The sequence below is a fragment of the Populus alba genome, chromosome 19 (assembly GCF_005239225.2).
Source record: "Populus alba chromosome 19, ASM523922v2, whole genome shotgun sequence".
NCBI lineage: Eukaryota > Viridiplantae > Streptophyta > Magnoliopsida > Malpighiales > Salicaceae > Populus > Populus alba.
Window position 1 is genome coordinate 20,090,606 of NC_133302.1, and position 119,568 is coordinate 20,210,173.

General features: G+C 33.2%; 14 protein-coding genes across 20 annotated transcripts; 8 read left to right on the forward strand and 6 right to left on the reverse strand.

Annotated features, from left to right (window-relative positions):
- Nucleotides 1-1,731: 1,731 nt before the first annotated feature.
- Nucleotides 1,732-2,202, forward strand: LOC118038470 (uncharacterized). Its single transcript, XM_035044840.2, has one exon. The coding sequence runs from the start codon at nt 1,874-1,876 to the stop codon at nt 2,078-2,080; it is 207 nt and encodes a 68-aa protein (XP_034900731.1). The 5' UTR covers nt 1,732-1,873; the 3' UTR covers nt 2,081-2,202.
- Nucleotides 2,203-5,654: 3,452 nt separating this feature from the next.
- Nucleotides 5,655-8,875, forward strand: LOC118038480 (uncharacterized). Of its 4 annotated transcripts, none has more exons than XM_035044852.2 (3): nt 5,655-6,703; nt 7,391-7,490; nt 7,662-8,875. In XM_035044852.2, the coding sequence occupies exons 1-3, from the start codon at nt 6,527-6,529 to the stop codon at nt 7,715-7,717; spliced, it is 333 nt and encodes a 110-aa protein (XP_034900743.1). In that variant the 5' UTR covers nt 5,655-6,526; the 3' UTR covers nt 7,718-8,875. The 4 variants fall into 2 exon arrangements, 2 of the variants coding, with proteins under 2 accessions (XP_034900743.1, XP_034900742.1); XR_012168843.1 differs by having other exon boundaries at nt 7,413-7,490.
- A 3,241-nt stretch (nt 8,876-12,116) lies between these two features.
- LOC118038463 (protein ULTRAPETALA 1) lies at nt 12,117-17,067 on the reverse strand. 2 transcript variants are annotated; one of them, XM_035044830.2, is made up of 3 exons: nt 16,276-17,067; nt 14,417-14,741; nt 12,117-12,521 (listed from the first exon to the last, which is right to left on the reverse strand). In XM_035044830.2, exons 1-3 carry the CDS (start codon nt 16,481-16,483, stop codon nt 12,347-12,349), a joined length of 708 nt encoding a protein of 235 aa, XP_034900721.1. In that variant the 5' UTR covers nt 16,484-17,067; the 3' UTR covers nt 12,117-12,346. The 2 variants fall into 2 exon arrangements, with proteins under 2 accessions (XP_034900721.1, XP_034900722.1); XM_035044831.2 differs by lacking the exon at nt 16,276-17,067 and adding an exon at nt 15,055-15,506.
- A 14,061-nt stretch (nt 17,068-31,128) lies between these two features.
- On the forward strand, nt 31,129-36,298 carry LOC118038467 (beta-glucuronosyltransferase GlcAT14A). 2 transcript variants are annotated; one of them, XM_035044835.2, is made up of 5 exons: nt 31,129-31,388; nt 31,865-32,619; nt 34,263-34,338; nt 34,452-34,567; nt 35,668-36,298. In XM_035044835.2, the coding sequence occupies exons 2-5, from the start codon at nt 31,992-31,994 to the stop codon at nt 36,174-36,176; spliced, it is 1,329 nt and encodes a 442-aa protein (XP_034900726.1). In that variant the 5' UTR covers nt 31,129-31,388; nt 31,865-31,991; the 3' UTR covers nt 36,177-36,298. The 2 variants fall into 2 exon arrangements, with proteins under 2 accessions (XP_034900726.1, XP_034900727.1); XM_035044836.2 differs by lacking the exon at nt 31,129-31,388 and having other exon boundaries at nt 31,399-32,619.
- A 1,440-nt stretch (nt 36,299-37,738) lies between these two features.
- LOC118038486 (formiminotransferase cyclodeaminase-like protein) lies at nt 37,739-40,153 on the reverse strand. The gene is made up of 3 exons (XM_035044859.2): nt 39,746-40,153; nt 38,521-38,929; nt 37,739-38,335 (listed from the first exon to the last, which is right to left on the reverse strand). Exons 1-3 carry the CDS (start codon nt 39,767-39,769, stop codon nt 37,818-37,820), a joined length of 951 nt encoding a protein of 316 aa, XP_034900750.1. The 5' UTR covers nt 39,770-40,153; the 3' UTR covers nt 37,739-37,817.
- A 4,190-nt stretch (nt 40,154-44,343) lies between these two features.
- LOC118038510 (uncharacterized) lies at nt 44,344-47,759 on the forward strand. Its single transcript, XM_035044888.1, has 2 exons — nt 44,344-44,538; nt 46,212-47,759. Exons 1-2 carry the CDS (start codon nt 44,344-44,346, stop codon nt 47,757-47,759), a joined length of 1,743 nt encoding a protein of 580 aa, XP_034900779.1.
- An 888-nt stretch (nt 47,760-48,647) lies between these two features.
- Nucleotides 48,648-51,837, reverse strand: LOC118038484 (uncharacterized). Its single transcript, XM_035044857.1, has 4 exons — nt 51,584-51,837; nt 51,194-51,264; nt 50,655-50,741; nt 48,648-48,934 (listed from the first exon to the last, which is right to left on the reverse strand). Exons 1-4 carry the CDS (start codon nt 51,702-51,704, stop codon nt 48,911-48,913), a joined length of 303 nt encoding a protein of 100 aa, XP_034900748.1. The 5' UTR covers nt 51,705-51,837; the 3' UTR covers nt 48,648-48,910.
- A 3,310-nt stretch (nt 51,838-55,147) lies between these two features.
- Nucleotides 55,148-59,298, reverse strand: LOC118038466 (probable galacturonosyltransferase 10). Its single transcript, XM_035044834.2, has 2 exons — nt 58,897-59,298; nt 55,148-56,793 (listed from the first exon to the last, which is right to left on the reverse strand). The coding sequence occupies exons 1-2, from the start codon at nt 59,047-59,049 to the stop codon at nt 55,342-55,344; spliced, it is 1,605 nt and encodes a 534-aa protein (XP_034900725.1). The 5' UTR covers nt 59,050-59,298; the 3' UTR covers nt 55,148-55,341.
- A 1,912-nt stretch (nt 59,299-61,210) lies between these two features.
- Nucleotides 61,211-64,191, reverse strand: LOC118038481 (protein TIC 20-IV, chloroplastic). Of its 2 annotated transcripts, none has more exons than XM_073406821.1 (3): nt 64,039-64,191; nt 63,136-63,197; nt 61,211-62,188 (listed from the first exon to the last, which is right to left on the reverse strand). In XM_073406821.1, exons 1-3 carry the CDS (start codon nt 64,125-64,127, stop codon nt 61,530-61,532), a joined length of 810 nt encoding a protein of 269 aa, XP_073262922.1. In that variant the 5' UTR covers nt 64,128-64,191; the 3' UTR covers nt 61,211-61,529. The 2 variants fall into 2 exon arrangements, with proteins under 2 accessions (XP_073262922.1, XP_034900745.1); XM_035044854.2 differs by having other exon boundaries at nt 63,025-63,197.
- A 4,808-nt stretch (nt 64,192-68,999) lies between these two features.
- LOC118038469 (uncharacterized) lies at nt 69,000-70,017 on the forward strand. Its single transcript, XM_035044839.2, has 2 exons — nt 69,000-69,304; nt 69,549-70,017. The coding sequence occupies exons 1-2, from the start codon at nt 69,079-69,081 to the stop codon at nt 69,863-69,865; spliced, it is 543 nt and encodes a 180-aa protein (XP_034900730.1). The 5' UTR covers nt 69,000-69,078; the 3' UTR covers nt 69,866-70,017.
- Nucleotides 70,018-86,539: 16,522 nt separating this feature from the next.
- On the reverse strand, nt 86,540-88,266 carry LOC118038509 (UPF0481 protein At3g47200-like). Its single transcript, XM_035044887.2, has 2 exons — nt 88,136-88,266; nt 86,540-87,851 (listed from the first exon to the last, which is right to left on the reverse strand). Exon 2 carries the CDS (start codon nt 87,827-87,829, stop codon nt 86,540-86,542), a length of 1,290 nt encoding a protein of 429 aa, XP_034900778.1. The 5' UTR covers nt 87,830-87,851; nt 88,136-88,266.
- Nucleotides 88,267-92,314: 4,048 nt separating this feature from the next.
- Nucleotides 92,315-94,856, forward strand: LOC118038471 (uncharacterized). Its single transcript, XM_073406481.1, has 3 exons — nt 92,315-93,087; nt 94,373-94,476; nt 94,560-94,856. Exons 1-3 carry the CDS (start codon nt 92,346-92,348, stop codon nt 94,602-94,604), a joined length of 891 nt encoding a protein of 296 aa, XP_073262582.1. The 5' UTR covers nt 92,315-92,345; the 3' UTR covers nt 94,605-94,856.
- Nucleotides 94,857-96,635: 1,779 nt separating this feature from the next.
- Nucleotides 96,636-97,259, forward strand: LOC140955075 (uncharacterized). Its single transcript, XM_073406615.1, has one exon. The coding sequence runs from the start codon at nt 96,636-96,638 to the stop codon at nt 97,257-97,259; it is 624 nt and encodes a 207-aa protein (XP_073262716.1).
- A 4,924-nt stretch (nt 97,260-102,183) lies between these two features.
- On the forward strand, nt 102,184-104,207 carry LOC118038508 (uncharacterized). The gene is made up of 2 exons (XM_035044886.2): nt 102,184-102,963; nt 103,600-104,207. Exons 1-2 carry the CDS (start codon nt 102,342-102,344, stop codon nt 103,947-103,949), a joined length of 972 nt encoding a protein of 323 aa, XP_034900777.2. The 5' UTR covers nt 102,184-102,341; the 3' UTR covers nt 103,950-104,207.
- The last annotated feature ends 15,361 nt before the right edge of the window (nt 104,208-119,568 follow it).

Sequence of the window (119,568 nt, forward strand, 5' to 3'; positions counted from 1 at the left end):
TAGTTTATGTTTGTCAGCCACTCGGAACAACGGAACAATATATTGTTCCGTCAGTGCCAATAAAGACTGAATCACGCAAGTTCATTCATGAACCATCATTCTATTTTTAGGTCATGTTCATTCATGACTGAGTGCATTACTTTACAACGTGACTCTTTAATATAATAATAAATTGATTGTTACCGATATTGTTCGTTTAATAATATTATAATACATTGGGGGTTGGATTTCAAGTTAATTTAAAATGCAAGAGTTTACAATTAGTCATTATAAAATTTACCGGAGTTAAATAATTATATATTTTCTCATCTCAATTATATAACAGAACAATTAAAATATCATTGAAATTAAAAAAAAATTAAAAAAGTATCAAAGGGTGTTTTTGCATTCTTACAATGGTTTTTTCGTTATGATGTCAGCTTAGGAAAAAATTAGTTAAATATAAAAAATAATAAAAGGTTAAGGAGCACAGAAAAACGAACAAAATACTCTTCAAAGTAAAAATTTTAAAACCGGAGTCAAAGAGTTTTTTTATCCTTTCATAATTTTATTTTTATTAAATCAATTAGGGGCAATTTAGTAGTTTCCTAAATATAAAAAATAATTAAAAATTATTTTACATGTGGAACTAACCCAAAAAAGAACTCCTTCAACGAGAAAGGCAGTAGACCACCACCTCCATTAATGGATGGCTAAACAACGTACGAACGACTCTTCCCCCTCATAAATTTGTAATCAACCACTTTTTTAATGTTTAGCCCTGCGTGGATTTATTGTTTGTATTATATTTATTATCCTTTAGATTCAAAATAAATGCTGCTAAAAAGAAATTTTTTATAAATATAATAGCAAGATTAAACCCGGCCTTGACTCACATGGTCGACGAGTATATAGGCAACTTAAGCAATGATTCAAGACCTTAACTTGACAAAAAGATCTTAAAAATAAGTAAAATATATTTATTAATTATATTTTATAAAATAAAAATTACTCACTTAATAAAAAAGTTCTAAATACAAAATGAAAATTATTCAAGGCCCACTTGTTAAGTATGTATAAGGAATAATAAAAAAATATTTTTAAAATATTTTAGAATATCTTATTTATAATTTTGCCTAAAATTTATATTCACTTTAAGCCGGCTTTATTGCATAATTGACCCAATTAAAGGCCAGGGTGACAAGTTGGATGGCTTAATGCAAATTAAATTATAAATTGTCATTATTTCTAGATTTTTTTTAAGAAAATGAAAAGCATGTTTAAAAAAACAAGTCAAAATAAATTTTAAATTAATCTTGAATCAATTTGTTAACTTATACCAAATTAACTCTCATCTAATTTAATTTAAAATGTAATCTAAACTAAAAATCAGGTTAATAAGTCATTGAGCTGGCAAATCAACTAAGAGTGTATTTATGTTACATGTGCATATTTTTAGTGATGGGGGCATCACTAAAAAAAAAAAAAAGCAATAGCAGAAGCATGAAAATAATAAATGCAAGGTTATACCTGGGTTTTGTGTTTTCCAAGGTTATACCCTATAATAAATGCAAACTCAACCGATGGCATAAACCAAGTTTAATTACAATGTATATTAAAAGGGAGTAGACAGCTAATAATAATAAAAAAATAATTGTTAATGGCTTCAATTTTATTATTCAAAAGCAGATTCGAAAATTCTTACAAAACAAATATCAAATGTCTGTGTATCTAACGGTCAAAGACCACTGAAGTTGCTCGATCTTTAACACCGCTCATGCATATATAAATGCGCTTGTCTATCTGATATTTCTGTGCTTGCCAAAACACATCGCCCTCTCAAGTCCCAAAATCAAAAAACACAGAAGCGCAAGAATAACAAGACTAGAACACCATGGTTTGCTTTTGTTTTCTTGTTGATCAGACCCGGAAGGTGAGAAGAAGCAAGCCGGCGGCCGGAATTTGTTCAAGGTGTGGTGGTGGAGCAAGTGTAGCTGATATGAAAACTTGTACAAGATTTTGCTATGTGCCATTTTACTGGAAATCTTGGAGAGCTATCATGTGTACTTTCTGTGGAGCTGTACTCAAATCTTACCACTGAATTATTTTGTTTTAGAGGACTTCTAGCATGGTATTTCTTTCCCACTTAGTTTATAGAATTTTAATCAAGTTATGTATGCTTTTGAGCTAATTATAAAAAAACATGCTTAATTTTATCCCTAATTTTTCGTGGCTTGTTATAGAATTTTTTCCATCTTCTGTTTGTACCATTTTGTAATGTGAAATTTGCTTGAGGGAACTGCAGAAAGCAGCATTGTTCTTAAAAAAAAAAAAAGAAAAGGAAAAAAAAAAGAGTTACAGAGAGCTCCTTCCCAAGAGGGAGATGTGCAATTTTTTTCTTGTTTGCACCAAAAAAATATAAGACAATGGTTTGGTCTGCAGTCCTGCAGTTTGTGCAGGATTTGTAATAAATTTACAGGTGGAAAGCTTTTGTGAGGAGGATGGAGATGGCTGAACAGTGATGCCTCATCAAGTGGAAAGGACATGGAAGGTGAAGTGTTGGTGATGCCGATATCTATATGTATGTATGGAGTCTGTTTCCAGAAATAAATGAAGTGGTTGAACCTTCCTTTGACCTAAAACACGCGCGGCAGCAATCATACTACAATTAATTTTCTGTTTTCAAAGTTTAGGCTGCTCCAATCTCTTCTCCCAATTTCTTCATAATATTGAACTTTGTTTTCTTTGATGATCTAATTAAGGAAAAGTAGAAGTGTTAACCTCTCAGAACATATATATATATATGATGATGATGATGAAATAGCAGGAGGATGAGGATTAAGAGAATTTCCCTTCTTTTTCTTTTTTTTTTTTGTTACTGAGTGATTAAAAAAAATTCCCAGACTATAATAATGCCATAGAATTGTCTCCTCACACTAGCTTATATCTTAAATTCTCAAGGAGCACGACATTTTTCACAATCACGCTGAAAGGGCATTTTTTTTCTATAATTGTGAAATTATTTATTGGTCTTGATGCAATTGCAGTAATTGATGAAAAAAAACAATAATAATATATTATGAATCAATTTGGACCATTATAAAGTAGGGTGTACATCCAACATAATTGTTTTTTTTTTTTTTTTTCAAAATTTTGAATCAAACTAATCTAAATAAAAGAATAAACTGATCTGTTACATCCGGTTTTATATTTTTTAAAACCAAATAAGTTTTGATTTGAAGAAATTGCCTTTAGTTGAGCTAAATTTTGATTTAATAGATCTTTATTTTATAATAAGAACTTTAATTTGATTTAGTTTCGGTTATTAAGTTGGTTATTAAGTTGATGTAATCAAACTCAATTCAAAGCATAACAAGATTAACTCTTTAAAAATAATTAAAAAATCAAAATAATATCTTATTAATAAAAATAATTAACCTGATAACTTATATATTCATCCAATAACTCAATTATTCAACTCTTTTCTAAGTCAGTTTCCAACCCAAATATAGCACATGTGGTTTTAAGTTTTCAAAGTTTTTGAAAAAACATTGAAATGTTGGGCCGAGTGTTTGAGATATTAGATAACTTATTTTGTTGTTAAGTAAAATAATTTAATGACTTGAAATGTGTTGTAGATGTTTTTATATCAGGAAATTTTACGGGTCTAGATTTACGGGTGGTTTATTGGCTATAACTAGACAAGGTTGGAAGACTCTTAAATTAAGCCTTGAAGTTGCTGTTTTTATCTTTCTAATTATTTTCTAAGTTAATTTTGAGTTATTATTATTTTTTCTAATTATTAAATCATTTTTTTTATCTATATATGCCTAGTTATGTCTTAGGTCAGGGACATGCCTTTCATTCAATTCCCCTCGAAGAGAAATGATGCGTATACAGCTGTGCCTGTGAAGGTGTTTAATGAATTTGTCACTGTTCATGTGAAATCAATGCCAGAAAGAAACTAAAGGGTATCGCTGCTAGTGGTTTTTTTTTTTTTTTTTCCTGTTTTAGCTCAGTAAAATCACGAGAAAAGGACGTAATAAATGTTCCACTTGATGAGAATACCAGTATAATTCGAATTTATTTATTTGAAGTGATGTATTTATTTGATAAGTCCTTATTATATAATAAATCAATTTCGTTGAGGGTTGAAAGCTGTCTCACTTTCTCTCTTTCCATGATTAAATCAAGAATCATTCATATTAAATACGATCTGGTATTGACCTAGCAAATTATTAGCTTGTGAGCTGGCTGACACTTCTAAACTTGTTCAAGTTAAAATCAATATTTAATTTTCTTAAAAAAAATAACAAATTTAATTATGACGTAACAACGTAGTGTTTGAGAACCTATTGAAACTATTTTTAAAAAAATTTAATTTTTTTTATTTAAAATTAATTTTTTATATATTTTTAAATTGTTTTAATAAGTTGATGTCAAAAATATTTTTTAAAAAAAATAAAAATATATTAAAAAATAATTATTACCACACTTCAAACACCCTGAAAATCAAAGAGAAATACTTTTTGCTGGCCTTTATTTCCATTTTACTTGAGATATTCTTTAAGTACCTAGATTTTTTTTTTTTAACTATCTTCCATTAAACAATTCATTCAATTGAAACTCAACTCCATGTACAGTAGGTTTACAAAACGGTGATCTATCATAAATTCTGCAGCTTTTAGTCACGTTGTTGCGTGTAAAATAAATAAAAACAAATATGTTAAGAAATACCAATAAAATAAATATACATCGCCAATGCAATCTGCGTTGACTTTTGTTCTTAAATGCTTACCAACAAAATAAATATACATCGGCACACATAACCATTCAATGAGAGTTGACTTCAAAAACATTCATCATGTGAATGCACAAATATGAATACAATTTTCCATCTAACTTATTGAATTCAAAATCCACGATGAATTTTTTAAAATAAATATTAAATAATAATGATAAAGAAATGTAAAGGCTTTTTATTGGATTTTCTTTAATAAATCATTTAAATAGTTTATAAGTTAATAATAAATAACCCAAAAGGATTGAATCAGGGTTAAAAACATTTTTCTCCTTTCTTGATTTTTAGATTTTGAACACCGAGGATAATATTTTCTTAAATTTTTTAATGAATTTTAGATTTTATATGATTTTTTAATACATCATTTAAGTAAAAAGCTTTTTAAACTTAAAAAATATTCATTGTTATTTTATAATTAATTTAATTTGTTAATTTCATTATAGAGAATAGGATAATAAAATTTAAACTTTGGATTTCTTGTTATATTTTAATTATTGGATGAAACATTGAATTGTATTAATTTTATACTAGTATAATACAATTGTTATTTCTTGTTATTTTATTTTTTCATAGGAAATCTTAGAACGAGATCATTTTGGATTAATTTAAGTTAATCTAAGCTAATATACTGAATTCATTTGGCTAACTCATCACCCAGACTATAAATCTTGCTAGGTTTAATAATTTTTATTTAACCTACCAAGAAAATTCTAAGAAAGAAGGGATGAAAGGAAGGAGCCAAAATATCTTTAACATGATTCAAAATGCTGGACCAAGAGGAGCCCATCCCACAGAAATAAGAAACCTTAGCTCAAGAATAAAAAGCCCGCGAAAAAACAAAACCCCAGTACCTTCCCATCTAGGGTTTAAGAGGCAAACCCTTGTTCCAAACAGAACAGAAACCTTAACTCACATACAGAAGAGGAAAGAAAAAAACAAACTTTATATAGTAGCGATAAAATTGTCTCTGTTTTTCAGTTATGAAATTTCATTGCAACATAGACTCTCCTCTCCAAAAAGCCAAACTTAATAATGGTGGGGTTTGTATTTGAGCCCTCAACTACTGAAGAAGAGAACAACCAAGTTTCAAAAGCTAGAAACTTTAAAGACCCAATTCAACCTTTTGATCAAAAGCTCACAAATTTCGCCGATTATTTTCTTGATTTTGATTCCATAGAGGAGTTTTTTGGGGACCCGGAAAGGGTTAGTTTGGATTTTGAGAAGAGAATGGAGGTGGAGGATAAACGGTTTGTTGTTAAGGATTTAACTGTTGATGGGTCTGATTTAGTTTTTGAGGAGAAGGGAATTGTTGAGGGTTCTGATTTAGTTTTTGAAGAGAAGAAGGGAATTGTTGATGGGTCTGATTTGGAGGGTTTAATGAAGGTGAAGGGAGAAAGAGTGGAGCTTGAAAGAGGAGGGAGTTTGGACTGTTCTATTGAGAAAGAGATGGGAAGGTTTAGTTTGGTTGCCGTGTCGAGTTTAGTTGTTGCTGATGGGGGTGGAAAAGTGGTGGGTGAAGAGGCATAGATAGATAATGGTGGTTTGATAAATGGGTCGGGTTCGGATATTGGTAATGGTAGTGGTGTGAATGCAAAAGTGGTGAATGATGAGGACGAGAGAGAAAGTGAAAGTAGCGAGTCTTCTAGTAGTAGTGATGATGGTGGTGAAGAGGACAGTGAGGAAGAGAAGCAGGAGGAGAGGGAAGTTAGGGAGGTAGTAGATAAAGAGTTAGATGATTTGGGTGACATGGAAGAAGGTGAGATAAGGGATGTTAATGGAGAGGAAATGGTTGGTAGGGATGATACTGATGTTGAAGTGTTTGAGGAGGAGGTTGGAGACAAGATGGTTGAGTGGAGTGATTTTGATGAAGATGAGGATGCTGTTAATGAAGGAGACCCTATTAGGTCGAAGAACGAACTCAAGGTAAATTGTTTCTGCTTTGATGCTATTCTATGTGAGTTGTTTTTTGCTTATTGTCCGAGGCTTTGGAATTGTTAAATCTTGCATCTCAAATGTTATCGATAGTGTTAGTGTGATTTATGAAGTTAAATATAGAAATGCAAGGTATTCATATACACGATTTTTTTTTCTGGTAAATAAATGTGAGGGCGTTTTATCATGTTCTATGATTCGGTCTGGCAATGTGCTATTTCTTCACATTCCAGAAGATGAAGGTCAAACAACTTAATATGAATACTGTTAGAAAACAAAATTGCGGTTATAGTTACTGGAGCATGGCCCAATTTGCTTAAGGTTTATGTAAGAACACAATTCGATAGCTATGAGAAAATAAATAAATTGTTCCTTCTCTATTTAATTGTCACTGATTTGTATGATTTTACATTAACAGGTTTATTGCTTTGATGATGATAATTCAATTTAGTGTTATTGTTACTTTAAACATAGGATTTTTTTTGTCTTGGCTCCCCTGTTTGTGATTTTCTATGGACCCGGAATATGGCTATACTGTAATGTTCATTGATGACAAGTACGCATAGCATGACTTCTCCTTTACATTTCTGACTAAAGTGGCAGATTGAAATTTGATCCAATGGCTTACTATTCAAGCATTTTCATGTTTTCTTTTTATGTCATATTGCTGCTAATCAGATAAACTGTATCAAATCTGCAGTTTCTCCCTCCAGTTCCTCCAGTGGTTGCTTCCTTGGAACCGCATCATCAGATGCTGGCTGTTGGAGCTGTTTTGTCGGTAAGTCCACAGAAGCGAAGTGCATGGTTTTTTGTTTTTTTTTTTAAGAACAAAAAATATAGGCCTTAAATTTAACGCAAGTCTATCTAAATCCCAACTATTTTTGCTTTTCCTACTGACTTTAGATTGGTGATAGCTGTATCGGTAAATCTGGTATTCTTGATTTTTCAGGCTATAGGTTCCCGGGTTATAGTAGAAGGGGCGGAAAAGCACAACCCTTTGAATGAGGGTTCTATCCTTTGGATAACTGAAAAGAGATCTCCATTGGGGTTGGTAGATGAGATTTTTGGACCTGTCAAAAACCCATACTAAGTGGTGAGATACAATTCAGAGAGTGAAGTCCCTGGAGGGATCCACAATGGTACTGTGATATCTTTTGTTCCTGAGTTTGCCAATCATGTGCTCAATGACAAGAATCTTTACAAGAAAGGGTATGATGCATCTGGTGAATATGATGAAGAGCTAACTAAGGAGGCAGAATTTTCAGATGACGAGGAAGAGGCAGAGTACAAGAGGATGTTAAAAATGTCCAAGAGGGGAATAGATTGTGAGACAGCTGGAAAAAAGAAAAGCAACAGAAGGAAGGTGAAAAATAGGGGGGGTGGTTGAAAGAACAATAAACCTTCAGGGGAGCAAATACCTACTGGTGTAGATCAGCTATCACCCGATCAAAATTTGTTCAATGAATCTTCTGTTGGAACATCATTTGCTCCAGTGCCACAGACAACTGGAGTTTTTACTCCAAATGGTGTATGGGTGAATGAGGCACCTTCTCATCAGCCAGAGCCTTTAGCAATTCCAGGTGGATTTCCAGCTAATAATATGCCTTGGGCTGCACGGAGTCAACTCCAGCATCCCTATCAGATACCTAAGGCAATTGGTATGCCAATGCAGCCACAGTTCAATCCTTGTCAGGGACCACTTCCTAATGCTTTCTTCCCAGGCGGACATCCAAATTTCTTTGCTGGACCTACACATCCTCTTTCATGGCCTGCAGTTGGAGGACCAAGCTGCATTTGGAACAGGATTTCAGGTTCAACCTAATCCCCAAGCTATGAATACAATAGAACAAGGAATGATGTCCAGAGGACTGCCTTTAGAACAGAACTGCAGTTTTCAATCACCAGCCATCCCTCCTGGCAACATAAAAGCTCCTCAGCAATTCAGCACGGGAGCCTCTTCCAGCCATGGAACGAAACCTTATCGTAGAGGGGGTGGTCGTTTTTCAGGTGGAAGAGGCAGGCAGCCATCAAACTGATTTTTGTCTTTAATGAGCTGTAACTTAAAATAGGCTATGACTTAGTGGACCAGCAGTGTTCTGCAGACCTGCCTACTTTTTGTAAATTATCTCACGTTGATGTCTGTGTTAAAGAAAATGTTTGCTACATTATGTCTGGCAAGGTGTGGTGGTTGATAATGGTTCCTCATATTTGCAATTTGTACGTTCATGGTGGTTGCGAGAGCCTAAGAGATCCTTCGCGGCAAATTCTGGCTGTAAAGACTGTCTTATTATGTTTGGTGCGATAGCTATTGTGATTAGAAAAAAATTATTTTTAATTGAGATTAATTTAAAAAAATATTTATTTGGTTAAAACTGTAGTTATAATTAAAGTTGAATAAAAAGTAGTTTAATGTGTTTGGTTAAAAATTATTTTCTAAATTGAAGTTTAATTTATGGATTTTAATTTAAATATTATAGATTTAATTATTATTATTACATCTTGAAATAAATAATATTGATATCAAATATTTTTTTTATTATTTCATTAAACTATATGTAATTTCATCATGTATGAAATCTATCCAACAAGGACTATATTTTCCATGATTTCTTAAACGCGTAACAATATCAGGTAAAAATATCGTTAAGAACGAAATTAGGATTGCAATCAAATTCTGCAAATATTACGTCATTAAATGATTTCCTTCTAATTTTTTGAATAAAACACAATTAAAAATAAAAATAAAAACTGATTTTTTTTTAACTGAGTTGGACCTGGCAAGAACAAAATTGGGATTGCGATCAAATTCTATAAATGCTACGTCATCAAGCGATCTCCTTCTAATTTTTTGAATAAAACACAATTAAAAAAAACTAAATTTTTTTTTAATTGAGTTGGACCCGGTTCAATGCATTAAGCATTGAATTGGACCCAGTCCGGCTAAAATAGTAGAGAGTGACTCCACTGTTCACGTGAATAATGGAGTTCATTTTCCACTGCATGGAATAACAGCAAAATATAACTTTTGATAAATCTACGACACAACCTTAATAAATAGTGGGTCCTACAAAAAAAATTTATATTTCTTACTTAATCAAATAAAAAAAACTGTGACGGCAGATAAATCTCATCTGGAATCACAATACCATTACACGCCTTAATACCTTTACAATTTAGGCGCCGTTTGGTAATGTGGCTGCGGGTGAGGTTCACCCGCAGCCACACATGAATTCTGTTTGGTAAGTAAACAATCCTGCTTTTCATTGGCGGGGCCCACGAAAATTTGAAACAAAACTGAGGTTCACGAGAAGCAGCAAAATGCTGCTTCTCCTGATGGAAGAAAGCTGGAACAGTGGAGCATGGCTCCACTGTACAGTGTAAGTGAATCAGTGTTTTTTTTTTTTTTTTTTTTTTTTTTTTTTTTTTTAAATTTCGAAAAACAAAAAAGTTGAGTTTAGGTTTTTTGTTTTTTGAAAAACCAAAAAAAATTAAGTGATTTCACTCGTATTATTCATGTGAACGTGAATAATATTTTTTTTGTTTTTTTTTTAAATCATGAAAACTGTATTTTTTGTCGAATGAATTTTGTACATAATAAAATTGTAATTTTTTTTTTTAAAAAATGAGTTTTAGTTGAAAAGCTAGTATTTAATATTATTTAATATCACTACATAAATTAGAAGGATATAGCATGATGACGTAGCATTCGTGAAATTTGATCACAATTCCAATTATGTTCTTGCCATGTCCGACCCAATTAAAAAAAATCAATTTTTATTTGTATTTTAATTGTGTTTTATTCAAAAAAATTAGAAGGAGATCACTTGATGACGTAACAAAAAAATTTAGTTTTTGTTGTTGCGTGTTTAAGAAACCATGAAAAATATAGTTATTGTTGGATAGATTTCATATGTGATGACATTGCATATAGTTTAATAGAATAATAAAAAATATTTGATATTAATATTATTTATTTCATGATGTAATAATAGTAGTTAAATCTACAATATTTAAATTAAAAGTATTTTTTAATTATTTTATAACCTCAATTTGAAAAACATTTTTTTAACCAAACACATTAAACTACTTTTTGTTCAACCTCAATTTCAACCACAGTTTTAACCAAACATATATTTTTTCAAATCAACCTCAACTAAAAGTACTTTTTATAAAAGTACTTTCTTAAAACCACAACCACAACAGCAACCACAATACCAAACACACCCTTAGTGTACAAGCTAGGTTAGGTGCTGCTTCAAAATTTGTTGTCTTCTTTGCAGGTATTGATTGTGAGAGTCAATCCAAATTCCATGCCCCACTTATTCAGCTCCCACCCCCTCCTCCTTTACTTCTACATTTGTGCAAGCTTATGGCAATTCATAGGTGCTGAAGTCTGACCAGCCTGATGGCTGACAAATCACCTATTTTCGGTCTTTGTATTTTGCTAGATGAGGGTGCTCATAAATCATAACCAGTGATTTGATTTTCACATTAAACGATGTACAGAAACGAGCAAGCAGAGGCAATTTTGTTTCCATTAAGATCATGCTGTTAAATATAGTTTCGGAACATTCCATAAAGCCCTTCGCTTTGGGCTTTACGTTTGTTCTTTCAGTGGCCTAAAAGCATCACCTTCTTGTCTTTCAGTTTCCTTCCAAATCTAATCAAATTTGGAGAAATTATCACCATTAAAGCAATCGAATGGTACCAAGAACTTTTGGCACTTCTATGACTAGTTGACTTCACAACTACACTCGCTCACCTTCCTCAGTCAAATCCTAGAATAGTGTACTATTCTTTAGTCCTTGAGTTTTTAACACAATTATAATGGAGTCTTTGCTGTTTCCTATAACTTCGTACCTTTGGTTTTCTTGCCAGGTTTTCGGCAAAAACATTTCTTTTTCATAATTTTATCGTTGAGTGTTTTGAGAATATCAATAAAATAGTGTTTAGTTATTGTTTTAAAACAGTAAAAACATGCCTTTATGTAACTTAAGTTCTTAAAATTCACTTTAAAATTGTTTGACTTTTATATTGAAACACTAACTCAACAAGGAACTAACTTGTAAGTTATCAAACATGAAATACCAAAATTAGGTATCAAATGAGTACTTATCTTAGTGTCACAACCTCTTTTTAAATTACTTTTCTTTTTTATAATTTTGATATGATACTAAAAATAAAAATAAATCTAAAAAACACCTTTCTTGGTAATACTAATTCCGGAAGTATACATCAATACGCTATACGCCCACCATTAATTCAATTTCACCATTTTAATTTTTATACCACCCCAGCTCAGCCATCTCAACTTTCAGCTCTGTTGTCAACCAATTTTTCCAGCGGCCGCATGATGATGGAAAAGGAACAGAGGAAAAAGACAGTACCAGGAGATATAAGGATGTAAAAGAAAAAATAAATGAGATAAATTACTAAATGTAGAAGTTCTATACCAGCCAATGAGAACAACGAATGCCTAACTCACGGACTGGAATTTCAAGTTTAACATGAGAAAATGTTACTCAAAGCTTCTCTTAGCTGTGGGAGCAGGGGATTAAATGAAGCAACAATGCCATGGAAAAGCACCAAATAAAAGGGCGATATCAGGACTGCTAAAGCATCATTGTTTTGAACTCAAACTTTTGCATTCCTGGTGAAGTCAGTGCAGGTTTGGCAGCTGCAATCCGAGAAGCGACAGATCTCACACCCAAAGCACACACAGGAAGTGCAGCCCTTGCATGTTGGAGAACGGGTGCAACCTCTGTATACCCTTCGGCTTCCTCGTTCTTCATCATCATCACATGTTATTCTGAAATTCAAAGAAGAAAACGTCTGCATTATTCATTTCAAACTTGACATGTGGTTGTAAATCCTTGAAAACTCATGAAACCACAACATAGTTAAATTTATACTCGCAAAATTTGCATGCAATGGCAAACCACTTTGCTGGGGACCAACTTAAACTTTTAAAGACAACCTAGTTAGATTTATACATTCAGGTTGTGCATCAAGCATACTTAATCATACGTTAAGTTCATCTGATAGCTGCAAGAAATTTCACGACTCATGGAGCCATTCAAAACATTGTCAAAGTGTATGAAAGAAACACAACAAAGGGAAAATAGATGGAAAACATGACAGCCCATGAAGAAACACAGGTGCATTTGCTTCTTCAAAGGAGATACATTTATGAAGCAATCAAATTTGGGACGCAATACAAGAAATAATCACAATGAAATATAGAGTGAAAAAGGTGGCAGAGTATAAAAAATGTAAACGTTTCAAGCTCTGCAAATGGGAGATCTCAATAAGATCTGTTTAGAATGTAAACATGCTCCAGCAATTATCAAGTACAAACATTTTCAGTGGTATTTCCTCGCATTTCACTCAGCACAGATTCGCTATAAAAGTAGAGTGAAATTTTGAAAATAGAATTACTTAAAAATATTATTACATTCTGAGTTCACTCTATATCTCCTCATCAACAGCACTTCAGAATTAGAAAGTGCAAAGGTTGTGGCGCAAGGTTGGATGACATCTATAGCTATGTTTCAAGAACTACATGATTCCATTATTATCATGGAGGATAAGCAATTTTTAAGAAGCTTCAGAAATTTAAACACGCATCAAGCACAATTATATCTCTGTTTTTTAATATTTTTCAACATGCTAATAAATGGTGCTTAATTCATGGAAAGCCTGAAGAAAACTTGAGTTCTGCTCTTGCAACATTTTTATAATTCAAATTTACAGAAACTTGGCAAATGCAATCATCAGAGGATAAAAATTGACAAGCATAAACATACATCATAACAGAGATCAAATAAAAATGCTTCATAAAGAGAACACTAGTTGAAAAAATGTCCAGAAAAAAGATAAAATGCATGAAGTCACTATTCATTCTAATAAATCTAAATCCTTCTATGACATACCAGAGATCATATCCTTTATTTATGATGTATTCAGCAAGAATATCTTATTTCTTTAATCCTCTAAATGTCCTTTAGCTCTCTCCGATACATCTTAATAAGAATAATCTATCTATCAATGAGTATAATTTATTTGGCCAGATATCAGCCTAATCATGTAAAGTTGAAACCCAATCGATTGTACTTCTATCAATCCTGACCCATTGCTCACTTGTATAGAGGCTTCTACTTGGCATCAAGCATTAGTCATATAAGCATGAAGGTGCATTATATAACATGAGCTTTTGTTTCTAAAGCATCTGCATACTTCCACCACCGAAATAGTGCAATATTCCATTATCAATGTCCATCCAAGCTAATTATTCATGTTATGAGCGATGATGCGCTAAATTCTATGTAAGAAATCACAAGTCAACAAAGTAGAGATGCAAATAAGGCAGCACAACAAACGAAATTAGAATGAAAAAAAAATTGAATCCATAGCCTCCTTTTGCTCTCTAAAGCGTACCACATGAGAAACTTTATCGGTTGAGCAACAGAGAGAACAAGAAATAATCAATACATATTATATTAAAAACTGCAAAAAAGACTGAATCTCGACACACGCATGAAATGCATAGCCAGGATCTAGCTTTCAATGTAAAAAAGAAATAGATTTTAGAATCATGGTTCAAAATGGCTGATGAACTAAAAACTTCAAGAAGATGAAAATAAAGCAAACCATCAACAGTCAGTGATTTTATTTTCATTTGATGCAATGTAATGGGAAACTTACTTGTCAAAAGGCATATCGGCACATTTCCAGTTCGCATCAGCCAAAGCATCATGGTGAATCTGACACTCCTCTTTGGTCCGTAATCGGAACCTGCGTTCCTTATTACATTTACTACAGCGAACAAACTCATCACGGTGACAAACTCGTCCATTATTTGACCTGTGGGATCCATTGCCATTTTTTGAGGCCTGATTGTAGTATTTGAGCAACACAGTCTTTGACAATGGAACCTTCTCCCCATTAACTATGACCCAGACATTGTTCTTCCATTTTCTAGCTGTCTCTCTTCCAGAGTGCTTTTCAAATGCAGCAGGAGTCATCGTATCTGGTATCAACCATTCAAATATTTTCAGAAAATAAAACAATCAAAAAAATATAAACAAATATTAAAATAAAGGGAGGCAAAAGGAATATACTTCAATACAAATAGCTATGATCACATGCAGAGAACAAATGAAAGCTCCACAAAGTCAAGTCACATAGAAAAAGTTATTACAAGGGAAGCATCCTTAGAAGCAATAAATTTTAACATTCAGGAGCACCAAGCGCCATTTTTTTCAGAATTGTTGGGAGGTTATCAAGTGATTGAGACATTAGATATAAGCCTAACTGGACTATTGTGCCAGACAAGATGCCACCTTCTTCTGCAGGACACAGAATGGCCAATTGAGCACAAGGGAGCAGTTGCATAATCTTGGCTCTAAAAGTCCAGCGGAAGGTAGTTTCACTTGCGAGTATTGAAGATAAACAGTATGACAGTTTTCTCCTTTCAGTGAAAGGACCACAAGAGCTATTCTTACGAACAGAATGCATTCCCTTTCCTGTGAACCTAACTATTTTAAAGGGTGAAAACTGCCCTTCCTGCAGTCAAAACAACTTTTACTATCAAGACCTTGCAAGTCTCCGGTCCTCAACAGATGTTGAAACCTCCACTTATACATCCCAAGGCCTTGATTTTCCAAGATGATATCAATTCTTGAATCAACTCTGAAGAGTTACAGGCACAGGTTAGACAGGCCTTCCAGTTGCACTGTGGCAAAATAAAATTCACAGCAATGTCAAAGCAGATAGATCTTGAGTTGTCAGAGGCTGTATACTAACTTAACATCACGTAGCCAGAAGCTCATGCACACAAAGACGTTGTCCCAGCTTAAGCATCGGTGTGCATGATAGCCCTTTAGAGGTTAACTTCCAAGATTGATCCCAGCCAGTAACCATCATTGCACAAAACGACGGATTTTTTTCATAGAGTCAACCTTGAATTTGAACATAATCTAAAGCAACAACAGCAAGGGTAGAGAGCTACAAGGATAGAGTTGCCAGAGGGAGTACTATAAAGTATATGTAAGAGTGCCAGGTGATGCTACACAAAGGCTTACTCTGTCCAACAGGAAGAACAGAACTCTGGCATCAAAAACCAAATCTTAGAGCACCAAAGTCAACCATTGTAATCAAAACAACAAAAGCAATGCAGCTCCATCATAAAGAAGACCACTCAAAGACCACTTTTTGAATCAAAACACAAGCTTTAGTCCAATCTGAACCAGAAAATATCAGGTTGAAAAAGTCCACAGAAAAAACTGCATTATCTAGTTGAGCAATGGCATGCACAACCACTCTCTCAGACAAAACAACATACACTTAGAGATTGTAATAATACCAGAAAACAAAATTTAAACCATACAACCGGCTAAGATCTCTTGTCACTTTTGATTAGAGAAGAGACTGATATCCATCAACGTCAAAATATAACTACATAAGACCTATTCAACACGCATAAAAATCAAACCCCATTTCATTAACACCCTCAAAAAAGAGAGTACAGAAACCAAGACAAAAACTTGTTAAAAAAAAGAGACCTTCATCGCAACCAGGAGTGCATTCACATGTGATTTCAAGTTCACCATTGATAAAAACCCTAAGCCTACCAACAGCATCGCCATATCTATGGCTGGTACACCCACACGTCACTTCTATGTACTCTTCACCTCTCTTGACCCCACTCATCTCTCTCAACTCTTCTTCACTAAACAACACCACCAGCTCTCTCTCAACCCCATTAGCCATTTTTGTCCCCCTTTCAAAAACTCTCCCTCTTCTCCTCTCGAAAAAACAACCAAAACCCAGATGCCAAAATGAGATCTTTAAGCCAAAAACACCAAAGAAATAATAATAATAATAAAAATAAAAAGATAGGATTTTGAGTGATGGGTATTGATAATAATAACAAAACCCCACAAAACCACAAGGTTCAAAAAGGCTAAAACAAAAGAGAGAAAGACTCCGGCTTTCTTAAGAAACACGAGTCTCCAAGAGATCTGGTGGAGAAAACGTTGAAAGTGTCATCAGACAAATAGAGATGAGCGGAGGTCGTTGTTTTGTGGTGATTTTGGACAGAGAGAGGATGAGCTAGCTAAAGGTTCGTGGGGGTGTGTGTGAGAGAGAAAGGCAAGGTTAAAAACCCCTTTTTATGTGCTAGAATGAGTGCTATTTCCTATTGCTAACCTTCCTTGCTGCATGACATGACACGAGAGAAGAAAATAAATATATATAGAGAGAGAGAGAGTTCTAGAGAGAGAGAGAAGAGAGAGATTTGGGGTCACCCAGGGGATGGTGGGGTTTATTGGGGTATGGGAAGTACTAACGAGGTTAATTTACTAGGCATATGAAGAGGATTCAGTTTATGTTGGAAAGTTTCACTCTTTGTCTTTGCTATGGTGGTTTTGTGGTTGCCCAGTATTTTTAATTAAAATAATATATATAAAAAATTATTTTTCTATTAAATGATGCAAAAAATTAAAAAATCATAATTTAAAAAAAAATTTTATTTTCCAAAAACACAGTTAAATCGTCAAACAAAAACACATTGAAGATCAACAACTTGAGCCATGTGGTTGAGCAAAATTTTGCTACTTTTCAAGCCTGGGTTAGGTTGGAGTTATTCGAAGAGTCAAAGAAGTTGTGTGAGGTCTCTAATTTTTAGAATTACCTATGATTTTATCATAATCAATGAAAAGAAAGAGGAGATTTTTATTTTTATTTTTATATTTTTGTTATGAAAAGGATAGCTTAATTTAATGTTTGAGTTATACTCTCATCCAAAATTTACAATTTTAAAATTAACTTATTTATACATTAACTTATTCAATTTAATACACACACACACACTCAATAACTCATAATTTTTCATAAAATTAGTTGACATTGTGATTTGCAATCACATAGGTATCCACCAACCCTCTCCTATCTTTCTCCTTTATGGCAAAATGAAGAAAGGAGGGCTGCTATCATTATTATTATTATTATTATTATACGAAGACAAATGTGGTGGTGATGTAGCCATGTTAGCGATGAATTTGTGCATGTAATAAGCAACAAAAAAACAATATATATAGAAGTTCTTAGTTTCAAGGTTTGACAATGGTGGCCATGACGGCTAGGCATTCTTTCATGTACGATCTAGAGGTTGTTGCAATATGGTTTAAAGACGGTGGTGAATTCATAAAATGTCTCATGTGGTGGAGGTTTTTAGTGGAAACTGTTGATCGCAGGACCAAACTAGAACCTCCTTAATGGCCGCCGGATTTTGACGATGAATTTATTTTGCCGTGATCAAAAGGAAACCTCCATTGCTACAATGACTTCAAATTAATTGTGGATAATTGATGAAGAGGATTCATTATTTTGATTTGTGGAAAATAACTTTAATTAATTGAATAACAAGACCAAGTAGAAGGTTTATATATATCCAACTTAAGATATACGTGTTTTTTATCAAACAAGGTCTCTAAGAAATTTATTTTCTTTTATATATATCAGTTTAGATATGGATTATCTATTTAAAATTTTATCTTCAATAAATTTATCTTTAAATGTAAAAATTGATGCAATTATCCCTTTATTATTACTTTTAAGGGGGAAAAAAACAATAATAATAATAAAGACGAATTCACTTACTATACAAGTCAATAAATCAAGGATAAGTTAAATATATAGTTAGTGGATGAGTTTAAAACTTGGTGACTATTAAACTATTAAGTTAAAATAAAATAATTGAATACACCTACTAATTAAATTTAAATCTAATGGTCCAGAAGCATCGTTATCAGCCGATATTAAAATCGTTGCAATATTATTGGATATATTTTGAAAAGAGAGAATGAATTTCACGTAACTAATAGGAAGTGATTAATTAGAACTCGAATACCTTATATCTAAGTGGGCTAAATCTAATAGTAGTGTATTTAAATTTTAAAAGATCTACAATTTATTTATTTTTAATAATATAACTATATAGGACCGAGAACATAATTATAACACTTAAACTGGTTCAGCGAATTGACAAAAAATCTAGTTGTTTTTAAATCTAAACCGTTCTAAATTAAAAAAACAACTGACTATATGGTCAACTTTGGTAAAAAAAAAATAATCAAACTTACTAATATTTTTTCATAAAAAAAATACTCAAAATAATATTATTTTAATTTTTAAATAAAAATTAAATTAACTCATTAATTTTTTTAATTTATAATTTAGATTTTATCCCGATTTAACCAATACCGGTTTTAAAACTTTACCAAAGGTAATTGCTTAATTAGGGAGAGCGGTGTCACTATTTTAATTAGTTACGGAATATAATAAATAGTTTTAAAAGCACTTGCTTTATATCAAAGTTAGCCATCTCATCGTAGAAACAATAATTTTTTGTATTCCTGATAAAATATCATATTAAAAGTAAAAAAACTCGAGTTAGTGAATTAATAATAGAATAATTTGAGGAATATCATGTTAATTAAAATACATTTTTTAAAAAATAATAACATTTAATCATTATTTTTAATTTATAGTTATGATTTGATTGAAATTGAATTAAGTTTGATCTTATTAAATATATTACAAGTTAATCCATTAGATTAACTGAATTTAATCATGTTGACATTAAAAAGGTATGATATATTTATTTTTTTATACTTTTTAAAAATATATTTATTTTTAAAAAAATTAAATTGATGAATTTTAGTGTTTTTATGAATTTTGATATCATAATATCAGAAATAAAAATAAATTAATAAAAATATTATTTAATCCGGGATCATAGGTCATAATTGCTGAGTTGTCATCTTTGAAACCAACAAAAACAACCTTGTCACGAGTCATGTTCAACTTGGAGCTACCCAAGGATTTCATCTGTTCATTAGGTCATGTTTTGAGCTTTTTTTTCCACTTTCCTTTATTTCTTTTCCTTTTCTTTTTTTGGGCATTTTCGTGTAAAGAAAAAGTAACCTCTAACCATAAAGTTGACATCCTCGACTATTATGCATCTCCTACACTTGTGCCAATTAATTCTCCTACGTTTCTCATATGGAGCCCTAAACATTAAATAATAACAAGAATAATAATATTATATGGACCAAAAGGAGAAGATTAAAGATTAAATACAAAATACAATATGACTAAAAGCCGGTATAGTTGTTTTTTTTTATTAAAAATTCACATTAAAATAATTATTTTTATATTTTTAATATTAATATATTAAAATGATTAAAAAATATTAAAAAAATAAATTTTTTAACAAAAACACTTTCAAACAGCGAAAACAAAACTTACCTTGAAAAACTCCTTTCCCAATTGTCCATATAATAAAATAGAGATGGCCACAACTTTTATTGTAAATGGCTGGATCATTCAAAGAGACTTCACACTTTTAATTATTAAAAAACACACCAATGATTAGTGGTCAAAGGGAAAGATGAAGAATTCGTGGCCTCCGATGCACAAATTGGGAAAAATGAGGAAGTCCTTTGATCACAAACGAGGCCTCTTTTTCATGTGCTTTTGTATTCCTACTGAACAACTTTATCTTATTAATTAGTATTCTGTTCTTCAGAAGCACTCATTCAAACTATGCATGGTTTTGTTTATTTCATTATAAAGTGAATGATTGCAATCTCAATCACCATGGAAGCTGTGCCCCCATGCTATGCATCTCACCTCCTTGTGTTAGTTGCAGGATTTTTTTATTTATTTTTATCAAGACTCATTGGTTGTGCCAGAACGATTTCAATCGAGTGCTGCGTGAACAGTGTTCTAAGATATATAAAATAATAAATATATGTTTGGTTAAAAAATTAAAATAAATATATTTCTGCAAAAAGTTTTATGATAGGAGATGTTCTTTCTATCCCATTATCTTCATCTTTTAAATCAATATGCTTCAGAAATATGATGGGTTTTAGAAGGGAAAAAAAACTATTTTTAAATATTTTTTAAAGAGTAGACCAAGTTGATGTAAAGATTTGTTTAGTTTGTATGATTTTACTAAGATTATGGTTTAATTGTAATAGGAAAGGGAATTGATTACATTATTTCTTAACTTGTGCTCACTTCCTAAACAAAGTCAATAACTCCTAGTCTTTGAGCACATGAGACTAATTTCTCAGCAATGCAAGAACAAGATCGCTACCTGCAGAAATGAGTTTGCTTTTCTGAGTCCACTGTCCAGGGTTGTCTGCTCGCACATATGATCTTAGTTTAACCTACAAAAGCTTGAAAAATGTGCCCATTCCTCCCCCGTGAAAAGCCGATTTCACGGTGGTTTTGCCAGGAGACACCAGGACAAGTGAGGAGGCTACTGCTTTTATGGCCGTTGGTCAGAAAACAAGCGTCGTGTTGCCCTGCCATTGTATGCTAAGTAGCTGCTCTCGAACAAAATGAAGGCACGAGGCAAGATAATCCGGTGCCTGATACTCATGTCTGAAGAATGGCATGTTAAGAGATCATGACATGACACTGTCTCGTCTACTGATTAAACCACTGTGATTTATGACAGTGTCTGCATTCACTCTAATACTCCATTCTAGACATTTAGAATAATCACTTTTGCTATGCTCAGAATGCATCAGTCCCATTACAAGAACATTTGCATGCCAGCATGTCCTATCAAATTGGCATGTCAAGAAAAAAGTTGGCTTTCAATGGCAAGAATCCCTCTGTGATTCAGCCTGCATTTCTTCATTGCTGCTTTTCTTGTGTTTGTTCAATGAATTTCGAGAAGTCATGACAGCTGTGTTGGAAATTTGTTTTAATTATACATATGAATAAAGAACTTTTGTTTTTCTACTTAAAAAATTCTTGACTTTTCTATATTTAATTATTGATTTATAGTGATTAATTAAAAGTTGATGATAAAATAAATTAATTTTTCAACCTTTTAACTTTTGAAATTCACTATAAAAAAATGAAAGAAGACTTTCTTGAGTTTTTCAGATTTTACACATTTTTCTTCACCTCACTTTTAGTGTTTCTCTTTTTCTTTTTATGCTTTAATTTTAATTTTCTTTCAAATCTAGAGCTCAGGTTCATCTTATTAAGATATGTTTGAGTTATATAAATATCTTTGAATAAAAAATCTTATTTAAAAATACATCTAAACTAGGATGGTGGTGTTAAAATCTTGAAGACATATTGTAAACATCTTAATTGTACAAGTAAGGAACAATAAAACCTTAAAAAAAAATAATGCATTCTTAACAATAATAAAATATTCATTATTTAAAGTATTTCAACAAATAAATAACCTTTTTTTTAATTTAAACATGATTAATTTTATTATTAATATGCATGCTAGATTTCTTGATTTTATATTAATTGCAAATATATGTTTGGTATGCATGCTGATATATATATATATATATATATATATATATATATATATATATATATATATATATATATTTTGTAAGTGAAAACATGTTTGCCATTAGTTATGATTTTGCATGCTTGTATATTTAATATGAATTCTAGGCTTTCATTGAAAACTTATTTGTTATGATAAACTAAACATCATTGCTCATTAGTCTAATATATACACAAACTTTAATTTTACAAATCAATGGATTATCAATTGTAAATTATCAAAATGCACTTCAATCAAAATACTAAAATAAAATTTGTAGTGATCTATTGTAATACATGCATAACTTATATGTTAATATACATATGTACTAGGTGTATATTAACATTGTGGTCCATGTTATATCGTAAGCCAAGTCAAGTTTTTCCTAATGCAAAAAAAAAATTGTCAAGAAATGATAATAATTTTAAAGGAGAAAGAAAAATTTAGGACCCACGTCATTGATTTGAATTGATTCAATAAGCTATATAAAGCTATTGAAAAAAAAAAAAGCAACGTCTAATAAAAACAATGAATATTTATCAATATTATGAAAAATATACCTTTTAAAAATTCTTAAAAGGTCTCAACAATCTTATTTGATAATATAAAAAAATAAATGAGACATGATAATCTCATAAAAAAAAAAAAAAGATTATAAAGCTCAAATACCAACAAATCAAACAATAAAGAACAAACTAAAAAAGTTATTTTTCAAAAAGAATAAAAAAACCTAACTTGAGTCAACATGTGAAATTTGTTGTCTAATTATGAGACATGGATAACCTCGTACAAAAAAAATTAAATAAAACAATAGAGGTCAACTCTTAAGCAAATTAAACTATGAAAAAAGAAACTGAAAAAAAAAATGAACCATAAAAATAACGACTATATAAATTTTTAGTAGCCTCTAAGATTTATCGAACTTAAATTAGTAACTTTTAAAACATAAATTTAAAAATATGATAAATTAAGCAATGTCCCTTGAGATTCTAGCTTTTCCATCCTTAATAGATATTTCTCTGATAATTTGATTTTTTTTTTATTTTAAAATAAAATATATTTTTAGATAATTGTTTATATACTGAAACCAAGTTATCTCTGACAAACTATTCACAAAAGTCAACGAGATTTATAATAATTTTAACCCTCACCTGCTTCGAATTTTGAACCCCGATAGCATTGTGAAGACCATAGGGAAAGCTTGCTTGTAAGTGAATATTTGCATGACCTGGATGTAAAGATGACAATTCCATCCAATTGTACGGCTGTTTGGTGTAATTTGATATCGATCGAATCCAATTTTTATTCTAATTGATTGAAATCAAATTAAATATATATATATAAAATCTGATTTGATTTGACTAGAATATATAGAGTTAGGTACCCCAATCTGCCACACGATTTTTTAACCTATATATATATATATATTAAATAGATTTGTATTTTATTTTAATATAGTGCGTCGATTTTTATACCATAACTCACGGAGGATTTTTTTAGCATTATATATGACATTTAAATTTTATTTTATGATTTATAGAAAAAGATATACTTTGTTTTTTAAAATTTATTTTAATTAAAAAAATTCAAGCATACAATTAAAGACGAGTGGAGTAAAATGGAACTCTAACGTAGCTTATTGTTATCCTGACTTTGAATGGAGAGAATACGTTGAGCTTAGGATGTTAAAAAAATATTTTAACTTAAAAATTTAAGTTATAAAATAATATTTTAATATATAAATTATAGTATAATTCAGTATACTTTTTCAAACTTAAGATTAAAATTTACATAATCCATATTATCTTCAGATTTTATTAATAAATCTCTAATGCTATATTAAAAATTTATTTTAATCCAAATACTTGATTAATTAAAAAAGATTTAAAATATAATTTATAATAAATAATTTTTTAATATATAATATACCCTTCCAAGTGAACTTTAAATTTGCCCAACTCATATTATTTTGAGATTTTATTAATTAAAATAGAGCAATGATGTGGTAACTACTCGGTTAATAATAGTTAATAATAATAGAAGATGGAAAATAAAATGATTTATATCAAATTACAAGGCATGATGGGAGGGAAGGACCACCACGTCAATTCAAACTTGATAATTGGCCTAACATTTTGAAGCTGCGTATGATGACCACGCACGTACGTCGACTGCTATTGCTCTGACATTTCATTGGTACTTACCTGTATATAATTCGCATGGTGCTCGCCGACTATTAGCCTCCGAGTCTCCCTTTTACTAGAATCCAAGGAGGATTTGCAATTTCAAAAAGATTTCAAATCCACCAACTATGTTGAAATTTAGTAGCCTCGAACTACTTAGTTTCGCTCTGTCCTTTTCCCTCTTTTGCCTACGACACGCCCCCTATAGCCCTAGAAAGAGAGCCTGAACAGTCCAAAACACTTGAATGTTCAGCCTCTGGAGATCACCACATGCGTATCATTGTTTTAGGTTTGATTTATTTGCATGTTCATATGCCATGAATGGACCGTGCTTCTGTTGCCACCAGACTAGCTATGGCTAGCCCAGAACCCCCTATGCGGCTCGCATCATGGCACAAATCATGGTCGCCACCTAGCAGGTAGGCGAGACGAGGGTTCAAAGAAAAATGGGAAGGAGATAGAATATTGTGCTGCAAGATAGTGGCCAGTGACAGACTTTGTAGAGGACAGCTTGGTGACTGCAGATTACGACAACCAATGTGTGCGGATCACTGACTCTGTCCGTAACTGGTACATTGGGACAGCATGTGTGTAGGCTTTTGCTAACACTTGAAAGCTTACACTTATGTCTTCATCTTCGTCGAGGACTCGAAAGCTTACTTGGACTGTAATTGTACTTCATTTACCACCCTTGCAGTGCACACTGCGTACAAGCGAAAATGTCATATTTTTTTAGTTTTATTTTTATAAATATATATATATATATATATTATTTTAATAAATCTTTCAAGTAAAAAACACTTCCAATAATAACACAGATCTCATTTCTAAGAAAATAAGATTAAGTGTGTATCTAAGATTATGATAACTTTTATCATTACGGTTTGAAAATGTATATTTGTAAAAAATTATAATTTTTTTTTCAAAATTAAAGTATTTACCAAGATATAAAATGAAAAGCAAGTTTAAACAATGAAAATCAAACAATTTTTAGAGTTATAGTCCATCTAAAATTATCTTTAATATAACATTATGGGACTCCATTGTTAAACATTATCCATGGCTAGTAGAATGAGGAGGGGTGATTACTAAAAGATGCCACCATCAAAAACTACCAAGGAAGTCGAGAAGTTCAACCAAACACAACCATGGCCGCCGTAAATGCAGAAAAGCAATGGACTGTAATAAGATACGAGGCCAAGCTAGGCGTGGCCATAGCTTTGCTAAAAAGAGCACAAACGACTTTGCCTGTTTTAATTTTACCTTTTTTGCAATGATCATCGCCGCTAATTGTCATTATCATTGTCAACTTTTTCACTCTTTTTCCTCCTCCTTTTTTTGGGTTTTCTCAAAGTTTCAACTCTGATAATGTACTCTTGTTGTTACCAACAAAATCTTATCATCGAGGGAAGAAAGGGTACTGCAAGTAGATGACATTCTTGTGAGGGATAATGACTCCAAGTGCAATGCTTCCTTCTAGGCTTGTTTGATATTGACATGGAATTGTAGGTTAAGAGTATATATACAATTTATTTTTCATAATTATTTGTTATATTTTTATTTGAATATATAGCAGTTATAGGCCTTGTAGTAGACGTTTTGGAGAGAAGCATGAACTTTAAATGCATCATAACACCAAATAGTCACTTGACCTTCAAATTAAATTCAAATTTATCTGACTTAAAATATTTATGGCACAATGTATAAACAATTATTGCAGGATAAAACCCAGAATGTCAGGAGCCCATTTGAGGTGTTGATTTATGCAAAAGACTCGCATGACCTATGAACAATACATTTGTTTTTATATATATCCATAGGTATCCCTCCAGTTTCAGATCTAATGCAATAAACATTAGTATTTTCTTATATCTTGAGTTGGAACATTTAATTTATAATAAAAGTTCATGAATCTCCTAACTGACAAAATATTTGATATGCAAAAAGTTTGAAAATACATGAAATTAACAGCCCTTTTGATATTATGTTTTATTCATATTTGAATATGTTTCAAAATTGTATTTGTTCTGAAAATACATTAAATTAATATATTTTCAGTTCTTATTTAGTAATTTTAATATGTTAATGTTAAAAATAAAAAAAAATAAATAAGTTTATTTTAATAAAAATTATCTTTAAAAATATATCTTAATACCAAATATACCAAACTACTTGATGATTCATTGGTAAAGGGTGGGATAATAATTTACGAGCTCGTAATTGAAGTCATTCACTCTCTATCATTGTGTAGTTAGTTTGTGTAGTTAGTTCAATCTACATGTCTTTTTCAACTTGTAAATTACATCAAATTAGCTAATAACGATATACCCATGAAGGTTTGTAAAAAAAAAAATTATTAAATTTTTTTATATAGTTTTGATATATTAATATTAAAAATAAAATAAAATAAATAAAAAAAATAAAAAATATTATTATTTTAATATATTTTTTAATAATAAAATACTTTAAAATTTAAAAAATAACGTAATTATTTTATGAAACACCCCCACTTAAATATTATACGAGCGGGTATTTCTTCTAATAAAAAGAAAGGAAAAAAACGACAACAAACAAAATATGTTATCTACAAAATGGTATTGCAAAAAGCGTCTGTTTCTTGGAGTCTTTTTGCTTGTCAATCTTGCATCTCATTGTGGCCCTACCGTCGTCGTAATCAAGCCCCCACTGATTTGTCCTTCGTCAGGTAAGGTTGGCACCTCCATATCAGGTTGCGATCAGCGTGACGGGACACTTGTTGGTGAGGATGGGAGAGGTGGGTCATTGCACAATGATAGATGTAACTGGCCTCCGATATGGCTCTTCAGAGTTGCTACCTTATTTGGCAATTATGAAAAGATATTGTTTTACTATATCTATATATATATAATTTAAAGTTTTTTTTTTCTATAAAAACACAATTTATAAAACACTTCCATACACAGTTCAAATGCATGATAATATATTTTGTTAAAACCATTAAAAAATACTTGAAAATACATTTTCAGTCTAAATATATATACGTTACAAAGACATTTATACTACGTCATTAAATACAAATAAATGATTAAATAATGTGAAAGTATATTTTGAATATAAAACATCTTTTGATTTTTTTTTTTATAAATTTAGTTTTAGTAAAAAAACAACATGTATAATTGTTTAAATACATTGCTAAATATTAAGAAAAATCTTAAGAAGAAAACACAGATCCACCATTGTAGCTCATGTTAAATTAATGATAATAACTTACAATCTTCTTAATTTTTTTCCCTTCGATTTACCATTTTTGTGGTGATAATGAGTCGTTATGTCATATTATTACAGAATTCTCTGGCCAGGATGAGAGAGGTATATACTGGCTTTCTTGGAATCGTACATGAACAAAAACATCCATGTGCAACTACAAGTGGCCTAAGAGGAGGAGGAGGAGGAGGAGGAGGAGACGGAGGAGGAGGAGGAGGAGGAGGGCCTTCTCTTCAAGGATTCCCAATTTCATTTTTGCTCATTCCTGCTTTTTTTTAGCGTGCCCATACAGTGTAATAATTCTTTCTCTTCCCTGATTTGAGGGCATTCTCAACTCACTCTTCTCGTTACGTCAATTTGAAGGCATTTTGAAATCTTTCCTTACGTTACATCAATGAAGCCCATCCAGAGGGTCCATTTCACATGGGCCTTCTTTGGGTAAGTTTAAAACGTTAAGCTTAGGAGATCATGTAGTGCTCAGTGGTGCTGGTGGGATTACTTTTTTTAATATAAAAAAGATGTTCAAGAATTGCTATTATAGATTTTAATATTTTTTTTAATTATTAACTCAAAATATAATATATATTAGATGATATTTTTTTTAAATAATTTAATATGATAATGATATATTTTTTTCTAATGTTGAGATAATGATATATTTGATTAACTCAGGTTATAATATCATAATAACCTTATAGAAAATTAATGAAAATAAACCGTAGATACCAAATTTTAATTAATCTAATGTTGAAGTATGAAATTAAAAAAAAAACTATTCAAGTCAACTTGCCAAATTCACGATTCAAGTCATGAGATCAAGATAATCTCATAAAAAACAAATAAAAAAATAACGAATCTTAATTTTCAACCAACTTAATGTTGAATGATGAAATTAAAAAAATAATTCAAGTCAATCCAGATTAACATATTAAATTTACAACATGGTTCGTGAAACAAAGATAACTTTATAAAAAATAAAAAAATTCAAGTTTTTTTCTTCAATGTTTGTTTTTTTTAATTTTTTTTTTTATATTTTGACATTAAATTACTGGGTTTTGAACTTTGTGATCTTTTTTTTTTTTTTTGTAGGGTGTCTTAATCTCATATTTAGAGTAATATAATTATCAAATTTACTCAGATTAATTAGAATAATTATAAGATGAATATTTTTTATATATTAGAAAAAATCTCACCTGATTCACGACGTACCATGAAAAAAATGTAGTTAAAACCTAAACCAGGTCCAATAGGAAATATCAATGCAAATCCAAACATAATTGGTCCCATGGATATATCTAATTTTTAAAGAATAACTACATACATATATTTGATTTATCTAATCTTTAAAGAAGAACAAGAACCCATTCCCTTGCAACAAATCTTAATTCACTAAGGTATTAGTTCTTGTTGGCATCCACAATAAATGATCAATTCAAATTTCAAAGGACCCCATGGATGCAAATAGCTTTGTTTTCCTCGGCACAAAATACTCAAGAAGGGGAAGACAACTTGGATATTCACTAAAGATAGTTTCTTGAGATGTCCTTATCTGACATCTTTAGCCTTGCTGTTATGGCCATTGAACGCTCTATGTCCCCCCAAAAGTGCCTAACACTTTCTTGACTGTGAGCCTTGACCTAACCTAACTACTGTGAATAGTGAAGAGAAGATCACTCAAATGGTCCACCGAACCAAAAACTTCTTGTAGGTGTTTGAAACGTGTGATAGCTGTTATTTTTAAAAAAAATTATTTTTAATATTAATATATTAAAATGATATTAAAATATTATTAATTTAAAATAAAAAATATTGTTTTTTTAAATTTTTTTTAAAATATGAAAACAAACATATCAAAAGCATTATTCTACCCCGGACGTGTGCAGCAGAATCAACGTTTTGTGGCTACCGGCTAATGGGTCCTGCAACAATTTTTATTAGGGAAAACTTAGATTTAGTCCCTAACTTATTATTTTATTATCAATTGAGTCTACAATCTTTTGATTTTATCAATTTTACTTTAAATGGAATCTACATTAATTCATCCTTTTGAAGCGTTAAAACAGTTCTCGATTTATTACAAAAGACAAGTGTAACATTAAATCAACACAAGAGGAAAGTCTTAAGCATCTAAATATTTTCATTTCCTTTTAATCAATATTAGATAATATCATCTCATCTATTTAAAGTGTTGAAATTAGTTTAAGTCACCACCCCAAATTACAATCTTAATATTAAAATTAACACAAAATGAAAGATTTAGCGTCAAACAATCCTAACTTTTCCTGCTCCTATTGGGAAATGAAAGTAAAAGGCATAAAATGAAAAACAAATAAAAATTAAAACTTTCAGTTTTTATTATATAGAACTAACATCCATGCTGTCCAGGGCAAAAACACAACGGTTACCACCGACAGAAAAGGGTTCCTAAGCTATTTTAAACTGAAGAGAAACAAAACAGAAGATGGTTCAGAGTTTGAGGTTTTTAGAAGATGATAAAGCCAATGTTAAGACTTGAGATGCCCAAACATCACGGTGTGTTGTAAGATTTTAAGATTAATGTCTCATTAATTCATGCCATAAGTTATCTTTTATGTTTTTGCTAACACATCCCCTGCTTGGCGCGCGGGTTCGCCTTGATTTTTAGAATTTATTTAATATTGTGATTTAATTATATTTTTGAATTTTAAATTATTATTTTAATATTTTTGAAATAATATTAAAAATAAATTTTAAAAAATAAACAAATATTATTTTTATATATTTTAAAACGAAACATATTTTTTTAAAAAAATCTCTATCACACTTTTAAACAAGCTTTTAAAACCGATTGTTTTTGTGTTTGAATGAAATTGATAATATTATTTTTATTGTTTTAAGTGTATTTGATTTGAAAAAAAATATCAAATTGATAATATTTTAGTGTTTTTTTATAGTTTTATTGTGTTGATTTAGATAAATAAATTATTTTAATATATTTTTTAGTAAAAAAAATATTTTCAGTACCAAACATACTTAGATTTTCAACAATTAACTATGTTAATTAAAAGGTAATAAACATAAGAATGGTTAAACTATGAAGACAATTTATTGACCATGCAGCTCATTGTATGCTGAAAAATTTAGTAACAAGGTTGTATACATTAGCTATGATTTTATGGAGTAATAAAAAAAATTAGTATAGTAACATGAGTAGTTTGACAATGTTACGAGATCAAAAAAACAAAAAAAAACGAGAACAATATTATTTTTCAAAAGCAAGTTTCATGTGCATGTTAATTTAAAAATACAAGAGAATATTACCCGGTTTAGCTTTTTTCTTTTCTTTTCTTTTTGAAGGAGATTCTTGGTCTTGATAGACGAAAAGAGTTTAGCTAGAAAATACATATTTTTTGTATATTTTTTATTAAAATTATTTCAAAACTAAATTTATTTTTATATATTATTTTCATGAATTCAACTATATATATATCACATCTGTAGTGGGACAGTGACGTGAACAACTCAAGAAGATAAAAAATAAAATCAAAGAATTAGTAGTGTAATATGGAGGAAAAACCACGCGCCATGAATTGACCTGGGAGCTCCTTTCAATTCCTCAAGCGTCATAGTCTATCCTTCAAATAATTACAAAAAAAAATCAAGCAAATTATTCCATGTTTTCACCAAATAATTTAATACAAATCCAAAATCTTGATCAATTATTCTCTATCAGTGTTCCCATCACCTGACGGTCCTCTCTTCCTCTCTCTTTGAAAGAATAAAAAATCAGCTGATTCTGCTCAAAGCTTCAACCTTTGAATCTCTCATTTTTAAAAAGATCGCAGCTTTCCCTCTCCTTATCTCTCTCTAAACTACAAACTCTTCAATCATAGTAAGTGTTTCTTCTTTTTTGTAGTTCTCTTGTGTTTGAAGTTTCAAAAACTTGTACTCCAAGCATCTCTTCTTGTCTCCCTATGCCTATCTCTTTCTATTAACTTTTTGTGGGTGATAATTAGATCTGGAACAGTTTTAAGCAAAACCCCACTATTTATTTATTGCATTTCTAAAATCTAACAGCTTCTTGGTCATTAAAGTTTGAATTTTTAAGTTGAAAGTTAACATTTTTATTGATTGCTTTTATCAACTGTAAATGCCTTTCTTTTATTGGAATTATTAGGTGTGCTCAGCTTTTTCCCTGTAACTGTTAGTGCCATGGAGATTTCTTTTTGATTTTGCTAATTTGAGCTCTTAATCTGGGAATCTTGTTGAGGTTTTGTTATTAAACATGTTAGTGCAACTTTGCTTCAAAGTCTTGATAGGTTAGATGCTGTTCATTTATCTGAAAAGGATGCTTTGGCTCTGTTACAGAACCTCCTTGCTTCTGTTTGGCTCTTTGCTGTTCAGTAGATTGGTTGGAGTTTTGCTTTAGTTGTTAGCATTTCTGGGCTTCCTCCGGCAAGTTGGAGTTCGGGAGCTTTTGAGTTAGAGGAGATCGATGTCTATCAAAAAGGCATTAGTGAGCATGAGGAAGAATGGAAATTCCCACTCAGGAAGGTTGTTTGGTGATAGAAGATGGCTTATTCCATTTTTTACAAGCGTGCTTGTGTTTTTAATCCTGTTCTCTTCAGCTACTTTTGGGGTGTTTACATCTTCTTATGGGGGAGAGGAGGTTCCATTTGACATTGTTTCATATAAAAGGCCGGAGAACTCAAATGGGTATTTTGTAGAATCAGATTTAAAGAAATGGTTTAATAGAAGTAGGTATTCAGAATTGGAACCGCCTAGATTAGCTTATCTCATTTCAGGGACGAAGGGTGATAGTCAAAGAATGATGAGGACTTTGCAGGCTGTGTATCATCCTAGAAACCAGTATATCCTACATTTGGATCTTGAGGCACCCCCTCGAGAAAGGTTGATGTTGGGAGTGTATGTGAAGAGTGATTTGACGTTTCAAGAAGTTGGGAATGTGCGTGTAATGGCACAGTCCAACTTGGTGACTTACAAGGGGCCTACTATGATTGCCTGTACCCTTCAAGCAATTGCAATCATGTTGAGGGAGAGCTTGGAGTGGGACTGGTTTATCAATCTCAGTGCTTCAGATTATCCTCTTGTGACACAAGATGGTTAGTACATGATGCTGCATTTTTACTTGTTTCATAATTATTATTGTTGCCTTTTTCTTGTTCTGTTGTTTACCTTATTTTGTTCCATTTCCATAAGAGGATTGGTGATGTTTAAGAATTGGTAATTTACCTATTGAATTAATTCGAACTTATCTCCAAATATGCAGTGAAACTGTGCTCTGGTTCTTGTATCCAGTATAGGTAAATATCAGACAAATTGTAGTAAAAGAAGTTGATTTCTTAGATCGTATATTTAAATGTGGATGGAGTGAAGATTGATGCAGTAAGTTGCTAATCCAAAACAATAATGGGTCTTTCAATCTTATCCTTGCTTCAGTTCACAAATAAGTTAAATCCATTAACTTTTCCTGTGTGAACGTGTGTGTTTGGATCCAACCAGGTTTCCTTCATGCGGTTCACATACCATTTCTCAGTGCTGATGCCATTCCACATCTTTAGTTCTAATTAAATGAAGCTTCAATTTTTTGCCTTTAGGGCTAAGCTTTGAGTTATAGTTCTCAAGTAGGGTTTGCGCATTTTGCTTCTAAAGAAAAGAATGTCTTTGTTCTAAATTGGGGAAGGCATGAAATTAGCATACTCAATAGATCACATTGTCGTGCCCTCTTTTTGCACACCAGCAGTCATGTATGTTATGGAAGATACATTTCTGTATTGCATTTGTAAGATGTTTTGGAGATTACAATCATGCCTTAAATGTTCTTATGGGGTTCTATTTATATTCAAATACACAAAGAACAGAATTTTGACACTGAGAGTTGCACATGGAGTCTAAAGCCATTCAACAGCCTTTCAAGGGAATATAGCCACTTTATTGTTGTGATCTGCTGGAGGCTGGCTCACTATGTGCAGCTGCTAAGTGCTAACCAGTCTTTTGGGTTCAAGGAACTTCAAAATCTCCGCAAAAAGGAGACTTGGTATCAGGGCTCATAAAATTTATTTCTATAGGGAGACTCTTCTTGAAAGTTGTGGACTGGATTCTGGGGTGAGTTACTGTCTCCTGGAGCTCTGCTGTATGTCATTCTGGAGTGAGAAATTTTGCCATGTGCCTATTTTAAACATTTCTCTTGCCCCCCTGATAAGTAGATTTATGCTTCCACATGTTTTTCTCAACTCTAGTTATTTTTAATGGAAAAGATCATCTCCTGTGCTCTCTTATTCCACCGTGCAAGGTAATTCTCTTTGAAAAAAATCTATTTTCTTGCAGGGGCAATACTAGGTGTTGGTTCTGCCCAAGTGATTTCCTGCAAGGTTTAATTTGAAAACTCTTAAACTGTATAAACCATAACAAGATGTCAGCATAGATCAAGGATGCATTGTCTTATGCTATGGTTTTTGGTATACAATCATGTTAAATGGTTGTCTCTCAACTCTTTGATTGACTTTCTATTCATAAATTGCATTGAATGGATGAACTGACAGAAACAGCATTCTGCCTTCAAATCTTTTCATGCTGTTCAGCAATGTAAATAAGTTATGTAAATTGACTTGCAAAATTTCTCTGGAGAATTATGAAGGGTATAGGAGGATTGAATTTTTTTTCTTCCTGAAGTTCTAGCAATTCTGTTTCTTGTAGATATGCGGATGCTTTGCAGTTGTAAAATCTGATTGTATTTTGACTGCAGATCTGCTCCATGTGTTCTCAAATTTGTCTAGAAATCTTAATTTCATTGAACACACACGGCTAACTGGATGGAAAATGTAAGTGAAAAGAACACAGAACTTTGCATTACTGCATTAGCAAATCTTCATCCGCGTCTATTTTCTGAAAAAGAGTTCACTTGGGGCATTTTTGATCTGCCAACTTGTTGCAGGAAATCCAGGGCAAAACCAATTGCTATTGATCCAGGCCTTTACTTATCAAAGAAATCCGACCTTTCTTTGACCACTCAACGTCGATCACTTCCCACTTCTTTCAAGTTGTTTACTGGTATGTCTATTTAAGCTTCAAGGGTTATTTTTAGTTTTTTATATACAATTATTTATCAATGAGATGCTGGTTGTAACTTTGTGGGATTGCATTGCATTTCTGATTCATGTAAGCTTGAAACCATTCATAGCTGAATATTAAATTCACTGCTTATCCCATACTCTTATCACCCTCTTGCTCTGTGTATGTGCTGTGTGCGTCCAACATGTTTACCGATGTGCTTGCATACGAGGACAGGAAACATGGTGTAATGCATGGAAAACACCAATACACAGGGCATATTGGGGAATGCATATAGCAACGCATTACCCTGACCAAAGTTTGTCATAATGGGGAATGTGTATAGCCATACTGACATCTTACATGTGATAAGGATGAATGCTGACATGTCATCATTATCATCTTAAATTCTTGTAGGTTTTAAGAGATATCTCATGTTGCATTATTTAGTTGCGCAGTCTGTTACTGCAAGTTACAGAGAATGCTGTAGGTGAAAACAAAATATTATCTTGATCTTTTTCCTGAAAAGTGTCTTTAGGATCTCTCCTCTCAAGTTGGCTATCCTGGATAAGTATAGTAAGGGTCTTCTTTCTGTATTTTGTTTTCTACCCTCCCTTTTTGCATCTTTTTTCTTCAAATTTGAGTTGTTTTAGTTCATCCAGTTATAATCCCCAGTTAAGTGACATACTGGGAGTAAGAATTTAGAGAGTCACCCGTCATTAGTATTGCTTGAAGCGGCTTCTCTTAAGAATTGAAGCTGCACAAGCATTTGAGTTTTGTTACACATCCATTAAGAAGCAACTCCTTTTGAACCTCATGGAGCCAGTTGATGGTCGCTAGATTATCTTTAGTGGTGGTTCTTTAGCTAGTATAAGACTCGACCAGAATCCTTGCATGATAGAGAACTACGAGGCTGAACGCCTTCTGGTCATTTGATTCTCTTAACTCTGCATCTAGATAATTTCCTGCAATTGTTTAACTCATGGCCTCTGGAAAATTGATTAGTTTCTATACAGAGACCTCGTCCTTTATTTCTTTTGTTTTAATATGAGAAAGAAAGAGAGAAGAGAATGTGAATTTATCTTGCTTCCCGTATTCAGGTTCAGCATGGATAATGCTAACTCGATCGTTTCTTGAGCACTGTATAATGGGATGGGAGAACCTTCCACGAACTATCCTGATGTACTATACAAATTTCGTCTCCTCTCCTGAAGGATATTTCCACACTGTTATTTGCAACACTGAAGAATTCCAAGACACAGCCATAGGCCATGATCTCCACTACATAGCCTGGGACAACCCTCCTAGGCAGCACCCCCTCTCTTTGACAATGAAAGACTTCGATAAAATGGTTAAAAGTAATGCCCCATTTGCCAGGAAATTTGCAAGGGATGATCCCGTTTTAGACAAGATTGATAAAGAGATTCTTAACCGCACAAGCAGGTTTGCTCCTGGAGCATGGTGCATTGGCAGCTCAGGCAATGGATCTGATCCATGCTCCGTGCGTGGTAATTATTCCCAATTTCGACCAGGTCCTGGTGCTGAAAGGTTGCAAGAACTGCTTCAGTCATTGCTGTCCGAAGATTTTCGAAAAAAACAGTGTTCATGATGAAATAAAATTTTGACATAACTTTGAATTGTACATTGGTATATTCATAGATCACACAGCTTGTGTACACAACAAAACTGTTTTTTAAGATGAAATTGTAACAGTTACGTTGTATTTTGTTAGTGTCTTATTATGATAAAAAGAACACACACACAAGTATATATTAAATATGTAATCGTCTAATGGTTATAATCAAATCTAAATAGAGAATCATGCAAGCTTATACTTGTATAAACGAGTTTCCAACTGGTTTATTGCTTACTTACAAGCACTTGTAAAATGTTTTAATGTTGCCTAGCCCACAAGTATCGTCCGCATCTTATATCACTAGTGATAGTAAATCTAGCAAGTTAATTTGGAGATCCATTAATTCGATACCTGATGTAAATGAAGTTCTATGTGGAATTAAATGGGAATTGATATGGTTAAATTCAGTCATTCTAGTCAATTTTGTTTCGATCTAGGGGTTAATTTGTTATCTAGTCAAAATCTTTGATTTTTTTTTCCTCTAAAATTTCTAAAACTGAACTGTTTCAATTTTTTTTTTTTTTTTACCTTGAAACAACACTATTTTTAATTTACCTATCAAACCTGTGACCGACTCTTAGGTTATGCTATGAACAAATCATGCTTTGTAACTACGGAAACGACAAGGTAAATTATGTTGAAGAGCGGATAAACTCCATCAGTCTAGCAAAGCAATACTTGAAGCAAACTTCAAGAGGATAAAATCTTGCAATCAAATGGAATGGATCCTGGCAGCTGATGAAAGCAACTTGTGTAGCTTGGAGAGGTTGGAGCTTCGTTATTTGGACAAATTAAGAAGAATCTGTCGGGTAATTGCACCACCTAGTGCTCTTGCTAGCCTTGAGGATTTGCAGGTCAATGACTGCTACAGTCTGAAGAGTCTATTTCCATTAGAATTGATGAAGAACCTCAGAAACCTTGAAGAGAGTAATTTTGAATGATGCCAGAAAATTCAGAATCTGGCAACTGGTGAAGAAAACAGTAGTTCATTTACACGTCCAAGTTTACAGAAACCGGGAGTGAAGTCCTTGCCAAGAATGAATCCCTGCACGCTATTTAAGTTGTTGATTGCCCACTCCCAAAATCACTACCATCTGCTCTCAAGCAAATCAAAAGATGCAAAAAATGGTGGAATTCACTGACGTGGAACAAACTCTAGCACTCTTCTCAGTCCATTAATTCTTCTTAGAGGATGCAACAAGAAGATAAGAATCAGGAATAGACAACGAGTTGGAGCTGGAAGTTGAGCGAAGAAACGAATAGCAAGTGATTGAAGAAGTAGGCAACTGTATAACTTCTATTTCTCATCCAGTTTTGCTTACTATAGTAACTTGTGTTAGATTGCCGTTGTGTTCAGCTATATACGTGCATCGTGAGTCTAGCTCACTTGATATATGCTGCTGCTGCTATTGACCGTAAGGTGGTTTTTGTGTTGATTTTTCCTGATTGATTTTGCTCGTACGCTAGGCAATGTCTTGACAGCTTTAGCATCATTTGAGAGTTTAAAACGTTTCAGTTATTGCTATTAGGTTATGTTCTTTGAGAATCTGACCATTAGATCAATCGAAACTCGACAATCAATAGATACAATTAAATGTCCGAACAGGTGTTTGATCAGTCTCTCCTAGAAGAGATTAAATTCATGTACTTCTCAACAATCATTTCTGGTGGAAAATCTGTGAAGTAGCCCTTCTCTACCTCCAATCCTTCTTGGGCTGCCAGCATCTCAACCTCTGCCTGGACCCTGTCAGCTCCAACCTGATTGGGCTCTAAGAGGATACAGGCGATCTCAAATGAATCATCACCGTGAACGAGCGCCAATGCTTGCACGGTAGGAAGCCCGCCGTCACGAGCCCTCACCATCCGTGCAATCTGTCGAGCAGTTGAAACATCGGTGCACACTACAGGAATGTTGTACAATGCGACCCATGGTCGAGCCCCAATCATCACTATTCCTCTTGTTCGCGACACATGGTTCGGACCTTCATCAGGGGCTCCGGGGAGAATCTCAGGTATGGTCCACCCAGCCCATTGGTTGCCCATGAAATTAGGCGTATAGTACCCCAGCTCGCGTCTGATGGTGTCCGGAGCCCTGCCTGTCGGATGAGCTGCAGCATAAAGAAATACAGGCACTGCAATGCATCGAGGAAAACAAGAAAGGAGATATAATTCAAGAGCTACAAGATCCTGTTTGTCATGATCTATTGAAACGTATATCATGTAATTTCATTATAATGCCAAGAAATCTCAAGTCATGGATAAATCCCATTCCATACAAAGTGATAACTAAGATGCTACATAAGAGTTCTGGACCAACCTTGAAATCTGCTGCCAATATCTGCTGCCACCGTCTTGGCCAGCCAGGCTGCTTCATCCAGCGAGGCCCGAGCCAAAGGGTGGAAAACAATGTCATCTACAACACCAAGCCGGGGGTGTGCACCGGAGTGCAGCTCAAGGTTAATGGCTCCATAAGCAGCCTCAACCATGGATAGCACAGTTTGGTGCAAAGGACTATAAATGGGACTCCCGGTGCTATCAACAACAACATATGATACAATAGTGAACCTGATCCTATTATAAACTCGGTCCTCGAATTTGTTTACAGTAACACTTTCTGGGTCGAGCCTAGCAGCTCGTTCAATTAAGTCCAGAACTGCGCGGTCACGTGCCTCGGAGATGAAGAACATGCAGCATACCAGCATGGATTCTTTTGAAGTTCTTTTGTTCTATGCATCAAAGAAGAATAAGAGCTACTTAGATATCTAATGACACTGGAAAAAATGACTGAGATTAGTTACAGAGGTGGTAAGAGCAGTATAAAAAGTATTCAAATGGGGTCAGAAGCCAGAGATTGTTGAATGTTAAGAATGCAAATGGGGTCAGAAGCCAGAGATAATTTTCTAGAGATGCCAAAACCCGAATAATTTTCTAGGAAGAGCCAAAACTTAATTTTTATTTATTTATTTCTTGTGGGACCATACATATAAAATATATTTAATAATTTTCTAGGAAGAGCAAAAACTTAATTTTCTAGGAAGCAGATTTTTCATGGAATGATTTGGAGTACTTTCTTCATTATTTTTAGCATAATAATGATTAATTGTTGTATTATTTTTTTAATTGTGAAAATTTTCTAGGTTTTGAAGAGTTTTAAAGAGTCCAAAATATAATTTAGTAAAACAAGTATATCTTTTAATTTTTTACTGTTGGATTGATGAGATTTTGATATAAAACTTTAAAGGGCATATTTACTATTGAGTTAAAATCTCAATGATGATGGAGATTGGAAAGCACTTAAGAGTAAATTTGTATGAAATACGAACCTTTTTAAGTGAAAAAAAACTTCTGACCTAATTGTCTAATTCATAAATGGGTTTGATAAAAACTCTACAAAAAGATCAAAATGACTAATCTTGCAGTACATGTAAGAACATAAACATGAACAGGAAAAGAAAGATAACAATGCAACCGAGCTCAAAACTGGAGCAGAAAAAAGGTAGCTCAAAAGAGAGAAAGGAGAGAAAAAATTCTATAGAAGTTACCTCGCAACTTGAGTCAGAATCCATTTCTTGCTGCTTTTCCTTGGCTTCAGTCTTCAAGGGAAGTACTGACGGTGAGAGGTTAAGTCATTTCTCTCTCTCTCTCTCTCTCTCTCTGTGTATATATACACACAAGCCATGGAAGTACTGCTAACAATTAAGCTTGTGTGACTCAGCATTACACAAATTCATTTGAAAACTGTCCCCACGGTTTGAACCCTCAAAATCAACTGCCATGGATAAGGAGAAATCTGGCTTGTTTGCCAAAAGCATGATCCACATGGTGCTGAATAGCATCATACGTTACTCACATAAGCAAACATTGTGTGATGTATAATAAGAGTGAATAAAGAAAACAACACAGGAAATGTCCAAGAAACTGACTTGACATGCCACAATGCCAGACAAAAGCCCACGGACAAGTTAGAAAATTCACTATGCCAATAGTAGGTAAGTGCTCTCGTGAACCTAATATCTCCGAGAGGAGTTATTACAAGAACACTCTCCTGTCCACAAATTAAGATATTTGTTGAGAATTATTGATTTCATATGGCTGATTACAAGGACACGAATGCATGTCTCTTTGTTATATAACATGGTAAAACAACATGTGATCATTTGTTAAAGATTTTCATTGACTCAGCCAAGTGGGTGACACACCTAGGAAAATGAACTTTAACATGATCTCTAGCCACTAAAAGATGAAATCCATCAAGGGCCTCGTATACCAAATTGAGATTCATGACAGGAAGTAAAACCCACCTCTTTTTTAGGCTGCTAGATATGAACTTATGTGTTGAAAAAACCCTGAAACAACGTTGTTGTTGGTTTCAGTGAACATAAACAGGTACATTACAGCAGGTCAACCTGATAATAGGGCTTGGAGTAGAGTTTTACATTAAAATAGGTAGAGTTCTAAGTTTAACTTTTACTTTTAAAAAGATTTTGAAATTATATTGTTGATAATTAACTTAAAATAACTCGTTAATTCATCAAAATCATGGATAAAGTCTTCATGGGCTGGATTGATCCTGTTTAATAACCTTGATACATTGTATGATCTTCATAATTATTTCTGGACCCCTGGACCTCGCTCGATTCATAATTTAAAACTTGGGAATTACTTTCAACAAACCATTCTTTAAGTTATTTCACATGCTCTGTAAAACTTGATGTGTGCGTGCGCGTGTGTCCCCGCTACATTTATCAGATACCAAAGACAGATGAGTACTGTTCTGTGAAGATAGATGTCGATGATACAAAATAGAGAAACTTATACTGAAAAAGACAAGGAACCTCCTCACACCAACCTTATCTTTCTAGCATTTTTATGACCAATCACATCTTCATCTCTACAGAACAAGTAAACGATGATCTAAGCATTTATTTTTCTTGTCTTTGTTCTTTTTTCAGTATGGATAGATCAATTTGGTCATGCATTAGATATAAAAATTAATGAATTATTATCTGTGTGCTATGTATCCTCATAACATAATTATCTGTGTATAAAAAATGGAAAAATCCGTTATGATTGAGTTGATGAATCTAGAAATTTTTTAAGGCAACGTTTCATTATTAAATCAGGATAGAAGAGATAAATACATTGGAAATAAAGGAAACATATTTCGAGTACAAATATTCATTTTAAAACTATATTAAAAATATATTTATTTTGTCTCCTTTTCCGGCCCTTCAAGCATTCAATCCCTTTTATTTGGTATGCTGACAAAATGCAACCTAACAAAAGAAATTCCTAATGAAAATAAAAACTGCTTCTAGCATTTTCTCCGAGCTAAATTATTACATCCGAGTGTCATTAATTTCTTGCTACAGACAACAGTATTTCCAACTCATCTTGGCAGCACGGTTTCTATTCTGATAATGAGAACCAAGTTTCATACTAAAAACATCAGAGCTTATGTGAAGAATTAGATCAAAGAAAAAATCAAACAACTTTCTTATCCAGTCTATTATAACAAATGAGAGGGTTAGGTTAATTACCTTGTAGCAAATCAAGTGATTTCTACTTCTGATGCAAGCAGAATCTGCATTGACTCTCTTGTTATGCTAGCTGATAATGCTTTCTGCCCTAGCTGAAAGACTTCTCTTAATTGTCTTACAAGCAATCTGCAAAATTGAGGCTGTTTAGGTCCCATTGATCTACTAAGCAGATAAATCATCAAATTTATAAGAGAGAGTTGTTAGGAAATTGTTATTTTGTGGCAAATACTCCACTTCAACTTTGTACAAGTATGTAACAACTCATTACCCACTTGGTATAAAGTGGAAGCTTATTTTATGGTATAATTGGTGCCATAATCTATGACCTCTTGTCTGCCATTAAGACTTATAAAAGAGGCACTATTTAAGAGCAAAAATTGAGAAAGATTGAGTGAGTTTGAGAAGAGAAGAAAAGAGAAAGAAAGAAGGGCTGCAAGTAAGCTATTGAAGTCTTTATAAATATGTTGTAAGTTTCCATACTTTACAATCTGGAATTTCAGGTTCAATCTCCAACATTTTTCTGAAAGCAACTCTACTATCAAACAATTCCAGATTGTATACAACACTATGTTGCTTGCCTGATCAGTAAGCTTTGCTTCAACTCAAACAAAATCCCTGGAAACTATCTTCAAAGTAGAGAACTAATCCCACCTTTATGCCATCCACATGCGTGAAAATTCAAGGAAAAAAGGTGTTAAAAGCACACAGGAAAAGAGAAGATGAAACTAGTGAAACCTAAGTGTTGATAGTATCATATTTTAATTAGCATAACATATCATAGTTTCAAATCTTACAGGAAAATGTACTCTCCAAACATCTGAACTGACATGGTGATCTGCTAGATAACTTTTATGGCAATTTACATATGGTAGTGTTTGATTATTTCACTTGGATAAAATAGATGAAATATAATAATAGAAATGATCAGGACTAAATGCTTAATTTATTGAAATATATTTAAATGTTGTTGATTTAAAACAATTAGAGTTTTAGGAACTAAATTAATATTGAAACATACATGTGAGATTGAAATTAACAGGCAAAATAAAAATAGCTATACACGCCAAAAAATGAAAGAGGACATATTGCTCAAGCAACTTATATAACCTCCTTTAGTGGCCAAAATCAGTTTTTTTTATCATAAAAGAGTTGCCTACCCCTTTGCCATGGCTCCCAAAAGTTTTTTAATTTCTCTTATTTGTTTCTTGAATTTACAAGTTATTTCATAGCATAAAGTTATACATTTAGTTCTCCTCAAAATAACTTATTTTCTAATTATCCTTCTTTTCTTAAACTATTTTCTAACATGATTATTAAATCTAATTAATTCTGCCCTTGTAGGTTTACTTGGTAATTCAACGAGTTAATCCATAGCTTGAATCAAACTGGGTTTTATTTTGAATCATTTTGGACATTGACCCGACCAAACTTGAATGATTTAATAGGTTGATCCATAACTTAACTATACTTGGGTTAGACTCGATCGAGTCAACTTTAAGGAGTTAAAAAAATAAAACAAAATAATATTATTTTGAATAAAATAATTAAATTAACATAAACTTGATTATCAAATTTAGATAATCTGATGTGTTGACCCATGATCAAACTTAGATAGGATCTAGTCAAATTTACTTCAAGAAATCTTATTTAAAAAAAATAAATTAATAATATTATTTTGAATAAAATAATTGACTTGATGACTTAAGAACTACTCGTTATTAATAAACCAATGACTTTAGCTTTAAACCAAATTAGATTTGGATAGGTCTAACATATATATATATATATATTATTTACGTGGGTGTCCGGGCCAGCTTGGTGCGCACCATGACTAATGCCACGGCCCACTAAACACCTTGCAAACCCAGTGGGCATGTAAAACATTGCGGGGGTGACAGGCGTGCACATGAGGACTCGAACTCAGGAGCAGCGGAAGGAGACAAGCTCCTCCCACCGCCAAGCCAAGGCCCTCAGTGCGTTTTTTTTTTTTTTTTTTTTTTAAATATATTCTTATTTTCTCTTATATTAGCTCCACTACTGTTTCTTCCCAAATTCTAGTTATATAAATTCGGGTTTAAGTACAAAAGCACCCACTTCTTATATCAACCAATTTCTTTCAGTTATCATGATAGGTATAAACAGCTTCTGGTGTGGACAATTTTATACCTATCGATTAATTTGCAACCATGATCTCTTATTATAAAATTTGTCGCCAATTCAGGTTCATACTTCATAATACTTGTAAAGTTGAAGTAGGCCTTATGGTAAAATCATTGGGTTGCATGGAAACTTGAAGTATATATATGCATGGAAACTTGAAATATATATATATATATATCCAGAATCAGCGCCTGGAAACAGTTCCCATGTTTCCACAACCTTGTTAACTCCGCCTTATGTATGAGAGAGATAAAGAGGAGTAGATGCATGGCTCTTTTTACATGACAAGCAAGGTCCTGTGAATATAAAATTCTACAATTATACCTTGCTAAAGAAAAGGAAGGGGAAAGAACTCATTATTTTCTTTTTCTTCTTCTTCTTCTTCTTCTTGTAGTTTGACTACACTACTGAGAGAGAGATCGAGGGAAAAAGAGAGGATCATGGCGGCGGGAGGAGCCCACAAAGGAAATAGTAATGGAAATAGAGGAAGGCCGTATGGGTTGATGCTGCTTTTAGCATTTGGGGCTGCTTTGCTTGGTGTTATGGTGCTACATAAGTTCAGAGAGAGACGCATCTTCAACCTCCTTGTCAAAGAGAAGGATCGCGAGCTCATGTCCCTCCAGCTTATCTTGCAGGTCCCTCGCTCTTCCCCCCCCCTCTCTCTCTCTCTCTCTCTCTCATGCATGCATGTTAGTACTTTTGAGGTGTCTTTCTGTCCGCATTACAACTAAGAAGGTTTATGCACGCTTTTATGGCTTTCTTCACCATTTGAAAAGTGTGGAGGAGGGCTGTATAGCATTTTGAGTTGTGAATTAAGCATGCAGGGTTCAGTTATGGAAAACCCACCATTTTTTGGGACCAATCTTGCTCTCTAGCTAGTTTTTGACGTGGTCTCTTTCTTCAATGTGCTTATGATATCATGTGAATTAGGTTGACCACGGCTTTCATTCTGCCATTTCTAGGAGCTAGAAGTAGCATGATCCCAAGATATTGACTGATTTATAGCAGATCTCAAAACAACACCACCAATACAGCCAAAAGTCCTTTATAGAAGGTTGAAAAACTCACCGTTAAAGAATGATTATCTGCCTATACAACTTACTAGATGGAGATGTTTGTTAAAATATTTCTGGTACATTAAATTCTCTGGTAGAGTTGAGCTGGACCAAACTAATCTTGTGTGTTATTAAGCACAAATCCCATTTAATATTATATTGAATTCCCTTACTATATTGTGTAAAGCACATGGTTCAAGAGTGGCTTCCCTTAATTCCTCTGTCCATCCCTTGGCAAATTTCAGCTCTCAATCAACCATTCAACGCAGGCTATGTAGTTAAGATCACATGCATACACATGACAAATTATTAGGTACGTACATTGCTGCAAGAGAAGAAAACGAAAAAACTCCCCCATTCAGCACACAAACAACTAACGAGGAAGAGTAATAAAAAAAAACTAATGCATCATCTGCAATTGTTTGTGCAATATCAGCTTCTAATTTTCCTGATTCAGTTGTGGAACCTAGTTGCTCCTCTATATTTTAACCTCCGGCATCGCGTCACTTTTCTCTTCACTTTTTATCCCTTGTATCCTCAAGATCATTAGTTATTAAATTCGATTGGTCAAGAGACCGGGTTACAGATCAATCCAGAAAAATTAAAAAAAAATTAAAATTTTAATGTTTCACGTGAAAATATTAATAAACAATTCATATAAATTTGAGTTATATATAATTATTTTAAATGTGAAAATAGATGATATATATAGCTCTCTCAAATAAAAAAGTTAAAAAATATTTCATGAGGAAGTAAGCATTTATATAGTTATTCTAAATCGAAAAGTTAAGAAATACTTTTAAAAGAATGAGGCTAAATATTTTTAGATTAATTTTATATTTTTTGGGTTTATTAAAAAATATAAAAAGATTAGATCTTATCTAAGTTATGTCGAGTCATTCGAGTTTTGAATTGACTCGGTGGGTCACTTAGGTTTGATCGGGTTAATTACAAGCCTAAATTTTGTCTATTTGAAACTCAGTCAAGACCATGTGTTAACTGACTGACCATGTCGGGTTTCAATCCTAAAGATGCAATTTACTTGATCATATAGTTTTCAAACCCAATCTTCTCCACCAATCGGAAAGCTATGGCGCCATGATTATGGTTAAAAACAAGCATGCACACATGACAACACTCAGAAAATTAGAAGTTGAACTTTGCTTTGCGGTGTATAATCTAGATCATGATGTTTAATTCTTACTAGATTTTTAGCACTAAAAGTTGTCACATATTTTCTTTTCCATACTCAGAAGGAAAGAGAACGCAGCAAAGAAATGAAAAGAAAGGCAGAAGAGATGAAAGGGAAGATATACTCTCTAAGAACCCAAAAGATGGAGCTTGACAGGAGGCAGCTGGAGATGCAGTCCACAATTGATTCCATAAAGGATGAACAAAAGATTATGGAGTCTGCCCTCGAGGAGAAGCAAAATGAGATCAAAATGCTCAGAGAGATGAACATTGATGCAGATAAAGGAAACCTTCAAATGGCGGATCTTATAGAAAGTCTGAAACAGAAGGAAGCTGAAATTGATGAATTGAAGCACCACCTTGAATACCCAGCTAAGAAATGGTCAGTGAGCACAGACGACCCATCGAGCCCACCCATAAACACGACTATATCCTCAAACATGGTAAACGAGGGTAACATAGAAGTCGATAAGAGTAAAGAAGAGGAGGTTCAATTGCATGAAACTGCAAATGATGGCAATGGTTTGGATTCAAGGGGCAATGGAGGCAACTCTACTTCCACTAATCTAGAAAAGCAGGGTGATACTGCCATAGTTGAAAACGCAAGTGAAAGCAGGGTAGGCATTGCAGACAGGAGAGAAGTGTCAGAGGAAAAGGAATCACAGAAACTTGATGGATCTAGAAATGGAAGTTCCATTGGCATTGATAAGAATCAAGACTATGAAAATGAAAGTTCTCAAGAGAAGCGTGCTTCTGGTGCAGGAGAGGAAAATAACACTTCAAATGCAACCGAGACAATTGTCAGCAGAATCGGAAGAGCATCAAAAACTGCTGATGCACATAATGATGAGAAATCAAGGGATAGAGAAGAGCAAAAATTTAACCTAGATGGGCAACCTGAACTTGAAAATGTTCAGGAGGCAGAAGATCGTCAAGAACCTTTAAGGGGTGGCGCGAAGCTGGAAATGGTGGATAACTCCAGAAGTAGGGGGAAGGAGAGGTACCGCCATGCTAGCAGAGTACGAGGAAAGAGAAGTACAGTGGTTGCCAGGAATAGGCTGCTGGAGAGCAGAAATGATGTAAACAATGTTGCTGAGAAGACAAGAAATAGAAAATTTCCTATGGATGATCAAGGTAGACTGATATACAGAGAAGAAATAACAAAGGCAGTAGGTTCTTCCGAAACCAAATCAATAGAGCATCAAAACCATGAAGACTCCAAGGACCTGGAAAACAAACTTGGGGAAGATCGAACAAATCAGCAGATGAGTGAAGTTCATGAGACAATGAAAAGGCTCCCAGTAGCTCATGACGCCAAAGTGCTGACAAATGGAAGCCTTGATGGCCAGCTCAGCAACATCAGAAGCAATGACAGAAAACAGAGCCTGGATGAAGATCAACAACAAGCCAGGGGCACAGAAGAAAGCCGAAACAGTAGCAATATGAACACTAAAGAAAACAGTGATGAACAAGTGAAAAATATCAGCAAGCATGAAAGGCAAGAACAAATGGAGGATTCAGATGTAGAACACGAGACCGATGATTTTACAGGTGTTTCTGATTTGGATAAAGAAGAGTACAGAGAGGAAACTGATGAGTCCGACTTCTAGCTTATTACCAGCATTTAATATTCTTGCTTACTGTAAAGGTTTTAAATATCAATCTTCATGACTGCGAGGACAGTTATCAAGTTTGCTTAGTGTTTAAAACTAGAGATGTATTGGAATTATCATCCCAAATCCAAAAATACAACACAAAATTTGCAGGAGACTGCTGGTTAAATAGAACCGAAATGCCCATGAGAATAAGCTTCAAATAAAAACCAGGTGGTAGGGATTTTCACCCCTTTCGCATCCATTTGTTCCAGATAGCAACATTGCTCCATTGTTGTCAGCTCGTTCTTTTAAATAACCTAATCATTAATTTCTCCAGACCAAAGATTAATTTTTCATATTTGTCCTCGCTTCAACTTTCTCTAGTCAGGTCAAACAAAGTGTTAAGTTGACACACTCAACCAAGGACTGTAATATTATCAAACTTCAGTTCCTTGTTGGTTGAGCCATACAAATGAAATAATGCACTTCCAGAAAGCAATCCGGCGTCTATCCAGTCTCGGACATGATGGGCATAATCTAGCATATAGAATCGTCTAGGGCGACAATACTCAACAAAATACGTTCCCATGAGATAACGAGTACAGATGACTAGTTGATACAAAAACAAATGCCATTGTTTCTATGATTAGTTCCAAAAGCTGCCACATTGTCTATTCGGGAAAACTGTTGATTAAAAAAAAAAAAAAAAATTGTATTTCCTGCTAGCATGATGCCTATCGTGTTACTCTTCAAAGAGTGAGGTTTGCTTAGCATTTTGTTTATCCTTGTAAGTAAACAACATTTCGGTTTACTGCAAAAAGAAAAAGGAAAAATAAAGACTCAACATAAACCCGTAATTTGTTGTAAATCTACTAATTGAATTTGAACTTGGAGAAGATAGGATATGATAATCAGAATATAGCAGGTTAAAAATCAAACCATTAGAGTGACAACAAAATGGCTATGCCAAAGTAAAGGGCTTATTTTCTTACCAAAATAAGCAATTTAACTTCCAAGTTTAATCATCCATCATCCATCACTAAAACAAATCACAATACTTTTTGTAGTATCATCTGCAAACAAGGAAAATTGATCCCATGACATGTGGAGCACAGCCAAACACATTATTACCAGAAATGTCATGGCTCGATTACACGCTTCAAGCCTCAGTGTGCTGCTTCCAATGGTTTCTGTAAACAACAATCAAATGTACGGAAAAAAAACTGTAATCTCAGAATAATTCTAGCTAAAATTGGTTTAATTTTTTTTTTTTTAATTACAAGTTACATTCCATCATGAGTTTGATTTATGAGTTCAAATTGTTAGTTTTCCTAAAATGAAAACCACATTCAGCTAATAATCTCTTTGCTTGATAGCCATGAAATATCAAGTTTGCAAATGGCTTGAGTAATAGAGAGGTAACCTCATAATTGTGGAAACTGTGTTCTCCTAAATGGCATTCCATCTATAAGCTTCGCTATCCCCATTACAGACAAAAACCAGCCTCAAACTTTGATCTTGCAACTACTCTATGTTATACACTATACTTGGGCACAATCTCTCTCCTGATAGCCAGATTCCCTCTTAAGATAATTAGTGTAGTGATGTGTTAGGTGTAGCCTTACTCAATATGATCATTGCCTTTTTATATATCATCAATATTTATGAGGTCCATGCATTTAGAAATTCTTAAGAGTAAAACGATCTACACATGACTGTTAACAAGTCAATTCCTTGGAAAATTGTGTATCACACAATCAAATTGTTTAGCACAACATTGAAGAAGCTTTTCCCGGTATGTAACACTACAAAAGAAAAAAGAGAGAGAGAGACTTCAAAGAAGGGAAAACGAGAATAGACAATGATTGTGGAGGAGCCTTAACCTTCCTCCGTGCAATTCAAAGTTAAAGATGCCAAGGTGTTTGCCTAGGCACCCCAGAGGAGGCCTTGGCGACTTGAAAGCCTTTTATCTGGGCACTTAGAGCTAGGCGCTATGCACTTGAGGTGTTGCCTAGGAACCTTCTAGGGATATTTGTGTTTGAAATTGTTTTGCACTGCTTTCATAACATTACCCTCAAGATTTTTTTTTTTGGTTGATATTACCCTTATTTAATATCTGTCTTAAAAGGTATTTTATAAAGTTAATGAAAATAGAAAACACAAGTACTTCCTTTGATCAAAGAGCAAATGGACCGCCTACTGGTGCATGAACAGTAAAAAATAGGTATTTAGATAGTTTGATAATCTGTTATGTAATTCTTTCATCTCCCTTCTAATTAGTTCCTCTCTTTCTCCATCATTTTCTTTCATCTCTTGACTTTTAGCTTTCTAAGTTATTAGAATGCCAAAAAATTATTATTATTATTTTTTTTCCGATTCCTATTCTCCTTATGCTGCTGCAGTATTTTCTTTCCAACGTCCAAACTATTACACTGCTCTGCAATTTTTTACAGCCTTTTTTTTTTCAATTCCTATTCTCTTAGTTGCGGAAAGTTGTCTTATCAAACTAGCTCGCCTTAACACCTTATGGCACTTTGAACCTTTGGCAACAATAGTCCCATTTTATTTGTCTTCTATTGGATTTCCAACTATTAAAGAAGCGATTCAATACTTTGCCTATTGCACATATTAAAAAAAAAAAAAAGAATATCTCTATCTTGAAAAATGCACAAGCCTATGTATTTTGAAACATGGTTGCTAAATATCATAATAATTGAAGATAAAATTTGAAAAAATACATTCTGATATGCGCTTCATTTATAAAAGGACAAAAATTGTTAAAAGATGACCATCTGTTAAAAAGTGGGATAAAAGGAGCAAAGACACCATTCCAATTTTCTGAAGGAAAAGGAAGAAATAACAGTAGAGTATAAGGTAGAAACAGTGGAAAAAAAAATAATCCAAAAGTACCTCTTCCTTATTGCTCTTGCCTCCTGTAAAGAACTTGTAACCCCCATAGATGAGTACACCCCAGCCGCTTAAAGAGACAATAACAAACTGCAATTCAACATCCAACAAACAATCAAGACAACTCATATGACACATATAACTTCCATCATATCCATTTACCCACCAACATCAACAAAATCAACATGTCAAAGGACAAGAAACTCATATAAAAGGAATCAAACATGAAAACTCCCATAAAACACCATACAACTATTCAATCACAGAATATAACTCAAATTCAAAAGTTTTATTTTCTTCATATATATAAAATGACAACACTACCAGCAATACTACTCCAAAAAAACAATGCTCTAATATTCTTCCATAAACACACAAAATTCTGAAAAATACACAATCAAAATACTTATGAAGTGGAAAAAAAAACTTATGCGAAAAAAATGTGTGGGCAATAAATTGAGCAGATGCGTTTTTAAACAAATATAAAAACTTTATAACATCAAACATATAGTATAGTATAATATAAAATGCAAATGACTAACATGCTCTTCCTTCCACTTTGATGGGCTCATTGGATCTTGCCAGCAGTTAATCCTCGGTGGTCCATGGTGGTCTGCAATTATCAACGAACATAATGTAAAATTCATAATCTCCAAGCAAAAATCTATCATTTATTTTTTTCCTAGAAAATTTAATAATCTATTATTTCCACTGAAAACTTTAACTTGAAGATTTAATTAAGCTCATAATTTTCAAGGACTGAGCTAAATATTGCACCTTTAAACAAAATTAATGAATTTAATCAGTTTCTGATCTACGGCAGGATGATACCAGATCGATAGCATGAATACATACGTATGCGTGAATGTTTGTTCGTAAATTTATACGTCGTATGTGTTAGTATGTGTATGTGTTTTGCGGGATGGATTTACCTGCAGCACCGGAGAGGCCGCGGCGGTGGACGAGGGCGGCGGCTTGAGTGGGTGTCTTGGGAGAGGAGATTCGGGAGAGAGTGACGGCTTGTCGAGCTGCCGCCGCCGCTAATGTGGCCATGGATTTCTTTTCTTTCTTTGTAGAGATCGATAGAGAGAGGAGAAATGGAGACGAGAGTAGACGATGGTAAATTTTTGCTTAAAAGAAGGGGGAGAGTGGAAACTCGAAAGGACACCGAGTTTGTTCGTTTTCGTCAAATATGGAACTGAACGACTTGTCAGTTAGTTTTCTGGGGAATTTGCTTCTTGATATTAAAAAATAAAAAATATTATACATGAAAATATATTATTTTAATATATTTTTTATTAAGTTTTTCTTAAAAAAACACTATTTACAACATTACTAAACACACTTAAACAAATCTGATAACTATGATTTTACGTGGTGTAAAAACATGTCGCACAAGTTGGTAAAAAAAAGTAAAAGCCTATATATATATATATTTTTTTTTTTTTTTTTACTTTTACGCGATACTATCCGACTAGTTTTCTGAAGTATACTTTTTTTTTTTTTTTAATAATCAATGGTAATTTCGGGTTAAAATTCATAAGAATTATACTTCTGCGTAATCTTTACTTCGTACTAAGCATTGACTTGTTAGCCTTTAACCTGGCAGAAACTTAGACATAATCTTTGCGTTTACTGAGATCACTATAATCGACAAGTGTTCATCTCTCTACCTGCAGAATAGATACTGTCTGAAGAAGTTCTAGGCACTCTCCGATTAGTAACTTCTCTTGTGCAGCCACCTCTGCTAATTGTGATTGTAGCCCAACAGTCTGCTCAGCCTGATGCGACAGAACTTTGCTCAGATGACATAAACAGGAGGCTTCAAGCACCAACGCAGTACTGCTTTAATACTGCTGCTTACTGAGGGTGAAAATGTAGACATTGTTGATTTTGATGGAAGCTGAGAGATCCGAAGCATGCTGAATTGCGAGCAAAACTGATTGTGGATTCACCTATAATTCTGGATTTGTTAGTAAAATCACTTATTGCTTAGCTGAACCGGTTTAACACTAGCTGCTAAAAGGGGTTTTGATTCGTCTTTTTTTTTTTTAGGCTTATCTTTTCACCAGAATAATATAAATCATATATTGAATCCTTACCTAACAGTTTAAACTATTGGGTTGAAATAGTTATTTAAAATGATATCAGAACCTTGATAGCTAAGCGGTCATAAGTTTGAATCTCACTATTTCTATTTATTTAATAAAAATTAAACACAAGGTAATGTGAACTTGTACAAGTTTCAAGTTCAAAGAGCTTTCACTTGAGGGGATGTGTTAGAGAATAATATAAATCATATATTGAAACCTTACCTAACAGCTTATTGGTCTTTGAAGCTGGAGATAAGTCCTGCCTTTCCATGTCTCCCCAAGCTTCCAGCAATTTGATCTACACAAGTTATCGGAAGCGAGTCCATGAACTTGTATGCTCTATCTTGGTGTTATATTATATTTGATATTTCTACACGGGCATTATTAATTCATCATGCAAAAAGATTTGTTAATGACTCGATAATGAAGAATAAAGTTCAGCTTCATCTCGAGTTTTTCCTTCTGAAGCGTATTTTCTTTTGCACCGAACGTCGAAACTTCGAAAGACTGTTCCATGCATATAAAAACTTTTCTGCAAAACCATCAGAAAGAATATTTTTCTCAGACTCTAATTACTTTTGAGGAACTTTGTGCTAGTTGATAGGTTAGAACCCTGGCAATTGCAACCATATTTGGTATTAATGTTTCTTGATTGAGCATAGTTTCTATTTCAGATCAACAAGTAGAAATTTTACTTCAAAAAATCAATCTTGAATTAATAAGTGTGAACAAGAGATAGAATGTTTCCTAACATTAATTGATTAGTTAAGTTAACCATGCATACCTCCACTTGCTTAGTATCAGCCCTATCGGCCATTGCATCAGCCGAACATGAAGCCTTCTTGGCTGATGAATGTTCTCAACATTCCCAGATCCTGAGAGCAATGAACTAGATGACAGGGATTTTTTATCCTTAAACAAGTCTAGACCCATATCCAGCAATTTCTCAACACCTGTAGTCCTCAACGGACTTGATTGTGGTTTCGAACTTTAAAAGTTCGTCAACTTTCCTTGCTTTCCACTGACATCACCCTGTAAGTGAATTTGCTATTTCTATCCTCTTTTCTTCTTGTTTGTGCTTTCGTTTACATTACCCTGTAAGTGAATTTGCTCTCTTTATCACATTTTTTTATTGCAAGTTTCTTCATTTTTCGAGAAGCATCTAATGATACTGCAGATTGAAAACTAGCATCTGCTGTCCATCTTCGAGACCTTGTTGGTATATCATTCAAATAATTAGATCATTTTTATTTAATTAATTTAATAGAAAAAATGGTTAAAATAAAATTTGAATTGGATCTGGTTTTACTGGTCATTGACTTGACCTGTAAAGCCACATTGTGATTAATAATTATGATTAATGGGGTTTGCATTGCGTTTTTATCAGCTTGAAATTACTGTCAGGATTCCATTGACGGTGTTTTTACTTCTCATTTAAGCAGGGTAATGTCGGAAATGAAAAGATTCTGTTGGACTTCCTGAGAAGCTTCAGGAAGCAGGAGATCAAGGTGAAGTAGTGTTGTTGTTCGATGGTTACTTCTTGATTGCCGGCATTTTCGTGTTTCCAAGTGGTCTACTTGGGATTCTGCCAAGTGGCAATCATTTTTTCCCAAAAGTAATCGATTTGTTTTTTCATTTGACTTCAGGTTTTGTCAACTTAACATTTGGCGATGGTGACTGAGAGGCCAAAGCTCCATTTCTTGTGACCAGGATTGTTTCAACATAAATATTACCAAGCTCCATAGTTTATTTGCATTCTCCCTATATTCATTTTGACTGCCATTATGAAGACTCCTTGGTTGATAATTTGAATGCACGAGGGGTTTGCTGATAAGGCTTTGGCACCTACGCAAGTACTGTAAAAGACCATTGTTCTGCTAAGGCAATGAGCCAGTGGGTTTCATCAAGGTCAGCACCATATCCCAAGTCCACTTCTCTTCCCAGCCCAACTATACGTTCCATTTCCAGGAGAGAGAATTTTTTATATACTCAAAACCTGAGAGCTCCCTCTTAGGGAGTGAGAGTACCAGTTACTTGAAGCCTTCATGGTATAAATTCGACCTGATAGATCAATAATATTCTCTCATCAATCACCTTATTAGTGCCGATTGAGAGTGAAGGGGAGGAGGAGGGAAACTTCATCACAATGGAATAAAATGTTGGGAAATGAATAACAACTACATCTGTGTTTGAGAGAAACCACAAAAGAAAAGGAAATTTGATACTCCAAACCCGAAAGAATAGATGAGAAGGATTCAAAAGCCCTTTACAGCTATACTAAACTCCAGAAGAAGCAAACCCGCAATATCAGTATCGCGAAGAGGTGTTGGAAAAGGGAAAGAAGATCAAGTAAAACTACAATGGATGACTGTTGGTTTGAGCTTAAAGCTAGCCAGCATAATAAACTGAAAAGACTTGCTAGGCAATAGGCAGTAATGCTTGAATAAATGATGTTAAATTAACATTCTATACTACAACAGGCACTTTTACAACCAACGGCCATGCTTGATCCTGTAAAATTTGTGCAAGCATACTTGATCTACAAAATTTAGATGTTCTTACGCACCAGGGAAAATATGAAGCTTCCATTTCCAAAATCAATGAAAATTGCACTGTTGTAATAAAGGATGACTGTAATCTACGTGCTTTTCCCAAAGAGGCTTGTATTTTTCCATCCCAATTTTCAACCATGGCTTGGAGTTTCCATTGAAGTGCAACACTGCCCCTTTCTCTATCAAGTGAGGATCAACATTTGTATAGCCCAATCCCAACACATGCCATGAGGGATCTAATGGCTCTGTCAACCCATAGAAAGTCAAAAGTCCAGGAGGTAGTGTCCCAAGTTTCCACAGTGTCCGATCCACATTCTTTTCTTGCCAGTAGTGGTAGATTTCAGTTACATTTCGCTTCCTCCACTCAACCAAATCGAAAACATTCATTCCAAATGCCCAACCACACGCATCAGGATCAAAATGTTCTCTAATAAGAGGGTGAGAGTAGTTCAGGTACTTGTGGTATCTGTGAAATGTCTCCATGCATGTCTCAACTGCTCCATTAACGTTGCTGTTCAAGTCAACTGAAAATAGACCAGATAAATCTTTCTGAACAACTACATCATCATCAAGAAATACCACCTTCTTCAATGCAGGAAAAACTTCAGGAATATAAAATCTGAGGTGATTAAGCATAGATAGATATTTTGGGTTCCGGAATTTGATTGGAGTCCGGCCATCATCATTATGGCCTGAAAAGTAATAGCTTTGAGTTTCAGAGTCTTGGAGCTGCTTAAGCACTGGAACATAAGAAGCATTTAGCCATTTAAAGTCTTCAAACTTCTGAACCTCAACAGTAACTCCTCGGAAAGTGTTCATGGCAAACCAAGCCTTCATTGCGACGTAGTTTATTTCATCAGTTACAAGATGAAACACAACCATATCTGGATTCTTGGAATTTAAAGCAGTTGAATTGACAACAACTGAAGTTGCAAGGATATTGTCAGAGAAGACGCAGAAATGATAGAGGTTGTTATCTCTAAGTTTTGTCTGAATTTGCATTCTCTCATTCTTTTTTCTCTGTAGATTTGGATTTCCAAACCATTCAGTAGTTAGCCGAATACCAATGCAGTAAAGTCCTTTTGGGATTTCTTCAGCAGCTATTTGACCATACTTGGAGCTTTTCTCATTCACAATACCCATTTGTTCGTCAAGAACTTGGATTTTGGCTTTCAGTCTCATAATCATAGTTGCACTATCATAATGAAGTTGCTGGGCTTGGAAGAGCAAAAGTGCCATGTCACGGATAGCAGTTTCTGATTCCCTGGTTGTTAAAGGAGCTCGCCTCGTTGCAGCACTTGAAAGGAGGACCTGGGAATTGCGGATTTGGGCACTTAATTCCCAAGCAAACTGAAGATTGTTACTTTCTTTTGCAATCACAACAAAAGCTTTTGCAAGAGAAATTTGGTCACTAAGTTGCCTGGTGATTGAGTTGGCACTCAACATTTCATCTGTAATGTTTAGGCTTTCAATGTTTTTCTCATACTTGGTATAGTACTGCAGGAAGAAAAAGAATCAGAGTTTTTCATTTCAAGGAGATAAGGAGCCGAAACAGGGAATGCAAGGAATACAGCATAACTATTATCAAAATAAAAATTAAGGATAAATGCTCAGAAGCTCAAACACGTGGTTTACAGTTTGAGATCACTTGCTGAATATAGCAGTAAATCCAACACATATACTACTGAAAGAAATTGCTGTTATTGTGAATATGGACACGGATACCTTCACTTCTAAAAGTTTATGGTTATAAAGAAAATACAGAGTAAAAAAAACAAACATGACAAACTAGGTAGAGTGTTGTTGAAGATCACAACTTTGGTGGCATGGAAAACACACAAACTGAGAGTGGGGTAGCTGCCATTACTTTCAAATTTTGGGCTATTTTGCTCTCTCTCTCTTTGTGAGTTTGTTTAGTGCGTAAATTAATCATTTTCTAATCTACAGTTCAGCAGTATGACCCAGGTATGCAAGTTTCATCATTGCCCAATTCTGGAGTTTAACTTACAGTCAAAGAAAATGATAGAGGAGCCAAGGAGACACTTGTCAATAAGGTTGTTATACATCAACAATATTTCACCTTTTTTTTTAAGAAGAAAAGGCAAAAATTCATTAATCAACTAACATAACAGTTTACAAAGAATGAAGAGAGTTTGCTACAATACAAGCAGCAAAACTAAACTAAACAGAATATAAACACAACAGAGAGGGAAATAACTTTAGTTACATTTGATTCCCCATCTCATGCAGATTGATATAAAACACAGAATATTTCACCAGTTGCTATAAAAAAAATCCAATCACATCAATATATGAAGACATAAAGTCACAAAAATGCCAGGTATTCTATGATATCACGAATATGTGGCATGTCAGCTGTCTCCGAAATAATAACATCAAAAAGCTTGCACATGAGGTGCATGTTAAAATATAATTAGCATTTCTTACCATTGTCCTCAAAAACACAACTCAAATCCTTTAAATCACAGCTTGTTTGATGCTCTTATAAATAAAACCTCAAAACACACATATTTCTTCTTATAAAGCAAGCCATTCATCTTTCTTTACAAGTTCCTTTTGCTAATAAAACTGAATTTTAGCAGCACATTGGATACTTGAATAGAAAAATATTGAAAAGAGCAGATCTTTCATAAATATAATTCTGTTTGCTTCTCTCAAAATTCTTCCCCATAGAACTCAGGTAAAGTTATCAAACTCATCTCCGAAAAAAGTTATTCAATTTGTTCTGCATACAAATAACAACTACCTATTACTCATTCTTCTCTCATTTTCCCATACAGTATAACTCCTATTATTAACTGCCTGTTTGGTAGCGCAGCCAACCGCGCTACCAAACAATGCCTGAATGTTCTACCCTCTCTTATCAACATTACAATATACATGGAGCAAGTGCCCCATTAAGGTATTTATACAAAATCCCTTCAATCTCAATGCCCTGCTAACTTTGTTTGAGCTTCACATGCACGGTATTGAAGCAATGTATGGCACATACACACAGTGCCTTAAACATAACTTTCTCAAATCAATACCTAAGAAGGTCATTTAATTCAACAGCCTGAATCATATTACCAGCCTGGATCAAAGCCATTGCCTCCACTAAGGAACAGTACCTATTAAGCTATTGGAAGCATATTGTATATCCTAACAATACAATCATGAAATGCAAGCTAAGGATTTTAAGACAATTTATTCACATCTACTAGTTAATGCAGCCCTTCTATCATGTAGGGTATAACTCCATCTAGCTCAAGCAAAGTCACGGATCAAAAAAAAATTCCATTCTACACATAAAGACAAACCCAACAGCGCAAAAGCACATACAAGCAAAAATAGCAATTTAAGCTAACAATCACGTCATAATACAGCTACAACCCCAGAATTGTATATCTCAATCTTCATCAAGCCCATTAACAGTACCAACCAAAACCCAATTAAAATTATTATATCTTCAAATCCCAAATCATAAGAATCCCAGAACTCAAAACACTGATTCCCTTCAAAATTCCTACATTTTCAGCAACCAAACACATTAAAAACTACCCAAAATAATAAAATAAACAGCAAAGCACCGATCTTTACCTTATTAAAGCTGGTGGATCTTGATTCAATACGACTCTCTTTGCTAAAAATAACTATAAACAGCAACACAGATATACCACACAAAGTCCACCACACCACACTTGATATCCTCCTCCTTACTGGCCTCCTAAAGTCCACTGGTCTCCTCCTCATCTCAAACTTTTAAGCACTGTTTGGTTCCAAAGAAAGTAATTTTCTATATGACCCAGATCATGAAAAGTTGAGAACTTGAGATTGGGATCTGATATATGATTTGATCTCGTGTTTCAAGATTTTAGTTTTTGATATTTATTTTTGGGGGTTTTGTGTGTTGAAAGAAGTTTACCTTTCTTTGGAGAGGTACAGACTGCAAATACAGTTATGATTGTTATGGAACATGGATTTTAGAGAGGGAAATTGTTTTGGTTTATTGTGATTTTGTGGAGGTACTAATAATTAATTAATTTAGTAAGTTATAATTTAATCCCTAATATTTAAATACATTAAATAGTTAGTCCCTCTAGTGTAGAAAACTATAACTTAATCACTATATTTTTTAGCATTTGCATATAAAAAATCTTTTCATTTGAATCACGCAACAAAGAGAAGCTCATCTTGTATTCTTTGGTTATCATTTTAAAATGTATTTTTTTAATAATATTTTAAGAGTGTGTTTGAGATAACAATTGTTTTTTTTTGAAATATTTGTTTATGAATATATCAAAATAATATATATATATATATATATATATTAAAATTTTATTTTAACATTAAAGTAATTTAAAAATACAAAAAAAATAAATTTCAAAATTTTCCCAAAGTCCGGTTAAAACGTCCCATGAACACCCGTTAAAACCACTCTAATTAATTTGGAGTTAAGGCATAGAAATGGTCAATTTCTGTGATGTTAAGTTAGCGGTTGTGATACATTAACAGGGACAGCTTGGCCTTTCATTATCAAGGCTGCTAATCTTTTAGGAAACAGCTAAATAGTTGATCTTGAGGTTTTGTATCATTGCGGTTAAAAGCCTAGTTATAGACTGCAAATCACTTAGCGGATCAATTTAGAATCAGGTTCATTAGATCAATTTGATTTGAGTTGAAAGAAAAAATAATCGGTTTAAATAAATTAAAAATCAAAATTGACATATAATTAAATTAACTCGCAACCCCATTGACTTGCAACTTGATATAAAATCCAAACTTTCAATTCATTGACTTTTTTTAAATTTTTTATTTTTAAGATAATGTTGTTTTGATATTTTTTTTGAATCAGATTAAATCTCCTTACTTATAACTTAATCATGCTTCATATAGATGTTAGATCAAGTTTTATAACTATGGTTAAAATTACAAACCTTGTCAGAAAGTGAAAAGTTTGAACATTGAAAATATATTTATAGAAATGGAACTTTCAAGATCTTTCTTTCCTTGGAATGGAAGATTAAGGGTAGGAAATAAGAAAAGAGGAAGCCACAGAAATTTCATGGATGTTGCTTTCTTCCTCTTACAATGATAGGTGCTCTCTCTGAAAAGTGGAGGGTTAAGGCACATTCTTGGAAAAGTCTTGCCCCAACCAAAGAACTTTTGCACTGCAGAGAAAATTAATTGTTGAATGCTGAGGATGAAAAATGACATTAATGAAATTATTGATGGCATAATCACTTGCTTTTGGGGAGAATTGATGGGGCATTATTGAGAATCTTGGTGCATGATCATCATTTGGTCCCAAATCTTTTTTTACAGCCGAGCCTGAAACTCATTTAGATCCAAGCTCCCAGTGTTTGGTTGTCGTTTCGTAGACAGATTCACTCTTCAATCAAAGATGTTTATATCTCTACAAAACGCAACCTTAAAGAATCTTCACACTTCATTATCTACTGATTTCTTATTGTTTCTAACCTTTTCTTGAGAATTATTAGGACAGTAATATAATTAACTCTGTTTTTTTCAGCCAACTGCACCCCACCATTCTCAGAAACGGACATCTTCACATGCTATTGTCGAGTTTCTGTACTTCACAGTCACCAAGCCATTAGTTATTGTGAATTTAGGGCTCATCATTCACTACAAATCCTTTGCATATTTTTCACACCATTTTCACTTCCAATACATTTGTGACATTATCAATTATGCAGCAATCCTAGATTTGGACCTTAACTGGGTGTGTCTGGAGTTCCTTCTATTATCACTGCAGAATGGAATTTATTAATAACATCCCCCAGAATGTTTAGGCTAGAAAGCAAGTCGTCGACTCTAGACACATACCAATACATAAGCTGCCAATGAACATAGCAAACATTTCATGGAGTAGATAGAAAAGAATCCTGCAAACTTCAGATCATCAAACATCTGGATTACTAGGCCTTATAATGCAGCAAATAATATGCATCAACTGCGGCATCCTAACATCGACCATAAATATCTTCTCAAACACACATTAGGAATACAGAATCATTGAGGTAATCAATACAAAATATGATAGAATACAATATTTTTTTTCTAGACTAACCAGCCCTGCTCCCTTTTCTTCCCACTTCTTATTCTTCGTTTCTCAATGTTGAGTGTGTATCACATTGTCTTTCTTGGATCGTAGTCCATCCAACCTGAAGATGTAAGCTCTGTGGATCTTCCTCTTTTCATAAGAAAGAAATCTAGAAAGGTCGTTGGTACCCTCCTATGTTAAACAAAGTATGAATATATGCAGCATCACTAACAAGAGGGAGGTGAGCATAACCGCCTGCAAGAGCACACCTTACACACTGCAACAAGATCACAATGTAGGCAAGTCCCACGCCTGCCCAGTAATGCATCCCAAACATACCATTATAGTGTATGAGAGGAAAGAAATTACTTGTATACCACAAGATCTGTAGGCCTGTTTCCAATAGCATGCCCATCATCAGATGGAACCTAAAGAAGTGAGGCACATCTTTGTTCTTCACGATCCCAATGTAAGCAAAGTAGCAATATATCATAGAGAACCAGACAGGTAATCTCGTGATCGCTCCCGGAACAAAGTATATCAAATCTCCAAGGACATCGTAGTGTTCAAGGAAGGGTTGGATGAAATATCCTGTATCTGATATTTGCAAAGCAATCAAATAAGGGACACATGCCAGCGTCCTCCACCACCATTCAGGTTTCTCAGCTAATACAGGGTAGCGGAAACCAAAAAGTTCGTTCTTATGCATTGCTCTAGGAGGCTTTATGGTTCTTCGCTGTGCAGGTGACCAGGGTATTGTGTCTAATAAACCTTCCATGTCTCCAAACATTGAAGAGTGTGCAGGCAAAACATGTGACATTGTGTTCTCTGCCAATCGCAATGAAATTACAATTATGAATAACTGATGTCACAAGTCACAATTATCACCAAAATATATGACCCCTTTTGCTTCCATAACTTTGAAAAGAATCCATGCAAAGATTTCTATCTGAAACATATATAGCCCCTGGCCCTTTTCTCGACATAATCAAACCCCTACCTAACAAGATATATAAAGGTTCAAACCACCACCATAACAACTAACATGGTTTAAACACCCAATAAATGCATATGAAACAATTTAACATCTATTAACACAGATGTTTTGGCACTTGGGCTCCGTAAAAAAAATAATCCAACCTGATGATCTTCTCTCTCTCTATTAGCAAATCTATACAGATGCAGCCTATTGACATATTAATTGCTCTTTAGAAAATAACATGTAAACATTTTGTTGATCAAACTCTGTAAAAATAGGTTGTCCAAACAAACATCATTTGTTACACTAATAATATACTCATACGGATGCAATGAATTAATATGTTAATTCCTCTGTAAAACAATTACAGTAAAGATGGATTCCGCTAGATGAGGTGCTCATCCAGACATGTACTGCTGCATTGTTAACATAAGAGCTTGCCATAGCTCTACGAATGCTTCTTGAGCATGAAGAACCGAGTGCAGCGTCAACCTACATCCCGCTTGTATAAAATTTTTACTACCCATTCATCGTAGATGTCTAAACTTAACGCACACCAGATAACTTCACAAAAAATTTCAGGGACTTGTTTTCTGCCCTCATACTCAAGGTTACCAGAGACATCAATATTCAGTCACAGCAAAAATTTATTTAAATAAAAATAGTATCATAGAAATTTAATTACCTTTAGAAGACCAGCAATGCAGCTCTTGATGAGATCTGAAACGTGAGCTTCTGCTGATCGACAAAGTAGGCCATTCAGTCAAGTTAGATTCACACGCTACACTGGAGCTACTTGAGAAGGGCTTATTAGCCCCTACGATCTTCTGACATCCATCTGCAAGCTCACTCTTATACCTGATTGCCGTCATCAGTATAACATTAACATCAGCACAAACAGAACAAAATAGAACTAAACTCTCAATTTTCCTCTATTAGATCGCGTTTACGACTAAACACCTCCACTTCAGTACTCCAAAACTTTGATTTTAAGGAAAAACATTAACAATCATTAGCCAACAATCCTTGGATATGACAATAAAGAAGCAATAAAAACAGCACACACTTAACATTGATTCATTAGCTCTCAAAACTGTTATCCAATCACAAAGTCAATACGTTTTTCATTAAAAAAAAACTTGGAATAACAAATGATGTCCCAATTATTTGATCAATCAATTGGACAATGGCAACTACATAATAATTCAGACTCAGAAACCAAAATGTTCAGCGCCAAATTTTCTTTCAATATAATTAAGCTCATTTCTAAACACAAGATCCCACAAACTTATATTGATTAAGAAATCCACTAATTGATCCTTAAGCCTCTCAAAATACTAAGAATTGTATTTCTTTATTTATTTTTGCCTAAATCCCATTAATAAGCATCAAAAGAATCACTTTTTTCTAACATCAAGCCCTGAAAAAATCTTCAAAATCAAACCATTTTCACAATAATAAAATAAGCAATGTTTTTCAAATCCTGAAAAAAGAAAAAACATTTCAAAATAGCAACAAAAGCAACTTTTTACACTATATATTACACAACCATGAATAAAAATGTAAGCCCTTTAATTATATTAAAAAAATCAAACAAAATAAATATAAAAGTCATTTCTTTTCCCTTGCTTTCCCGTCCTCTCTGGAAAAACAAAAAAAATAAAGAAATACTTTCCTTTAAGAGAACTAATATACGTACCGGTAAGTAGCATACGCAGCGACGACGGCAGGAGCGAGAAGCGGAGAAGTCTTTGACAAGTGTTGGGCTGCGGTTGCGGTGGTGGACATCCTCCTGGCGTCGCCTTTTTCTCTTCTCCCACTTTCTTAAAAAATAGAGGCGTTTCCTTTTTCATGCAAGATACGGAAGTCGGTGTGATTTATGAAACTATCAATACGGCAGCGTTTGGGCGCAAAAGTAAGGCGGTGGAAGCTATGCAGGTCTATCGTAATTATAGTCAAGTTGGGATGTCAACTCAAAAGAGTTTCCCGAATGTTCAGATTTTATAATAATAATTATTATTTTATAGTTTTGGTCATATATGATATTTGTTTTATAATTCATCAAATAAAGAAATTATTGGAGTTTTTCCCTTTAACAAATTTTGATTGTGATATTTTATTAGTTTTGATTACTATTTTTCAAAATAGAAAAAATAGAAATAATTAAGATAAAAAGGATATATTTCTTGTATTTTCTGAATTAAAAAATTTTTTTTTTCAATATTATCTCTCAATTTATTTTATATTTATATCTTTCTTTCTTCAAACAAACATGTTTCTTTTTATTTTGAGACAAAAACCAAATAAAATTAATATTTTTACATATTAAAATTGGATTTATTGTATTTATAAAATATATATTTTTTGATAATTAAATTCAAATAATGGGAAGTAACATGTCAATTACGTGAGCAAATGCAAAAATAAATGTTTAGCGAGTTTAATAGCTGCTAGATAACCTAAGAACATCTTACCAAATTTGATGTACAGGGAGATTAAAGCAGCCTTTCTAGTTTATTCATCATGCTTGTGTGTTTAATATTGTGATAATTTTTAAGGTTGTGGTTTAAAAAAAATTATTTTATAAAAAATATTTTTAGTTGGGGTTGGTTTAGTATTTATATATATTTGGTTAAAACTGTAGTTAAAATTAAGGTTGAATAAAAAGTAGTTTAATATGTCCGGTTAAAAAAATGCTTTTCAAATTAAGGTTATAAAATAATGAATATATATATATATATATATGGTTTTAAAATTTAAAATATTGTAGATTTAACTACTGTTATTACATCATGAAATAAATAATATTGATATTAAATATTTTTTATCATTTCATAAAACGATCTACAATTTCATCACGTAAGCAATTCATCCGACAAGAACTACGGTTTCATTGGTCTCTTAAGCGTGCAACAACATTAAGTAAAATATCATCAGGAAAAAAATTAGGATTGCGATTAAATTCTACAAATGCTACGTCATCAAGCGATCTCCTTCTAATTTTTCAAATAAAACATAATTAAAAATAAAAATAAAAATAAAAATTGAATTTTTTTTAATTGGATCAGACCTGATTCAATGCATTTAGCTTTGGACCGGACCCGGTCTAACCGAAACAGTAGAGAATGACTTCACTGTTCATGTGAACAGTGGAGTTGAACTCCATTATGGACATTAAATGGAGAGTTTCACTCTCCATTGAACGCGTTTGCAGATTTGCGAAAAGCAGCTGAGAGCTGTTTTCACAAACCTGTGTTTTTTTTTTTCAATCTACATAGGCTCTCATACACAATAAATTGGGTTTTAGAATTACCAAACAAGTCACGTCCGTGTTTTACTTCAAATATAGACGAGATCTCCTAAACAAATGGCCTCTTATTAATCTTTGAATCTCGTGAGGTGCTAACAATTTTGTTAATCTTTCAAAATAAAATTACGAAGAATAGCAAATAAAATATACAATTATAGAAGGAAATACGTCGTAAATATAAAATGCTAATAGGAAAGTGCGTTACCGTTTTTTGAATAATTAGGCAGTAGAATCTATACTAATCTGACATGATTAGCTTGCTTTTAATTTGTTTATATCCTAATCGATGAAGTTGTGGAAAATATTTAGAAAAATATTTGTAGTTGTTTGAGGCGGTGTTCTATTCACAATAATTTTCACAATAGCTCTAACTAAAATGTATGATGTAATAGTAAACTAAATTATATTTGTAACTCGGCAAAACCGAGTTCAACCAAACATCAATTGAGTTGAAAAAAAATACTATTTATAAATAATAGTGAATAGTAACATGCTATGAAATAGTACTATTCATTAGTATAAAAAGAAAGCTAAAAGGACTCTAAAATGTGGACACTTATTTTTTATTTTTACCAAAAGAAATTGGTCTTTCTGATGGACCTGAAAACCAAAGAATATCCTACCTCACTTTTAAGCAAAACAAATATAAAGCTTGTTCAGCAAAAAAAAAGGCTTTTGAATTTTTTTTTAGTATTTTTCTTTCAATTTAAGAGTATTGATATAATCCAATTTTAACATTTTTTTTTAATTTTATTTGAGATTTTGAAGTTATTTTTATAATTTTAGCATGTTGAAGAGACTTTGTAAATTAATTGCTAAAGATAAGAAACTCTTTATTTTATATTTTATACCTAGTTTCTTATAACAAGTTTTTTACCAAGTTAGAGCTTCAGAACAAGAATGAAGGTTTAATCTAAATTGAAGTACATATGTTAAGCTTTTCGAGGAGGTATTATGGACAAAAATCCGACTCATTTGGATCTTGAATCAGATCTGCAAACTTGGGTCATAATCCTTCTCGCAATATGATTCTCTATTTTCATATTACATATTTAAACGAGAATATTTTGGGTTTCTGATATCAAAATTAGACAATTCAAAAACCTAAATTTATTTATACATCTAGGACTACAACTTTCATGAAGGACCCCAAATCAAATAAAATCGTTTTGAAGTACAAAATACAGACATAATTATATTGGTCGAAATAAATCTCCTGATTTGATTCGGAAACTAACGGTAACTAACATCCCAATACGGTTAAAAGTATGACATAAAAATAGTGGGTTTTAAGACCCAAGAAAAAATACAGATCAAGCCTTTAATATATCATGAATGAAAAAATATAGCTAAAATAATCTAATATTACAAGAAATTAAATCAGAATCAAAATTTAATTGCAATAGAGTTAATATTATAGCAGAATTGTAACAATAGCAGAACCAGTTTTCAATACAAATTCAGCTGGTATCCCACTTTCTGCTCCCTGCCGCCACCCAGGCTTTCGGCCGGAGTTGCAGGAGATGCCTTCATCTCCTTTTTCCCCTCAGCCCAACAGGAGCTTCTTCTCTTTTCCAAATAGGCTTCCATCAGCAACATCCGGTCGGCAGAGAACTTGAGTCCCTTCTCTTAGGATAGCAGCAGCAACCTCCTCTTCCCAGCAGCGGCAGTACTATTTTCAGCAACTTGATTTTCAGTCACATCATCAACGACCAATGACAGCAGCTCCTCTCAACAAGCTGCCACTGCGAGCAGCAGAAATCCTCTTCTCAGCAAGCTACCATCATGAATAGCAGAAGGAGTGTCCAACATCTTATCTTCAACCGAGAGCAGCATCCAGTAGAGATTCCCATTGCCAGCAGAAGGTAAACACAGGGACAAGAACGAACAAAAAATAGGGAACAAACACAGGAGAGGACAAAAAAAAAGCAGAGAGACAAGGCAGGAAAAAAATTTAAAAAGGGAGAAAACGAGAGAACGCAGGAGACAGAAGGGAGAGAGACTGAAAGGAAGGGGAAGAGAAGGACGTTCTTCGGCCGGCGCTAGGATCATTACCCTCGTCTTTGTCTTCGCCCAGGTAAGTGTTCTTCCTCCTGCCCACAACTTCATTTCAAAGTTTTGAAAAATAGCGCGAAGGTAATTATATTTACCTTTGCAATGTGCAGTGCACGCGTGAACCTGCCTGCTTCCCAGGCCGAGTTAGGTTGGATGAATCTGGCCCAGCTTGTATGGCTGGGTCTAAAAAACGGAGAGAAGGAAAAACAATGGGCCTAAGGCCAGCCAACTCAAATTGTGTCACATCCTTATACTTTTTTCTTCATGTATTTTATCTCCCTCCTGTTTTAATATCTTGCTAAATAAGCCTCTTTTCGATATCAAAAAATTCTAAAAAAATTTGATGATCTTTATTGATTAATTTGTGGCCGTTAGAGCTTTTTTTTTTTTTTTATATATATATATTTTTTTTTTGCTATGTGCTCATTTTGTAGACCATTACCATGAAATGCAAAATTTATTGTGCAATGTTTTTTTAATTTCCGTCTAAAACAAGTAAATAATAATAAAGGGTAAAAAAAGAAAAATGGCTTAGAAAAATTCATCTTAAAAATTCAAATTTTTGCGAGTTTATTCATTAGCATCAGAATCAAGAATATCGCATATTTTTTGGATTTGGGTAATATTTATCAACGCTAGAGTTGGAAATACTTGTAGGAACTGTTCACTAATGCTAGAATTGAGAGCATGATCAAAAGAATAAAAAAAAAAAAGGAGAATAAATTCTTAGCAATTTTAAAAACCAGCAATTTTTCAGTTTGGCTCGGTTTTTTGGTTTGATTGGGTTTTGTTCTGGTTTGGCTCTGTTTTTTCTGGTTTTGTTTGGTTAAGTTCAGTTTTTTCGATTCGGACTTATAAAACCGAAATCGAACCGGTTAATTTTTTTAAAATTCTAATAGATTTAATCGGTTTTTTTTCACAGTTCGGTTTTTTCAGTTATTGTTTTTTCAGTTTTCTCAGTTTAATTAATTTTTCAGTTTTTTTCTCACCAACACAAAACATAATAAATACATATCACTGAGAATTCTCATTTTTAACCATATATATACACACACACATCACATTTTCGGCATTCATATTGCAAAAAATACATCGAGGTTTCTTCGTGCCAAACATCCCCTTCATGTGAGTGGATCCAATAGCTTTCTCACATGACAGAGTTGAACAAAAAATGAAACATTGTAATCTAAATTGCCAAAGTGAGAAAAAGAGGGATCAAACTGACAATAACTCTGGAAAAGTTGTGCGCTGTTTGGTTGGACGGTGAGAAGTTTTTGTTTATAAATTGCCTTCAATTACAACCATGTCAACTTAGAAGTCAATAAATTAATTAGGGGAGAACTCTCTGAGATCCGACCACTCCCACAGAAAACCATGGAACCACCCAGGACAACATCCACTGATTCCCAACCAAATTCTTTCACAAAGTTTCGTGTATCTTCTTCTTCTTCTACCTCAAAACGTAGTCCTCCCGGCTCTAGACAACCCAGTAATGACTCTGAGCAGTCCTTGAAAAACGACGGCGAGCCCACTTCCACCGTTCCCATAACTAACAGACCTGGTGACAGTGTTTTGCAACCAACGTCATCATCTCTACGTGGTGAGTTTCTAGCAGCTCCTCTATACATGCCCAAAATTTCATTCCTGTGTCGACATGTTTGCACTTACCTATGTATCTCGCTCCTTCTCAGTCAAATCTTTTGAATGGAAGGGGGGGGACAAGAACACATGTTTTTATTGTTCTTGTTTTTATTTTTTAACTCTACGTTTCTGGTTCTTTCCTTATAAATTAATGGTATATAAATACAATATTGTTTCTTGGCTAAATCATAATAAACAAGCAGCTGAAGAAGAACACACGGGTGCTGCTTCTACAAAGATTCAGCGGCAAAGCATGATCACTGAAGCAAAACCGGATTTTGAGGCCAAAATCGAACGTTTAAAGAAATTGTCGGAAATGGAAGCAGAAAGTAATGTTGTTGTAGAAATTGCTTATATTGTTAATTCCTTGAAAGCCTCATCTTCTTCAAAAGGTATTCCAGAAGAGATAATTAAAAAGTGCCAAGAAGGAGAAATGAGCCTACGACAAGGTTTGATGTTAGCCAAGAAAGCGCAAGAATTGCTGCGATCTGCTCTAGATGAAGAGCTTTTCTCTGCCTGAATGAATTCTGCTCATAAAATTTTCATATTCACTTGTGATTGCATATGCCTGTGCCTTTTTGCAAAAGCCAAAATGGATTGTTTGTTGTATTACTTTCCTTTCCTTTCTCTATCTTACTTAATTTCAAGGATAGTATCATTTCTGATTTACTAGTTTCTTTTTCTTTTTTGTTATGATTATCCTTTCATAGTTGAGGACAAGGACACACGGGGTGATTGTTGCTTCACGTTTTGGGAAAAAAAGGGAAGGAAAAACATGTATTCTGAGACCATTAAATTTACAAAGAACTCTTTTTGCGAGATAGGGAGTATTCTAATGGGCCCTAAGGGCCGTTTGGTACTCCAGTCCAAACGGCTTTTTGCACAATTTTAATTTTTTTTTTTTTTAAGTTCGGTTTGTACTTTCTGGATCCTGATGATTTTTAAAAAATAAAAAAACATTATTGGCATACTTTTCGGGACGAAAAACTATTTGAAAAGCAACAGCTACCACACTCCCAAACACCCTCTAATTAACTAATAATTAACTTGTGTGGTGCGAATTTTGAAAAACTGGTCATTAACTTTTTAGGTTAAAACATGAGGAAGTTCAAGAAAATGTATTAAATATACGTGAATGCACAAGGGTTAACATGAGGAAAGAGCGTCCACCTTTAAGAAATGCCAAAGAAAAGACTTCGAAAATCCGCCCGCAACATTGCTCAAGAAAATATAAAGTGTAAAAAAACTATTTTTTAACGGCATTATTGTTCATTCACCTAAATTTACTTGAGATGACAATGTTATATGAATAGTTCTATTTTTTAAAATTCTCACTTTCATAATTAAATTTTATTCTATTCCAATTTCATCACTGCATGTATATTATATTGAATGTTATCTTATATTTTGAGTTTTTTTTTGTATATTTTTGCAAAATCAAGGTTTTTAATAAATTTCCAAAATTTAATTTGACGTCAATTTAATTAAGTACAACATAAATTTAATGATAAAAAAAACATTTTAAAAAAAGGTCTAAATTAAAAACTAAATAAAACAAACAGGTCCTTCAATTGCACACAAAAAAGTTTGTTTTCATTAAAAAAAAAATCTCCATTTATGTTGCATTTGTTAATTTTTTTTAGAAATAATAGAGAAAGTCGTCAAGAGTGGAGTGAAAAAAATAGAGGTGATGTTAAGGTTTTTTAAAATTTTATAAAAAAAGATAAACCAGGTTTGATAAATTTTTTAGTCAGTTTAGTTTTAACCATTTAAATGGTGTTTTGAAGGAGTCACTTGGTAGTGTAAATTAAAGGCTAATTTGAAATATCAAGGAAATGTTTACTTAAAATAATTAATAATAACTCCACGGAGCTGGCCAAGCGCAGAAGAGCTAGGATTTGACAGTGTGTTTTTGTCTAAGATTTCAGGTTCGACTCTTGCTGGAAACTCCTTGCTGCTGAGCCTGTACATCTCCAGGATTCGTTAAGCCTTCAGCCCGATACCTTTTTACTAATTCAAAAAAAAAAAAAAAAAACTGTAAAAAAATTTAATCAGGCTTAGAATCTCGGGTTGTTCCTGAAATTCCAATCGAAATGTTCTAGTTCTAGTTTTTTCTTAAAAAAAAAATCTAATTTTTTTATATAATTTAAAAAAAAAACATGTTGAAATAATCCAAAACTAAACATGCCATTACAATTGAAAATACAAAATACTAACGTGAACGGAACAAAATTGACAACAAAATTGTTTTTCTGAGCTAGGATTTGACAATGTGTTCTTGTCCAAAATTTCAGGTTCAATTATGATTCTATAAGAGCATCTCCAATGAAAAACTAAATGAAAAGTTAAAAATAAAAAATTAATATTTTAGCTTTTTTTTGCTTGTTTTGCACACTTCAAGGGAAAATCAAACAAAATGTTAAAATGACTTTTCTTTTCCACAAATGCTATTTATACATATCTCTCTAAAAAGCCAAAATCAACAAGGTGGGGACCACTAAAAAAAATAAACCAATTAAATATAGCCATGTAGAAAAAAAATAACATCAAACTTATTAAAAAATAATAAAACACTTGTTTCTTCCACTCCAATATAAATGGACTCTTCAAATAGCTTTTTTTCATTGGAATAGATATGGTAAAAAAAAAACTATATTTATACTATTCAAAAATGCTATTTTATCAATTTAGCTTTTCAAAATAGCATTTTGCATTGGAGATACTCTAAGGCCATCAGACTTGAGGAAAACCCATGAATTAACTGTGGTGTACTTACAGGAAACTCTTTAGCTTTGACCCGAATACCTTCTGGAAAAATAATTTAATCTTGGCTTGTTATCGAAATTCTGACCGAAATGTTATATTCCGGTTAAATATAAATATTTTTTAAATTTATATTCTTTTTTATATTACCCAAAAAAGATACCAAAATACTTTGAAATTAAATTAAAATATATCATTCCAATTGAAAAAAATAAAACTCTAATATGAACAGAATTGACAGCCATGCCCCAGACCAACTAATTAACATACCTTTTGTATAATTTAAGAGAATAAACATAACCCCACGTAATAGGACCAATTAAAGAATTCCCAACTTGCTTAAAAAATGACTAAATTGCATGTTGTTTTATGAGAAGAAAAAATGACTCCACTTAAATTATATTCTATATATGAGAATAAAAAATGACTTGGCAGAGTCCACCCTATGAACGCGAAGAAAAAGTGATTATTTATCTTTCAGGGATTAATTAATTAGGAAACATTTACTATCTTTTACGGGATTAAAAATGACCACAAGGAGGACTCACTGTATCCCCTTTCATAGTTTTCTATTCACCGCCAGTGCAATGATTATTTTGTTGTTCTCATAAAAAATTACATATCTTTGAATCAATGTTATTTTAATTCTTCTCATAAAAACCTAGGTGACGACTTCTTCCACCACCCTTGATACATGGTGTGTTCACATGCTATAATAATAACAAAATTAATAATTTTTTAATTAAAAAGTTGTTGTATAGAACATGCTTCAAGGCGTTGGATCCGCCGCACAATTTGGGTGGCTCATGCAGCAGTTTTAATGGTCAAAATTTATTTTTTTGCCATCTGAATCGATTCTTTTTCGTCTTCTTTTTTTATTATAGGTAGTGTATGTACTCTATATATGGCGGGTATATAATAGTAACTGTTTTTTTTTTCTACCCCGGTAAATATATTATAGTTCTCATTATTATTATTTTTCTTTTAATTTAGACCTTTTAGTTTTAATATCTTTTTTTAGTTATTTTTCCTTTATTGATGTTTTAATTCTTTTCAATTTAACAATCGGTTTTTTAATTTGTATATATAAGATTTAATTTGGTTATTCTATTTTAATTTTTTTTTTGTGTGTTTTTATAAAAAAATTTATGTTTTTTAATTTTATCCTTCAAATTAAGTTTTTTTTTTTTATATTTTGAAAAGAAGTTACTGTAAATAAAATAATAAAAAATTATATTTAAAATATTATTCAATTCGTTATGCTAGTAGTATGTAATGTATTAAAGGCTAATTTGAAATATCAAGGAAATGTTTACTTAAAATAATTAACAATCCTCTTTCAAAATTAACTACTGGTAATTCTAAAATGACCTAGTAGTAGATGCATAGCATGGCAGTTCCATGTTAACATGGTTTTATGAGAAATGAAAAAAATCAAGAATAAAAATTAAATTGTGAGATTTTAATTAGAATGTAAATGATGGATTGCACTCATTTTTAATATTTACTTCCAATTTCTGACAACGATAGGACAACGGCAACACGTTGAGAAAATTACCAGCCATTTAGCAACCACTTTATTGGACCAAATTAAAGAATTCTCAAATTGCTTGAAAATTGCACGCTGTTTTATGAGAAGAAAAAATGACTCCAGACAGATTCCTCGACAGCTATGAAATTAGATTCATTTACTATAATTTAAGAGATTTAAAATGACTCACATTGACCCCCCAAAAAAAAAACAATTTCCAGATTCCTTTATAAATAAATAGGAAATATTAAGGGAGCGTTGTTTCCAAAAAAAAAAATTAATTTTTTTACTAAAAATTATTTTTTTTTTGTTTTGGATTGTTTTAATACGCTTTTTTAAAAAAATTATTTTTTTTTTTAAAAAAATAAAAAAAATATTATTTGGATGCATTTTAATATGAAAAACACTTAAAAAAAAACTACAACCACACTCCTAAACATGTACTAAATGATTCTTAATTTTCTAGAAAATAACTCTAGATTAAGATGTGTTTATGAATGTAATAATGATTATGATTTAAAGTATTTTTTTTATTTAAAATATATCAAAATAATATTTTTTTTTTTTTGAAAATCAATATATTAAAATAATTATGTTTTAAAAAACACGGTTACAAAACATTACCAAATAGGCGAATACTATTTAAATTTTATGCTATATGTGAGAATATAAAATGATGAGACAGAGTCCACGCCAGCTAATTTAAGACAGCTAGCCCGGACGTTTATTATAATTTAAGACATTAAAAATGACTCCACGTTCATTATATTCGGGTCTTTTGAATATTTTATACAGCGATAGGACACGCCAAAAAGGTAGGAAGATTCCGAGCCAATTAGCCACCACTTTATTGGACAAAATTAAATAATTCTCAACTTGCTTGAAAATGATTAGATTGCATGCTGTTTTATGAGAAGGATAATTAAGATACCTTTACTATAATTTAAGTAATTAAAAATGCCTCCACCAGGACAAAATTAAAGAATTCTCATCTTGTTTAATGACTAAATGACATGCTATTTTAGGAGAAGAAAAAATAACTTCATTTCAATATTTAATTAAACAAAATTTTGGCACTTTTTAGAAATTCTGACTTAAATGTTCTAGTTCTAATCTGGCCAAATAGGTTTTTTTTTTTGTTTTTTTCTTAAAAAAATCATGTGTTTTTCTCTAATTTCATCATTAACACTTGATTTATTGGAGATTAGTCTTTATAATTTATCGTGTTTTGCTTTTTTTTTTTTGTATGAGATTATCTTAATTTCATTAATTATATCATGAATTTGACGAGTTAATCTAGTTGACTCGAGTTTATTTTTTTCACTTGACTTTTTTTTTTCAATTCCATCAATAAATACTTTCAATATTTAGTTGATTATAAATTAAGCTTTGTCAAATGTTTCGGTTTGTTTTCTATGATCTTATTATAGTCTCATGACCAGGATTAGTTTTACAAGTTAATCTGATTAGACTTTGATTGTTTTATGATTTAATGACTCAGGTGGATCCAATATATTATCGTTTTCAATTTTCTTTTTTTTAAAAAAGATGTCTTGAATTTATTTTAAGTCAAACTATATTTTTATTATTTATTCATGTTTTGGGAGTTGTGGAGTTGATCGAGTCATATTGGATATTCTCATATTTTTACTTGTATTTGAAATTTAAATTGTATAATTTCAAGCTAATTTATTTTTGAACTTGAATTGAAATTATATTGGTTGAATGAATATTTTACATTATATATATATATATATATATATATATATATATATATATATATATATATATAATTAACCTTGAAAGGAACATGCCAAAATATTAAAAACTAAAAAAACAAAACATTAACCTGCTCTACACAGATCTCGCCAGCTAATGAACATACCTTTTGTATAATTTAAGAGATTAAAAACTAAGGAATTCTCAACTTGCTTAAAAAATGACTAAATTACATGTTGTTATACGAGATTAAGAAAAAATGGCTCCAGTAAGATTCCACAAGAAAAGAGATTAAAAATAACTCCACATTGACTCCAAACAAATATCAATGCGCGCGATCCCTTTATACATGCATGGGACATATTAAAATCCTTGAGAATGACTCCAACTTAAATTATCTTCTATATATGAGAATAAAAAATGACTAGGCAGAGTCCACGCCAGCTTATTATAATTTAAGACTTTGAAAATGACTCCACAATTCACATTTACTCCTAAAAAATATCAACGCCCTTAAAATACGGGACTTGTTCAAGATTTCTTTAATAAATTATAAAACACGTTTATTATAATTTAAGACTTGATTTTCTAAACAAAATAAAAAAAAATAAACACCACAAACAAAAATACTTGTCTAAATTAAATAAAAATAAGAATAACTAAAAAATAAATAATTTCCCCTAACAATCCTCATGCACGTACCAAGTACCAACCTCTTAGAGAGAACTTGTCCTCGAATTCTTACAAGGTTAAACATTGAAAATGTCAAAGTCTTCAAATCCTGTGCAAACCCTTCGTTGAAAGAAGAGTTATTTAAATGTTTGATCTAGCTACTAGAGAGCACCGCCATGAAAAGATGTGTGAGTGCCTTTGCGCTTCATGGACTCAGATAAAATATGCCAGGAATCAGTCCCACTCTCCACTACCAAATCATTCTTTATTGATGATGTTTGGACAGTACTGCTGAAGAAGATCAAGTTCTAGATTCTATATTATATTTCTATCGCAAAACCATATATCGAATCGATGTATGAACAAGTGAATTCGCATCAGAATCCTCTGCAACTTTTCAAACGTGCAACTAACTTCTTAGAAATATTTTATTTATAATTGACATATTCAAAAGTGTACGAGGATGACCAATCTTCAGATTACTTTGAAATTCAACAGTTCTAGAAAACAATATAACCCTCGAGTTTGGACTGGATTGTATTTTAAAAATATTTTTTTAAAAAATTAAAATTTTATTTTTATATTTTAAAAATTTAAATTTTAATATGCTGATATTAAAAATAATTTTTTTAAAATAAAAAATATTATTTTGATATATTTTTAAATAAAAAATATTTAAAAAAATAATCACGATTATATTTTCAAATATACATGTGTATGTTTTCTGCCTTTTGTATATATTAAAACAATCGCATTATCAGTACTATGAACAAAAAGTCGCATTATCTTCTCTCTTTTTATCCAAATATTTGACACACGGTAAAAATAAAACCAGTTGTTAATCTATAGCATACCTAAAACCATCATCTTGGCGTAAAAGTACACCAGTCATGCTAAAAAGTCCTAATACCCCTTTATCAAATAGATAATAAATTTATATTTTACCAAGTATTCTTCAATAAGCCACCTTTTATTCATAAAAAAGTGTCTCTCAAGTCAAAATTGGCATGTGAACTTAGTGTTGGAAAATTAGAAAGAAACTACATCACTTGGTGACCACTCTCGCAGGCAAAGCCATGATTTAGTTAAGGGGGACACAAACAAAAATATACTATTTCTATAGCTTGAGAGCAGATCGGTGTAAAGGTTTTTGATTTTGCTTTTGGGAAGGTTGGAGTTTTAGGGTTTGAGATAGGGGAGGCATATATGGTGAGGTTTTTTTCTGTGTGGTTTAAGACAAAATGGTTTGTATATCTTAATGTTTTCCCAAGAAAAGTAGATGAAGGATTAATGCATTGAACTCTTGAGACGCGGCCGGACCTAGAAATATGAATCAAATAAGATTGAATTTTTGAAAGAAGAATCATACAGAAATTCTAATTTATAACTTCATTGTTGAATAATTATTTTAATAGTTTTTTTCAAGAAGAAGATTACAAAATCCTAATTTAAACAGGAAAATAACATAGAACTCAAAATTAAAATAAAACTCTAAAATTAACTTGAGAAAGAATAAAAATAATCAAAACGATGAGTTGAATTTAAAAACATTGAACTAAGATTATAAAATTATTTTCAATTGGACAGATCATTAGAAACAACCAGACCTTTTTAATTTTGCACTGATCCATTTATTCCAAATTCATACATGTTGCTATCAACTTGATTTGAATGAAATAAATCCGTATCTAATTAATCGGACTTTCCTGCATCGATCATCTTCACTATTTTGTTTGCTTCTAATAAAAAAGATTTAAATAATGGTGTCTGCCAGCTATGGGCATTTTCAAAATCCGATTGTCTTCTGAAGCAATCGGGAAGGATTTAAATGTCTTATCCAGCGGAGTTTAAGGGAGTGTACGGTAACGTAGTTTTTAAAATAAAACATATTTTTTTAGATTTCTAGTTTATTTTTGATGTGCTGATATCAAAAATAATTTTTTTAAAAAATAAAATTTTTTTAATTTGATACATTTATAAACAAAAAGCACTTTAAACCATCACTGCACTACCACAATCCTAAACACACCCTAAAAGCTCAAAGGGCATGGCACCTACTGAAACATAAAATTTTCAGATTTTCATTAATTATAGTTAAAAAATTAATTCAAATTTAAAATATAAAATTTTAATTTGAAATTTTAAAATATAATTTATATTATTTTTAATATATCTTCTTGAATAAAAGTTTTTTAGGTTTAAACTTATACAGTTTTACACTACTTTGTGCTTAATTTTTATAAAATAAATAAGTAAGATAAGATTTTTACTTGTGACTCTTAGTTATCAAAACTGTAAAATCATGTTAAAAAATTATCTCAATCTAAAAACTTAAACTGTTAGATAAAACTTTAAAATATAATTTATATTATTTCTTAACCATTAAAGTAAACTTTGCCTTAGGACATCTCCAATTAAATAATCAAAAGAAAAAGAAAAAACTAAAAATTAATTTATTTAGCTTTTCTTCTTTAATTTTATAGCTTTAGTGGGAGAGTTAAAATGGATTTTCTGAAAAAACAAATCCTACTAGAAAAGTCAAAATATTAAAATAAATTGTTTAAATATTTTTTCATCAATTAAACTTTTACTTAATAGCTTTTCTAAAAAAAAAATTAAAAGTAATAATACTGAATATAATAAAATATAAATGGATTATTAAAATAGCTTTACTTTTCTGCATATAAAAAAGTCATATTTGTACTATTAAATAAGTCAAATCAATAATTTAGATCTTCTAAATAGCTTTTATTATCGGATAAGCTTGTAAACAGTAATATCATATACTAGCTGGCCATGCAATATTACAAGATCATTTTTTAAATGTATTTTTATTTAATTTTATTATAATTATCATAATAAAAAATTAAAAAATTAGGTATTTTAATTCCTTTTTAGTCATGTGTTCCTTTTTTTTTATAGCAAAAACATGTTTTTTTTTTATCATCAAAATGGTTTTTTACATAAAAAAACTAAATTTCTTTGTTATTAATTTTATTTTTATTTTTACAAAATCATGTAATTTTTAGAAGAATGATATTTTCAATAAAATTTCATCATAATCTAAAAGTAAGTTTCAGTAAGGAAAAAAATATCCTCATAGTTTTTGCACAATTGTAAATAAAAAAATCCAAGAATAATTAGTTTGAGAAACCCATATAAAAAATTTACAATTAAAAATAATAAAATATATTGTTTATTCTCATTGAATATTTATAATAACATTTTCTAAAAATTCTTTTTATTTAGGTTCATAAATATATAAATGCTCATAAATTAATTATTAATATTATCATAAAATTTCTAATCATATTAAAAAAGTACATAATCAGATTTATTTTTTAATAATTTTATTACAGAATTAAATAATTCAAGGAAAAAGGTGCAGGACATAAAGAAGGCAATGCCTGTGTGTAGGAAAAGCAATGCATGTGCGCCTAGCCTCTTAAAAAATCATAGGTTCCTCTCTCTCTCTCTCTCTCTTTTTTGTTTTTGTTTTTTTTTTTTTTTTAACTCGTGCTGAGAACCTTGAATTGTTTTTTAAGAAGGGCAATACATCGTCGACGTCGGCGCAGATAATTCATCCATTACAACAAATTTCAGCAATTGAAAATTAGTTTCTATATAATTTGGACACCAAAAACCCAGAATTCAACCTGTTTTAACTCAAAAACATTTTTGAATATTCTAGAAATTTAAATAAATTTATTTATAATCTTAAAATCACCTCTATTCAACTTCAACAAATTCATTAAAACTGACATTTGTCTTTCTTATGTTCAGAATATAACTGGCCTAAAGCTTTCTCTCTTTTTTTTTTTGGTTAACTTTTTGTCTCATTTCCCAACTTTTATGGACTAAAATATAATGAAATTGGAGTTTTAGGACTAAATTATCAACACCTAAAAGTACAGGAACCAATTAAAGATGTAAGAATAAAAAAGTACAAAGACCAAAGTGTACTCTTCTATGCCCTGGGAATAATGAAAATTGCACAATAGGAAAACAGTGCAATCCATAATTTTTGTGTTGAAATTCTGCTTTACTATCATATTAGAGTTTCAAAGAGGCCTAACTAAACCACTTAATAGACCCCAAAATATAGAATGCAAGTGTATGAAAGTTTTAGTGAACATATCCTATGCTGTATAAATTCAGTTATATAAATTAATATAAAAGATTAAGAATTGATAATCCATGAGCAAAAATCAAATGAACCAAATGGATCCATATAAAAAAATTCCAGATCTTTATATGTTATAAAATCTAGATCTTATCTATATCTATATGTATATGAATGATTTCATACAATAAATTGGATTCTTATTTTTTTAAATTTTAAAAGTTGAAATCATCCCTTGCAAGGAATTTGATTCTTACAAATAAATGCTCACCATCCAAGTAAACCTACAAGGCTGATCATAACCAAGAGCTTGTTGGGACGTCTTAGTTAGTGTTATGCATGGTTTTTTGGTATACTCTAATTTGGTTAGGGAAACTACAGAAAATGAATCTGAGTTATGGAACATTTTATTTTTTAAGTAGTGTTCGATCAATTATATATTAATTAATATTTAATTGATTGGTCTAAGGTTATCGACAATTTTTTTTTATCTAAGTCACTTTGTTTTTTTATTGTCCAAGTTACTTCTTTTTTTGTCCAAGTTTCTTCTCTTTTTGTCTAACTCTTTTTTTTTCTTTGTGAGTTCGAAAATATCCTCATATATACATCCGAGATCCATATTTATGAGTTGAAAGGTCCGAATGATCAACTCTGCAATTAACTCTTAGAACTGATAGGTCTTCAAATCGTTCATTTAAAAAAATAAAAACTCTTTTTATTGGATGCTCATGATACTTTCCAAAAATCAAAACAAGCCTTAAGTCTTTTTTGGATGAAACAAAAACTCAATTGTCAAATTTTACATGATATTCAAGCCATAGCAGACAACTTATTTATATTTTACCAGATCACGAGTTTGATATAGATGACAAAAGTAGGATGAAATTCTTGTTGGGAATATTTTCTTATTCACTGCATAGTTGTCCAGGTCAATAGGAGTTTGTTAGTTAGTGGATGAATAAATGGTATACGTGTCCAGCTCTCATTACTTAGTGGCTAGTCTGTTGGGTTAAGTTGGGTTAGTGCCTAGTCTTTAGTTAATTCTGTTTTTGATTATTTGAGTCATTGTAATGCCTATTTAAAGGCACTATTCTTTATTCAATGATACACATCAATTCATTCTCATTCTCTATGATCTGTGCAACAGTGGTATCAGAGCGAGGTTAGAGTGAAATTAAAAGAATTGAAATTGAGAGTTTTGTGAGGGAGAGACAGCAGCAGCTTCACCCACTAAATTGAGAGAGAACGAAGCTTTGTGAGAGTTCACCCACTAAATTGAGAGCTTTGTGAGAGAGAATCCACCAAATTTGTGAGAGAGAACCCACCAAATTGAAAGCTTTGTGAGAGAAACAACAGTAGCTTCATCAAGCATCAATGGTGTCAGAAAACAGTTTCGTTCAACCTTCAATTCCACGGTTTGATGGTCACTACGACCACTGGAGCATGCTAATGGAGAATTTCTTGAAATCGAAAGAGTATTGGAGCATTGTTGATTCTGGAATACCATAATTAACCGAAGGGGTCGTGCTGACAAATGCCCAGAGAACTGAACGAGAAGGGTTACAATTGAAGGATCTTAAGGCCAAAAATTTTCTATTTCAGGCCATAGATCGCTCAATTCTGGAAACCATTTTGTGCAAAGACACATCAAAGCACATTTGGGACTCCATGAAAAAGAAGTATCAAGGGTCAACAAGAGCAAAAAGGCAGCAGCTTCAAGCACTTCGTTCTGAGTTTGAAATACTCCAAATGAAGTCAGGGGAATCAGTCACAAATTACTTCTCACAGACAATGGTAATTGTCAACAAGATGCGAACCCATGGAGACAAAACTGAAGATGTCATCATCGTGGAAAAGATTCTTAGATCCATGACACCGAAGTTCAATTTTGTTGTCTGTTCCATCGAAGAGTCTAACAATATTGAAGAACTGTCAATCGATGAATTACAGAGTTCTTTGTTGGTTCATGAACAGAAAATCAGCCAACAGGATAAAGAAGAACAACTATTGAAAGCCTCAATTGACTATCACCCTACTCCAATCAAGGCTTACAGAGGGCGAGGCAGGGGATGAAATGACTACAAAAGGAATGAAAATCGTGGTCACATACAGCAGTTTCAGCATCATCGTGGATATCATCAGCAGAATCAACATCATGAAAATCATTTTCATGAAAGAGGAAGAAGAAGAGGAGGTCATCAGAATGGTGGCAGATCAGAACATCACTCAATGTCAGCAGACAAATCCAATGTGGAATGCTACAGATGTTATAGGTATGGTCATTTTCAGTCAGATTGTAAAACTAATATGACTAGAGGCTATGGTGAGAAATTAAACTTTGCTGAAAAAGAAGAAGAGATTTCGTTGTTAATGGTTTGCCATGCAAAAGAAGAAACGAATAGGAATTTGTGGTATTTAGACACAGGGTGTAGTAATCACATGTGTGGAGATAAATCTGTGTTCTCTGTCTTGGATGAATCATTTCGTGATGATGTGAAATTTGGAGACAATTCTAAGGTCTCTGTGATGGGGAAAGGAAGGGTCTCAATTCAGACTAAGGAAGATTCCACACACAATATTTCTAATGTGCTTTATGTACCAGACTTGAAGACTAATTTGCTTAGTGTAGGGCAGCTGCAAGAAAGGGGGTATGAAATTTCTATCAAGAATGGGGTATGTCAAATTCGGGATGATAATTTGAGCTTAATTGCTCAAATAAACATGACAACCAACCGAATGTTCCCTCTCTACCTGAACAACACCATTCAATCTTGTTTCTTAGCAACAATGAATAATGATGCATGGCTATGGCATCTTCGTTATGGTCATCTAAATTTTGGTGGACTGAAGACCCTACAAAAGAAGAGGATGGTGATTGGCTTACCAAAAATTGCAGCCCCTTCATCAGTTTGTGAAGAGTGTGTTGTCAGCAAACAACACCGAAAGCCATTTCCAAAGTTCAAGTCTTGGAGAGCAAAGATGCAGCTGGAACTGGTGCATTCTGATCTTTGCGGACCAATTAATCCAACCTCCAATGGTGGTAAAAGGTATATAATTACCTTTATTGACGACTTTAGGCGAAAAATTTGGGTCTATTTCTTGCAGGAAAAATCTGAGGCATTTGCCTCTTTCAAGCATTTCAAAGCATTGGCTGAAAAAGAGGTTGGATTACCAATCAAAATTCTTCGCACGGATCGTGAAGGAGAATACAACTCTCTTGAATTCACAGAATTTTACAAAGATCATGGGATTAAAAGATAGCTTACCGCAGCCTTTACTCCCCAGCAGAATGGGATTTCTGAGAGGAAAAACCGAACCATTCTAAACATGGTGCGAAGTCTGCTGAATATGAGTGGCATTCCAAGAGATTTCTGCCCTGAGGTGGTTACATAGAGCATTCATATCTTGAACAGAAGTCCAACATTTGCTGTTCAAAATATGACCCCAGAGGAGGCTTGGAGTGGCAGACGACCAGCAGTGGATTACTTCAAGATTTTTGGGTGCATTGCTTATGCCCATATTCCAGATGTGAAGAGGAAAAAGCTGGAGAACAAGGGAGAAAAATGTGTTTTTCTTGGTGTTAGTGACCATTCCAAAGCCTACAAGCTTTATAATCCTAACACTAAGAGAATTGTGATTAGCCGTGATGTAATCTTTGATGAAGACCAATTCTGGTCATGGCACAACAGTGTTCCCAACAAGCCTTTGGTGCTAGATACTGATATTGATAATGATAATGAAGAAGGGCTACAAGTACAGCCGACAGTAGCGAGTTCACAACTAGTGGATGATCAAAGGCCTTTACGTGCAAGGACAAGGCCTGCATGGATGGCAGATTATGAAGTCGCTGGAATTGCCAAAGATGAAGACCCACTCATCTATTTTGCCCTATTTTCTGACTGTGATCCTACAACCTTTGAAGATGCAGTCAAAACATCCACATGGCGTCAGGCAATGAATGAAGAGATTGCGGCAATTGAAAGGAATAATACCTGGGAATTGACTCAGCTTCCAGAAGGGCACAAAACCATTGGTGTCAAATGGGTGTACAAAACCAAATTGAAGGAAAGTGGTGAAATCGACAAACATAAGGCCCGGTTAGTAGCCAAGGGCTACAAACAAGAATTCGGTGTGGACTATAAAGAGGTGTTCTCTCCTGTTGCACGCATGGACACAATCAGATTGGTGCTTGCAATGGCAGCTCAGAACTCATGGTCTATTTTCCAGCTAGATGTGAAATCAGCCTTCTTACATGGAGAGCTAGAGGAGCAGGTATATATCAATCAACCTCCTGGTTATGTTAAACTTGGTGCTGAAGATAAAGTATATAAGTTAAAAAAGGCGCTCTATGGACTTAAACAAGCTCCCAGAGCTTGGTATAGTCGCATAGAGGCTTATTTTTTAAGGGAGGGATTTTAGAAATGCCCACATGAGCATACACTTTTTGTCAAAACTGAAAATGGAAAAATGCTGATTGTGTGCCTATATGTGGATGATTTGATTTACATTGGAAATAATTATGCCATGTTTGAGAAGTTTAAAGAGTCTATGATGATTGAATTCGAGATGACTGATCTCGGGATGATGCATTACTATCTCGGCCTTGAGGTATTACAATCAACAACTGGCATTTTCATTTCGCAAAAGAAGTATGTTCAAGAAATCTTAGAAAGATTTCAAATGAACAATTGTAACTCAGTTGGCACACCTACTGAAGTTGGTGTGAAACTTTTCAAGGATCCAGAAGGGAAGAGGGTTGACAGTACAAACTATAAACAAATTGTAGGGAGCCTAATGTATTTGACAGCGACGAGGCCTGACATAATGTATGCTGTCAGTCTCATTAGTAGATACATGGAAAACCCTAAAGAGATTCATCTTCTTGCTGCAAAAAGAATCTTTTGTTACCTACAAGGTACTGCTGATTTTGGATTACTCTACAAAAAAGGAGAACATTCAGATTTAATGGGTTTTACTGATAGTGACTATGCCGGGGATCAAGATGATCGGAAAAGCACTTCGGGGTATGTTTTTATGCTGGGTACAGGAGCCGTCTCATGGTCATCCAAGAAACAACCAATAGTTACCTTATCAACAACCGAAGCTGAATTTGTAGTTGCAGCTTCATGTGCATGTCAAGCAATTTGGCTAAGGAGGATTCTTGAAGAAATTCAGTTCAAACAACAAGGAGCAACTTCAATTTATTGTGACAACAGCTCAACAATAAAACTATCAAGAAATCCTGTGCTACATGGGAGAAGCAAGCACATTGATGTCAAATACCATTTCTTAAGGGATCTCGCAAAAGATGAAGTAATTAATCTTATTTTCTACAGGAGTGAAGACCAAGTGGCTGACATATTCACTAAGCCGCTTAAAACACCATTGTTTCACAAGCTAAGGGAGTTGCTTGGAGTGTGTTCTTTGGGATGATTGTATTAAAAGCTATCTTATTATTCTTTAAACTGAATGTCTGAAATTGTTTAGTTTAAGGGAGGGATTGTTGAGAATATTTTCTTATTCACTGCATAGTTGTCCAGGTCAATAGGAGTTTGTTAGTTAGTGGATGAATAAATGGTATACGTGTCCAGCTCTCATTACTTAGTGGCTAGTCTGTTGGGTTAAGTTGGGTTAGTGCCTAGTCTTTAGTTAATTCTGTTTTCGATTATTTGAGTCATTGTAATGCCTATTTAAAGGCACTGTTCTTTATTCAATGATACACAACAATTCATTCTCATTCTCTACTGTGCAACAATTCTAGAGTTAAAATAGAGTTTTTATTTTATGAAAAGTAATTTTTTACTCAAATGTGAAACAAATACCAAAATATCAATCTAAGAAAATACTTTCCATTGAATTCAAGAATAAAAACATTTTTTAATATTATCAACTCACAATATTCATCAATATCATTACTTTACTACTTTAATTATTACTATTAACAACACTAAATACAATGTCAATTAACTTATTTAATTATCTTAGTTAACTTTAATTCAATTAAAAACCAATCTTAATATTAAAATATTGTAACCATAAAATAAAAACTTCTTGGTAACTACGGTGGTTAGGTTGACTAGACTCACCATGTTGATCGTTGATTTTTCTTCCATAAGAAGACGTACTTAAATATTAACAAGAATATCGAAGGAGCCCCTTAGATAAATACATAATAATTAAGGTAAAGAAAGCGAAATCTACCACTTAGATTTAATATTTCTTGGGTAAAAATATGTCATTCAAACTTAAGAACAAGGCTAACGAACACCACACACGGAGAAGAGGCTAATGAAACAAATTTGAAGTTCAGAAGGAGAAATCGAAAGGAGTACAGCGTGGAGCTAGCCACGAATTAGCCATACTTGCATGCAACAAAGACCAGCTAGCTAGCTATGATAATAGGAAAGCACTGAGTATATGGTTTGTAATGTAGTAAGCAAGAGAAGTACAATCGCAGCAATGAAAGATATAATTGCCCATGGGTTTTTGAAATAGTCTTGTTTCAAAGATGCCTTGTATCCATGCCAGCTTTCGTTATAGTACGCATCCACTTGTTCGCATAATTGGGTAAAATAAAATTCTCGCACAACTACCTGCTTGCAGATGTTGTTAAACAGATCCGTAACATCTTCATAGCCACCTAAATCATTTTGTATGATTCTCTTTTTCGCAAGTAATTCGACATCACTTGATGTATCAACAAGACGATCCATAAGTAATGCATAAGACGTCATGTATTGTCCACAACCTGGCATGCTTTGCTCAAAAGCAATTAGGTTCCGGAAGAGTGAATCTGTTGAGTCGTGGATTTGCAATGGTGGGATTTTGAAAACACCATTTTCGAAACTCAAATCCAGTTGATGTTTTGTTGTATCCTTGTGGAACTTGATTCCAGCCGCACGAAGTTCCGTTGCACAAGATATTAGTTTCCATGGCCCGGCCCCGCCTCTTAGATCTGCTCTCAGAGAAGAGGGTAGGTAGCTTCTGTGTAAGAGATCAAGCAAATGACATAAATTCCTACCACTGATTCCGGCACCTACTCCTTCATTGGTATTCAAATCTGGTCTGAAGAAACGAAGAGCCAGCTCCATGAGCCGCGGTTGATCAGCAGCAGTATGCCTCACTATATGTTTGTACAGTTCCGTAAGAACAAAAAATGGAATCTGATTTTCTAGCAACGCCAAGTCACGTTGTAGGGTTGAGATCATCCAAGAAGTCGTGAAGATGGGATCATACTGCCTTTTCGCATCATCACTGGAAAACCTTAAAAAAAGTTCAAGGATAAAGCAACCATCGAATAATAACATTTTAGCAAGATCAGTTCTGTCATATTTGATTGACCCCGGGTAGTATGCTCGAACAAGTGCATCATGATTTAGAATGGTCTCGCCACATTCATCTAATGTCTTTTCTGCATCACGTGTTCGTTCAAGCAAGGATAGAGCATAGTGCCATTTGTGTTCCTCCATGTCCAGCACATTGTCTGTTCCATGGTGTAGAGGACCAATGGAGATAATTTGAGGATTGTATGCACCAGCATTCATATCCCGAAGCTTAAGTGGAACCTTGCAAATGCTCCAACCTGTGGACAGTGGAGTTAAGTCTGCAAAGTGCGTTTTGATGTTAATCAGCCATTGACCGCCTTCTTGTTGATCAGTTGGATTTGCTTCCGCCATTTCTTCCAAATTGATTGAAATCCTGGAAAAGAATGAACTTAAATTTTAGATTTCTAACCACAATCTTGTGTGTTTAATGGAGAAGTCTTCTTTGATAATTCAGAATAAAATATCACAAACGAAAAAAATAAAAAGGAACAAGCCGGTTAAGAAGAAACAAGAAACTCGAACAGAAAAGCCCAGGAACGGCTAATTCTTCTTAGTTAAATATGAAAATAGAGCCTAGTAAATAATCTCTAAGTAAGCAACTTCAATCAGAAAATCACAGAGGACATCAAGCATTGAAGAAAGAGTGGCGGGAATAACCAATACAGCTGCACGATTGCAGGATGAACGAGCTCGGAACTTGGAATAATATGCTGAGGCCAGTACAACCACTTTCTCACCCCATCGTTTGTAAACTAGTTAGCAAAAAGTGAGGTGGCTAGCTCAGCTGTTGGTTCTCTCAATCTCACCAAGAAAGTAGAGGTTAAAAGAAGGAAAGGCTATTAAAAAATACCGGAAAGGATTGGTTGACAACATGTTGTCAATTATGTTATAACTAATAGTTATAAAAAAGATGGATCAATCTCAATAAATAAGATCAGGTTTTGAGTTTGTTATCTAATGATTACAAATTCGAGTTTTCTTGAGATTATTAAAAGCTTATATGATCGTTAATTTCAGGATCTGTAGGATTAGTTGAGGTACATATAAACTGACTCGAACACCCATATTAATAAATAAAAATAAAATAAAAAGAGAAAATCATGCTTGGATTTACTAAAACAATAATAAAAATTCTCTCATTTATTAAATAAAATAATTTTTAATTCCCTTAAACATGTCTCTCTTTTTTCTTTTTCTTTTTTATGTGTATCTTTAGCTCTATCTCTATTATATTGTAAATATCTATTAATAATTAGAATTGAAATACCATAAAATTTCTTGACAAGGTTATAAAGTTGGGAAGAATTCCACACAAGGAGAAGTTTACTCCACGCTTTTATATAAAGCAAGGGTCTCATCATGTTAAGATTCAAAAGATGAACAAAGGATGTTAAGGATGTCATTTATCCCTGAACTTTTAAAATATGTTTTAATTAGTCCCTTTATTGGTATAATAGTTAATTAAGTCCCTCTACATCAGTAATTTTTTAATGTCAGCCCTCTACTATTTAAGTCATCAATAACTCCTTTAATATTAGTTGACATTTATTTATTCTAGAAGAAATAAAGAATTTGAGAAACATATATAGAAAGTTTTACACCATTATCTACAACATTAAACAATCTATAATAACTCCGACAAGTAAATATGGATCTTATATGTCTATAATATATAAGACAGAAGATTTTTTTTCTCCCTTAATTTGTATTTAACAAAAGTTCAAAGTCGTTTTATCATTGTTAAAGCTTTGATATATCTAAAGATCAAGTAGTTTTGCACTCTCAACATGCACTCTTGCATTTCCTCTCTAACAACAATTTTTTTAATTGTATAATAGATCATATCTCAGTGTTTATATGAAAAAAAAAACATTTTGAATTCAACATGAGTAATGGACGCAATCAATATGACAAATAATTCTGAGTAGTTAAGTATAAATCTATCACAACTAGATGAGAATTTGTCTCAAACAGATTATTTGAATGACATAACAGTTATATTTATAGACCAATAAAAAAAGTTTAGACCTAAAAGGTGGTCTAGTCACTCAAAACCATAATGATAGCTTAAAAAAACCCATAATTTTTTATTCGACTGTTAGATCAAACTCAAATAACAACATCGATTTGGCTTTAAGGGTTTTAACTTAGAAATTTGGTTAAGGTTTAATTTAGTCCTAAGACTTTGGATTTCTTTTAATTACATTTTTAATTAACTTCAAACTTTTAATTTTATACAATTTTGCCCCTGCCTAATTTCAATATCAACCCTGAATTTCAACGTCTTTTTCATTGTGGTCATTGATTTTGGATTTATGCAAATTGACCATCATTTGACTATTAAACTTTCAATTGTCTTTAATTGCACCCTTGTCTTCAACCAAATTAGATCCCTGAAGTTTAGCGTTTTTTTTTTAAAAAATCATTGGTTGCGAATTTCTTCAATTTAGCTCTCAATTGACCCTAAACTTTGATTTTCTTGCGATTTTACCCTTGATTACAGTTAATTGACTTTGTAAAAATTATGTTTGGTCCTCTAAAATTTTAATTTTCTCAATTGAACACAAATTGAACTTCAAAACTTAATGTTTCACCAATTAAGTCCATAATGAAATTAATTTGACCTATTTAAAGTATAATTAAATCTTTGCATCTGATTAAATTCTTTAATTGGACCCAAATTAATTCTTAAACATAATTAAAATTTTATTTTCTTCCTATGATTAAATCAAATTGGTATATTAAAAATCTAATTGCGTCATTGGACTTAATTTTTATGTAAATTCATCTAATAATTATTTAATTTGATTTTGAATATGATTGTCTCCTCAGTCTTTGGTACAATAGGGTATGATCAAGCTGTAAAAAATTTCCAGCTTGATTTTTTCACATATTTCAAATCCTCCCTAGATTGTTTTTGTAAAGTTGTCAGTCTTCTTGTTATTATTATTTTATTTTTTATTTTTATTTTGGAAGGAAAATTTGAAAAAAATAACCTAAAAATAGATTATGATAAAAAGAATAAAGTTGTGAATTTAAAGTTAACATTTGCAATTCCTTCTCTTCATTAAAGTTTTGTGTTTAATGTTTGTCTGTTATTTCTCTAGTTTGTGTGTGCATCAATAATTGGATCAAATTACAGGGTTTTTGTGTCATGAATCAAGTATATCAAATATGATACTTTAAGGAACAATAGGGACAAAGTAAAGTTGAAGAAAACAATTTTATTTCAATTATGGACCCTCTAGCTGGACTCCTTGCAAGTGGAGAGAAGTTTGTTTGGCTTTCTATTATGAGAAAAATCGTAGAAAAGAGGAATTGGCAATGATGGAGACTTTAACCACAGATTCAGCATCATAAAAAATAATACAGTTAAATATCTAAAAATTAATACTCTTTGGACTATAAAAAATTATTAATTAATTTAGATATTAAATATTATTTAATCAAAATTATTATTTTATCGAGATTATATATATATATATATATAAAGTTTCATTACTTTAGAATTAATGTTTACTTATGAAATATTAATTTAGCAGGATTTCTATTCTTCTTTTGGTTAGCTTATTATTTGGAGATTGAGTCAATATTTCTAAGTTTGTTCAAGGTCATAGAATTGTTATTTTCCTCTATCTAAATTTTGAAGCTCATATTCTGTTTACAAATTTGTTCGTTTGAATCTTTTTTATGTATCGATTTATATATTCTATATGTGTTTGTAGCATAGTTATCAAACTTGGAGAGTTGACCCGGGATCCAGTCAACTCAATGGTTGGACCAGTCCGGGTAAAATGAAACACTAGCATAAGCAAAAACATGGTTGACCTGCCTAGTCGACCCGTGATTCGAGTGACCCGGCAAAATCCAGTAAATATCTTTTTTTTTAATGTGTTTTTTCTCCTATTTAAAGACCCATTTTTTATATATTTTTTAGTTGGTTATTAACTTTTTTTCAAATTTCACTATATAAATACTAGAAGAATATATTTTTTTTTTAATGTCAGATTTGAAACTCTTTAGTATATATATCTCTATTCACAAGATAAAAATTATTTTTTTTTCAATATGAAATTTGAAGTCCTTTAGTATATATATTCTATGTTCACAAGAAAAAAATTATGTTTTTTTTAATGTAGGATAAAAATTTTTTTAGTTTAAATACTTTAATAAAAGAATAATATAATATCTTTGCAATGTGGGTTAAAAAACCTTTTGAAATAATCTTTTAAACTTTATTATTTATAACATATATAGCCTATATTCACATGGATTGTTTCTTAATTTTTTTTATATGAAATATTAAAATATTAAATATTTTTTAATTTTTCCATGTTGATTCAAATTGACCCGGGTCAACCCATATAACTTGAGACCCGGCTTCTTGATCGGGTCAATTTTCAAATCAGTTTTAATAATTATGGTTTGATGTAACCAAATCATGGAGGGAACAACAGTGTTTTCATGAAAAAAATCACTAAAACTAATAGTTTGGATGATGGTTCCCTTGTATTCGAGAAAATCCGATAAATATTGCCAAAAGTCTACGAGCAAAGAAGAAAAACGAAGAAAGTTACGATGATTTTTTAAAATAAACTACATGTTCTAATAATATATTTTTAAGTTGTATACTAAAATGTATGAGAGATTTTTATTTACTTATTTCTGAAAATTATTATTTTTTCGTTAGGTAAGAACTAAATTCTACAAAAAAAAAAAAAACTTTTTCAAGGGAATGGTCATTTGACCCAGTAAATGAAAAGGGAAAAAGAAAAAAGAAGTCCATCTTTCTCAAGTTTGTACTATAAGAGGCTTGTTTTACAGGGATGAGAAGGGAGAAAGCCATCGAGACGTGGACGTGGTCATAATGGTGCGCGAGAGTGCTGCCAATTACGCTCCTAACACAAATTGGTATCACAATAATCCATCTTCAAGATCAAAAGTGCCTTCCCACCATGATAACTTTGCTAGGATGCCTCCATTTAAAAATTATGCTATCGAGTCTCCACGAGACTTTCCTCCTCTTCCACCCAATACCTTCCGGGATAAGCGTGATAACAAAGGGTCGATGAACAACGCCGCATCTCAACCTTCACAACAGCTGCGGCCACAGCTACCAACATCACAAATTCAACCATCAGTAACCCCTGATCATCAGGGAGAAAAACCAGACATATTCTCAACCTTCCGGGATACGCGTAATAACAAAGAGTCGATGAACAACAATGCATCTCGACCTCCAAAACAGCCGCCATCTCAACCTCCACAACAGCCGCCATCTCAACCTTCACAACAGCTGCTGCCACTGTCACCAACATCACAAATTCAACCATCTGTAACCCCAGACATATTCTCATCTTCACAAACTCAACCTTCTAAAAACAATGGAACGAAAACGTCAACTCATATTTCAGACCCTTCAGCATCTTCGAGTAGTACTGCGGGTTTTCTAATTAGTTTTGGTACCATTACTTCACTTGTTGAAACGACAAAGCCATCATCACTGACGCGGCCGCTAACAGCAGCAACAGCGAAAACTTCTTCACCAGCAACATTGTCTACAACACCTACCAGTCGGCCATCCCAATTGCCTGGTGATACAGCAAATGGTACGATCCCATGTATAAAATCTGAGTTGATGAAATATCTGAAGTGATCCCCTCTTCATTTACAGCGACTTCAATTTATACATCATTATCTCTGAACAAAAAATAAATAAATCGAAGCTAGAATTTTAATAACTCTTGTTTTGATGTATGTTAAAAAAAAAAAAAAAAAACGGAGGAGTTATACATAGATTCATATAAAGTACTGCAAAAAGTATAAATCTTTTTTTAAAAAAAACTTTATGTGATCATCTCTGTACGTAGTCAGCAAATAGGCTCTTTAATTATTGCTCTTCCTGTCAGTGTTGTTGTTCTTGAGGTTTTGACTTCTAGGATGCCTTTACTTATTGATTTATTTTTTTGTATTTTGTGTTTCTATTTTTTAAAATAGAAAATAAAAGTTATCATTTGGTTTTACATTAAAATTAAAAAAAAAAAGTGAACCAAACAAGAAACTTGGTTTTTAGGTTAATTTTGGTACAAGGGTAAGAGAGGTTCCCTACTTTCAATTTTCATCCCTCATGTTTGGTACAAATTTAGAAAGAGGGAATCATTTTAACGAGGTTATCATTTAACCCTCATATTTTCGTGGAGGAAAGGTAAGGGGATAAAAAAATTTTGAAGGGGAAAAATTCTTTGTTCTGGTATATGTCCCTCCCTTTTTATTCCATTTCTCGTTTTAAAACCATAAATATATTTTTTAAATTTTATATAAGTGATTTTAAGTTATTTTTATAATTATGTTTAATTTAGATTTTGGCTTGATTTATATTAGTATTTACTATTATCCATAAAATATTTGTTTATAGTTTATTTAATTTAAGTTTAGTCGTGTTTACTTTCACATGTTTCGTTTTAATCCAATCAAACTGTTCCGGTCAATAACACTTACGTATGAAGCAAATTTAGGTCTCTTCTTATCACATACAATACAATTGAAATTAGCAAGTTTAATCGATTTTCAATTAAAATTTCTTAAAATATGATAATTCACTTTTAATTCTTATTCTCTTAACATTTTTTTTTTCAAATTTTTCTCTTATAGTGGAGTACTTGGAAACAGCTTTTAGTCCTCTTCAGTTTTTTTAGAAAAATAGAGAAATATAAAATGCCCATTTACAAACAAAAATATTTATAAATCCTAGCAATTTTTGCTAACAAGAATTTGTGTTTTAAACCAAGACCTGATGCATTAGGTTTTGATGGGCGTTGTGTCTGTATTAACTTTCTGCCATTAATCGCACTATTTAATTAATTATATGAACTCATCGACGTACTGCAATTACAGGTGATCATGAGTGGAAAAAATGCCGTTCCTGCCATAATCATGTAAAGGATTGTTGTTGGCAAAGTGTACTTGCCGCCCTCTCCCGTTCAGGAAATATTGCAGCAGTACGTGTGTGTTAATGTCTCTCTCGGCTACTCAGCCTATCCCTCTTTCTTAGCTATAACACATTGCTTTTGTGCCACTGCAGTTGGGCCATAAATCAACCAATGTCATCCACAAGGGGTCGCAGTAATTTTGCTTTAGAGCTTAGAGTCTTATGGCGACCGGAACTCACAACTGACAGAAGCACAAGAAATCAACTATCAATTAAATGATGCTTCAATTAAGGAAAAGGGCCTCTTGTCTTCAATAAACAAAAGAGCTAATTGTCATATATTCATATTGATTATTTGTATCTTATTTTTGGTTTGGTGCTTCGTAGCTTGTGGCCTAAGGTTTTTGATTTTTTAATTATGAGTTAATTTAGCTAGACATAACCTTCTTTGTAGTGTAAACCGGAAAGCAGTCTTTTGAGGCAATCGAGATCGTGGCGACATTTAAAAGTTCAATTATGAAAATAATAGGTAATTGACATCTTGTTTTCTTACAAGAGGGGAAAGATCTAACTAAATGAGTCGTTATATGATATTATAGTTATTGAAAATTTAATTGGTTAATGAAGATTTTATAATATAAAATTGATTATGTAAAATAAAAAATATTATTACCCTTTAAACATTTTATTTAAGATAAACTGCATTATTAATTTTATTTGAAGTTGATAAAAGCTTGTTGTATTATGCTATCAATGGTTTACTTGTAATATTTATGATTCTAGCACTAATGAATATTCGGATATAAATACTTCAAACTCTAGTATTTGTAAATATTACGTAACACTAAAAATCATATTATTCTTGACTCTGTCGCCAATGAATAAACTAGTAAAATTTGAATTGAAAGTAAAGCATACATATTTTGTATGAAAGAAAAGATAAATATGTATCAGATACCATATTCACATTTCACAAATAAAAATGATTTGTTTGAATAAATATAAAAATAAAAGAAAAAAAAAATAAGAATTGTTTTGCCAAACATATCTTTGATCCAAAACAAATTGGGTCAGCTGGGCTTGAAATCTAGGCCTAGCACAGCCTCAACTGCTCTTTGTTTTTTTACCAGATCTAGCTTAATTGTACTGGGGTAGACCTAGCTAGTTCAGTCTAGTTGCTGACCCAAACCAGTAACCTGATGGACTTTTATTAGCAGGCGGGCGTGAATTTGTTTACGCACGCTTGCTATAGTCAAAGGGTGATTAAAATGTAAGGGGTGGGGAAACGTACGTAGCTTACCTGGTGCTTGGGGGAGAAGATGATGGCGAATGTGTACTGGCTGGCTAAAGCTACTCTCTTCCCTCTGCTTCTGTTTTTCGTGCGCTTCTCTTCTGGTCTTGCTTCTTTTCTCTCTCGGTTCTCTCCCCTTCTGCCTCTCTCCTCTGCTCTCTGTTTCTTGTTTGTCCTCTATGTTTTTCTGGTGCTTGGGGACGAAGACGATGGCGAAGGTGTAATGGCTGGCCAAAGCTACTTTCTTCCCTGTACTTCTGTGTTTCGCGTGCTTCTCTTCTGGTCTTACTTCTTTTAATTCTCTCTCGGTCTCTCCCCTTCTGCCTTTCTCCTCTGCTCTCTGTTTCTTGTTTGTCCTCTGTGTTTTTCTTCTTCGCCCTCTCGTCTTTCTTTCGGTCTTTGTTTTCGTTTCTGAGTCTCTGTTCGTTTTTTCTGTCTTCCTGGTTTTCTTTGTTCGTTCCTTTACTCTTTTCCTCTTCTTCTCGTTCGTTCGTCCCCCCCACTCTTCTGGCCTTTCTCTGGCGACGGGTACCAGTTCCCCTGTTCTTATTAATACTCTATTTTGATGACAGCTGCCAGTTACTTACTAATTTGTCAGCAAGTTCATTTTGGCTTGAAGAAATATTGTAATAATTGTGGGAAATACACTTCCAGTTCTTGTTAATAGTCAACTCCATCCATAGCCATTTTGCTCAACAATCACCTAAAAGATGAAGTTATTTGCATTATGATTCTATTTGTGATTAACATGAATATCTTGTTAGAACCCCAAATCTTATATATATATGGCAATGATTTGAAAAAGGTCCTAAACATGATTCATATATCATGCTTTCTCTTTTGTTAAAAAACAAAGAAATCAGCAGCTTGTGATCAGTTGAGTGGACCCTTTGTTCCACAGTACTTTCTCCTCCCCTTCATTTATTTACATTTCATTTATGGATCCTGTCTTGTTCAAAGCTGCAGAAGCAGGCAATATCGGTCCCTTTGAGAATTGTCAAACCTGCCTCAATCAGTTATTGACTCCAGACGAGAACACCATTCTTCATGTCTACTTAAGAAACCAAACAACGGAACCGGAATCCAATTATTTTGTTGATAAAATTCTTGGAAGGTGTCCACCACTGTTATTCCAAGCCAATAAAAAAGGAGAAACCCCCCTCCATTTGGCAGCAAGATATGGCCATTCCAATGTGGTAGAACTCCTCTTTCACCGTGCAAAAGCTCTACCTTCAGATCCGGAGAGCAGAATAACTAAAGCTAAAATGATGTTGAGGATGACCAATGGAGAAGGAGATACAGCGTTGCACGAGGCAGCTCGAAATAGCCAGAGCCGTGTGGTGAAAATATTGACTAAAGAGGACCGTCAGTTTTCATATCCCGCCAATGTTCATGGAGAAACTCCACTTTATATCGCTGCTTCCATCATCCCATGGGGAAGCGAAGAACGAGGAAAGGTAGTCGATGAAATCATAGGAAAATGCGTTTCAGTGGACTATGGCGGCCCTAATGGTAGAACTGCTCTACATGCGGCAATAACTATGGGAGATTCCATAACTTGACAGACTTAAAACGAAGAAGGATGACAAAGGAAACAAGCCCTTCCATCTAAAAACGAAAAGTAGTACAAATGAATGAAAACAAAACAATTAATTAAAATTTAAAAAATCTGAAAATTAAAGTTGAAAAATCAAATAGAAACTTAACATAATCTTACAACAATTAAGGAGAGTAACAATAAACAATAATATATTGGGTTATCTGAAAATTAAAGGCCCGAAAGTTGATATATGATATTTATTAAATAGCTAAAAATGATGGATATCTACGATATTTTACCCTAAGCTTTTTGCAGGAAGAGATCCTAGAATCCCTAGAAGACGTTGGCAGTGGACCGCCTAGCCGCCGGCGCAAGGTTTTGAGAAGAGGGAATGATGAGAAAAATAAAAAGAAAGGGGATGATTTGTTATATCAGAGCACTGCAATTCTAGCTAAAAAAACTACTTTTATCGTATTTGTCATATCAGATGAAATGTCAATAGTGCTCTCAATTTTTGCTGTCTTCATTCACCTTTTGATTTCGCTGATTCAAGGTTCGGAAATGGTCAAGGATGAAAAGATAGACAAGGAAACCACTAGGATATTATTTGGGGTTGCCACGTTGTTTACCATGATAGGATATTAATTACCTTCCTTGTGGCTTGCTATCACCGTCTGACTCATTGGTGGAGCTTCTTCCTTGTCCTGTGTAAGGTGTTGTTTGGAAATGCAATGTAAGTTGTATTTATAAATTTTTTGTAAAAAATTTATTTTTTATTTAAAATAAAAAAATTATATTTTTAAATTGTTTTAATATATTAATGTTAAAAATAAAAAAAATTATTTTAATATATTTTCAAATAAAAAAATATTTTAAATCACTACTATAATTTCAATCACGCTCCTAATGTTTAGTTCCTTTACACAAGGATTTATAAGATAAGTTATTCTAGAGAAACAATCAATTATAAATTTCCTATCAAATAAAATTCAGATGTATTTTATAAAAATTTCTTATTGTTTTTGAAAAACTTACGTGTGGTTGTTTTGATTTCCTAAATCGTAAAATCTTGAAGTGGCTTGTTTGCTGATTGTGTTTATATATCTTTTGCTGATAAGAAGCTAGTTACCTCTTCAAAGCCTATATATGATATAACTACAACTATAAGAAGTTTGCCATAAATCGATATTATTTGTCATAGGTTTCTGCGGGTTTTATGATGTTTTTACTGTTAAACGCAGGAATAAAGTCGATTGCATGTGGTCCTTGTACCAGAGTTTTATATCTGTTTCTTATGAACACATTAGCTAATTCATTTCTTATGTTTGCGTTACAATGGTTCTCAGAGTTGAACAGGAGATTCATCGTGTGGGTGGGGATATTGGCAGCTTTAATTTTTTTGGTTGTGTTTCCTGTGAATCCGGTTTTCAGGAGGATGAAGAGATGATAAACAATGTTGAAAATGACACTGTTACACTCGAAATAACTATTTTTAATTTGACCTTTAAACTTCTGACACTTAACAACCACGACTCTAATCAAGAAAAATCTTTATTTTTTCCTTAATGTTACCCTAGATCAAATTGCAATTGAATCTCTAAATTTCAAAGCCATTTACAAAACAGTACTTGGTTTTCAATTTAATCAATTCACTCCTTAATTGACTTTTTAACTTTCAATTCAATCAAAATTACCCTTGAAAAAATCAATTAACCCCTATAGTGTTACTGCTTATTCACTTTGATCCTTGAACTTTAAATCAAAGTTTAATTAAGTCCCCAAACTTATTAATTCTTCTAATGTTTTACCACATTGACTACCAAATTTATAATTCCGTCATTATTAATCCTCCAACTTTCAATTTGTGTTGTCTTAACCCAATTCTCAAATTATTTTTTAATCCATTTATTTTTTTTTGTTTTATTTTTTTAAATTAAAAAATTAGGTTATAATAATAATGATGATGATGATGATGTTTTTCAATAATGAGACAAAAAATTTTAAATTTTAGCTAAAATTTGTGAAACAAAATTCAAACAAAAACAGTCAATTCCAGATTTGCTATCAAATAAAATTTCATAAATGAGTGTTTTTTATTCAATTTCTAAGTTCAATAACTATTAATGTAGCAAGATACATTGATGTGCACGAGTGTCTAAGTATTATAAAGAACATTAAAAAAGGAAGAAGTGTTAGCATAGTCATCCTTTCCTTTTCACTTTTGTATTCCAAAATCATTTGGCTTGCTAGCAAGTTATGCTTTAGAAGAGGGAATTAGATAGTTACTAATAATTAATATCATAGTAAGTATATTTTCATATAATAATAATAATAATAATAATAATAATTTTGCCTAAAATACCCAGTCCTTGATTTGCTATCGAATAAAATTCAGTTGTATTTAAAAAAAGCATTCATTATTTGGAATAAATTGTTAGTTACAAATAGAAAATAAAGAATTTTAAAACAATTTGTGATTGAATTTTTTGGTTTGATTCTCTTAATAGTGTTTTATGAATGTATGTACATGTATAGTGAGATATTGTTTTAGTTTAGTGTGTGTACTAGATTATTGACCTGCGCTAGCTACATTGTAGGTTGGGTCAAATTTTTCTTGAACATAAGAAAATATTTAGATACTGCTAATGTATATTTTAGTGGAAAAGAAATTTAAACCGTGTTAGTGTTGACTCAATATGACATGATTGATTTTGAGGGTCCAAAAAGTAACTCGGATAACTAATAAAAACATAATTTGACTAAAAATAATTCAAGATGATATTTTTTTTTTAATATTAAGATAATAACATATTAGATTGACTTAGATCAACTTAGGTTAAAATGTCAAATCTATGACTTGAGTTATGAGACTATGATAACCCTATGAAAAATAAATTAAAATAAATTATAAAGGTTAATTCTCAATCAACTCAAAGTTAAATGATAAAATTAAAAACAAAATCTATTAAAAAAAAACTTAAAAAAAAAAACTCAAGTTGACTTATCAAACTTGCGACTCAGGTTATAAAACTGAGATAACAATATAGAAAAAAATAAAAAATATATAAAAAAAATTTAATCCCTAATAAGTAAAATGTTGATTTAGTTTATGTGTATGGATGCATGCATATGCTTGTACATAAATGAGTGTTTTTTAATTCACTTTTTAAGTTTGATAAATATTGATTTAACGAGATACTTTGATATACAACATGGTCTTCCTTTCTTCTTTTTTTTTCTTTTGTGTTTCAAAATCCTTTGCCTTGTTAGGAAGTTATGCTTAGGGAATTAACAATAAAGGTTTTTTTGAAAACTTTTTATTGTCCCAAAAAACAACTTGCCTTGCTAGGAAGTTATGTTGACGAGTGATTTATTCACATTTGAGCATTTGTCAAGTTCAAGAGCATAGACAACATTGAAAAAGGCAGGTAATACCCTATTATGATAGAAAGCATTTCATCTCTATTGTCTTTAATGATAAGCCAAAACAAGAAAAAAAAAAACTTAAACATTATAAATTAATCAACAATTACATTTATATAATTTATATAATCTTAGCTTGAAAGTCTTCCAGATTAAAAATATCTGATTAATAAATCAATCAATAAAATATTGATTAATCCAACACATACTCAATCGATCCTATCGGACTCAATGCTAAATAATAAAATTGTAAAAATCTTAATTAAAAAAAATAAGCTAAGTCAATATATGTTAACTTGTTAAGCACTATTTTTAGGTCATCAAGCTGAAATAATCTCATAAAAATCAAACTAAAATAAATAATAAAGTCTAATTCTCAATCAAAGACAATATTAAATAATGAAATTGAGAAAAAAGTCAGTTATAAAAAATTAAGATTAATTTTTCAAATACGCAATTTAGGTCATGAAAACATGGACAACCCAATAAAAAACAAATCTAATGTTGAAGGACACGAGACCAAGATGACCTCTTGAAAGAAAATAAAAAAAAATAACATTGATTTAACCAGGGTTAAAATACCAAAACTTGCAACCTTAATCATGAGACCAAGATATCCTAATAAAAAAGAAATCAAAATAAATTATAAATGTTCAATTTCTAACCGACCTAATATTCAATGATAAAATTGAAAAGAAATTTAATTAAACAAAAAACACAAAAAAACAACCGAGTCAACTCAAGATTAATCTACTAAGAACTATTCTTGGATTACGAGAAATGGATTAACCTAATAAAAAGCAAAATAAAATAAATTATAAAGTCTAATTCTTAATTAAATCAATATTAAATGATAAAATTAAAAAAAAAAAGTTAAATAATGAAGAATAAAATCCCAGCCAACTAAGTTAATTTGCCAAACTCGCGATTCATATCTTGTGAGTAAGATAACCCAATAAAAAAAAAATTCTAATATTAAAATGATAAAATTAAAAAAAAATTATTTGAAAAAAAAAACAAACATATTTTTTAGAGCCACACGCAAAAACGTATTGTCATTGTACTTTCCCCTAATATTTTAAATTATAGGTAATGTGTTCGATTAATTTTTTAATGTTCCAAATTAAAATATTGGTGTAGCGAGATATTTTGATATATATATGAATGTTAAAGTATCAATATTGTCTGCTTATAAAAGAAGGAAAAAATACTCTTTTTAAATTGTGATAAAATGTTTTAGTTTCATTTGCTAAATAATATTTTATGAATGTATATCCAATATTTACAGTGAAATGCGGATTTAGTTTATGCGCGCGTGCATGTGTGCATATGCTTGCGCATGTGTGTGTTTTTAATTCACTTTTTGAGTTCGATGTAGCGAGATACTTTAATATATACAAGTGTCTAAGTATAAGATAAAAAAAGAAGAGTGTCAGCATGATAATCCTTTCCTTTTATTCTGTGTTTCAGAATCAAAGAAATTGCGACAAAATATCAAAAAGGAAAATAAATGTAATTTGTGGTTCTTAACGCTTTTTCTTCCTTTAAATACCGAAGAAATCAGCAGCTTGTGATCAGTTGAGGAGTGGAACCTCTTGCCTTTGAGCCACAGCGGTTAATTTCACCTCCCCTTCTTTTGTTTACTTTTCATTTAGTGAGTTTCTCTAAGCTACAAAATAGTATGCCGCCCTATATGGATACTGTCTTGTTCAAAGCTGCAGAAGCAGGCAATATCGATCCCTTTGAGAAATATCAAACCTCCCTTGATCATTTATTGACTCCAGACGAGAACACCATTCTTCATGTCTACTTAGGAAACCAAAGCAGTGAACCGGAATTCACTGATTTTGTTGATATAATTCTTGAAATGTATCCACCTCTGTTATTCCAAGCCAATAAGAAAGGAGAAACCCCACTCCATTTGGCAGCAAGATATGGTCATTCCAATGTGGTAAAGGTCCTCATTGACTGTGCCCAAGCTCTACCTCCTGATCCAGAGAGCGGCGTATCAGAAGCAAAAAAGATGTTGAGGATGACCAATGAAGAGCAAGATACAGCGTTGCACGAGGCAGCTCGGAATATGCGGAGCCAAGTGGTGGAAATATTGACAAAAGAGGACCCTGAGTTTTCATATTCCGCCAATGTTCATGGAGAAACTCCACTTTATATTGCAGCTGCTTCCGGTTGGGGTCAAGAACAAGAAAAGGTGATCGATGAAATCCTAACTAATTCCATTTCAGTGGACTATGGCGGCCCTAATGGTAAAACTGCTCTACATGCGGCTAGCAGGGTGGGAGATGATGGTAGGATTTTGCTCTTAAAGTCTGGAGAAAGTTTTTTTTTTTTTTCTTCATATTTCATCTTCTATAATTTAATTTAATTTTATTTTTATATCAATTTTTAATTTTTATTTTTATCATTTTTATTTATTTTTCTCTTATTATTAATTGAATTCTTTTTATCTATAAAATTTAGTCCTTATTTTTTATTGTTATTTATTTTAATTGAAATAATTTATGAAATTATAATTTTTTTTAATTTAATTATTTTTGAACTTTTTAATCAGTTAGATTTGATTTTCATTATCTTAATTGTTATTTATTTTATCTGAGATCATTTATGATATTATATTTTTTTTTCAATTTTATTTTTTTTCAATTTTTTAATTTATAAGATTAGCTCTTTATTATTTTAATAAACTTGAAAAAAAATATTAATAATTTTTTTTTAAACTTATTTTCTATGACATAGCCAAATACTGAAAAGTATTTTTCAATTTATTTTTTCATGATGCTACAAAATATTAAAAAATAATTTAATTTTCAAAAATTTATTTTTCAAGAAACCAGTTTTATAAAAGAAATTATTAAACGGGCATAAGTGAAATCACTGTTGTTCATGTAGGATAACTTTTACTCCTTGTTTTGTTGGTGTTTCAGAGACAGCAAGAAAATTGTTAGAAAAAGAAAAAACGTTGATGAAAACAACCGATGAGAACGGCTGGTCACCACTTCACCACGCTGCCTTTAATTTCCGGTGGTCTATTCCTACAGTGAAAGTATTACTAGAATATGATGCGTCCGCGGCCTACATTGCTGAAACAGAGAAGAAGAGAACAGCTCTTCACATTGCTGCCATTCGAGGACGTGTAGGAATAATGAAAGAAATTGTTTATCGATGCCCAGCTTGTTGTGAGCTATGTCGCACGTGTGCGGCGTCGCGGCGAAAAAATATATGGTTGTTCCATTTTCTTATCTACAATGTAAATCTATCTATATCTATTTGGTAAATATGGGGAGAAAAGAAAATATTGTCTTTGATCGGTGAAAAATGGAATGGGAGTCGCCACCTAGTATTTTGGTCACTAGGAACCCTAACTGGTCTCAGAGATCGGGTACGGGGACTGGTTGCGTAAAGGGAAGGTATCAGCACCCCAAATACGCCTTACCTAAGGTAAGCTGCATTGTTTGATTGTCTGATAAAAACTAAGGTGTTATTGTACTTCTAGTCGTTGGTCTGTCTATGGTTCAAGAAAAATCCTCCTCAGTAAGAAGGTCTTTTTATCTTATCGGGTAAAATCCTAACCGTTCAAACGTCTATACCAAAAAAAATATTTAGGAATACGTTTTACGTATAAATTCGTAATCCCAATTAAAAGGAAAACAAAAAGATTTTTTTAGAATTTTTGAAATATTGGCCTAGTTCTCATGGCTTAAATAAACTGGTTATCAAAGCCAAAATGCATGCTAATACATATATTGTTTTGAAAATTTCCTTTGTTGTGTGAAAATATGAGGTTATAATATTTATATATATATATATTGGAGAGACTAGGCCGTATTTTAAAACAAAAAAACATTTTTTTTGGAAAATATTATTTTTTATATGTTTTAACAAAAATCGGGTATTTTAATACTGGTTTGTATTCTTACGGTATAAAAATACAAACCAATATTATTCCACCCTAATAACAAAATGCAGGAAAAATCAACAATATTTTTAAGGACTTTTGGAAATTTTTTTGAAAGCAAAAACATTTTTTATTTCGAAAATCTTTGATGTTTTGACGAAAACCAGGTATTTTAATACCGGATTTGTATCTTTACAGTATAAGAATACAAACCAGTATTGATCAAAATACAGCAACAAAATTGTGGAAATCACATATTTTTCAAAATAATTTTTTTTTTGAAGAATTTTTATTTTTAATAAAAAAAAGTTTTTAAGTTGGGCCTCGTTCGGCCCATATGGCTGGGCTTGACCCAGCAGGCCTAACCAGGTCACTGGCCCAAGCCAGTGTCCTGGGTGGAAGCTCACGCGTGCATCCTTAATATCATATACAAATGGTATTTTTCAAGTGAATTAAAATTCACTTTGAACAGTAAAAAATGCAAAACGAAAACCACGCACAGTAACATGCAAAAGAAGACACACATAGTAACATATGGTACTGTTCAAGTGAATTATAATTCACTTGAACAGTAACATTTGCATTTCACTGTTCAAGTGAATTATAATTCACTTGCACAGTGAAAATGCTAAAGGAAATCACCTTCACAGAGACGCAAAACGCTTACCTGGACGTGGAACCGAAAGGAGCGAAGACGATGCCGAACACTCACAGTGATGCTGGTGGCGGTGGAGAGGAAACCAATGAGGGCTCACGGTGGTTCTGGCAGTGGCTGGTTTGGCGGTGGCGTTGCTGCGGCTCCTCTTCCTCTTCCTTGCTGTTTTGGCGCTGCTTTTTCTCTGTTTCCCTTTCTCCTTCTACTCCCAACTGTGCTGTTGTCAACTACGAAGACAGTGGCAGCTGGTGGTGATGGCTTGGGTGGTGGTCGAACGCCCGTGTTGCTGGTGCTGCAGCGGAGGTTGGTGGCTCCAAACGACGGTTCTCAACGGTCCGGTGACTTCTCGGGTCGTGCTCGGTCTTGGTTTTCTCTAAGCTCTCCCACGGTTTCTGTAATCTTCCCCCCCTGCTGGTTCTGTTTCTTTGAGTTTTGAGTATTTATTCCTTTAGTTCAACGGTTTCTCTCTCCTTCAGTTTCTTTCCCTCTCTTGGTCTCGGGTCTTTTCTTCTTCTTTTCTCCCGTGCTTCACATCTTTCCCCTTCTTTTATAGGCGGGCAAAGGAGCGGGGCTGCATGGGCACCGTGGGGAGCAGAACAAGGTGGGTTGAGCTGGGCAACGTGGGGGGGCAGCGCCGGTCGGCTGGTCGGTGAGCGTGGTCGATCATGGCGTGGCCCTCCTGGCTTCGCGTCGTCCGAGGTGCATGGGCTTGGTATGTCAGCGCACGCGAGGAGAGAGGGGCACCGACTGATTAAACAAAGGTTTCGTCCATGCTGCTGCACGTTCGGGGAGGAAGAAGAAAGGGGAACAGTGCCGTTCAAAACGGCACCGTTCGGTCTTTCTTTTTTTTTTTTTTTTTTTTTTTAGTATGAAACGGCGTCGTTTCGGAGAAAACGCGCCGTTTCATTTAAAAAAGGCGCCAGAACGCGCCCAATTTCGAATTTAGCCCTCAATCATCTTTGTTCATTTCAATTGAGTCCCTGCCAATTTCGGTCCTCGCCCCCATAGTTGGCCGCGTTTTTCACCTTGATCCTTGGCCTCTGATTTATGCAATTAAGCCCTCAATTGATCAATAAACTTCCAATTTCTTCAATTACGCCCCTGAATCAATTCAAAACAGCCCCCTATATTTACCCGCTTTTTCCAAATTGGTCCCTGGTTTCGGATTTTCACAATTAAACCCCTAATTGGCCATTAAACTTCAATATTTATGCAATTAAGCCCCTGATTTGACCCAATAAATTCCTAAAAAATATATTTTGGCCCCAGAACTTAAATTTCTTCTAATTAAAGCCCAAATTGACTTAAAAATCGATTTTCTTGCAATCAAATCCTCTATAAATTCAAATAAAAAATCCAATTAAGTCCATAAACATCCAAATTTGGGCTTTTCTCCTCCAAAAATTCAAATTTTCCTTCTCAACAAGGCTCTCATCCTTCAAGAATATATTGTCAAAAATCCATCTTTGTATTTTTTAACCTCCTTGACCGATTTTTCTGACCATTTGCTGAGCGCTTCTGCCTCCTGTTATTTTTCTAACCTCCTTCGGCTATTTATTTTATTTTATTTCAATTATGGGGACCCAAAAATGGGTTACAACAGATGCCCCCTCTTTATAATGCTTACGGAGCAAAGGTTTTCTGCAGTAAGTTTTATAAAGATAATCCAATTTGAACTCTCGAAACTGATCTGGTCGAAGGTTGATCGATCTGAAACTCTTTCTTTACAGCAAACCTCTTCAGCCTAAGACATTGGGATCCCATCTGGCGATTCCCTGAAAATGAAAAAATATGAGGTCCCCTCTGGCGACCTCCTTTGACAACTATAAAAATACGAGATCCCTTCTGGCGATCTCCTTTAATCAACTTGGAACCCCATCTGGCGATTCCTATATGAAATATGAGATATGAGGTCCCATCTGGCGACCTCTAAATAGTGAAACACGAGATCCCTTCTGGCGATCTCAAACAACTTGGAATCCCATCTGGCGATTCCTTTTAACCAACATGAAATACGAGGTCCCATCTGGCGACCTCCAAATAGTGAAACACGAGATCCCTTCTGGCGATCTCCTTTAATCATCTTGGAATCCCATCTGGCGATTCCTTTTAACCAACATGAAATACAAGGTCCCATCTGGCGACCTCCAAATAGTGAAACACGAGATCCCTTCTGGCGATCTCCTTTAATCAACTTGGAATCCCATCTGGCGATTCCTTTTAACAAACATGACATATAAGGTCCCATCTGGCAACCTCCACAATAGTGAAATACGAGATCCCTTCTAGCGATCTCAAACAACTTGGAATCCCATCTGGCGATTCCTTATTACAAACATGAAATAGAAGGTCCCATCTGGCAACCTCCACAATAGTGAAATACGAGATCCCTTCTGGCGATCTCAAACAACTTGGAATCCCATCTGGCGATTCCTTATTACCAACATGAACTATGAGGTCCCATCTGGCGACCTCCAAATAGCGAAACACGAGATCCCTTCTGGCGATCTCCTTTAATCAACTCGGAATCCCATCTGGCGATTCCTTTTAACAAACGTGAAATATGAGGTCCCATCTGGCAACCTCCACAATAGTGAAATACGAGATCCCTTCTGGCGATCTCAAACAGCTTGGAATCCCATCTGGAGATTCCTTATTACCAACATGAAATATGAGGTCCCATCTGGCGACCTCCAAATAGCGAAACACGAGATCCCTTCTGGCGATCTCCTTTAATCAACTCGGAATCCCATCTGGCGATTCCTTTTAACAAACGCGAAATATGAGGTCCCATCTGGCGACCTCCACAATAGTGAAATACGAGATCCCTTCTGGCGATCTCAAACAGCTTGGAATCCCATCTGGCGATTCCTTATTACCAAAGCTGATATATGTCGTTCTTCCTACGGGCAGGGTTTGGAAGCTATTATCTTCTCTTCTTGTTGTTCTAGAATCAACTCAATGATTCTTTCTTCGTCCACAATCTTGTTGGAATGCACTAAGATCTCCTCCTGTAACGATCATGCAATGATTTATGATTAGATGCAATGCATGCATTCGTACCTGGTTTGAAACATAGGCCCCATCATCTTCTTCTAGTTCATGAAGCTCTTTCTTAACACGAGCTTGCTTTTGAAGCCGTATGCTGGATTCATCTCTCGTGTTGCCTCTTTTTATTGATCATATTCTTGGAGAAGAAGTCTTTGACTTTCTTCAAATGGTTCTTTTCTCAAAATGTATGATTTGTCATTGCCTTTTTGTCATGCTTTTGTCAAATGCTTTATTTTTATTATTATTATTATTATTATTATTATTATTATTATTTTAAAATCTACGGCTCTCATCTTGCTTTGAAAAATATGTAAAACTTTTTCATGAAATATCTTTTATTGCCCCCAGTGTGGAGTGTGATCCTAGTCCAGGTTTTTATAAAGGAGAAATTCATTCTGGCTCAAATGGGATCACCAACGATAAACTCTTTAGAAAGTGAAAGGAAAATGAATTTTTCTCATTTCAAAATGCACATTGTTAGAATTGATAAACTCTATTTTTATCTTGAAAGAAGTTTACAGGTGATTTATCAATTCATTATGCTATCCAGAGGTATAGTTGTACTTCAGGGGTAGCTTTTCTTAAATTTCATCTTTGACCGATTTATGATACTTTCTTTGTAACCACTCATCTTTGTTTAAAAAAGGTGCATAATCTCATCATTTATTTAAAGAAAAGGTGGGCTCAAAGACAAATACAAAATCTGGCTGACATCATGAGCCCTGATTGTCAACTAAAGAAAAAATAAAAGCAAATAAAAACAATGACAAAAGCATGCTAAGGCAAATAAAGTCGGTTAACATTTTGAAAACTACAGGAACTTCTTGGGTCACCCCCTTCTGAAACTTCTCTACTCGCGTAAAAAGGTCTTGGCAGAGACTTCTTCTAGTGTGTGGACAATCAACCGTAGCAGCGCTTCATCTTCTTCCCCCACGTGTGTTTCCTTGTCATCTCTTTCGATCTTACCTTCTTCATTATTGACAATTCTTGACCAAGGTTTTTCAGCCCTTTATCCACTATTACTTGCGTCATGACTAGGCAATGGTTTTGAATTGATGTTGGGTGGGTCTTCAAATGACACCCATCCTATCTTGATGAGCTCCAACAACCTTTTCTTGAAAGCATAGCATGTTTCAAGACCATGCCCGGGGATACCAGCATGGTACTCGCAAGCCAATTCGGGCTTATACCAGATAGGGAATGGTGGCTGTAGTGGTAATGTGGGGATAAGAGCTATTTGTCCAATGCTTAGTAGCTTGGCATACATGTCCTTCAAAGGCATGGGTAATGGTGGTAGTTGTTCTAAAATGTATCTTGTGTTTGGTCTTTGATGGTTGTTGTGGTTGTTTGACTGGTTATTTTCTCGATTAGGGGAAAAAGGTTTGTTAAAGTTTATGTGGGCCACATGAGAGGTAGGTATTTGTGGGTTATATGAATCCGTTATCTTGCTATTGGACCCCCCTTCAAAGTTGTTAACAGGACCTTCCATTTTTCTTCCAATAAAACCCTTCGTCTGCAATGGCTCAACTATGCGTCCAGCTTTAATCCCTTGCTCTATTCTTTCCGCTATGCGTACAGCATCATAGAAATGCTGAGCTGAGCTACCCATTAAATGCTCATAGTAGGGTGCCTTGAATGTATTGGCGAAAAAAGTCACCATCTCCGTTTCTATTAAAGGGGGTTGGACATGCATTGCCTCATCCCTCCACCTTTGCGCGTATGCCCTTACTGACTCTTGGCTTCTTTTCTCCATTGACATTAGACTTGTTCGATCCGGAGCGATTTCCATGTTGAACTTGTACTGCTTAAGGAAAGCTTCCACCAAGTCTCTCCAGCTCCTGATCCTGACATTATCTAACCTCATGTACCAGCTCAAAGCAGATCCCGTGAGGCTATCTTGAAAGAAATAGATAAGCAATTTATCATCACGGATTACCTCTGCCATTTTGTTGCAGTAAGATCGAAGATGAGTGTTTGGGCACTCCAAGCCGGTGTACTTCATGAAATCGGGTATCCTAAAATCCTTGGGCACCACAATGTTCGGTACCAGACATACTTCGGCTGCTCGCATATGGTCAAACCAGTCATTACCCTCAACTGCCCTTAATCTTTCTTCCAAAGCAAATAGCTTGTCCTGGTCCATCAAACTGGGAGACCTATTATCCGGGGTTAAGTCAACAGTGATTGGAGGATGAGTTGGCTGGATAGGGGTGATAGGCACGAAATGTTGTTCATTGGCCGAGTTTGCCCCCGGGTTTTGAGATGCTTGAGGGACGTGAGCTGTTGGCGCTCCGTCAGGTGCTTGTGCTGATGTTCCCTCCCCATTCTTAGCTCTTAAAAGTTGCTCGAGTAGATCGGTCAGCCGAGAAACTTCATTTTTCACGGATTCCAAATCGGTCTGGTAGTGTGACTCTAAGTGAGCTCTTTCTTCGTTTTCCATTCTTGAACTGGACCGGGTTTGGTGGACTCTGGATGTGGGACCTATGTTTCACGATCTGGCGTGCATAATAAAATGCGTGAATGAAAATGTGATGCACAACTGATGTGCGATGAGTATAACATTGCAAACAAAGATACATAACCTAAGGACAAGCTCTATTTAATAAGTGAGAGTGGGTAGTTTTTCTATCTGGTCTTTAAGGGTCTCATATCTGCCCAGTGACGTTCTTCGTAAAGACAGTATGGGGGCGTTGTAAGGAACAGTTAAGACACGTATGCCCACCATTACCAAGCAGGCACTCAGATATGAGTTGGGTGTTTCACGCATTTAAACCCTGACCAATAGTCTTAGGGTAAATCGCTAATTCCCCACTTAACTTAAAGCTTGTGTGTGCTTCTCAAAATAAAAGCAAGTGATGCATGAGACAATTTTATACAATGCATAAATAATACGCGTAAAATAAAAAACAAATATGCAAATAAACGGAAAGGCATATTAACAATAAACACACGAAAACAAAAACAAATCAGACAAAAACAAAGCTTAGTCTACAAGGTCCCCAGCGGAGTCGCCATTCTGTCGCACGTGTGCGGCGTCGCGGCGAAAAAATATATGGTTGTTCCATTTTCTTATCTACAATGTAAATCTATCTATATCTATTTGGTAAATATGGGGAGAAAAGAAAATATTGTCTTTGATCGGTGAAAAATGGAATGGGAGTCGCCACCTAGTATTTTGGTCACTAGGAACCCTAACTGGTCTCAGAGATCGGGTACGGGGACTGGTTGCGTAAAGGGAAGGTATCAGCACCCCAAATACGCCTTACCTAAGGTAAGCTGCATTGTTTGATTGTCTGATAAAAACTAAGGTGTTATTGTACTTCTAGTCGTTGGTCTGTCTATGGTTCAAGAAAAATCCTCCTCAGTAAGAAGGTCTTTTATCTTATCGGGTAAAATCCTAACCGTTCAAACGTCTATACCAAAAAAATATTTAGGAATACGTTTTACGTATAAATTCGTAATCCCAATTAAAAGGAAAACAAAAAGATTTTTTTTAGAATTTTTGAAATATTGGCCTAGTTCTCATGGCTTAAATAAACTGGTTATCAAAGCCAAAATGCATGCTAATACATATATTGTTTTGAAAATTTCCTTTGTTGTGTGAAAATATGAGGTTATAATATTTATATATATATATATATTGGAGAGACTAGGCCGTATTTTAAAACAAAAAAAACATTTTTTTTTGGAAAATATTATTTTTTATATGTTTTAACAAAAATCGGGTATTTTAATACTGGTTTGTATTCTTACGGTATAAAAATACAAACCAATATTATTCCACCCTAATAACAAAATGCAGGAAAAATCAACAATATTTTTAAGGACTTTTGGAAATTTTTTTGAAAGCAAAACATTTTTTATTTCAAAAATCTTTGATGTTTTTGACGAAAACCAGGTATTTTAATACCGGATTTGTATCTTTACAGTATAAGAATACAAACCAGTATTGATCAAAATACAGCAACAAAATTGTGGAAATCACATATTTTTCAAAATAATTTTTTTTTGAAGAATTTTTATTTTTAATAAAAAAAAGTTTTTAAGTTGGGCCTCGTTTCGGCCCATATGGCTTGGGCTTGACCCAGCAGGCCTAACCAGGTCACTGGCCCAAGCCAGTGTCCTGGGTGGAAGCTCACGCGTGCATCCTTAATATCATATACAAATGGTATTTTTTCAAGTGAATTAAAATTCACTTTGAACAGTAAAAAATGCAAAACGAAAACCACGCACAGTAACATGCAAAAGAAGACACACATAGTAACATATGGTACTGTTTCAAGTGAATTATAATTCACTTGAACAGTAACATTTGCATTTCACTGTTCAAGTGAATTATAATTCACTTGCACAGTGAAAATGCTAAAGGAAATCACCTTCACAGAGACGCAAAACGCTTACCTGGACGTGGAACCGAAAGGAGCGAAGACGATGCCGAACACTCACAGTGATGCTGGTGGCGGTGGAGAGGAAACCAATGAGGGCTCACGGTGGTTCTGGCAGTGGCTGGTTTGGCGGTGGCGTTGCTGCGGCTCCTCTTCCTCTTCCTTGCTGTTTTGGCGCTGCTTTTTTCTCTGTTTCCCTTTCTCCTTCTACTCCCAACTGTGCTGTTGTCAACTACGAAGACAGTGGCAGCTGGTGGTTGATGGCTTGGGTGGTGGTCGAACGCCCGTGTTGCTTGGTGCTGCAGCGGAGGTTGGTGGCTCCAAACGACGGTTCTCAACGGTCCGGTGACTTTCTCGGGTCGTGCTCGCGTCTTGGTTTTCTCTAAGCTCTCCCACGGTTTCTGTAATCTTCCCCCCTGCTGGTTCTGTTTTCTTTGAGTTTTGAGTATTTATTCCTTTAGTTCAACGGTTTTCTCTCTCCTTCAGTTTCTTTCCCTCTCTTGGTCTCGGGTCTTTTCTTCTTCTTTTCTCCCGTGCTTCACATTCTTTCCCCTTCTTTTATAGGCGGGCAAAGGAGCGGGGCTGCATGGGCACCGTGGGGAGCAGAACAAGGTGGGTTGAGCTGGGCAACGTGGGGGGCAGCGCCGGTCGGCTGGTCGGTGAGCGTGGTCGATCATGGCGTGGCCCTCCTGGCTTCGCGTCGTCCGAGGTGCATGGGCTTGGTATGTCAGCGCACGCGAGGAGAGAGGGGCACCGACTGATTAAACAAAGGTTTCGTCCATGCTGCTGCACGTTCGGGGAGGGAAGAAGAAAGGGGAACAGTGCCGTTCAAAAACGGCACCGTTCGGTCTTTCTTTTTTTTTTTTTTTTTTTTTTTTAGTATGAAACGGCGTCGTTTCGGAGAAAACGCGCCGTTTCATTTAAAAAAAGGCGCCAGAACGCGCCCAATTTCGAATTTAGCCCTCAATCAATCTTTGTTTCATTTCAATTGAGTCCCTGCCAATTTCGGTCCTCGCCCCCATAGTTGGCCGCGTTTTTTCACCTTTGATCCTTGGCCTCTGATTTATGCAATTAAGCCCTCAATTTGATCAATAAACTTCCAATTTCTTCAATTACGCCCCTGAATCAATTCAAAACAGCCCCCTATATTTACCCGCTTTTTCCAAATTGGGTCCCTGGTTTTCGGATTTTTCACAATTAAACCCCTAATTTGGCCATTAAACTTCAATATTTTTATGCAAATTAAGCCCCTGATTTGACCCAATAAATTCCTAAAAAATATATTTTGGCCCCAGAACTTAAATTTCTTCTAATTAAAGCCCAAATTGACTTAAAAATCGATTTTTCTTGCAATCAAATCCTCTATAAATTCAAATAAAAATCCAATTAAGTCCATAAACATCCAAATTTGGGCTTTTCTCCTCCAAAAATTCAAATTTTCCTTCTCAACAAGGCTCTCATCCTTCAAGAATATATTGTCAAAAATCCATCTTTGTATTTTTTAACCTCCTTGACCGATTTTTCTGACCATTTGCTGAGCGCTTCTGCCTCCTGTTATTTTTCTAACCTCCTTCGGCTATTTATTTTATTTCAATTATGGGGACCCAAAAATGGGTTACAACAAGCTAGTTTGATAATAACAGAGGTTGGAATGCCCTTCACTATGTTTATGGCCAGTAAAAGAAGCAGAGTATTCGAGGAATGTCTGGAGAATATTCCAGAGCTTGCAAGACTTGGAACGAAGAAGGATGAGAAAGGAAACACGCCCTTCCATCTAATTGCTGCTTTAGCACACCAGCAGCAGCAATGGAGTCTTTTTTTACATACAGGGGAGTTATATGGTCTTAATAAGCGAAAGCTAAGCGTCGACGACATTAATTTCAAAAATTTGGGAGAGATACAGGTAATCAATCCTCTATGAATTAACTGTTGTGATTCACAATATATATCCATTAATGAATCTATTATATCGCATTACTAAATATAAAAATAATGTAATCTGAATAACTTAATAATCTTTTTTTTATTTGAAATGAAGTCATTTTATTGATTTTGTTAAGCTTTTTCATCTACAATAACAGATTATGCATATAAATCGCATGTAACTGTTTTATAAAAACATATATTATTTCAATACAAAAACAAAAGTAGTACAAATGAATGAAAAAAAATACAATTAATTAAAATTTTTAAAAATCTAATAGAAACTTAATATAATCTTAAAAGCAATTAAGGAGAGTAACAATAAACAATAAAAAATATTGGATTACTCCTCCTAGAAAAATTAATTATTTTTAAAACCTCTTTTAACAGCTTAACATAATCTTATAAGCAATTAAGTCCTCCTAGGAAATTAATTTTAGAATGAAATGATGTAGAATTAATGGTATATAAAATTAAGTCCACATCTTTGTTTTCTTTTTCGGGATAGTTGGGCTGATGTAAAGCATGCGGTTTAATTTCAACCAAATTAGTTTTTGTTACCTGCTAATATACAACAACAAAAAGGATTTGATTGCAAACAAACTAGTTGTGGAAACAAAAGCTCGGAAGTTGATATATGATATATGTTAAATAGCTAAAAAATGATGGATTATTTGTTTTAAATTATTAGATTGAGTTAGTTTTTTTAAAAATAGTATTACAATTTTATTCATCAAACAATTATAAATTCAAATCTTACTATTTTTATTTTTAATTAATAAAATTTAAATACAAGATAATATGAATTTTTTAAAAAAAATTCACTTAAAAATATTCTAGAAAGTAATAAAAAAATTATTTTTAAAACCTCTTTAACAGCTTAACATATTTTACTCAAAATATATACTTTTGCAGAAAGAGATCCTAGAATCCCTTGAAGATGTTGGCAGTGGACCGATTGGTCATGGTCCCTTTGTTTTGAAAGGAGAGGAAGAGAAAAACAACAATGATGAGGAAAACAAAGAGGAAAAGGAAGCTTTGAGTAAAGCAAGAGAGGCTCACCTAGTTGTTGCGGCGCTGATAGCAACGGTAATATTTGCAGCAGCTTTCACCCTACCTGGTGGTTACAAGAGCGATCGAGGCACCGCAATTCTAGCTAAAAAAGCTGCTTTTATAGTATTTGTCATCTCAGATGCAATATCAATGGTGCTCTCCATTTTTGCTATCTTTATCCACTTTTTGATTTCGTTGTTTCAAGGTTTGAAATGGGATAAGTATGGACAGATAGATGAGGACACTACTCTACAATTATTTGTGTTTGCCACGTTGTTTACCATGATTGGCATGGGGACAATGATTATCGCATTCGTCATAGGCACATATGCTGTTCTAGAACCTTCCTTGGGGCTTGCCATCAGCACTTGTCTCATTGGTCTGAGCTTCTTCTTCCTTGTGCTTTTAGTGTTTAGGTTCATTTGCAATGATGTAAAAGATAATACATCCTAGTGAAACAATCAATTCTAAATTTTCTATCAGATAAAATTCAAATGTATTTTTTAAAACATTCTTATTGTTTTTGAAAAAACTTTGTGATGTCATATGTTCAAAAATCATGTGGTTGGTTGCCAAATCAGTTGTCAATTTTTTTTTATTATTGTAATGGATGTGCAATTGTGCATCACAAGTGAAGTGGTTAAAAACTGACAGTATTTATTTATTTTCATTTTCCTATTAATGACTCAAATTTAGGGACAGATAAATTTATTTTCCAAGTACAATTTGCTTTGATGGTTGTTTATTAATCAAGATTGTACTTCTAAAGTGGTTTTTTTTTTTATATTTAAAAAGTATTATTGAATTTTTTAATATTTTAAAGAACAACTCTTAAGCACAGCTTATTCTGAAAGGTGGAATATGCCAAGTTTTTTTTTTTTTTTGAAAGATGAATATGCCAAGTTTCGTTCTTCTTCGGCTCCTGTGCCAGCTAGCTAGCATTTTCCATGAAGTGCATGTACATGACAAACCAGACTGCTCTTGAGATACAAATTCATGGGGAAATAGTTAAAGACATTAGATACCAACTAGTTACGGGTAACATTCCAAACTAAGTTGTAATGTAAAACAAAAAAAAAAAAAACAAGAAGCTATGAATCTGTGGAGTTGTGTTTTGATAGCATAAAAATTTTTAAATTCAAAATTGAAATGATGGTGTTTGTATATAAAAAAAAAACGAATTAAAAATATTTGAATTAATAAATCAAATGGTTAATCTAATTAAAGGCTAAAAACAGTTGGGTTTTTTTTTGTAAAAAAATAAAAAACATAAATGCAAATGTAAATATTTAATCTAATAACATGGTTGCTTTTTGTTTTTTATTTAATTATATGAAAATAGAAATGAATATTCATTAATAAAGATAGTTATTTGAATTCTCGGGAAAAAAAATTTATTTTAATTTTAATTTTTTTAATTTGAAAAACAAATCTTTTCTAATAGAAATAAAGTTTATTGGATAAAAAATAAAGAAAACTAAAATAGAAATTAGAAAAATTGATTTGATTTGAAATAAAGAGTGAACAATGTATCCAATCAAAACTCCTTGGCATCTCAGAAAAGAGTGTGTGTGAAGGAGGAGTGCATCAGGTAAATTGCTAATCCTATCGCACATAGATTTCATCTTTTGACGCTTAGCATACATGTTTGCAAACATGGGTTTTGGAGATAGGTGTTCCGTTTGCAAGTGAAACCGAAAAAGACACCAATTTTGATTTAAAAAAAAAAAAACACTTATCTGAGTCCCTTTCTGATCCACTTATGCTGTATAATATGAGGCAGTCATTACCCCCACCACTTCAAGAATTTGATAATAGAATTTTGATAAGAAAATGAATTGTAGATTTGAATTTTAAATTCACGGTTATATTCTCTAAAAATTAAGTATATATTAAGTGTTTTCTTAAAATGTTTACAAGATGTTTAAATAAACTAGATGTTGGTACTCAATTTTTGACCCACCTATTTGATAAAATTTTTGAAAAATCCAAAAATAGCAAAAAACAATGAAAATCCAAAAATTATGTTTTTAATATATTTTGCATTGTTTTTAGCATTTTCAACGTTGTCTAAAAAAGAATTTAAATTTTTAAACGTTTTTCAAACGCGTTCGACTTTTCACGCGTTGTTTTTAAAATCCTTGATTTTTCTCATTGAGTCGACGTTGATATTGCTCGTTTTTTAAAATACAATAAAAATCAAAATTTACAAAAAAAAAAAAGTTGAGGGACCAATTTAAAGGCCAGAGCAATATTTTACCTATAAATATAGGTCCAAAACTCAAAATCAAAGGAGAGGGGGGCAATTTTGCAATTAAAGGAGAGGCAACACAAAAAAGATAAACCCTAAAAAAAACTTAACTCTTTCTTCTCCTTCACCAAAAGGGCCGCCGGCCGCCCCCTCCCCCCTTTGGATGGATTTTTTTTTCCTCTCTTGGCTAAAAGGTAACCGGCAGCCCCCTAGCCCCTTTTGGATTTTTTCCTTCCTTGGCCCATCCCCCCGACCGTCTCTCTCCCTCACTATCTCCTTCTCCCCTTCACTGCCGCCACACCCACATCAGAACCCGACAACCATCACCCACCGACCCTCTCCCTCTCAGCCAAGACGGACCCAATGACCCCTTCATCACCATTTCTCTTCTTCTCAGCTGTCCCCATCTTTCACAGCCATAGCCAATCTCTCCCCTCACCAGGCCGACCCGTCTTCTCCCCTCAACCGCAAGCCTCCATTTCAGTTACAAGACAACCACCCCATTTCCACAGCCCCCATTTCCACAAATCCTCCCTCAACAGCTGCTCCCATCTCCACCGCAGTTTCAGCGACGACATACCCATGCTTTCATCGCCAACAGCAGCGGTGTCGTCCTCGCCAGTGAGCCAGCAACCCACACACGGGAGCATCGCGGCCATCACTCTTCACCTTCTCCCTCCGGCAACGCCTGTAGACCCAATAACCTCTAGCGGCAGCCCAAGCACAGTGGCGTCCCCCCCTCACAGCAGATCTGCTACCTTAGGAAGGAGAGAGAAGCATATCTAAACAGATCTAAGGAGAAGAGAATCAATTGTGTTGTTGTGTTTTTTTGTTCTTTTGTAGGTCACAGCGTCGCCGACAATGCAGAAGGGAAGAGGAGAAGAAGCCAATCGCGGCCGATTGATTTTGCGGCGGCGCGTGGGCAGACGCGCCGCCACTGTTGAGAGTAAGAGACTAGTTGTGGTTAGGGAAGGTATTAGCACCCTAACGCGCCCTACCTGAGGTAAGCTACTTCGTGAGCTTAATGTGTTAAAGAAGTTTTAAAAATTATGTTCTTTCATCGAATTTTAGAAATACGACTTACATGTAAATTCATAATTCTTTATCTGTTAGCAAATCAAAATATTAAATTCTTCTTTATTCTTGCAATTTCATCATTAGAAAAAAAACATCCATAAAAACATACAAACCATACATACACTTTGACTATATTTTCTTTTTCCTTTTCTTTTCTTTTCTTTTCATTTTCTTTTTTTTTTAACATCCACAATACAAAATACAAATTCAAAAAAAATAAACAAAAATTACATTAAAATTACAATAACAACCCAAAAACAATCTGGAATTTATAGGGAACACCTTCTGCACCACCGGAACAGTGCTAGGTACCCATGAATCTCTAACAATACCAGCACCCGGGTTTCCTAGTAGCCTTCAACTAAATACTAGGTGGCGACTCCAACAAATCAATCGAAACAAAACGCCTAACAAAAAATTACCAAGCCGATGCCGCGCGGATTTTGACGTGTGACACTAGAAAACCCTATCTCTATAAAAAGAATTTAGAATTTAAAATCATAAAGAAAACTAACATAAAATCTTAAATAAAATAATAAATCCAAAAACAATCTAGAAAAAAACAACAAAATTAGTCTAAGTAGCAACTTTTAGGACTAATTT

Coding starts and splice junctions, on each gene's coding strand:
- LOC118038470 (XM_035044840.2), top strand. CDS start 1,874: ATGGTTTGCTTTTGTTTTCTTGTTGATCAGACCCGGAAGGTGAGAAGA.
- LOC118038480 (XM_035044851.2), top strand. CDS start 6,527: ATGGAAGAAGGTGAGATAAGGGATGTTAATGGAGAGGAAATGGTTGGT. Junction 6,704..7,412: donor GGTCGAAGAACGAACTCAAG/GTAAATTGTTTC, acceptor TCAAATCTGCAG/TTTCTCCCTCCAGTTCCTCC. Junction 7,491..7,661: donor CTGTTGGAGCTGTTTTGTCG/GTAAGTCCACAG, acceptor TTGATTTTTCAG/GCTATAGGTTCCCGGGTTAT.
- LOC118038463 (XM_035044830.2), bottom strand. CDS start 16,483: ATGGCTAATGGGGTTGAGAGAGAGCTGGTGGTGTTGTTTAGTGAAGAA. Junction 14,742..16,275: donor CACTCCTGGTTGCGATGAAG/GTCTCTTTTTTT, acceptor GGTTGATACCAG/ATACGATGACTCCTGCTGCA. Junction 12,522..14,416: donor GCCGATATGCCTTTTGACAA/GTAAGTTTCCCA, acceptor TTTGAATTTCAG/AATAACATGTGATGATGATG.
- LOC118038467 (XM_035044835.2), top strand. CDS start 31,992: ATGTCTATCAAAAAGGCATTAGTGAGCATGAGGAAGAATGGAAATTCC. Junction 34,339..34,451: donor CGGCTAACTGGATGGAAAAT/GTAAGTGAAAAG, acceptor AACTTGTTGCAG/GAAATCCAGGGCAAAACCAA. Junction 34,568..35,667: donor TTCTTTCAAGTTGTTTACTG/GTATGTCTATTT, acceptor TCCCGTATTCAG/GTTCAGCATGGATAATGCTA.
- LOC118038486 (XM_035044859.2), bottom strand. CDS start 39,769: ATGGATTCTGACTCAAGTTGCGAG. Junction 38,930..39,745: donor ATTCTGACTCAAGTTGCGAG/GTAACTTCTATA, acceptor TTTGATGCATAG/AACAAAAGAACTTCAAAAGA. Junction 38,336..38,520: donor TATTGGCAGCAGATTTCAAG/GTTGGTCCAGAA, acceptor GATGCATTGCAG/TGCCTGTATTTCTTTATGCT.
- LOC118038510 (XM_035044888.1), top strand. CDS start 44,344: ATGGCGGCGGGAGGAGCCCACAAAGGAAATAGTAATGGAAATAGAGGA. Junction 44,539..46,211: donor CCCTCCAGCTTATCTTGCAG/GTCCCTCGCTCT, acceptor TTCCATACTCAG/AAGGAAAGAGAACGCAGCAA.
- LOC118038484 (XM_035044857.1), bottom strand. CDS start 51,704: ATGGCCACATTAGCGGCGGCGGCAGCTCGACAAGCCGTCACTCTCTCC. Junction 51,265..51,583: donor CGGCCTCTCCGGTGCTGCAG/GTAAATCCATCC, acceptor TGATAATTGCAG/ACCACCATGGACCACCGAGG. Junction 50,742..51,193: donor CAAAGTGGAAGGAAGAGCAT/GTTAGTCATTTG, acceptor GTTGAATTGCAG/TTTGTTATTGTCTCTTTAAG.
- LOC118038466 (XM_035044834.2), bottom strand. CDS start 59,049: ATGAGGAGGAGACCAGTGGACTTTAGGAGGCCAGTAAGGAGGAGGATA. Junction 56,794..58,896: donor GATCCACCAGCTTTAATAAG/GTAAAGATCGGT, acceptor TTCTTCCTGCAG/TACTATACCAAGTATGAGAA.
- LOC118038481 (XM_035044854.2), bottom strand. CDS start 64,127: ATGTCCACCACCGCAACCGCAGCCCAACACTTGTCAAAGACTTCTCCG. Junction 63,198..64,038: donor GCTGCGTATGCTACTTACCG/GTACGTATATTA, acceptor GACGGCAATCAG/GTATAAGAGTGAGCTTGCAG. Junction 62,189..63,024: donor GCATTGCTGGTCTTCTAAAG/GTAATTAAATTT, acceptor TGCGATTGGCAG/AGAACACAATGTCACATGTT.
- LOC118038469 (XM_035044839.2), top strand. CDS start 69,079: ATGGAACCACCCAGGACAACATCCACTGATTCCCAACCAAATTCTTTC. Junction 69,305..69,548: donor AACGTCATCATCTCTACGTG/GTGAGTTTCTAG, acceptor ATAAACAAGCAG/CTGAAGAAGAACACACGGGT.
- LOC118038509 (XM_035044887.2), bottom strand. CDS start 87,829: ATGGCGGAAGCAAATCCAACTGATCAACAAGAAGGCGGTCAATGGCTG.
- LOC118038471 (XM_073406481.1), top strand. CDS start 92,346: ATGGTGCGCGAGAGTGCTGCCAATTACGCTCCTAACACAAATTGGTAT. Junction 93,088..94,372: donor GCCTGGTGATACAGCAAATG/GTACGATCCCAT, acceptor CTGCAATTACAG/GTGATCATGAGTGGAAAAAA. Junction 94,477..94,559: donor GTTCAGGAAATATTGCAGCA/GTACGTGTGTGT, acceptor GTGCCACTGCAG/TTGGGCCATAAATCAACCAA.
- LOC140955075 (XM_073406615.1), top strand. CDS start 96,636: ATGGATCCTGTCTTGTTCAAAGCTGCAGAAGCAGGCAATATCGGTCCC.
- LOC118038508 (XM_035044886.2), top strand. CDS start 102,342: ATGCCGCCCTATATGGATACTGTCTTGTTCAAAGCTGCAGAAGCAGGC. Junction 102,964..103,599: donor TAGCAGGGTGGGAGATGATG/GTAGGATTTTGC, acceptor TTGGTGTTTCAG/AGACAGCAAGAAAATTGTTA.